Source organism: Carettochelys insculpta, chromosome 32 (genome assembly GCF_033958435.1).
Source record: "Carettochelys insculpta isolate YL-2023 chromosome 32, ASM3395843v1, whole genome shotgun sequence".
Lineage (NCBI taxonomy): Eukaryota > Metazoa > Chordata > Testudines > Carettochelyidae > Carettochelys > Carettochelys insculpta.
Genome location: NC_134168.1, coordinates 6,361,123 through 6,503,936, shown reverse-complemented (window position 1 = coordinate 6,503,936; position 142,814 = coordinate 6,361,123). Strand labels below are relative to the sequence as shown.

The 142,814-nt window shown below is 44.7% G+C and overlaps 12 protein-coding genes and 1 pseudogene across 12 annotated transcripts; 8 read left to right on the top strand and 5 right to left on the bottom strand.

Annotated features, from left to right (window-relative positions):
- Positions 1–1,366: 1,366 nt before the first annotated feature.
- LOC142004807 (olfactory receptor 10A4-like) lies at positions 1,367–2,335 on the bottom strand. Its single transcript, XM_074982496.1, has one exon. It carries the CDS (start codon positions 2,333–2,335, stop codon positions 1,367–1,369), a length of 969 nt encoding a protein of 322 aa, XP_074838597.1.
- Positions 2,336–8,239: 5,904 nt separating this feature from the next.
- LOC142004806 (olfactory receptor 10A4-like) lies at positions 8,240–14,598 on the bottom strand. The gene is made up of 2 exons (XM_074982495.1): positions 14,575–14,598; positions 8,240–9,202 (listed from the first exon to the last, which is right to left on the bottom strand). Exons 1-2 carry the CDS (start codon positions 14,596–14,598, stop codon positions 8,240–8,242), a joined length of 987 nt encoding a protein of 328 aa, XP_074838596.1.
- A 4,278-nt stretch (positions 14,599–18,876) lies between these two features.
- Positions 18,877–19,845, bottom strand: LOC142004710 (olfactory receptor 10A4-like). Its single transcript, XM_074982373.1, has one exon. It carries the CDS (start codon positions 19,843–19,845, stop codon positions 18,877–18,879), a length of 969 nt encoding a protein of 322 aa, XP_074838474.1.
- Positions 19,846–27,770: 7,925 nt separating this feature from the next.
- Positions 27,771–28,763, bottom strand: LOC142005019 (olfactory receptor 10A4-like). Its single transcript, XM_074982697.1, has one exon. It carries the CDS (start codon positions 28,761–28,763, stop codon positions 27,771–27,773), a length of 993 nt encoding a protein of 330 aa, XP_074838798.1.
- A 9,703-nt stretch (positions 28,764–38,466) lies between these two features.
- On the top strand, positions 38,467–39,429 carry LOC142004805 (olfactory receptor 10A4-like). The gene has a single exon (XM_074982494.1). It carries the CDS (start codon positions 38,467–38,469, stop codon positions 39,427–39,429), a length of 963 nt encoding a protein of 320 aa, XP_074838595.1.
- Positions 39,430–43,579: 4,150 nt separating this feature from the next.
- LOC142004804 (olfactory receptor 10A4-like) lies at positions 43,580–57,331 on the top strand. The gene is made up of 2 exons (XM_074982493.1): positions 43,580–43,903; positions 56,381–57,331. The coding sequence occupies exons 1-2, from the start codon at positions 43,580–43,582 to the stop codon at positions 57,329–57,331; spliced, it is 1,275 nt and encodes a 424-aa protein (XP_074838594.1).
- A 10,141-nt stretch (positions 57,332–67,472) lies between these two features.
- On the top strand, positions 67,473–69,753 carry LOC142004803 (olfactory receptor 10A4-like). Its single transcript, XM_074982491.1, has 2 exons — positions 67,473–67,565; positions 68,785–69,753. The coding sequence occupies exons 1-2, from the start codon at positions 67,473–67,475 to the stop codon at positions 69,751–69,753; spliced, it is 1,062 nt and encodes a 353-aa protein (XP_074838592.1).
- A 15,542-nt stretch (positions 69,754–85,295) lies between these two features.
- Positions 85,296–86,264, top strand: LOC142005109 (olfactory receptor 10A4-like). Its single transcript, XM_074982806.1, has one exon. The coding sequence runs from the start codon at positions 85,296–85,298 to the stop codon at positions 86,262–86,264; it is 969 nt and encodes a 322-aa protein (XP_074838907.1).
- A 6,409-nt stretch (positions 86,265–92,673) lies between these two features.
- On the top strand, positions 92,674–93,621 carry LOC142004802 (olfactory receptor 10A4-like). Its single transcript, XM_074982490.1, has one exon. It carries the CDS (start codon positions 92,674–92,676, stop codon positions 93,619–93,621), a length of 948 nt encoding a protein of 315 aa, XP_074838591.1.
- An 88-nt stretch (positions 93,622–93,709) lies between these two features.
- LOC142004801 (olfactory receptor 10A4-like) lies at positions 93,710–101,034 on the top strand. The gene is made up of 2 exons (XM_074982489.1): positions 93,710–93,781; positions 100,066–101,034. Exons 1-2 carry the CDS (start codon positions 93,710–93,712, stop codon positions 101,032–101,034), a joined length of 1,041 nt encoding a protein of 346 aa, XP_074838590.1.
- An 11,749-nt stretch (positions 101,035–112,783) lies between these two features.
- Positions 112,784–113,746, top strand: LOC142004800 (olfactory receptor 10A4-like). The gene has a single exon (XM_074982488.1). The coding sequence runs from the start codon at positions 112,784–112,786 to the stop codon at positions 113,744–113,746; it is 963 nt and encodes a 320-aa protein (XP_074838589.1).
- A 14,523-nt stretch (positions 113,747–128,269) lies between these two features.
- LOC142004701 (olfactory receptor 14I1-like) lies at positions 128,270–129,205 on the top strand. The gene has a single exon (XM_074982358.1). The coding sequence runs from the start codon at positions 128,270–128,272 to the stop codon at positions 129,203–129,205; it is 936 nt and encodes a 311-aa protein (XP_074838459.1).
- A 5,777-nt stretch (positions 129,206–134,982) lies between these two features.
- Positions 134,983–138,039, bottom strand: LOC142004799 (olfactory receptor 10A7-like; annotated as a pseudogene).
- Positions 138,040–142,814: the final 4,775 nt, after the last annotated feature.

Here is a 142,814-nt window from a genome sequence, read left to right as displayed (position 1 = left end):
GACAGGCTCGATGATCAAAATCATTCCCTGTGGCCTTTTAATCAATGGAACTATGACAGGCACCACGACCTGCTAGCACAGAGATCTACACCGGTGTGAAGGCCCATGGAAGCCAAGATCCATGTCTCAGCCATGGTGTGTGACCCTATCAACTTAGGCTTCAACTCAGCTTTGGCTTTGAGTCTTACCCAGGAAGCCAGTGATATGTGCTGAGGACTGTTAATTTAAATGAGTCCTGGAGGAAGCTCTGGGGAAATGCAGTTAAGAGAAGAAAGAAAGAAAGAAAGAAAGAAAGAAAGAAAGAAAGAAAAAAGCCAAAACCCAGAAAACGCTTCTCAGGACAGTCTGAGAAGGAAATGGAGAAACCTAAATAGATTTTCATTAGAGATGGATGGAACTTTTTATGTATTAAAAGTATGGTGACAATTCTTATATTTGCACAGATCAAGGTGAACCTTTTATTAAATCATATTCATGTTGAGAGGTTTTCCCTATGACTATGTCTACTATGACCACTTCTGTCTTGAGAGACAGTGGTTAGCAGCAGTGGTGCGGATCTATGGGCAGTGTTTGAGTCTGCAGCTTCTCTCGTGGCTTATCCGTCCAGTGTTGGATTTACACGGTTGATTGCAATAACCACGTCAGTCTATTTCCGAATTCTTGAGTCTGAGAGCTTTTTCCTTCTGAGATGGAGGTCTTTTGAATGGCTTGCACATATACTATCAAAGGCAGATGTGCCCTGCCATAGCAGTCATCACCAGGTATTTCTATCTGATGATGTAGAGTCCCAGGAATGTGGATCAATGTTGAATTTTTTCATGGCATTTTTGCATATGTCCTTGAATCTTAGCTTTGCTTTTCCTCTTGTTCTCAATTCACATGACAGTTCACCAAAGAGGATTTCTTTGAGAAGACGTTCATCACCCGTTCTTCTCACATGACCAAGCCATCGTAGTCTTCTGCTGTTGAGGATCCCTATGAGGCTGGGTATGACAGATCTTGACAGGACGTCTGCGTTTGAAACTTTATCTTGCCAGCTGGTATTTTCGCCTATGACATTGCATATATTGAAGATGTAAAACCAGGACATTCCTTGCACTACAGATGCTGTTTTGATTTTTCAAGTGAATTTTAACATTAGTTAAAAGGCTCACTCAAACCTTCATGAATATTTAAATGTTTAAATTCCGGGTGTATATTTGGTATGATAAGTTTCTTTTCCAATATTCCCGACAGGTTTAGAAAAGGTCAAAATTTTGCAAATGGAAAGATTTCAACTACAAAACTGAAGGACATTGGAAGCAATGAAAAAAAAAGTTGCAGCTTTTCCCTCATTCCCATTTTAATTAACTTTACTTGCCATTCTCTAATTTATCCAGTTACATGGAAAGATGCTCTTCTCTGCTGTTTTTCTCAAGGCTGCCTTCACCTCTTTGTTCCTCAGAGTGTATATTATGGGGTTGGACAATGGTATTAAAATTGAGGTCATGAGGGAAATCAGTTGACCACTCTCTGGGATGGAGCTAGATTTGGGCACCAAGTAGGTGAAAAGGGATGCTCCATAGAACAAAGTCACCACCATGAGGTGGGAGGAGCAGGTGGAGAAGGCTTTATGCCTTCCCTCCGCTGTTGGCAGCCGGAGAATGGCGGAGATAAGGCAGAGGTAAGACAGGATTATGAGCAAGACAGGACCCAGGATGAACAGAGCTGACACAGTCAAGAGCATGACCCCGTTTTTGGAGGTGTCGGCGCATGACATCTTCATCATTGTTGGTTGATCACAGAAGAAGTGGTGGATATGGTTGGAGCCACAGAAGGGCAGGCTGAAGAGCCATACGGTCTGAGCAAGTGCCATTGAGAAGCTGATGAACCATGAAGCTCCCACAAGCAGAGCACACACCCGGCCACTCATGAAGGTTGTGTAGTGCAGGGGTTGACATATGGCCATGTAGCGGTCATAGGCCATGGCTGCGAGAAGGCAGCATTCCGTCAAGCCCATGATGTTGGTAATGTTAATCTGTGCTGCACAGCCCACAATGGAGATGGTCTTTTCCTCCACCAGGAGGTGAACTAGCAGCTGAGGGAAGACATTTGTGATGTAGCAGATTTCCACGATAGACAGGTTCACCAGGAAGAAATACATGGGGGTGTGGAGGGAGGGGTTCAGCTTTATCACAAAGATGATGAGTAAGTTCCCCATGAGGGCAACCAGGTAAATAACCAGAAGAACAAAAAACAGGAGGATCTGCAGCTCATTAAGGTGAGAAAGCCCCACCAGGATGAACACATTGGAGATGGTCTGGTTCTCTCTGTAGTCCCTCTCAGAATAGGTCATCTGTAGGGGCGACAAAAAGGTCAAATTGAGGAACAGCAAACCCGTGGATTGGAACCAAACTAGTCATACAGCTTTTTTTTTTTTTCCACTTTGGGTACTCTTCAATTTAAACACGTTATATATCTGCATATAAATATGTATCTGGGGCCAAATGTCATTATTTTGCAACATTTGGCATTGTTCTGATGACAGTCAAGCTATGCCTGATGTAGATCTGCTGGAAATGTGACCACTTTGACAAAAGGGGTCATACAGTAGCTCTGCAAGATTTGGTATCTGACGAAATCGACACCATGGGATCTACATCAGTTTATACCACAAATGGAGGTATATTAATTGTCAACAACAGTGGCTCTCTTCTTCATTACCTTTTTGTATGAATGAACTTAATTATAAAAAGATTCTTTGTTTCTTTCCCAAAGAGAATGTTAACCTATGCCACATTTACCAAATACGATGCTTCACAATGGTCACATCTATCTCACAGCGATCCTTCAAAAGCAGTTCTTCCACAAGATCTCTTCCAAAAAAATCTTCTTTCAAAAAAGTGTGTCCACGGACAGAAAAGCGGACTGAAAAAAAAATGTATCCAATCTTTTACTAGAAACCAGACACACAGAGGCCTCTCTTTTGAAAGAATGGGCCAGAGAGCAAATAATCTGGCACCCTTTGAAAAAAGGGCCCCCAGGGTGTCTATGCACATTTTTTTTCCGAACGAATCTTTCGGAAAATAATGCTCTTGTTCATCTGGGAGAGGAAGAGGGCCTCCATAAAACGCGCTGCATTTTTCCAATTTAATATCTAAAGAGAGTATTTTCTGTGTGGACTCTCTGCAGGACTTTTCATAAGAGTCTGTGTTTTTGGAAAAAAGTTGGTACTGTAGACATAGCCCATGAGAAAGGAGATAAAAAAAGAGAAAATTAGAGTAGTGGTTTTTTTTTGTTTTGTTTTTTTTGGCAACAGTTAAATCAATGGCTGCAGTTTGAAAATGAGAAGAAAGTGTTATTGAAAACCAAACTGAATACAGCCTTCTTTTATTAAAACATAGCAAGTGATGAGTTTATATGGATGAAGAAAAATTACACTTGATGGAATTCCCATTTAGAAATGCTAAAAAAATTGAAAACAATTATAAATATTTTTAAGAAATCCAAAATAAAAAATGTCTTGTTAAAAGAACACAGTATACATGAAAAAGCACAATGGTTTAAATAAAGTACATATATAGGCCTTTTGAATAAAAATATGAGCTAAGGAACCAAGGAACGCAGGGTAAATCTGCTGGTTTTCCCGTATTAATTTTTCATCCCAAACCCCAATGAAAAGTTGAAATAGCAAAAACCCTACTTTGAGCTCAGAACAGATAATATAAAATTGAATGGAAACTTGAAATCTGCCATCAACATCAATGCTTTCTCATGCAAAGCAGCAATACAAATAAAATCATTTATTTATTTATAAAGTTTTCCCATGGAAATAAAATCTGGAGAAAACCATTTCTTCACAAAGGAATTTGATTTATTATCTTTATTTCTTGATGAGCTGATTCTAAGTAAAAGGAGAAATTTACTCACCATTAGCAATAAAGTCTCTATTGATTTGTGTCACTGGCAGTTGTGTATAATTTCCAGAGCTGTTCGAGGCATCTGGTGACACTTATATAGAGGAGAACATGATAGCCACGAAAGAAGAACATATTCTGTGGAGAGAGGGTTGAAGTAAATTCAGCTGATAGAGACACTATTTAAATCTTGGCTGCTGAGCGTGCACTATGCATCAAGCTGGGATCCCATCTCTGCCTTCCCTCATTAGAATTGATCAGACTCACCCCATGCACCCGACTATATTTGGATCAACGTTGAAGACAAACTTCAAGAAACAAACCATTTCCATTCAAATACAAATTGATGATGCCACGGTTTGTTGAACAGCAGATGAGAAAATTGAGAGAAGTTAATAAACACCATTACCCACAAAACAACAACAAACACAACCCATAGAATTATGGCATGGCGGGAGCCTCTCTGACCCCCATTGATCACTCTGGTGACCATGATGGAAATCTGGGACCAGAAATTAACCTGCTGTAAATGAGTATGTCACCCCTGGAGAACTGATTTCTGATTGTTAAATTAGTAACATTGAGAATGATAAATGCCTGGATCAAGAGATGGACTGACAGACTAATATAGATAAATAGCCAAAAGGATTTGACTAGGATAGATAGATACGGTGGATGGGGATAGAGAGATAGATAAAAAACTCATATGTTCCATCACACATTAACAGCAACGAAGGATCCTGTGGCACCTTATAGACTAACAGAAAAGTTTTGAGCATGAGCTTTCGTGAGCACAGACTCACTTCATCAGATGCTGGTCTTCGAAATCTTCCAGGCCAGGTATAAATAAGCCAGAGCAAGAGTGGGGATAACTCCTCTGGCTTATTTATACCTGGCCTGGAAGATTTCCAAGACCAGCATCTGATGAAGTGAGTCTGTGCTCACGAAAGCTCATGCTCAAAACTTTTCTGTTAGTCTATAAGGTGCCACAGGACCCTTCATTGCTGTTACAGATCCAGACTAACACGGCTACCCCTCCAATACGTCACACATTAAGTTTCTCTGCCCAAGTATGGAAAATTCAGATAAGAAAACCAACAGCATGATTCTTCTCTCTTTGTGGACTGAATAAGAAGGCCCATTGACTTCAATGAGAGAATGGTTGGGGGACTTAAGACATCCATTTTTAGCCTACCTTATTCATGGAGAGTAATTCCATCGCTGGGTTGTGGGTGCTATATGTGTAGAAGGAAACAGGTATTTTTATTTCATTCACTGGCTTCTGGGAATATGTCCCCTCAGGAAATTTCTTGTAATGTCCCAAGGAGGAAAAATATCACTACCTCAGATTGCAACAAAACATAATCCATGAGGCCAACCTTCTCACAGGCAGTCGTCTCATCATAATCCTTTGTGGTTTCTAGGTTAAACTCAACCTAGGATTCAGTAATTGTGGTAAATTTTGTGACACTTTCTTTGTCTACAAGGAGGAATGATTTCTAACAAGCAACGGAACACTAAAAGGAAGGAACAACGTGCAGGGCTCATGGTTCTGGGATCCTGGTGCTCAGAGTCTGGGTCCTGCTCTTGCCTCGGAGTCACTGGGAGAACCCAGGATCTCTGTCTCCTGGTCCCACCTGCTCTGGCCGTTACACCCTACTGTCCTGCCAGATCTGTAAACACCACCTAGGATTCTGCACTTCTGGACCCCGATGCTCTTTCCCTCCTTGATAACCAGACCCAAAGCCCAGAGCAGTCAGTGGGATGGTTGCCTTTGGCTCCAATGATTTCCTATTTGGACCAGAATCAGAAGAAGTTCCCGGTACCACTAGAATATAACCCATGTGGGGGCAAAGAGATACCAGGGGGCAAGTGCTGCAGGGAGTAGGGAGATGGGCTCCACTGCGAGCTCTCTCCTGTCTCAGACCCCTCAGCTTTCTCATATCTGAGATCACATTATTATACCAGAGCCACGTGGGAGTGGGCTGTTAAGTGTGGGGAACCTTCCCTGTTAGTCAGTGCTCTAGCAATGCCTGAACACGGCACGAGGGGGCACTGAGCTTCAGGGATAGGCCTGCTGAGTGGGGCAATCTTGTTTATCGATAGTAAATAATAACAGACATGAAATAATAAGTATATGGATCCAAGATACCACATTCCACTAACATGTCCTTAGTGTTCCATGATGGTACACATGTCTCCAGATCTCCTGCTCTGGATCTTTGGTTTAATGTCCAGCATTTCTCCATGTTTGGGCCACTTTTATATATCTTCTTGTATATTTTTCCAGTATCAGTTACTTAATTCTCTTTCCTGCCTTGGTTGTGATTTAACCCATTAAGCATTCAGTTTCACCGAACCCGCACATTAGACATGAAGATATACATATCATATCTCAAAGAGTTGGAAGGGACCTTGAAAAGTCTTCTCCCCTGCCCTCGCAACAGGACCTATCACCATCCCTGACAGATAGTTTTTTTTTGTTTGTTTTTGAAATCCAACCCACCCCAGACCCTTCAAAGGGCCCTTGAAGGCTTGAACTCAGAACCCTGACCTATGAGGAGAAGCTGAAGGACTTGGTTTTATTTAGTTTCCAGAAGAGATGTGTGAGGGGCAATATAATTGCAGCCTTCAGCTTCCTGAAGCGGGGCTCTAAAGAGGATGGAGAGAAGCTGTTCCCATTAGTGCCAGATGGCAGAAGAAGAAGCAATGGCCTGAAGTTACAGTGGTAAAGGTGTACGCTGTATATTAGGAAAAACTATTTCACTAGGAGGGTGGTGAAGCACTGAAATGCATGAGCCAGAGAGGTGGTGGAATCTCCACCCCTAGAGGTTTTTAAATCCTGGCTTGACTAATCCTGGTTGGGATGGTTAAATTAGGGTTGATGCTGCTTCAGATGAGGGTGGACCAGATGACCTCCTGAGGTCCCTTCCAGCCCTAGGATTCTATGATTCTGTGATAGCCAAGCTAATGTTCTAAACAGTGAGCTATTCTGTGCATAGCCGTTAACAACCTAATGCCTACATTTTTTTAATGATGAATCCGTAGTTGCAGGTTGATGCTGACCTGGGCAACGATTTTTCTAAATTTGCCAGACATAGGGTTTATTAATAATCCACATTTCTTTGACTTAACGACCAGTTTTTTAAAACAAATCATTACTTACCTTGCCAAGACTATTACTTGAAGGAAGTCAGCAGATTATGTCAAAGAAAAGTAACCAAACCCATCCCAAAATGCCAGCCAGTACAGCTCAGAAACTTTACATACTTTAAGATTCCTATAAATGCATTAAAAATTATTTAAGGAAAGAATACAGCCATTTAAATGCTGAGCTCTGGATAGAATATTTAAATTGTGTGTTTATTATATACAGACAATTGTAACAGCAGTCAAGCAAGCAGGGATGTATCTGAACATTAGAAGAAACCAAATGTTATCATCTAGTTACACAAATAGGTACCATATACACAGGGATTTGGTGTTATATTTTGAGAGAATTTCCAAAACTGCTGTGAATTTTGGACACAGCTATTATTTTTCAGCTATAACATACCATTTGTACCATGCTTCTCTGACTGAGGAATCAGCATATGAAATACTTTGCACTGTGGGAATACAGATTAGATGATCAAAATAATTCCCTATGGCATTTTATTCAAAGCATCTGTGATATACACCATGATCTGGTAGCAACAATGAGCTCTGGGCAGATGCAATAGAAAGAAAGAATCCCAAACCAAAAAATGCTGCTGAGAAGAAAATGCAGAAACCTAAATGCATGTTTCATTAGAGCAAGTTGCAATTTTTATATGTTAAAATTACAGTGAAAATTCTTATATTTGCACATACCAAGGTGATCCTTTTATTAAATCATTCTTACTTTGAGGTATTTTTGCCCAAGACATTGCACATTTTGAAGATGTAAAATCAGGCTACCACTTCCACTAAATATTCTTGCTTGACATTTTATGTGAAGTTGAAAATTGGTTAAAAAGCTCACTCAAATTTTCATTAACATTTGGATGCTTAAAATCTGGGTAAATTTTTGGCAAGGACAGTTTCTGTTTCAGTGTTTCCCAACAGGTTTAGAGAAGGTCAGAGTTTCACATATTGAAAGATTTCAATTACAAAAGTTAGGGACTTTGGGAGTAATTAAAAAAAAAGTTACTTTTTCCTCATTCCCCTGGTTTAACATGAAAGCTCATCACCAAATAAATCATTTTGCTAGTCTTTAGTGTGTTACATTTCTGCTGTTTTATTTTGTTGGAGTACGGAGTAACACGGCTATCTCTCTGTTACTATTCCCCTTATATAGTTAACTATACTTGCCCTTCTCTAACTTACCCACTTGCGTGAAAAGATGTTCTTTCTGTTATTTTTCTCAAGGCTGCCTTCACCTCTTTGTTCCTCAGAGTGTATATTATGGGGTTGGACAATGGTATCAAAATTGAGGTCATGAGGGAAATGAGTTGGCCACTCTCTGGGATGGAGCTAGATTTGGGCACCAAGTAGGTAAAAAGGGATGCTCCATAGAATAGAGTCACCAGCATGAGGTGGGATGAGCAGGTGGAGAAGGCTTTACGCCTCCCTTCCGCCGATGGCAGCCTGAGGATGGTGGAGATAATGAGGACATACGACAAGATTATCAAGAAGACAGGACCCAAGATGAACAGAACAGACACAATCAAGAGCATGAGCTCGTTTTTGGAGGTGTCGGCACATGACATCTTCATCATTGGTGGTAGATCGCAGAAGAAGTGATGGATGACATTGGAGCCACAGAAGGGCAGGCTGAAGAGCCATACAGTCTGAACTAGTGCCACTGAGAAGCCAACGAACCACGAAGCTCCCGCAAGCAGAGCACACACCCGGCCACTCATGAAGGTTGTGTAGTGCAGGGGGTGACATATGGCCACGTAGCGGTCGTAGGCCATGGCCGCGAGGAGGCAGCATTCTGTCTGCCCCATGACGATGGTAACATCTGCCTGGGCTGCACAACCCATAATGGAGATGGTTTTATCCTCCACCAGGAGGTGAACCAGCATCTGAGGGAAGACATTTGTCACGTAGCAGATTTCCACGGCAGACAGGTGCACCAGGAAGAAATACATGGGGGTGTGGAGGGAGGGGTTCACCTTTATTACAAAGATGATGAGCAGGTTCCCCATGAGGGCAAGCAGGTAAACAACCAGAAGCACCAGAAACAGGAGGATCTGCAGCTCATTAAGGTGTGAAAACCCCACCAGGATGAACACATCGGAGATGGTCTGGTTCTCTGCGTAGTTTCTCTCAGCATAGGTTGTCTGTAGGGGAGACAAAGAGGTCAAATTTGAGGAAGAGCAAACCCGAGGCTAAGAACCAAATTATTCATACAGCTTCCCACCCCCTCCCCATGGCACTCTTCAGAATAAACCTGATGTAATTCTTTATATAAATTTGTAATGTGGCCCAGCCCTCATTATTTTGCAACGTGTCACCGGTTTGATGTAAGTCAAGCTATGCCAATGTAGGTCAGTGGGGAATGTGACCACTTTGACAATTGTGGAAATACAGGAAATCTGCAAGATCTAGAATCTGACCAAATTGACGCCATAGGATCTACATCAGTTTGTTCCACCAATGGTGATATCAGTTTCCAACATGAGGGGTTCTGATCTTCATTACCTTTATGTCTGCATGAAAATAATTATAAAAAATAATTCTTTCTTTCTTTCTTAGGGAATGTTAATCTAAGCCACATTTGCCAAATATGATGCTTCTCAATGACTACACCTAAACCACAGCAATCCTTCCAAAGTAGTTCTTCCTCACCTGGAAGAGGAAGATGGACACCAGAAAAACAAATGCATTCTGACAATTTAGTATCAAAAGAATGTATTTGTGTGTTGCTGCCCTGGAGGATTTTTCAAAAGAACCCTGGCTTTCTGGAAAAAATAATAGTCTCAAGTGCAGATGTAGCCCATGAGAAAGGAGATAAAAAGGAGAAATTTACAGTAGAGCTCTTTTTGGAAACATTAAATCAATAGCTAAGGTTTGAAAATTAGAAGAAATGTTTTTGGAAACCAAATTGAATATAGACTTAAAAAAACATAGCAAATAATAAGTTTATATAGATGAAGGAAAAATTACACGATGGAATTCCCATTTATAAATAGTAAAAAATTGAAAACAATTATCAATACTTCCTTCAAAATTCACAATATTTTTTTCTTCCTAAAGATAACACAATATACATGACAAAGTAGAATAATTTAATTAAAGTATGTATCATAGTGTCATAGGACTGGAAGTGACCTTAAGAAGTCTTCAAGTCCAGCCCCTTGCTTCAAGCAGGATCAACCCCAACTAAGTCATCCCAGCAACGACGATGTCAAGCTGGGACTTAAAATCCTCCAGGGATGGAGATACCACCACCACTCCAGGCAACACATTCCAGTGCTTCACCACCCTCCTGTTGAAGTAGTTTTTCCTGCTATCCAACCCACACCTCTCCCTCTGTAGCTTCAGACCATTACTCCTTGTTCTGCTGTTTGTCACCACTGACAAGAGTTTCTCTCCATCCTTTTTAGAGCCCCCCTTCAGCTATTAAATCACCTCTCAGTCTTCTCTTCTGCAAACTAAATAAGCCCGAATCCCTCAATCTGTCCTCATAGGTCATGCCCCAGCCTCTGAATCATTTTTGTTGCCCTCCTCAGAATCTGCTCCAGCACCTCTATATACTTTCTATACTGGGGAGTCCAAAACCAGACAAAGTTCTCCAGATGTGGCCTCACCAGTGCCGAATAGAGGGGAACAACAACTTCTCTAGATCTTTTTGAAACACTCCTACTAATGTACTTCAATATGCCATTAGCCTTCTTGGCAACAAGGGCACACTGTTTACTCATATCCCGTCTTTCATCCACCACAATCCCCAGGTCCCTTTCCGCAGTACTGCTGTTAGACAGTCGGTCCCCAGCCTATTACAATGCTTGGGATTCTACCCTTGCAAGTGCAGGACTCTACACTTCCCCTTGTTGAATCGCATGAGATTTCTTTTGGCCCAGTCCTCCAATTTATCCACATATATATGTGCCTTTTATATAAAAAAATATGACCTACGGAACTAAGAAATGCTGGGTAAATCAGCTTGTTTTCCAATATTTATTTTTCATCCCAAATCTCTATGAAAGGTTGAAATAGCAAAAACCCTAATTGTGCTTCATAAGAGATAAAAGGACGTGCAATGAAAATTCCAAAACTTGTATCACCATCAACATTGTCTCATACAAAACAGCAATACAAATAAAATTTTTTATCAAGAAGACATTTAGGTTTATTTCAGGATTTTCCCATGCAAATAAAAACCAGAGAAAACCATTTTTTACAAAGGAACTTGATTTATTTTCTCAATTGTTTGGCTGGCTGGCTCTAAGTGAAGGGAGAAATCTACTTACAGTTAGAAATAATGTCTCTAGTGTTTCATGTCACTGACAGTTGAGTGATATTTCCAGAGCTGTTCAAGACATGTGGTGACATTATTTATATAGAAGAGAACATAACAGCCATGAAAGAAGAACACATTCTGTTATGTGGACTCTATCCTCAAACCCTATGCCACCAGCACTCCCAGTTGTCTCTGAGATACCCCTGACCTCCTGAGGAAATTACAAAACATCGGAAAAGTTCCTGACATCACCATCCTTGCCACCATGGATGTAGAGGCTCTGTACACTAATATTCCACACGAAGACGGATTACAAGTGATCAGGAATACCATCCTTGATGTCACCACAGCCAATCTGGTGTCTGACCTCTGTAACTTTGTTCTCACCTGCAATTATTTCCAATTTGGGACAATTTATATCTTCAGATTAGTGGAACTGCTATGGGCATCCACATGGCTCCACAATATTCTAATATATTTATGGCTGACCTGGAACAACGATTCCTCAACTCTCGTCCCCTATTACCTCTCCTCTACCTAAGATACATTGATAACATCTTTATGATTTGGACCCATGGTATAGAGACTCTAGAAGAATTCCACAGAGACGTTAACAGTCTATACCCCCCATCAATTTATGCCTCGATTACTCCATGTGAGAGATACATTTCCTGGACACTATAGTACAAATCAAGGATGGCCTGATCGGTACCACACTCTACCAGAAACCCACTGATGCCTATACTTACACACTTCTAGCTTCCATCCTGCGCACATAACTAGATCCATTGTTTACAGTCTAGCCCTTAGGTAAATTGCATTTGCTCTGATCCTACTGACAGAGACCAAAAACTACAAAATTTTTACCAAATATTCATAAACCTGAACTACCCACCAGGAGAAATAAAAAAACAAATTGACAGGGCCAGATGACTACCCAGAGACCAGCTGCTCCAAGATCAGCCCAAAAAAGCCAAGAACAGAACACCACTGGTCATCACCTACAGCCCCTAACTGAAACCACTAAAACTCAAAATTAAAGACGTACAATACAACCTATCCTTAATCAGGATGCCACACTCCAGAAGGCCATAGGTGACAGGCCTGATCTTTCCTACAGCCAACCTCCCAACCTTATGAGGATTCTCACCAACAGCCACAGTCTATACCGCAGGAACACCAGTCCTGGGACTTTTCCTTGAAACAAAGCCTGCTGCCAGCTTTGTCCACATATCTATTCTGGGGATACCATCACTGGACCTAAACAGGTTAGTCAGAGAATCATGGGCACATTCTTATGTTCCTCAACTAACACCATATATGTCATCATGTGCCAGCAATGCCCAGATGCTTTGTATATTGGACAGACTTCAAACTCTCTTAGACAAAGAGTTAATGGGCACAAAACAGACATCAAGCCACTCCTGATCCACAAACTGGTCAACCAACATTTTAATGGAGTGGGCCATTCTGTTAATGACTTAAGAGTTTGCATCTTACTGAAGAGGAATTTTCACACTACTGTGGAAAGAGAGGCTACTGAACTCTCTTTTGTATTCAAATTTGACACATTATCATGTGGCTTGAACCGGGATGCAAATTTTCTGGGTCATTATCGGGGCTCTTTTGCATACTTGGCTTAATCTAATTCTTGACTCCCACCTCCCATCCTTCTACTCTCTGGTTTGCTCACCTTGATAATTTTTTTTTCTGATTTGTCAAACTTGATTACTATTTTTGGTTCTCTGTACCCTAAATATTGAGTCTGTTCTGATCTGGCTATGGGCTAAAGAAGTGGGTCTGTCCCACGAAAGCTCACCACCTAATAAATTATTTTGTTAAAGTGCTACTGGACTGCTTTTTGTTGCTTTGATAGCAAATGATGAGTTTATACAGATGAAGAAAAAAATCACACTTGATGGAATTCCCATTGAGAATAATAATAAATTAAAAACAATTATCTTTCCTAAGAAATCCAAAATAAATTTTTTCTTCCTAAAAATAACACAATATACTTGAAAAAGTACAATAATTTATTTAATGTATAACGTTCCTCTTTTATAAAAAATGAGCTGACTCCAAGAAACATTGGGTAACTCTGGTGGTTTTCCAATATTAATTTTTCATCTGAAAACTCTATACAAGGTTGAAAGAGAAAAACCCAAACAGAGGTTGAGAAGAGAAAATATGAAATGGAATGGAATATGAAAACTGCCATCAACATCAATATTTAATTACACAAACCAAATTAAACCATTTATTCAGAAAACATTGTGGTTTCTTTCACTGTTTTCTGATGGAAACACAATCTTGAGAAAGCCATTTTTCAGAAATGAATTTATATATATATATATATATTTTGGCTGGCTGGCTCTAAGTAAAGAGAGAAATTTACTCACCACTAGGAATAATGTCCCTATTGTTTCATATCACTGGCAGTTGCGTGTTATTTCCAGGGCTGTTCAACACATCTGGTGACATGATTTACATAGAGGAGAACATGACACCCATGGAAGAAAACCACATTCTGTGGCAAGGGTGTTGAGGAAAACTCAGCTGATAGACACACAGTTTAACTTTTGGGTGCCGGGTGTAGACAACGCATCAAGCTGGGATCCTATCTCTGTCCTCTGTCATTACAATTGATTAGACTGACCCCACCTAACCAACTGTATTCAGATCTATATTCAAGACCCACCTCAAGAAACAACGTCAACTCAGAGGCGATGAATGAGGATGTGGTTTGTTCAACAGAGGATGAGAAGATTGAGAGAAGTTAACAAACATCATCAACCACAAAAAAAAAACACAATGTATAGAATCATGGCACAGCATTGAGCCTGGCTGAGACCGATCTATCACTCTGGTGGGCATGATGGAATTGTGGGACCAGAAATTCCCTGAGTGTAAACGACTGTGACACCCCTGAAGAACTGTCTCAAGGTTTCTAAATTAGGAGCACTGAGAATGATAGATGCCTAGACTCACAGATGAACTGAAATACAAATGAAAAGATAAATAGATAGATAGATAGATAGATAGATAGAGTGTAATGGGATAGTTAGATAGATAGAGTGTGAAGAAAACCCATACACTACATCACACATTAACATTCTCTGTCCATGTGTGGAAAATTCAGATGAGGAAAGCAACGACGTGATTTTTCTGTCTTTGTAGACTGGGTCAGAAGGTCCATAGAGTTCCATGAGAGAACAGTTGAGGGGTTTAAGACATTTATTTTTAGCCTACCTTGTTCAAGGAGAGTAACTCCATCTGTGGGTTGTGGGCACTGTAGGTGTAGAAGGAAACAGAGGTGTTTTTATTTCATTCACTAGCTTCTGGAACCATGTCCCTGAGGATATCTCTTGTAATTTCCCAAGGAGGTAGGACAACACTGACTCTAAGTGCAAAAAAAAAAATAAATACATAAATAAATAAACAAAATCCAGGGAGATGGGTCATAGTCTTCATTTGTGTTTTCTAGAGGAAACTCAACATGGGACTCACTAACTGAAGTCAATTGTGTGAGGCTTTCTTCATCTAGAAGGTCAAAGGATTTCTCTCGGGCAACACAACACAAAGAGTCAGTGACACAGCCAGAAATAATATGCAGGGCTCAGGACTCCAGGTCCCTGACACTCCAACTCTGGGCCCCACTCTTGTCTCAGAGTTGCTGGGAGAACCGAGGATCTCTGACTCCCAGTCCCACCTGCTCTGGCCATTACACCCCACTGTCCTGCCAGAGCAGTGAACAGAACCCAGGATTCAGTGCTCCTGGACATCGGTGCTCTTTCCGTCTTTGATAGCCAGACCCAAAGCCCAGAGCAGTCAGTGGGATGGTTCCCTTTTCCTTTCAATGATTTTCTATTTGGACCATAATGAGGAGAAGCTCCCAGAAGCACTAGAGTGTAATGTGTGTGGCAGCAGAGAGGTACCTGGGAGTGTGTGCTCCAGGGAGTGGGGAGATGGGCTCAGCTGGGAACTCTGTCATATCTCAGACAGTGCTGGCCTGTTTAGAGCACCAGGGGCGTGTGTGGCTAGGCTATTGGGAGTGGACTATTGGGAGTCAGAGGAGACCATCTGGCTCAGCAGCAGTACAGCGGAAAGGGACCTAGGGGGAATGGTGGATGAAAGGCTGGATATGAGTAAACTGTTTGCCCTTCTACCAAGAAGGCTAATGGCACATTGGGGTGCATTAAGAGGAGCATTTTGTGCAGGTCTAGAGAAGTAGTTATTCCCCTCTGTTTGGCATTGGTGAGGCCACATCTGCAATATTGTGTCCAGTTTTGGGTCCCCCAGTATAAAAAGGATGTGGTTTTGCTGGAGCAGGTTCAGCAGAGGGCAACAAAAATGATTACGGGGCTGAAGCAGAAGACCTATGAGGAGAGGCTGAGGGATTTGGGCTTGTTTAGTTTACAGGAGAGAAGACTGAGGGGTGATTTAATAGCAGCCTTCAACTTACTGAAAGGGAGCTCTAAAGAGGATGGAGAGAAACTGTTCTCAGTCAAGTCAGATAGCAGAACAAGGAGTAATGGTCTGTAGTTGAAGAGGGAGAGGTGTAGGTTGGCTATTAGGAAAAACTACTTCACCAGGAGGGTGGTGAAGCACTGGAATGCGTTACCTAGAGAAGTGGTGGATTCTCCATCCCTCGAGGTTTTTAAGTCCTGGTTTGACAAGATGCTGGCTGGGATGACTTAGCTGGGGTTGATCCTGCTTGAAGCAGGGGGCTGGAGTTGATGACCTCCTAAGGTCCTTTCCAGCCCTGTGATTCTACGATTCTATGACTGCACTGTGGGCCCTGAGCTACCGGGATGGGCCTGGAGGGCCACATAGGATGATCTCAGGTCGATGGATTCCAATTCCCCAGCTCTGTAGGGGGAATCATTGCACTGTTAGGAATGGGGTGAGGCTGTTCAGGGGCGTTCTCCTGTGTGGGTCAGCTCCAACCCCAGTGCTCCAGCACACCCCCAAGGGGTGACATGCTGCACAAAGCTGGGTCAGGTGTCCTTTGGGGGCTCTGCTCTCCAGGTCCATGCTGAGCCCTGTGCCTCAGTAGGGAACCACGTGGCCCCCCTGTGATGCAAGGAGCAGGGTGTCAGGACTCGGCTCTGAAACTGCTCCCATCAGAATCTCTGCTGAGTAGAGGGCCCCAGCATGGCACTCGTGTTGCCTTTCTTGCAAGTTATGGCTAGGTTACTCAGTAGGGGGCGCAGTGCCTTCAGGGTTGGTGCTGACACAGGACAGGGAAGGAAGCACTATTATGGGTTGAAGTCACATCTTTTGGATGTATTACGAATTTAAGATCTTTCCTTCCTGCCTCTGGTCATGAACCAGACTATGCGGATCTTCACAAGAGAAGATAACACCAGCCCCTATTCCCATGCTCTGAGAGGGGCTTATTCCCACCAAAGGGGTCAAGAGTCTGTCATGTCATATATTGGACACATTGCTGACATTGAACTTCACTGACAGTTTATTTATTGACGTTAATACTTTGAGAAAATGCTCTTCTTCAGGCAATAAGGCCCTTGACTTACACTGTCCACTCTTCTTGTATACAGAGCTGTTGTAGCCGTCAGTATTCCGGGACATTGGAAGGACAAAGCAGGTGAGGTAATTAGTTTTCCTGGACAAACTTCTGTTTCTCTTGAGAATAATAACATATATTTATCCCCCCGTCCCTTTGTCTGTGAAAGTTCATTTAATGGGTTTCCTGTTCTTCTGTTGTCGGTTCTTAACATCTTCATCCTTTCTTTCTATTATGTATAGGAGGGGTAGCCGTGTTAGTCTGGATCTATAACAGCAACGAAGGGTCCTGTGGCACCTTATAGACTAACAGAAAAGTTTTGAACATGAGCTTTCATGAGCAGAGACTCACTTCATCAGATGCTGGTCCAGATGCGGGGACCAGCATCTGATGAAGTGAGTCTCTGCTCACGAAAGCTCATTCTCAAAACTCTTCTGTTAGTCTATAAGGTGCCACAGGACCCTTTGTTGCTGTTCCTTCTATTATGGATTTGAAAGACTTTCTCCGTGAGTGAATGAGCAAGCCTGTCTGCCCAGTCATCCATGTGTTAAAGAACTCCTTCTAAACAGTGTAATATGGCCCACCAAATTTGCTTCAGGCCTTCATCTTTTCCTAACTTAAAGCAAGGTCTGTGTTTGGGTGTCCCAGGACCATGGGAGGTGCCTGGAATGCCATTGTTTTCCATATCATGGAAAAGGGGGTGGGGCCACTTGGAGGAAGAGTTATACTATGTAATGGCCACCAGGTGCTTCGAGGGTCCAGATATGGAGAACTGGGATAGCTAAAACACCAGTGGGGCTAGCAGCAAATAGGGGTGAATGTAAGCTTCTGGCCCACCCATCCACTACTCCCCTCATAATGTCGCCCTGTAGAGGCATACCCGGTCAGCCAGTCCTGCTGAGTGCCACCATACCCAGTCCTGGGAATCTGCCCTCTCCTATCACTGCCAACCCCAGAGAGATTCCCATTCCCACAGTGCCTAAACCTTAAGGGATTCCTACAACCACGTCCAGTTGTGGGGAGGTGCCCACTTCCTGCTTCCAGTAATTGGAGGCCGCTGCTTGGACACCATGACCCCTGTTGGATCCTCCCTGCCCCCAATGCCTCAGTCCCCTGCCATGAACACCTTCTCACCCATTGTAATAAGATGAAGGACTGTAATATAAACCTACGTGCACAGGCAGGCTATGAGGCCCAAGGACTAAGACACAGTTGTCGAGACATTGCTAATGCAAAGCTGTAAGCGAGAGATAGGCTTTGCCGATGGAATCTGGCCCGCTAATTGGTACTAGGCACAGGCTGAAAGCACCTTCCTGAAGGGTCGGAGCAGAACAGCTCGCGAGGCAGCATCTTGGCTCCAACACACTAACAACAGATAAGAGAGAGACTGACCCAGGGTCAGGATAGGATCTAAACTGACAGCATGATAGATAGTGATTGAACCCCCAGGTATGAAGTTGGGGTGGTAACTAAGAACTAAGAGGTGGTACCAGATACATCAGGAGTGATGTGTAACTTGGTTCTACCTGTGTACAAAAGGGCATGCCAAAGTAAGGTCTTCGTCTGAGAATGTCCACAGAGAAGGGAATAGAGAAATGTAAAGGGATGTTTAATTTGTGCAGGTTGGAATTTTTCATGTATTAAAATTATGGTGAAAATTATTGTATTTGTATGAGCCAAGGTGAACATTTTATTAAATCATTCCGATTTTGAGATAGTTTAGCCTATGACATCGCAAGTGTTGAAGATGTAAAATCAGGATTCTACTCAGATTAAATATTCCTGTTTGAATTTTGTTAGTGATGTTTAAAAATGGTTAAAAGGCTCATTCAGATTTTCATGAGAATTTAGATATTTAAAATGCAGGTGTATTTTTGAAAAGAAAAGTTCCTCTTCCAATTTTCGCAACAGCTTTAGGAAAGGTCAAAGTTTTCCAAACAGAAATATTTCAGTTACAAAAGTGAGCGACACTGAGAGTAATTTAAAATAAGTTGATGCATTTCCCTTGCATATACTTTCCATCCCTAATTTATCCAGTTGTGTGCTAAGATTCTCTTCTCTGCTGTTTTTCTCAAGGCTGACTTTACCTCTTTGTTCCTCAGAGTGTATATTAGGGGGTTGGACACTTGTATTAAAATTATGTTCATGAGGTAAATTAGTTGATTACTCTCTGGGATGGAGCTAGATTTGGGCACCAGGTAGGTGAAAAGTCCTGTTCCATAGAACAAAGTCACCACCATAAGGTGGGAGGAGCAGGTGGAGAAGGCTTTACGCCTTCCCTCTGCTGATGGCAGCTTGAGAATGGTGGAGATAATGCAGATGTAGGACAGGAGTGTCAACAAGACAGGGCCTAGGATGAACAGAACTGATACAGTCAAGAGCATGGTCTCGTTTTTGGAGGTGTCGGCACACACCATCTTCATCATTGGTGGTAGATCACAGAAGAAGTGGTGGATGTGGTTGGAGCCACAGAAGGGCAGGCTGAAGAGCCATGTGGTCTGAGCTATTGCCATGGAGAAGCCGATGAACCAAGAAACCCCTGTGAGCAGAGCACACACCCTGGCACTCATGATGGTTGTGTAGTGCAGGGGGTGACATATGGCCACGTAGCGGTCATAGGCCATGGCTGCTAGGAGGCAGCATTCTGAGAGGCCCATGACGGTGGTAACATCCACCTGGGCCATGCAACCCACAAAGGAGATGGTCTTTTCCTTCACCAGAAGGTGAACCAGCAGCTGAGGGAAGATACTGGTGATGTAGCAGATTTCCAAGATAGACAGGTGTACCAGGAAGAAATACATGGGGGTGTGAAGGGTGGGGTTTAGCTTTATCAGGAGGATTATGAGCAGGTTCCCCATGAAGGCATAAAGGTAAATAGCAAGAAGCAGAAGAAACAGAAGGATCTGAAGCTCATTAAGGTGAGAAAATCCCACCAGGACAAACAGATCTGAAATGGTCTTGTTCTCTCCATATTGCTTCTCAGAATAGGTCATCTGTAGGGGTGACAAAGAAAGGGAGATCAAATTTGAGGAATACCAAACCTGTGTATATGAACCAACTTATTCATACAGATTTTATTCTCCTTATGGGCAGTCTCCAGCCTATAATCTTCAATCCTGTAAATAAATATGTAACCGGGACCAACCATTATTAGTTTTAAGCAGGTGTCACTGTTCTGAGGCCAGACAAATAATGTCTAATGTAGCAGAACTGCAAATGTGACCTCTTGGGCAGTGGTGGGACTGTAGTAGATCTGCCAATTTGCAATCTGTCAGTTTGCAATCTGATCAGTTACCACAACAGGATCTATATCTGTTTATACCACCAATGGAGTTATGTCTATTTCCATCATCAGGGCTTCTGTTCTTCATTGTCTTTCTATCTGCATCACCATGATTATCATCATTTTAAATTTTCTTTCTTTCTTTCTTTCTTTCCCTTAAGGAAATGAGAAGAAAACACTATTGGAAACCTAACTGATTATAGCCCTTTTTTTGCAAATATAGCAAAAAGTGAGTTTAGAAGGAAGAAGAAAAAAATTACACTCGATGGAATTCCCATTTAGTGATACTAAAAACAAATTGAATGCAATTATCAATACCTTTCTTAAGAAATCGAAAATAAAAATTAAGTTAATAAAAATAACGTTATATTTTTGAAAAAGTACATTAATTTAAATAAAGCAGATATATATGTCTTTTACTTAAAAAAGTGAATTAATAACCCAAGAATTGCTGGGTAAATCTAGTAGATTTCAAACGCTATTTTTTTCATCCCAAATCTCTATGAAAACTTGAAATAGCAAAATCCCCAACTGCAGCTCAGTAGAAATCATATGAAATGGAATGGACATTTGAAAGCTTCCATTAACATCAGTGTTTGCTCACACAGAACATCAATACAAATAAAATTCTTTTTGCAGAAGACATAATGATTGATTTCATGGTTGTCTCATAGAAAAAAATTCTAACACCAGTTTTCTCAGAAGGGATTTTGATTTATTTTTCTACTTTTTGCTGGCTGACTCTCAATAAAGGGAGAAATTTACTCACCATTAGGAATAATGTTTCTGATGGTACATGTCACTGGTAGGTGTGTTATTTCCAGAGCTCTTCAAAGCATCTGCTCACACGACTTATATAGAATCATAGAATCATAGAACTCTAGGACTGGGAGGGACCTCGAGAGGCCATCGAGTCCAGCCCCCTACCCCAAGTACTGTCTAAACCATCCCTGATAGACATCTGTTCTTTAATATCTCCAGCGATGGAGATTCCACAACCTCCCTTGGCAATTTATTCCACTGTTTGACTGCCCTGACAGTTAGGAACTTTTTCCTAACGTCCAACCTAAACCTCCCTTGCCGCAGTTTAAGCCCGTTGCCTCTTGTTCTATACTCAGAGGCCAAGAAGAACAAGTTTTCTCCTTCCTCCTTATGGCTCCCTTTTAGATACCTGAAAACCGCTATCATGTCTCCCCTCAGTCTTCTCTTTTCCAAACTAAACAAGCCCAGTTCTTTCAGCCTTTTTTCATAGGTCACATTCTCTAGACCTTTAATCATTCTTGCCGTTCTTTTCTGGACTCTCTCTAGTTTCTCCACATCTTTTTTGAACTGCGGTGCCCAGAACTGGACACAATACTCCAGCTGAGACCTAACCAGCGCAGAGTAGAGCGGAAGAATGACTTCTCATGTCTTGTTCACAGCACACCTGTTAATGCATCCCAGAATCATGTTTGCTTTTTTTGCAACAGCATCACACTGTTGACTCATATTTAGCTTGTGGTCCACTATAACCTCAAGATCCCTTTCTGCTGTAGTCATTCCTAGACAGTCTCTCCCCATTCTGTATGTGGGGAACTGATTGTTCCTTCCTTCCTAAGTGGAGCACTTTGCATTTGTCCTTATTAAACTTCATCCTGTTTACCTCAGACCATTTCTCCAATTTATCCAGATCCTTTTGAATTATGACCCTATCCTCCAAAGCAGTTGCAACCCCTCCCAGCTTGGCATCATCTGCAAACGCAAGAAGCATACTTTCTATGCCAATATCTAAATCATTGATGAACACGTTGAACAGAACAGGTCCTAACATAGACCCCTGTGGAACCCCACTTGTTATACTTTTCCAGCAGGATTGAGAACCGTTAAGAACTACTCTCTGGGTATGGTTATCCAGCCAGTTATGCACCCACCTTATAGAAGCCACATCTAAATTGTATTTGCCTAGTTTTTTTTGTAAGAATATCATGAGATATAGTGGAGAACATCACAGCCATGAAAGAAGAACACAGTCTGTGGAGAGAGGTTTGAGGCAAAATTAGCTGAGAGACACATAGTTTAACTGTTCAGCACCAGAGGTAAACTATGGTCCATGTTGGGATGGTATCTCTCATTAGAATTCTCTCATTAGAATTCACTAGACGGACCCCACCCAACCACCTGTATTCCGATCCCTATTTAAGACCCACCTCAAGAAACAACATTTCCCTTCAAAAATGCAAAAGGATGATGATGTGGTTTGGGGAAGACAGAGGAGGAGGAGAAAGAGATGTTAACAAACACCACCACCCACAAAACAACAAAGAACACAATGCACAGAATCATAGAACGGTGGTGAGACTGTCTAACACCCATCTGTCACTCTGGTGGGCATGATGGACTTCTGGGACCAGAAACTCAGATAAATAGAAGCATGACACCATGGAAGATTTGACTCACAATTGTTAAATTAGTCAAATACAGAATGGGAGATTCACAGGCTAGTAGATGAGATGATAAATTAATACATATATCAGTAGATGGATTTGACTAAGATAGACAGACGTGGAAACTGGAGGGGGGGGAAACTGCTTTAAGGGTTAAAAAAGTTTTTCACACTAACCAGGCCTCACTCTGCCATGGAAACTAGATGGTCATCTTCACTTCTTTGAAGTCCCTACCGTGTCGCCTAGAGACGATTTGTCCCATAGGCTCCTCTGTCTGGGTTACCAGGTACCTTTGTAGTGTAAACTGGCCTCAAGCACAGCTGGTGTTTGTAGACACCTCTCAGGGCAATTCTGCTCAGACTTTCATATGTTAAAGAAGACAATTAATGACTAAACTGTCTCAGCAAACTGCATAAAAGGCCCTTGGAACAGGTTTTCAGGGCTGCCACTTCTTTGGAAGTTGGCAGCCTGCATGCATGCATAATAAAGTTTCCTTTTCGATCTCATTCTTGCCTCACTGCTTTGACCTCCAGCCTTGGACCTTTGCGGGACACTGCACCCCAGGGGAACGGGGTTCCCCAACAATACAAAGAAAAGCCCTGTGCTCCATCACATATTGACGCTCTCTGCCCATGTATGGAAAATTCAGATGAAGAAACGAATGACATGAGTTTTCTCTATTTGTAGATTGGGTCAGGAGGCCCATCGACATCAGTGAGGGGACGGATGAGGGGCTTATGAGATTCGTTTTTCTCCTACCTTGCTTAAGAAGAGTAATTCCATCTCTGGGTTGAGGGCACAGTATGTATAGAGGGAAACAGAGGTGTTTTTATTTCATTCAGTAGCTTCTGGGACCATGTCTCCTAAGGAAATTTCTTGCGATACTCCACAGGGGGAAGAACAGCCCTGCCTCAAACTGCAACAAAACAAAATCCTTGAGGTCAGTCATTTTTATAGGGAGTTGTAGCATCATCGTGATGTTTGTTTTCCAGATGAAAATCAACATGGGATTTACTGTGGTAAATTGTGTGACCCTTTCTTTGTCTAGAAAGAGAAATGGTATGTCCCAGACAATACAACATAAAGAGTCAATGGCGGGGCAGGAGCAAGTCCAAGGCCTCATGACGCCGGGTCCCTGATGCTCAGCCTTTGGGCAGCATGATTGTCTCAGAGCCACGATGAGAACCCAGGAGCTGTGACTCCCAGTCTCACCTGCTCTAACCATTACACCCGACTGCCCTGCCAGAGCTGAGAACAGACCCAAGGAGTCCTGACTCCCAGACCCTACTGGGAGGTCCAGACCCAAAGCCCAGAGCAGTCAGTAGGGCAATTCCTTTTGTCTCCAGTGATTTTATGTTAGACCAGAAACAGGATGAGATCCCGGGAGCGTGATCCTAAACTCTGTGTGGGAGCAGAGGGGAGGCAGCCAGCTGTGTTCTTCAGGAGCGGGGTGGTGGGCTCAGCTGTGGGCTCTCTCATTTCTCAGCCAGCACTGACCCCATTACTCCAGCAGTGCCATGGGGGGGCTCTGCTACTGCGAATGGGGTGGGGGGCTCAGTGTGGGGCACCTTCCCCATTAGTCAGTGCTACTAGCACTGCCCCAGAGTGGCAATAGGAGGTGCTGAGCTAGAGGGACAGGACAGGAGGAGTTCCACAGTTGATGGATCTCAGTGTCCCAGCTCAGCAGTGGGTGTTGCCGCAATGTCAGGAACGGGGCTTTGGTCTCTGTGGGTCAGTGCGAACCCTAGGGCTCCAGTTGTGCCCCAAGGGCTGATGTGCTCACACAGAGCTGGGTGGGGTTTCCTTTGGGAGCACGGCTTCACCTGGAGGTCCAGGCTGACCCCATGACTCATCAGGGCACTACTTGTCCCCCCTGTGCCACAAGGGGCAGGGTAGGGGACTCGGCTGTGGATCTGCTCCCATCACAATCACTGCTTAGCACAGGGCCCCGGCATTGCACTTGTTTGCAAGGCATGGATAAGGTGACTCAGGAGGGGGTGATTTCCCTTTGAGGTTGGGGCAGGCTCAGGACAGGGAAGGGGGCAGTGTTCTGGGAAGATGTGCTGTTAGATGAATATCTTTCTTTCCTGCCTGTGGTCAAGAAACAGGCAATGGGGGTTTTAGCAAGAGGACGTGATGGTACTGGCAACTAGTAACAGAATCATAGAATCTTAGGGTGAGAAGGGACCTCAGGAGGTCATCTAGTCCAGCCCCCACTTCAAGCAGGATCAACCCCCACTAAGTCAGGACCTTGTCAAGCTGGGACTTAAAAACCTCAAGGGATGGAGAATCCACCACCTCTCTAGGCAACACGTTCCAGTGCTTCACCACCCTCCTGGGGAAGTAGTTTTTCCTTATATCCAACCTAGACCTCTCCCTCTTTAACTTCAGATCATTAGATCATATGCTATGAGAGGGATTCATTCCCTTCCAAAGGGAACAGTCTGTTACATAATGTATTGAGCATATTACAGGTTTACTGAAGGTCACTGTCAGTTTATTTACTTATGTTAATGCATGGAACAAAGGCCCTTACGCAAGCTGTTAGGCCTTCAACTTCCATATCTGCTTAACCTTTTCTGGTATGTGCAGGTGTTGTAACTGTCAGGATCCCATCAGGAAGACAAGGTGGGTGGGGCAATAAGTTTTTCTGGGAAAACTTCTCTCTCTCTTGCCAGCAATAGTAGATATTTTTTTCCACCTTTCCAGTCTATGAAGCCTCGTTTTATAGGTCGAGGCATAGAGGGCTCTTGAGCTTCTGTGGTCAGTTCTTCAGTCTTGACTTCTACTGTATGTCCGAAAAAAATTGTTTGTGAGTGAGCGAGTGAGTCTGTCTGTCCATCTGTCGAGTTTTTCAAGAATTCCTCATGAAAAATAAGCCCTAGGAAAACCTAATTTGCTACAGGGCTTCATCTTTTCCTAATTTAAAGCAAGTTCAAGGTTTGGTTTGCCAGGATCATAGACTGTGCTTGGAATACCATGGTTTTCCATTATATGGAAAGGCTGTTGGCCACTGAAAGGAAGAATTACGCTATGCAATGACCACAGGGGGAATCAAGGGGCCAAATATGCAGAACTGGGACAGATAGAACCCCAGTGGCCCAGCAGTAGCTGGGGTTCAGCTTAGCTTCCTGCCCATCCCCAACCCTGCACAATGTGGTCCTCACTGCAGGCAGCCCTGGTAAGCCACTCCCACCCAGTGCCATCATGTCCAGACCCATGAAGCTACCTTCCTCTGTGGCAGTGAGATCCATGGGGTGTCCAGCACCACTATGGCCAACCGTCAGGTTATGCCTCCCACCACTGCCAGCTTGGTGGAGGTGTCCCCCCACAACTGCTGCCAGCAATTGGAAGCTGCCCCATGGGAAGCATGACCCCTGTCATCTCCTCCAGCCCCCAATGCCCCAGCCTCCTTCCTACCCCAGGTATTAAGATAACGGCCTGAAAATATAAGCCGATATGAACAGGTCTGCTATGAGGCTGAAGCCACAGTGGACAAGACTTTGCTCATGCAAAGCTGTGAGCGAGAGACTGGCTCTGGTGACAAAATCTGGACCAAACCGGGTTAATGCTACAAAACACAAAAAAGGGCCAGGCACAGAATGGAAGCACCTTCTAGAGGAGCTGTAACAGCGCAACTCATGGATCGACCGCTTGGAACCAATGTATTCCCTACAGATAACAGACAGACCAACCTAAGTTCAGGACAGGGTCTAAACAGACAGTGAGATAGACAGTAATTGAAACCTCATGTATGAGAGTTGCAGGGTGTGTATGTAAGCAAGAAGAGGTGGCCACCTGATTTATTTGCTTGTGCTCATAATACACAAACTAGAGGAGACCAAATGAAACTAATGGGTAGCAAGTTTAAAACTAATAAAAGAAAGTTGTTCTTCGTGCAGTTCATAGTTAACCTGTGGAACTCCTCGCCAGAGGAAACTGTGAAGGCTATGACTATAACAGAATTTCAGAAAGAGCGAGATAAATTCATGGAGGTTAGATCCATAAAAATCTATTAGTCAGGGGCAGGAATGGTGTGCCTGGCCTCTGATTGTCAGAGGCTGGAGATGGATGGCAGGAGACAAGTCGCTTGATCATTGTCTTCAGTCCCCCGTCTGGGGCACCTGGCACTGGCCACTGTCTGCAGACAGGCTACTGGGCTGGCTGGACCTTTGGTTTCACCCAGTATGGCCGTTCTTATGGTCTTATGTCAGGAGTGGTGTGTTACTTGTTTGTTCCTGTGTATAAAAGGGTACCCCAAAAAGTCGTCTTCGTCTGGCCTAGGAGGCAGAGATGGATTCCATGTCCCTGACTTGAGTCATGGGCATTCTCAGGGAGGACCTATGCATTGTGGTTTGGTAGAGTCTGCTGAAGACTCTTACTGTACTTCATAAGGCAATAAACCTGTCTCTGCTGTCTTTGAACTTTGTCTGATTCTGTGGTCTTTGGTGACTCCCTTAGAGTCTCCCACCTGAGCTGTCAGTGAAGGGCTGATGTGATATACAGAGGGGAGTACCCACGTGGCTGCACAGTTACCTTCATCAAGAGAGCACAAGACCTGTCAGGACACCACAAGGGGTGACTTCCCCAAACCCTCACTCCAGCACTTCCATACCCGCAGACTCCTGGCCTGATCCTCTCCTCACCCCATGCCCTCAGCCCAGTAGCTCCACTCCTCCAACTTGCCCTCTTCCTCCCATCTCAGCTCTCATACTGCACCCCCACAGACCCAGCCCCTGCCTCACCACTGAAGCTTGACTCCTGCGCTCCTACACCCAGAATTCCTCCTGCACTCCCACAGTGTCCTCGGCCTCACAGACCCTCCCAACCCCCTACCATGACTCCTGCATTCTTCTCCCCCTGCCCTGATCCCCAAAAGAACCTGAGTAATGCTGAGTTAATTGTCTGCTACTATATAACTGTCATTTTTCCATGCCTACTTACTCACTGGGTAGGCTACAAGACACACAGAGAGCTTCAGCTTTGTATGGGGTATTCTTTTTGTCATGCCTTTATCACCTCTTTAATATTATTGCATAACATTATACATTGTGCAGCCCAGATATGTCTCCATTTCAGTGTCATGGTGCAAGGATCACCGAGTGACTTTGCCTTTTATGTTCTGTTTGCTGCACGGCCAATCATATTTGTAGGCCTGTTTGGTGGATGGACATTGAGAGTAATTAAAAAAAGGTTCCCTCGTTCCCCTGTTTTAATTAACTCTACTTTCCATTCTCCAGTTTATCCAGCTGTGTGAAAAGAAGCTCTTTGCTGCTGTTTTTCTCAAGGCTCCTTTCACCTCTTTGTTCCTGAGAGTGTATATTATGGGGTTTGACAGAGGTACCAAAATTGTGTTCATGAGGGAAATCAGTTGATCACTTTCTGGGATGGAGCTAGATTTGGGCACCAGGTAGGTGAAAAGGGCCGTTCCATAGAAGAATGTCACCAACATGAGGTGGGAGGAGCAGGTGGAGAAGGCTTTACGCCTTCCCTCTGCCGAAGGCAGCTTGAGGATGGTCGAAATAATGAGGATATAGGACAGGATTATCAACAAGAACGGGCCCATGATGAACAGAACTGACACAGTCAAGAGCATGATCTCGTTTTTGGAGGTGTCGGCACACGCCATCTTCATCACTGGTGGGACGTCACAGAAGAAGTGGTGGATGCGGTTCGAGCGGCAGAAGGACAGGCTGAAGAGCCATGTGGTCTGAGCTACTTCCACCAAGATGCTGATGAACCACGAAGCCCCTGCTAGCAAAGCACACACCCTCCCACTCATGATGGTTGTGTAGTGCAGGGGGTGACATATGGCCACATAGCGGTCGTAGGACATGGCTGCGAGGAGGCAGCATTCAGTGAGCCCTATGACAGTAATAATGGCCATCTGGGCTGCACAGCCCACCATGGAGATGGTCTTTTTATTCTCCAGGAGGTGAACCAGCAGCTGCGGGAAGACACTGGTGGTGAAGCAGATTTCCAAGACAGACAGGTGAACCAGGAAGAAATACATGGGCGTGTGGAGGGAGGGGTTCAGCTTTATCACAAGGATGATGAGCAGGTTCCCCATGAAGGCAACCAGGTAGACAACCAGAAGGACCAGAAACAGAAGAATCTGCAGCTCGTTAAAGTGCGAAAAACCCACCAGGATGAACACATCAGAGATGGTCTGGTTCTCTCTGTAGTCCCTCTCAGAATATGTCATCTTAGGGGGAACAAGGAGATCAAATTTGAGATATAACAAACTTGTGAATGTGAATCAAATTATTCATACAGCTTTTTTCCCACTTTATAGGCACTCTTCAGACTAAAACCTGCTGCAGTTCTATTATAAACACATAAGTGGGCCCAACAATCATTAATTTAAAACAGGTGTCACTCTTTTGATATCAGTCAAGCTATGCCCAATGTAGTTCACCTGGAAATGTGACCACTTTGACACTGGTGGGACTACAGTTGAGTAGAAAGAGTTTGAAATCTGATCAATTGATGCTGTGGGATCTACGTCAGTTTATATCACCAATGGAAGTACATTAATGTCCACCATCAGGGGTTCTGGTCTTCATCAAATCAAAATAAACATTTAAATAATAATTACAATAATAATTTAAAAAAATCTTTCTTTCTTTCGAGAATGTTTATTTACACCATGTTTATCAGGTATGATGCTTCTCAATGAACTTTATAGAAAAGAGATAAAAAGGAGAAATGTTGAGTTGTATTCTGTTTCAGAACCATTAAATCAGTGGCTAAAGTTTAAAAACTAGAAGGAAATGTTATTGGAAACCAAACTGACTATCACCCTTTTGTGATAAAATACAGGAAAGGATAAATTCAGGTAGGAAATGGCATAGCTTGGTAGCTTGACTATTGGAGTATTAAACTTAGGTTTATGAGTTCATCTCTTCCTGGGGGTTTTTGGGAATCTGGAGCAAACAGATCTTTTAAAACATGTGTTAGGAATGCTGATAGGCCCTGCTGTGAGGGCAGGTGACTATACTCAGTGACCTCTTAAGATCCCTTCCAAGTCCTTGAGTTAGATGAAGAAAAAAATCACATTTGATGGAATTTCTGTTTAGAAATAATAAAACAATTGAAAACAATCATCAATATCTTTCTTAAGAAATCCAGAATAAAAAAATTACCTCATTAAAAAAATCTATATTTTTGAAAAAAGTATAATAATTCCAATCAAGTACGTTATCTATTGCTTTTATTTAAAAAAAGGTAAATTAAGGACCCAGGAAATGTGGGTAAATCTGCTAATTTTCAAATATTAATTTTTCATCCTGAATATCTATGAAAAGCTTAAGTAACAAAAACCCTAACTGCAGCTCAGAAGAAATAATATGAAATTGGAATAGGAAATTGAAAACTGCTATCAACTTCAACGTTTTCTCACAGAAAACATCAATGAAAATGAAATTCTATATTCCAAAGTTTTTTTGGTTTTTTTTTCATTTCAAGGTTTCCTCATGGAAATAAAATCTGGATAAAACCATTTTTTTCACAAAGGAATTTGATTTATTTTCTTTATTTTTTAGCGGGCTGGTGCTGAATGAAGACAGAAATGTACTCACCATTAGGAATAAAGTCTCTGTTGATTCGTCACTGGCAATTGCGTGTTATTTCCAGACCTCTTCAAGGTGTCTTGAGACGCTGCTTATATACAGGAGAACATGACAGCCATGAGAGAAGAACAGATTCTGTGGAGAGAGGGTTTAGGTAAACTCAGCTGATGGAAACACCGTTTAACTCTCGGTTGCCAGAGGTAGCAACACAGAAGCAGTCCAGTAGCACTTTAAAGCCTAACAAAATAACTGTGTTAGTCTGTATCTGCAGAAACAACTCAAGATCTTGTCTCACCTTATAGACTAACAGACATGATTCTAACGAAGTGCGTCTTTGCAAAAAAACAGCTTATGCTCCAATAAATCTGGTGCCTTGCATGTTGAATAGTAACAGAGAGGAAGCCGTGCTAGTCTATACACTATCAAAACAAAAAAGCACTCAAGTAGCACTTTAAAGACTAACAACATTATTAGGTGATGTGCTTTCGTGGGACAGACCCGCTTGTTTGCATAGTTGGCTTAATCTAATTCTTGACCTCCCCACCGACTTCTACCCCTCTGCTCTCTGATTTGCTCACCTCGATAATATTTTTCTGATCTGTCCACCTTGATTACTGTTTTTGGTTCTCTGTGCCGTAAATATTGAGTCTGTTCTGGTCTGGCTATGGGCTGAAGAAGTGGGTCTGTCCCACGAAAGCTCATCACCTAATAAATTATTTTGCTAGTCTTTAAAGTGCTACTTGACTGCTTTTTTCCCAATAAATCTTTTAGTCTATAAAGTGCCACAAGACGTCTCATTGTTCTTTTTTATGATGTAAATTACATGCCATGCTGGGATCCTCTCCCTGGCTTTTCTTATTAGAAATGATTGGACTGATCCCACCCAACTGCCTGTATTCATATCCATATTCAAGACCGACCCCAAGAAACAACATTTCCACTGAGATGCAATGTGTGACGATGGTGTGGTTTTGGAAACAGAGGACGGGGACAGCAAAAGAAGTAGAAAACACCTTCAACCACAAAACAACAAACACAAGCATAAATTCATGGCATGGCTGTGAGCCTGGCTGACACCCATCTGTCACTATGTTGGGCATGATGGAATTCTGGGACCAGAAATTCACCTAGCGTAAATTAGCATGACAGGGCTGAAGACCTGATTCACTATTGTTAAATTAGTAGCATTCAGAATGATAGATTCAGAGACCAATAGATGAACTGATATACTAATACATTGACAGCCAGAAAGATTTGACCAAGATAGATCTTAGAATCATAGAATACTAGGACTGGAAGGGACCTCGAGGGGCCATCGAGTCCAGTCCCCTGCCCCAATGGCGGGACTAAGTACTGTCTAAACCATCGCTGATAGACATCGATCTAACCTGTTCTTAAATATCTCCAGCGATGGAGATTCCACAACTTCCCTTGGCAATTTATTCCACTGTTTGACCTCCCTGAAAGTTACATAGATAGATGGATAGATAGCCATGAATACAAAGAAAACCCATGTGCTCCATCACACATTAAATTTCTCTGCCCATGTACGCAAAATTCAGGTGAAGAAACCTATGACGTGATTCTTCTCTAGACTGAGTCATAAGGCCCATTGACTTCAGTGAGGAAATGGTTGTGGGGTTAAGACATTCATTTTTAGCCTACCTTGTTTAAGAAGAGTAATTCCATCTCTGGATTGAGGGCACTATATGTGTAGAAGGAAGCAGAGGTGTTCTTATCTCATTCACTGGCTTCTGGGACCATGTCGCTGAAGGAAATTTCTTGTAGTATTCCACGGGGTAGGAACGTCCGTGCCTTACATTGCAATAAAATGAAATATGTGAGGTCAGTCTTTTCACGGGGAGTTGCATCACCACCATTGTGTGTGTTTGCGAGCTGAAAATCAACTCAGGATTTACTAACTGTGATAAATTGTCTGACTCTTCTTTATCTAGAATGAGGGATGATGTGCCCCAGGGCTCATGACTCCAGGTCCCTGATGCTGACACTGTGGGCCCCACTGCTGTCTCAGAAAAATGATGAGAACACAGCTCTGACTCCCAGTGCCACCTGCTCTAACCATTACACCCCACTCTTTTGCCAGAGTTGGGAACAGACTGCAGCAGTCCTCACTCCCAGTCCTCACTGCCCTAACTGTAGGGTTTATTTTCCTCCTGGAGGTCCAGACCTAAAACCCAGACCAAGCGGTGGGCTGGTTCCCTTTGGCTCTAGTCAGTTTGCAGTGGGACCAGAATTAGGAGGAGCTCCCAGGAGCATTAGAAGAAACTCTGTGGGGGAGCATAGAAGAGCCAGGGGGCTGTGTGCTGCAGGGAGGGAGGTGAAGGGCTCACGTGAGAGCTCTCTCCAGCAATGTTGACCCCATTACTCCAGCAGGGCTGTAGGAGGACTGTGCTGCCAGGTGTGGGGATGGGGACACCTTCCTCCTTAGTCAGTGCTGGCAGCAGGAGCCACTGAACAATAGGGATGGGCCTGGAGGGCTCTATAGGATGTTCTCAGTTTGTTGGATCCCAACACCCCAGATCAGCAGTGTGCATCATTGCACTTCTGAGAACAGGGTGAAGTGTATTCTTGGACGTTCTCCTTGGTGGGTCAGCTCTAACCCCAGTTCTCCAGCACAGCCCCAAGGGGTGATGTGCTGCACAGAGCTGAGTGGGATCTTACTTGGGGGCAAAGGAGACTCTGGGTCCATGCTTAAACCTGTGCCACAGCAGGGCACCACGTGGCCCTCTTATTCCGCAAGCAGCAAGGTGAGGGACTTGACTGTGGACCTGCTCCCATCATAATTGCTTCTGAGCACAGTGCTCCAGCTTGGCGCTCATGTGGCTTTATTACAAGGCATGAATAAGGTGACACAGTGGTGGACTCTTTGGGGTTGGCATGAACAAAGCACATGGTTGGATGTGTTATAAATTAAAGGTCTTTCCTTCCTGCCTCATGAACTAGACTACTGGGACATTAGCAAGAGAAGGCGAAGGCACCAGCACCTTTTCACATGCTCTCAGAGGAACTTGTTCCAAGCCAAGGGGGACAAAAGTCTATTAATGTAATACATTGAGCATATCAGTGGTTTACTGAAGGTCACCGTCAGCTTATGTACTTATTTGAATGCTCTTATTGAGGCAGTAAGGCCTTCTACTTAAAATATCTGCTTAAGCTTTTCTGTCTAGCCAACAATAACAGATATTTCCCTCTCCCCTGACCCCCCCCACAGTCTTTGAAACCTCATTTTATAGGTCTAGACACATAGGTTTCTTGCGCTTCTGCTGTCAGTTCTTCACACCTTCATCCTTTACTTCCCCTATATATTTGAAAGCGTTCGTACGTGAGTGAACGTGTCTGTCTGTCCATCCGTCCTTTTGTTCAACAGCTCCTCCCAAACAGGAAGACTTAGGACCACCAAATTTGCCATGCCACTTCATCGTTGCCTAACTTCAGCTAGGTCAGTGCTCGGTTGTGCCAGGACGATGGGATGTGCTTGGAATGCCATTGTTTTCCCTAACATAAGAAGGGAGTTAGGCCACTAGGAAAGAGACTTATGCTGTGAAATGACCACAGAGCGCAGTGAGGGGCCAGACTTGCAGAACTGGGACAGCTAGCACCTCATTGGGCCATAAGCAAGCAGTTTGGCAGGTAACTTCCTGCTCCCTTGCCTCCCCCTTGGGACTATATGGCCCTTGCTGTAGGCAGTCCCAGTAAGCCACTCGCAATCAGTGCCACTATAACCAGAGCCGGAAAACTTCCATCCCCTGCTGCTGCCAGCCCCAGGGATCTGCTCATCACCACCATGTTCAGCTCCAGACTGCCACCCCTGTGCCACTGCCAGGATGTGCCCCCAACTGCTACCAGCAGTGGAAGGCTGTCGCCCAGACAGCAAGGCCCCCGTTGCTTTCTCCGCCTTCCCGCAACTAACCTCTCTGCCCTGAGACCCTCCTCATCCAAAGGAGTAAAATAAAGGTCTGAATATAAGCCTATGTGCACAGGCCAGCTATGAGGCCCAAGGCCTTAGCCAGAGTGAGCAAGACTTAGCTCATGCCAAGCCATGAGCAAGGGTGAGGAGGCCACATCTGGAGTATTGCATTGAGTTCTGGGCCTTCCAGTACAGAAAGGATGTGGGCACATTAGAGAGGGTTCAGTGGAGGGCAAGCAAAATACTTGGGGGGTTGACGCACATAACCTATGAGGAGAGGCTGAGGGATTTGGGCTTCTTTAGTTTGCAGAAGAGAAGAGTGAGGGGCAATTTGATAGCAGCCTTCAACTTCCTGAGGGGAGCTCTGAAGATGATGGAGAGAGACTGTTCTGAGTGACGGCAGATGGCAGAAGAAGGAGCAATGGTCTGAAGTTACAGAGGAAGAGGTGTTGGTTGGATATTAGGAAAAACTATTTCATCAGGAGAGTGGTGAAGTACTGGAATGTGTTACCTAGAGAGGTGGTGGAATCTCCATCCCTAGAGGTTTTTAAGTCCTGGCTTGATATAATCATGGTTGGGATGATTTAGTTGGGGTTGGTCCTGCTCTGGGCAGGGGGCTGGATTAGATGACCTCCTGAGGTCCCTTCCAGCCCGAGATTTCTATGATGTCCTGATGGGTAGTGATGACAATGTAACCACCCACAGGCAGATTCCAACCTGGGACCATTGTTACTTAGTGCAGCAGCCTCTAGAGTTTGAGCTAAAGGCCAGCTGACCCTCAGTGTAGGCTGTAGAGGAGTCTCGTTCTTTCACTCTGTAAGTGGTCTAGGTGTCACCCCATCGGGGGTGAGCCACACCCATGAGGTGTGTGGGTTACAATAAGCATTCTGTAGTGTGGTTTTCGAACTATATGTCTTATGGCCACGTGCCGAGAGCCCTTACAGCTGATTCTGAGAGTATCCCCAAAGACCACAAATCACATAATAATCGGAGACCCACAGCCAGGTTTATTATAAACAAAGGATGGCAAAGGCTTTGTTGGATCTGATGTCCATAATTAGGCTAAGAATGTGTGCCCAAGACAATGGAGTCAACTCAGTCAATATCATGGGCTGTGCCACTGACCCTTAGGCAGGAGAAAGACAACTCCTTGGGGCACATTTCTTGTACCTAAGTACAAACTTGTTACACTGCAGTAAGTATCATGTTGATAACCTCAAATGTTATCATTACGTTGAACACAGGGATTCAAAGGTTTTCTAGAATGATGCCATTTTAGACTCCCTCCTGACCCTGGGTCAGTCAGTCTGTTCTCTGCAGGGTGTGTGTTGGTACCCAAATGTTTCCTCAGGAGGTGTTTGTTATGACTCCTCTGGAATGGCCTTCCTGACTTTGCCTAGTACTGATTACTGCTTTACACCATTAACCTTGTTTGTGCCAGATCCTGTCTCTCAGAGCTTCACATCAGTAAAATCTTGACCATTGTGGCCAAGGCCTCAGACCAGGACTGTGACTCATGGGCTTATATGTTAGGCCCACATCTCATTATGCATACATGTCCCTGACTTCTCCTCCTGCAGTGAAGAGTATGCTTGGAGGCACACTTCTTAGAGCTCAAGGGGACCTCAGGAGGTCATCTAGTCCAGTCCCCTACCCTCTTGGCAAGATCAAGCACTACCCCTAACATCTCTTTTCCTCATCCCTAAATGGCCTCCTGAAGGATTGAGCTTACACCACTGTGTTTGGTAGGCCAATGTTCAGCCTACCGAGCTATCTCTCCCCCACACTAACAAGGGCATCCATTTGGTGATGAGCTTTTGTGGGACAGACCCACTTCTTCAGATCAAGGTAATCATAACGACTTAGAAAGTCAGAATGCTTTCCATTGCACCACAGATCCCTGGTACACAGAGACTAGGCACACCTAACATACGAAGTCCCCTCCCTGACTCTCCTGGACCAGCATAGGGCTTGAACCCACAAGCTTGCTGTTATTAGCACCATACTCTAACTAGATGAGCTAGAGTTAACTCCAGTGCTCCGAGCAGCTCATCCTAATCTTGGTCCTGCTACAAACTGACTGATGTCAAAGGGAACCATCCCATTGACCGTGCTGGGCTTTCAGTCTGGTCTTTTAGGAAAGAATTGGGCCCTATGGGCAAAGCAGTGGGGCCTGGAGTGAGGATGCCTGGGGTCTGTTCCCAGCCATGGGAGGGGAAGGGAGTATAATGGTTAGAGCAGGTGTGGCTGGGAGTCAGATTTCCTGGATTCTGATCATGGCTCTGAGGCAGGAGAGGGGACCTGGAGTCTCAGCACCAAGGAATTCGACTTGTGAGCCTGAGGTACTGTTTATGCCACTGCCACAGACTCCTTGTGTTGTGTTGCCTTGGAAAAATTATTCCTTCTTCCAGACCAAAAAAAAAAAAGTATCACTCAATTTACCACTGTCAGTAAACCCCATCAAAATTGCAAAAAGACAACACGTGATGTTGATGATGGCGTTGGTACAACTTTACGTGAAATGACTCACCAAGGGATCTTTCTTCTTTGTTGTGACTTGAGGCAGTATTATTCATCTCCCAAGGAATACTACTAGAAATGTCCTTCAGGGACTTGATCCCAGAAGACAGTGAATAAGATAAAAACACCTCTGTTTCTTTCTACATGTATTGTGTCTGCAGATAGGTGATGACTCCATTCCTCTTTCGCAAGGGAGACTAAAAATCAATAATGTAAGTCTCAGATATTCTCCCATTGAAGTCCATAGGTTTTGTGTCTGATCTGCCCTCAGAGCAAGATCATGTCACTGATTTTTTCATTGCAATTTTACGTACATGCCGAGAGAGCCCTATTTTATGTCTCAGCATGTGGCTTGTCTCTCTCTCTCTCTCTCTCTTTCTCTCTAATATCCACCTGTTACTCTATCTATAAGTGTACCCATGAATCTGTTGTTCTCAGAACATCTTAGTCTGAATTCCACCAACTTAATCATGGTCTCAGCTCTGCGGTTCACTTCAGTGCTTTTATGCTATTTATAGAAGATGAAATTCTTTTCCCATAATTCCATAGTGTCCACCAGAGTGAGGGTCCAGACTAGAGAGGGTCCAGAAAAGAGAAACAAGAATGATTAAAGGTCTAGAGAATGTGACCTATGAAAAAAGGCTGAAAGAATTGGGCTTGTTTAGTTTGGAAAAGAGAAGATTGAGGGGAAACGTGATAGTGGTTTTCAGGTATCTAAAAGGGTGTCATAAGGAGGAAGGAGAAAACTTGTTCTTCTTGGCCTCTGAGGATAGAACAAGAGGCAACGGGCTTAAACTGCAGCAAGGGAGGTTTAGGTTGGACATTAGGAAAAAGTTCCTAACTGTCACGATGGTCAAACAGTGGAATAAATTGCCAAGGGAGGTTGTGGAATCTCCATCACTGGAGATATTTAAGAACAGGTTAGATAGATGTCCTGCCATTGGGGTAGGGGGCTGGACTCGATGGCCTCTCAAGGTCCTTTCCAGTCCTAGTGTTCTATGATTCCATGATTCCGTGATGTGCACCAGTCATGCCCATGACCATGCCATGAATCTATTCATTATTTTTGTTGCGTTGTTGGTGCTTCTGTTCATTGCCTCTCACTTCTTCTATCTGTATTACTACATTCGACATTGAATGTCGAAGTAGGGCACTATTCCCATCTTCAGATAGGAATAGCGATTTCGACGTCTCGCCACCTAACGTTGATTTCAACATCAAAATAGCTCAAGGCACATCTAGATGCAATGCGTACTATTTCAACATTGTGCCAGCTACTTCAAAGTAGCCGGCTAGTGTAGGTGCACCCTCTAAGTGGTCAAATCTCCGGCTGACCTACGTAGCCATAGCTGAATTCGCATACAAAGGGCAACATCAGCTGATGTTAGTGGTGATTGGATGGCAACCTTCAACTTCCTGAAAGGGGGGGTTCTAAAGAGGAAGGAGAGAGACCATTCTCAGTAGTGAGAGATGGCAGAACAAGGAGCAAAGGTCTCAAGTTAAAGTGGGGGAGCTTTAGGTTAGATATTAGGAAAAACTATTTCACCAGGAGGATGGTGAAATACTGGAATGTGTTACCAAGAGAGGTGGTGGAATCTCCATCCATAGAGATTTTTACATCTTAGCTTGACAAAGCCCTGGCTGGGCGATTTAGTTTGGGTTAGTCCTGCTGTGGACAGGAGACTTGATTCGATGACCTCCTGAGGTCTCTTCCAGCCCTATGATTCTATGATTATATGTCTAACAATGATTGGGCTCTGTTCCGCATTTATACAAAGAATTGCTGCCTGTTTTATCCTGAAGTAAAGGAAACCAGTTCAAATTGCATGATACACATCCATATTTGTAGCTGGCCTCATATTCAGTGTCTTTCTTTGTCCTTCCTGCAGATGACCAATTCTGAGAGCCATGCTAGAGAGAACCAGACCATCTTGGATGTGTTCGTCCTGGTGGGGTTTTCATACCTAAACAATCTGCAAATCCTTCTGTTCATGGTGTTTCTTGTCACCTACCTCTTCACCGTGATGGGAAACCTGCTCATTATCCTCCTAATACAGCTAAACCTCTCCCTCCACACCCCAATGTATTTCTTCCTACTGAATTTGTCTCTTTTGGAAATCTGCTACACCACCAGTGTCTTCCCTCAGCTGCTGGTTCACCTCCTGGTGGAGGAAAAGACCATCTCCATTGCAGGCTGTGCAGCCCAGATGTATGCCTTCTCTATCACTGGCCTCACAATATGCTTTCTCCTAGCAGCCATGGCCTATGACCGCTACTTGGCCATATGTCACCCTTTGCACTACACAACCATCCTGAGTGGCAAAGCGTGTGCTCAGCTAATGGGTGCTTCGTGGGTCATCGGCATCTCAGTGGCAGGAGCTCAAACCACATGGCTCTTCAGCCAGCCCTTCTGTGGTTCCAATCACATCCAGCATTTTTTCTGTTTTGCCCGACCAATAGAGAAGATGGTATGCACAGACACATGGAAGAATCTGATCTTTGGATTGGTCTTGCTGGTGCTGTTCATTATGGGCCCTTTTTTCCTGATAATCCTGTCCTACATCTGCATTATCTCCACCATCCTCAAGCTGCAGTCAGCGGAGGGAAGGCGTAAAGCCTTCTCGACCTGTTCCGCCCACCTCATGGTAGTGACTTTGCTCTATGGCACAGCACTTTTGAGTTACCTGAAACCCAGTTCAGACTCCACCCCAGGGAGTGATCAGCTGGTTTCTCTCATGTATACTGCTGTTACACCAGCATTGAACCCTTTAATATACACTCTCAGGAACAAAGAGGTGAAGGGAGCCTTTAGAAACACAATAGGGAAGTTCATTTTTTCAACCATGAAATAATGAAAAGTGGAGTTATTTGAAAGAGTGTGAAGGAGGGAAATTTAGTACCATTTCATTTCAGTTTCTCCTGAGGCCCCTCATGTTTCTAACTGAGGTTTTGAAATGTGCAAAATGGTGACCTCTCCTAAACCTTTCAGAAAAATATTGGAAGAGAAATGTTTCTTCCTAAAGAGAATGATAAACAGAAAGGACATTTATATTAGTCTGTTGATAGATGATTTGAATAATTAGATGAGCATATTTTAGTTAATGTACTATCTTGATTTTTTTACTTTTAGAGCCCTACTCTCTGCATCTGTACCCTTGAAAATCATAGAATCATAGAATCACAGAATGCTAAGACTGGAAGGGACCTTGAGAGGTCATCAAGTCCAGCCCCCTGACCTCATGGCAGGACCAAGTACTGTCTAGACCATCCCTGAGAGACATTTGTCTAACCTGTTCTTAAATATCTTCAGAGATGGAGATTCCACAACCTCCTCAGTCAATTTATTCCAGTGTTTGACCACCCTGACAGTTAGGAACTTTTTCCTACTGTTCAACCTTAACCTCCCTTGCTTCAGTTTGAGCCCATTGCTTCTTGTTCTATCCTCAGAGGACAATCAGAACAAATACATGAAATAAATCATGGAGATCTACATTCACATCCACATATGGTAGATATCCATGGATATAAAAGAGATATCCATAGATTTCTAGGGGTCTAAATTTCAGAGGAAAAATCTCAAAATGAGAAATTTTGCAAAAGTTTCAGCACTTTGGGGGCAAAGTTAACCATTTTCTCCAGAACTTTTGCACCTAAAAAAAATCCAAAGCTGAACTACAGAAAAAGTCCATTTGAGCTTCTCTTTTTGTTGGTGTGCCAGCATGGGGTGGGATTTAGGTTCTGTCTAGGGTTGGGTTGGGATTCTTTTTGCCTGTGGAATGCATTTCTCCAGGTTTTGTCTAATTTCAAACCACACTGCTCAGCACTTATGACTGGCTTCCTAGATACGATGCCAATAGATCTTTCAATGACTCAGTAACTTTAGAGATGGCTCTTCGCTTCCTTTGCCCTTAGGGCATGTGGAGACGTCTATGTTGGCAGACTGCATTATAACATTACCATACATGGCATAGATTCATTTATTATACCATACTAACAGACCATTTCTATTGACCACTCTTATGTCCTGTTTAAGTAAGGCCAGAGAATTTTATATGGGTATTCTTGAGTTAGGGGAATACAGTATACAATAGTTGTGCTAAAAATCATATAACTATGAAAGGTGCTATCAATGTATAACACTAGGGTACCCCAAGTCTGTGTTTAAAGATAGATAATAAAAATAACTGACTCGATTCTTATTTTGCGAGATGTCTGGTTTGCATGTCTACGCATGCGGTTGTATGAAGTATGATACATTGTAATTCAAAAGTGCCATCTTTAGCTCTCTCTCTATATGTATATATATGTATAGTGTCATGAGAATGCTTAGCTAGGGATAGCAGTTTTGAATAGCTATTGTTTTCTATCGATATATCGATATAGATAACAAAAAAACCCTGCTAATTCCCTAACAGGGAATCACACCCTACTCTACCACACAACAAGCAGCATACTTACCTTCCCAAACAAAGCTTATTGACTAAACTGTACTGTGGGGCAAAAGCCAGAAGAAGACCAAAGCTAAGATTCAAGCTTAGTTGCAATATGTCATGAAAAAATTCAACATCGATCTCCTCGGAATCTACATCATCAGATCAAAATACCTGGTGGCGATCGCTATGACAGGGCATATCATCCTTCAATAGTTTTTGTGCAAGTCATATAAAAGACCTTTGTCTTAGAAGGGAAAGCTCTCAGACTCATGAATTCAGAAATAGATTGACAAGTGGTTATTGCAATTGACCGTGCAAATCCAGTATTGGACAGGTAAGACATAAAAGACGCTACAGACTCAAACACTGCCCATAGATCCTCATCTCTGCGACCAACCATCATCTCTTGAGATGGAAAGGGGCCATAGATATATTAAACAACCCAAGGTGTCCACAAACAGGACTGAAGCTGACAATTGAAGAGAAATACCCATGAATCTCTACTTCATGTAATGGTGAAAAAGACTGAACTTGATGGAAGGAAAGATATCATCTCACCTACTTCGTCCTTCTAATATTCAGGGCCCAGACATCTAATCTAGCTCCAGAGACATCTGTGTGCAGAATATTTTTGTCGATGCACCGAGGAACGTATGAATGCCCACCATCAACAGAAACACAAAACCGAGCTGTAAGAATTCTGTTAATCAGTTGGGTGGCATTGGAATCAAAGATTACAGGGTAAATTGATTATATTGTTTAATAGATACTTGGGGCAGCAAAGGCTTTGGGACAGAAAGATTATGGGAAGTGAAGAGACAATATTATTCTATTATGTGCAATAGGGGAATCAGAAGCCAGGTCTACACTAGACATTAGAGTTGATAGTAGCTGCACAATTCTAGCTATGGCAACTGCGTAGCTGGAATTGACTTGTCTACAATCGACTTACCTGGCTGTACTCATAGAAGGAGGTCAACAAGATAAACTTTCCCACTGGCCACCCTTACTCCTAGTGATGTTGAGAGTAGAGAAATAGACTGTTGACCCCAGATCTACACTGGACATCAAAGTTAATTGTAGAAACACGAGTCTAACTACAGCAATGGGTAGCTAGAATCTGCTTATCTACAGTTGCCTTACTGGGCGTCCTTACAGAGAGAGGTCAACAAGATAAACTCTCCCATTGACCTTCTTTACTCCTAGTGATATTGAGGCGTAGAGAGGTTGACTCTTGTCCTCAGCTAGCTTGATTTCCTGTATTCTTATTAAACATGTAAAATCAAACCATGGAGGATCCACCTGGGTTGATCTTTTGCATAATGAGGACATCCTCAGAGAGTGAGTTGTGGGGAGAGGGAGGGGTGATGACAAGAAATGAGCACAAGAACTTTGATTTTTCAGCTCCTGAAGTTTAGATCCTCTTGTTCACAGTAAGCAATGTATTCTCCTTTTTTTTTTTACAAGCAATTCCCAACCTCAGATCAGCTAGGGAGGTTAATTAGCCCCTGGGAACACATGATTTCTACAGCATACCTCTTTGTTACAGCTAAGGAAAAAATTCTCCTATATGTTTCACTGAGGTTTTTGTCTGGTATTTGTCATTGTTTCTGCACCAGAAGACATGCCTGCATCTGGTATGTCCTTTGATCATATAATCCATTTACCACAGTTCAAAATGCTCCTTTTTTGCAAAGAGGCTAATGTCGCTTTGACTTTGGTGGGAGATGCAGGTTTCCACTTGCGCTGCCTCAGGCGCATCCTTGGACTATCATGGTAGGACAGAGTGACCAACACCGCTGTCCTTGAGCAAGCTGGAATCCCAACCATGCATACTCTCCTCAGTTCCCACACTCATAGTAGGATCTGTTACTATCCTGGGAAGGTTTCTCCATCCATTTAAAGCACCCAAGACCCTTAAAAGGCTCCCTCAAAGATCAAAATCACAGTGCTAAGTTTAGAAGGCTAAGAAACTCACCACTGAGCTATCCCTCCTGCTAGTAAAGCAGAATGAAAACAAGGATTGGTATACTGAAAATTCCCATGGAAATTGTATTTTCCAGCCAGCTCTGCATTTACTGCAATGGTTGTTCTGAGGAAAGAGTTGTGTTAAAAAGAAACTCATGGGATCTTTACAAGGGAAAAAGCAATAGGACAGGTTTATTAAGAATACAATAGATAAGCAGATAACATATACTAACATATGCTTACATAGACACACACAGGTCTTGCCAGCTGATTTTTATAGCGACCAGACTGTTGCCTTAATTATCCTGGTGGCTAAAAAATGTGAGGGAGGTGCGGGGTTCTATTGAGCTGGATCAAGTCTCCAGTGGCAGGATGATCCTGGTCCTTTTAGGGAAGCTACCCTCCTCTTATAATAGCTCTTCTTCAACAGGGTCAGGAAGTTTTAAATCACCATGCGGTTTTTCTGATGGATGTGCATTACCTCCGGTTGTCCTTGTTCCTTATCTTTTCATTTTGCCTTGCTAAGCTGGTTTCATGCCTCTTCCCTCAGGGCCCTGGGTTGTCCATCTGGCTTGGTGACAGCCTTTGTCCTATGGTAAATATGGGACACCAGTATTCAGGGGCTTCATGGGTCATCAGCATCTCAGTGGAAGTAGCTCAGACCACTTGGATCTTCAGCCTGCCCTTCTGCGGCTCTAACCGAATCCAACACTTCTTCTGCGACATCCCAGCAGTGCTGAAGATGGCATGTGCCGACACCTCCAAAACCAAGATTATGATCTCAACTACGGCAGGGCTGTTCATCATAAACAATTTGTTCATGATAATCCTGTCCTACATCTGCATTATCTCCAACATTCTCAAGCTGCTGTCAGCAGAGGGAAGGCTTAAGGCCTTCTCCACCTGTTCTGCCTTCCTCATGGTGGTGAGTTTGTTGTATGGCACTGCTCTTGTCATCTACCTAGTGCCTAAGTCAGGCCCCAATCTAGAGAGTGATTTAATTATTTGCCTCATGAATACCATCCTGTCACCTCTGTTGAATCCAATGATAGACACTCTAAGGAACAAATAGGTGAAGGGAGCTTTTAGAAAAAACTGTAGAGAAGAGCTTCTATTCACACAACTGTAGAAATTAAAGAGTGAACAACAGAATTAGTCAAAACATGTTGTTGAATTTCTTATAATGCTTCCTGCTTTTTTAATTCTGATTTTGCCATTTGACATGTTCTAAATGGGTCAAGAGAATGGAAAGAAACTTTTCTTACTAGCCCTTCTCCTTACCCTCAATGCACGAGAGAGTTTGTCTGCTTTTTTATCTCTTTGACCAAGAGTTCCTTCTTAATGGTAAGAACTAGGGCTACCAAAATTGGTATACAGTTCCTTCCAATCACAACTTCAAGCAAAGTCAGGATTTTGTTGTGCCAGGAAAATGGGATGTACTCAAAAAGGGATTGCTTCTCATAAAACCAAACAGAAAACAGACAAAACGACCACAATAAGTACAGTCCTCAAAACCGTCATAACTGAACAAATGTTGAGAGACTGAGCCAAGATGAGTCATGAAAACAGGACAAACCTGGAATAGGATTGCATTCCTATAAACCTTCCAGACAAAAATTGGAACACAGACATGTGAAGCAGTGCTCTGTTTTGGGAGAACTATATCCATGCTTAAGGTTTGAAAACGGGAAGAAAATATTACTGGAAACCAAATTAACCATAGCCTTTTTTGTTAAACCATCTAGGCTAGGTCTACACTAGAGAGTTTTGTGGACAGAAAGGGAGTGACTATGCACTTAAAATAGTCTGCCAACAGATTCTCGACAGACGTCTGCTTTTGCATTGACAGTATTATCCCTTTAAAATTTGAGGCACAACAATCTCTTGACAGAGTACCATTGACAGATGCGCAATACAGACCCCTCTGTTGATGGAATGGACTTCCAGTTGACCAGTAGCACTCTTGGCAGACCTGCCATTCCTCTTTCTTGGAGCAGAAGGCAGTGCAGTCTGGCAGTTCTCTGTCAACGGATCAAGTTGTGTGTAGAGGCAACTTTGTTGACAGAGGTTCTGTCGAGAATTCACAGTCGACAGTGCCTTCTGTCGACAGCTGAGTCTAGTGTAGACACAGCCATCATATCACCAGCCATGTCTGTGTTTGCTAATAGGCCACTATTGTTGCTATGATATTTAGTACATGAGGATTGTGTCTTTGTTAAATGAATGTATGAGGGACACAGTCTGGTATATTAATTCTTAGTATAACTCAACTCAGGAAATACTTACTCATATGTAACATTGTCCAGCTGACACTGTAGAATCTCAAAGATAGAAGAGTTCTGCTCTGACTCTTGTGAAAATGGCATTAAAAGTCTTTTCCTGTCTTTAACAAGTTCCTTGGGAGCTCCTTTATTCAAAGCACATCTAAATGTCATCCTAGTAGTATCTTACCACTCTTACAAAAGATCACGACCGATAAAATGAGATTTTGAAGACAAGGAAGGTGAGATACATACCTATTGTCGGCAAGAGAAACAGAAGCTGGTCCAGGAAAACTTACTACCTCACCCCATTTGTCCTGCCAATGAATCTGACTAAGTGGGTCTCTGCCCATGAAAGCTTATTCTCCAATATGTCTGATAGTCTACAAGGTGCTACAGGACTTCTCGTTGTTTTTGCGGATACACACTAAAGTGGCTGCCCCTCTGATACTTTGCTCAGTAGCTTCACATAACTAAATAAACTGACAGTGACCTTCCACAAATCACTAATATGCTCAGTATATTACATAACAGACTGTTGTTCCCTTTAGGTGGGAATAAGCCCTTCTAGGAGTGTGTGTGCAGGAACCAGTACCATCATCTCCTCTTGCTAAGGTCCCAATGGTCAGGCTCATGACTTGAAGTAGGAAAAACAGAGCTACATCCAAGTAGCCAGCAGAGAGTCTACACACATTTTCCCCTTACGTTGAAGTTAACTTAGAAGTAGGGAGCCCAACTTCGCAGTCCTTACTCCATTCCTGGGAATGGAGAAGTGCCCTACTTCACAGTTGAACTTCAAAGTAGGGTACGTGTAGACCCCTAAGCAACTCCGAAGTTATTTTTGTAGAGTAGACGCAGCCAGAGAGAGACGTGCCACCAGGAGAGATCCAAGACAGGTCTGTGCAGTATGTGGTGCATTGGGACTAGTGCTGACCCACGAGGAGAACATTCCTGAATGTGCCTCCCTGGTCCCAGCAGTGCAGGGACTTCCACGGCTGAGCTGGGGAATTGGAACCCGGCAACCTGAGACCATCCTACAGGGCTGTCCCTGCGGCTCAGCTCCCCCTAGTTCCATGTGGAAGTATTGCTAGCAGCACTGACTAAGGGGGAAGGTGCCCCACGCTGAGCCCCGCACCCCACTCCTGTTAACACATCCCCTTCTATGGCCAGTGCACTGTGGTCTGGAGGTGAGGACTTCTGGGTTCCGTTCCCAGCTGTGGCACAATGGTTAAAGTGGGTGGGACTGGGAGTCACAGCTGCTGGGTTCTCACCGTGGTTCTTGGAGAAGAGTGCATCCCACTGTCTGAGCCTCAGGGACCTGGCGTCATGAGCCCTGGGCCTTGTTCCTTCCCCTAGTACTGACTCATTGTGTTGTGTTGCCTGGAACACATCGTTCCTCCTGCCATACAAAGGAAATATCATATAGTTTATCACAGTTAGGAAATCCCATGCTGAGTTTCACGTAAAACACACACAATGGTGATGATACAACTCTGTGTGAGATGACTGACCTCATGGATTTTGTTTTGTTGCAGCTTGAAGCAGGGCTGTTCTTTCCCCATGAACATTATCAGATATTTCCTCAGGGGATCTGGTCCCAAAATCCAGTGAATGAAACAAAAATACCTCTGTTTCCTTCTACACATAGAGCACCCACAACCCAGAGATGGAATTACTCTTCTCAAGTAACGTAGGCTAAAAACAAATGTCATAAACCCCCCAGCCATTCTCTCATTGAAGTCTACCCCTGTGTCTTCATGAGCCTCTTCCTTTCGCATGTTATCTGAGCAGGTTTGAAATATGATAATGAGGTGCTGTAATGAGTATGCAGCACCTCATTATCATAATGGCAGCCATGGTGATTTGAAAGTGCAGCTTTTTGAATTGCGCGCCGTCCGTGGAGATGAGACCTTAGAAGGGGCTTTTGAAAACTGGGGGGACCATTTGGAAGGTCCCATCTCCACGTGCAGCACACGATTCAAAAAGCTGCACTTTCAAATCGCCACAGCCGCCATTATGCTAGTGACACTAATCAAAAGAGACATTACTCCTTATGGTGAGTACACTTCTTTTATTTAAGGGCAACCCGCCAATAACAAAACAAAAGAAAGAAATCAAAATTCTTTCTGAAAAAATGGTTTGTGCAGATTTCATTTCAATGAGACACCCTTGAAAGAAACTGAAATTTTGAGACACAGTGACACAAATAATTCCTTCCCTGGTTCAAACCACGTGTTAATGTGTTGAATTTGAATATAAAAGAGAGTTCAGCAGCCTCTCTTTCCAAACAGCTGTTAAAGTTCCTTTTCAGTAAAACACAGACTTTCAGGTCATTAAGAGTATGGCCCAATCCAGTAAAGTGCTGGCTGACCGGCTTGTGAATCAGGAGTGTTTTTATGCCTGTTTTATGCCCATTAATTCATTGTCTAAGAGAGTTTGACGTTTGTCCAATATACAAAGCGTGTGGGCATTGTCTGACGGCAATTTTTTGAGTCACTATAAGGACTCTTTTACATGCTTTGCTTTATCTAATTCTTTACTTCTCCCCGCCTTCTTCTGCCCCTCTGCTCTCTGATTTGCTCACCTTGATCATTTTTTTTTCTGATTTGTCAACCTTGATCACTATTTTTGGTGCTCTGTGCCTTAAATATAGAGTCTGCTCTGGTATTTCTATGGCCTGAAGAAGTGGGTCTGTCCTACGAAAGCTCATCACCTAATAAATGATTTGATTAGTCTTTAAAGTGCTACCGGACTGCTTTTTTGTTTTGATAGTATAGAGACTAGCACGGCTCTCTCTCTGTTACTATTCAATGATATTAATGATACAACTCCCTGTGAAATGACTGACCTCATGGATTTTGGTTGCTTGCATTCTGAGGCAGGGCTGTTCTTTCCCTATGGAAAATTGGCAGAAATTTCCTCAGGAGATCTGGTCCCAGAAGCCAGTGAATGAGATAAAAACACCTTTGTTTCCTTCTATACTTATAGCGCCCGCAGCCCAGAGATAGAATTACTCTTCTTAATCAAGGTAGGCTAAAAATGAATGTCTTGAGCCCCTCAACCGTTCTCTCACAAGTCTGTGGGCCTTCTGACCCAGTCTACAAATAGAGAAAAATCATGTCATTGGCTCGTCATCTGAATTTTCTATACATGAGCAGAGAACCTGAATGTGTCATGGAGCACATGGATTTTCTCTGTATTCACATCCATCCATTTATCTATCTATCTTAGACAAATCCTTCTGGCTAACTGTGTATCAGCCTATCTATTTATCCATTGCTCTGGAATCTACCATTCTGAATTCTACTAATTTAACAATCCATGAGTTAGGTCTTCAGCAGTGTCATGCTCATTTACATTAAGTAGATTTCTTTTTGCAGAATTCCATCATGCCAACCAGAGTGATAGATGGGTGTCAGCCAAGCTCACCACCGTGCCATAATTCTAATCATTGCGTTTGTTGTTGTTTTGCTATAGATGGTGTGTATTCGCTTCTCTCTTTTCATACATTGTTCCCCAAACTACATCATCTTCCTTTGAATCTGAGTGGAAATGTTTCATGAGGTGTGTTTTGAGTACTGATCTGAAAACGGTTGGTTGGGTTAAATTAAATGGTGTCTCCACCAGCTGAGTTCACCACAACCCTCTCTCCACAGAATGACAAGTATCAGGGAGGTAGCCGTGTTAGTCAGTATCTTCGGGAACAACAAGAAGTCCTGTGGCTCCTTAGAGACTAACATATTTTGGAGGATAAGCTTTTGTGGGGAAAGTCTGTGGGTCTTTGCCCATGAATGATTATGCTCCAAGATATCTGTTAGTCTATAAGGTGTCATAGGACTTCTTGTTGTTCTGTACAGAATGTGTTCTTCTTTCATGGCTGTCATGTTCTACTGTATGTAATACGTGTAACCAAACACTTTGAAGAGCCCTGGAAATTACACACAACTGCCAGTGACAAGAATCAACAGAGACATTATTCGTTATGGTGAGTACATTTCTTCCTTTATTTAGAGCCAGCTGTCCAAAAAATAAAGAAATAAATCAAAACCCCTGCTGAGAAAATGGTTTATGCAGGTTTTATTTCAATGAGAAACCTTGAAAGAAATCAAAATGTTTTCTGAATAAACGAGTTCATTTCAATTAATGCTTTGTCTCAAAATATGATGTTGGCAGCAGTTTTCAAATTCCATTCCATTTCATATTACCTCTTCTAAGCCACCGTTAGAGGTATTTTTTCTATTTTTGCTATTCCAGCTTCTCATAGAGATTTGGGATGCAAAATTAATATTGGAAAACGAGCTGATATACCTATTATTTCTTGGGTCCGTAACCCACTTTTTTAAATGAAAGGCCGATATCCCTGCTTTATTTAAATTATTGTATATTTTCAAAACCATAATATTATTTATAAAGAGTTATTCTTTATTTTGAATTTCTTAATAAATTTATTGATAAATATTTGCAATTTTTCATTATTTTCAAATGAGAATTTCAGTAACTGTAATCTTTTTCTTCAGGACTAATAATTTTTATCATTTGCTATATTTTAACAAAAAAAAGTGCTACAGTCAATTTGTTTTCCAATAACTTTTTTCTTCTAGTTTTCGAACCTTAGCCATTGATTTAACTCTTCCCACACAGAGCATGACATGAAATATCTTTTTTTCTCACTTTTGTGTAAGGTTCATTGAGAAGCATCATATTTGGTAATGTGGAATAAATTAACATTCCCTATAGCTATGGCCACACTTGGCCAAAACTTTGAAATGGTCATTCAAATGGCCATTTTGAAGATTACTAATGAGGCGCTGAATTGAATACTCAGTGCCTCATTAGCATTAGGATGCTTCTGTCCATGCTTTCAAATGCTCGGCACGGCTACACAGGGGTTCTCTTTGAAAGGACCCTGCACATTTTGAAATCCCCTTATTCTGCTCAGCTGAACAGAATAAGGGAATTTTGGAAAGTGCGGGAACCTTTCGAAAAGGACCCCTGAGCCATGGGCGTTCGAAAGTGGGGCTTTCAAATTGCTGAGGCCGGAAGCATCCTAATGCTAATGAGGCGCTGAATATTTAATTCAGCACCTCGTTAGTAATCTTCGAAATGGTCATTTGCATGGTCATTTCAAAGTTTTGGCCAAGTGTGGCCACAACCTATAAGAAAGAATGAAAGAAAGGAAGAAAGATATTTTTAAAATTATTCTCATACAGACAGAAAGATAATGAAGAACAGAACCTCTGTTGTGGGAAAATGAAATATATATATATATATATATAGAGAGAGAGAGAGAGAGATCTATATATATATCTATATATATAGATAGATATAGATATATATGGGTGGTATAAACTCATGTAGATCTCATACCATCAATTGGTTAGATTCCAAACTCTTGGGCTACATCTACACTCCAGTGATCATTCAAAAAACATCCTTTTGGAAGACCTCTTCCAAAAAACCTTCTTTTGATAGGTTACGCCCACACACAAAAACAGATCAAAAATCAATCTACTATTTCTGTAGAAATCGGCCATGCCATGGTTGATCTTTTCAAAAAAGTGGGTCAGAAATTTCTGCGGATTAGAAAATCTGGTGCCATGGAGGACTGCTCTTTCAAAAAAAGTGACCCTAGGGCATCTACACGTTTTTTATCTGAAAGAATATTTGGGAAAAAGTAGGTTTCTCTCGTCCAGCAGTGGATGAGGGCCTCATAAGAACATAAGAACATAAGAATGGCCATACTGGGTCAGACCAAAGGTCCATCAAGCCCAGCATCCCATCTGCCGACGGTGGCCAATGCCAGGCGCCCCAGAGAAGGAGAACAGAAGACAAGTGATTTATCTCCTGCCATCCATCTCCTGCCCTTGTTATGAAGGCTAGGGCACCATACTTTATCCCTGGCTAATAGCCATTTATGGACCTGACCTGCAAAAATTTATCAAGCTCTTTTTTAAACCCTAATAGAGTCCTGGCCTTCACAGCCGCCTCGGGCAAGGAGTTCCACAGGTTGACTGTGCGCTGTGTGAAGAAAAATTTCCTTTTATTAGTTTTGAACCCACTACCCATCAATTTCATTTGGTGTCCCCTAGTTCTTGTATTATGGGAAAAGGTAAATAATTTTTCTATATTCACTTTCTCCACACCATTCATGATTTTATATACCTCTATCATATCGCCCCTCAATCGCCTCTTTTCCAAACTGAAAAGTCCCAGTCTCTCTAGCCTCTCCCCATATGGGACCCTTTCCAAGCCCCTAATCATCTTAGTCGCCCTTTTCTGAACCTTTTCTAATGCCAATATATCTTTTTTGAGGTGAGGAGACCACATCTGCACGCAGTACTCGAGATGTGGGCGTACCATAGTTTTATATAGGGGAAGTATGATATCTTTTGTCTTATTATCGATCCCTTTTTTAATAATTCCTAACATCCTATTTGCCTTACTAACTGCCGCTGCACACTGCGTGGATGTCTTCAGAGAACTATCCACTATAACTCCAAGATCCCTTTCCTGATCTGTCGTAGCTAAATTTGACCCCATCATGTAGTACGTGTAATTTGGGTTATTTTTTCCAACATGCATTACCTTACACTTACCCACATTAAATTTCATTTGCCATTTTGCTGCCCAATCACTCAGTTTGCTGAGATCTTTTTGTAGTTCTTCACAATCCCTTTTGGTTTTGACTGTCCTGAACAACTTGGTGTCATCTGCAAACTTTGCCACCTCACTGCTTACCTCATTTTCCAGATCATTGATGAACAAGTTGAACAGGATCGGTCCCAGGACTGAGCCCTGGGGAACACCACTAGTTACCCCCCTCCATTGTGAAAATTTACCATTTATTCCCACCCTTTGTTTTCTGTCTTTTAACCAATTCCCGATCCATGAAAGGACCTTTCCTCCTATCCCATGACCACCTAATTTACATAAAAGCCTTTGGTGTGGGACCGTGTCAAAGGCTTTCTGGAAATCTAGGTATATTATGTCCACTGGGTGCCCCTTGTCCGCATGTTTATTAACCCCTTCAAAGAATTCTAATAGATTAGACAGACACGACTTCCCTCTGCAGAAACCATGCTGACTTTTGCCCAACAATTCGTGCTCTTCTATGTGCCTTGCAATTTTACTCTTTACTAGTGTTTCTACTAATTTGCCTGGTACTGATGTTAAACTTATCGGTCTATAATTGCCAGGATCTCCTCTAGAGCCTTTTTTAAATATTGGTGTTATATTGGCCGTCTTCCAGTCATTTGGTACCAAAGTGGATTTAAAGGATAGGTTACAAACCACTGTTAATAACTCCGCAATTTCACATTTGAGTTCTTTCAGAACCCTTGGGTGAATGCCATCTGGTCCTGGGGACTTGTTACTATTCAGCTTATCAATTAATTCCAAAACCTCCTCTAATGTCACTTCAATCTGAGTGAGTTCCTCAGATTTGTCGCCTAAAAAGGCTGGCTCAGATTTAGGAACCTCTGTAACATCTTCAGCCGTGAAGACTGAAGCAAAGAAATCATTTAATCGCTCCGCAATGGCACTGTCTTCCTTGATCGCTCCTTTTATATCTTTATCATCCAAGGGCCCCACTGCTTTTTTAGCAGGCTTCCTGCTTCTAATGTATTTAAAAAACATTTTACTATTGTTTTTTGAATTTTTGGCTAGCTGTTCCTCAAACTCTTTTTTGGCTTTTCTTACTACATTATGACAGTTAATTTGGGAGTGTTTATGTTCCTTTCTATTTTCCTCACTAGGATTTGACTTCCACTTTTTAAAAGCTGCCCTTTTCTCTCTCACTGCCTTTTTAACATGGCTGTTTAGCCATGGTGGTTCTTTGTTAGGTCTCTTACTGTGTTTTTTTATTTGGGGTATACATTTAAGTTGGGCCTCTAGTATGGTGTCTTTAAACAGTTTCCATGCAGCTTCCAGGGATTTTAGTTTAATTACTCTACCTTTTAGTTTCTGTTTAACTAGCTTCCTCATTTTAGTGTAATTCCCCTTTTTGAAATTAAATGCCAGAGTGTTTGACCGCTGCGGTGTTCTTCCCAACACAGGAATATTAAAAGTTATTATATTGTGGTCACTATTTCCAAGCGGTCCAGTAACAGTTACCTCTTGGACCAGATCCTGCGTTCCAGTCAAGACTAGATCGAGAATCGACTCTCCCCTTGTGGGTTCCTGTACTAGCTGCTCCAAGAAGCAGTCATTTAAGGCATCAAGAAATTTAATCTCTGAATCCCGTCCTGAGGTGACATGCACCCAATCAATATGGGGATAATTGAAATCTCCTATTATTACTGTGTTTTTTATTTTGATAGCCTCTCTAATCTCCCTCATCATTTCAGCATCACTATCACTGTCCTGGTTAGGTGGTCGGTAATATATTCCTAATGCCATATTCATATTAGAGGAATGAATTGTTATCCATAATGATTCTATGGAACATTTTGATTCCTTTAGGATTTTTACTTCATTTGATTCTATATTATCCTTCACATATAGTACCACTCCGCCACCCGCACGACCTGTTCTGTCTTTCCGATATAATTTATATCCCGGTATGATAGTGTCCCACTGATTGTCCTCATTCCACCATGTTTCTGAGATGCCTATTATGTCAACTTCCTCCTTTGATATGAGGTACTCCAGTTCACCCATCTTATTAGACAGACTCCTAGCATTAGTGTAAAAGCATGTTAGAAAACTACCACTATTTATATGTCCGCCTTTCACAGACGTGGTGGATTTTTTTATGCACGATTGTTTCACATCTGATCTTGCCCATATATTATTTCCCACGTTCCCTATCTGACTAACTTCTAGGGAATCCCTGTCTATGGAGCCTCGTGTAAGAGAAGTCTCCGTCCGATCCAGGTGCTCCCCCGCACCAATCGGCTTTCCCCCACCTCTTAGTTTAAAAACTGCTCTATGTCCTTTTTAATGTTTAATGCCAGCAGTCTGGATCCACCTTGATTTAGGTGGAGCCCATCCTTCCTGTATAGGCTCCCCCTACCCCAAAAGTGTCCCCAGTTCCTAATAAATCTAAACCCCTCTTCCCTACACCATCGTCTCATCCACGCATTGAGACTCTGAAGTTCTGCCTGTCTATCTGGCCCTGCGCGTGGAACTGGAAGCATTTCAGAGAATGCCACCAAAGATGTTCTGGATTTCAGTCTCCTTCCTAGTAACCTAAATTTGGCCTCCAGAACATCTCTTCTACCCTTCCCTATGTCATTGGTACCAACATGTACCACGACGACCGGCTCCTCCCCAGCACTGCCCATAAGTCTGTCTAGATGCCTCGAGAGATCCGCAACCTTCGCACCAGGCAGGCAAGTCACCATACGGTTCTCCCGGTCATCACAAACCCAACTATCTATATTTCTAATGATCGAATCCCCCACTACTAAAACCTGCTTCTTCCTAACAGCTGGCGCTCCCTCCCCCGGAGAAGTATCCTCGGCACGAGAGGATACAACATCACCCTCTGGAAGGAGGGTCCCAACTACGGGATGGTTTCCCTCTGCTCCCCTTGACTGCTCTCCTTCCCTGAGCCTTTCATCCTCCGTAACAGCCTCAGGACTGTCAGATTGGAGGTGGGACAGCCCTACTATGTCCCGGAAAGTCTCATCCACAAACACCTCTGCCTTCCTTAGCTCCTCCAGTTCAGCCACCCTGGCCTCCAAAGCACGCACTCGGTCTCTGAGGGCCAGGAGCTCCTTGCATCGAGCGCACACATACGCCACCCGCCCACAGGGTAGGTAGTCATACATACTGCACTCGACACAATAAACAGGATAGCCCCCACTCTGCTGCTGGGCTTCTGCCTCCATTTCCTACTCTAGTTATATACGAGGGTTAATTAAATGTTTCAGATAGAGGTTGTTATAAAGGATTTAGTTTAAGGGCAACAGAAGTAAGTCACTGGCTCCCTCCAAGCTCCCCCTCTAAACTCCCCTCTCCAAACTCCCTCCTGTTAGCACGCACCCTGTTTGCCAGCACCCGGTCGCAAAGCTCCCTGGTCGCTTACTAGCAGGGTTTAAGTGCTCAGCCTCCCTGATAGCTCCTCCCTCTGCCTACAGCTCAGCCAATCAGCACACGGTGTTTCAATTCAAACCTAATCAGCTTCCAACTGCCTGCCTGCCTGCCTGCCTGAGCACACGGCCTTTCAAACAAACAAACAAACACACACTCAGCTCAGCACTCCAAACAAACAAACTCCAAACTCCAAACAAACACACAAGCCCAAAACCTCCAAATATAAGCAGCCACTTACCCCAAGGTGCTTTAGTTTGCTCCTTCCTTCCTTCTCCTCCTCCAGGAGAGCCTCTCCAAACTCCCTCCTGTTAGCACGCACCCTGTTTGCCAGCACCCGGTCGCAAAGCTCCCTGGTCGCTTACTAGCAGGGTTTAAGTGCTCAGCCTCCCTGATAGCTCCTCCCTCTGCCTACAGCTCAGCCAATCAGCACACGGTGTTTCAATTCAAACCTAATCAGCTTCCAACTGCCTGCCTGCCTGCCTGCCTGAGCACACGGCCTTTCAAACAAACAAACAAACACACACTCAGCTCAGCACTCCAAACAAACAAACTCCAAACTCCAAACAAACACACAAGCCCAAAACCTCCAAATATAAGCAGCCACTTACCCCAAGGTGCTTTAGTTTGCTCCTTCCTTCCTTCTCCTCCTCCAGGAGAGCCTCTCCAAACTCCCTCCTGTTAGCACGCACCCTGTTTGCCAGCACCCGGTCGCAAAGCCTCCAGAAAGAGTTCCACATTCTTGCGATTAAATATGGAGAGAATGCATTTTGGAGTGTAGATACTCCGGCGGATTTTTCGAAAGACCCACAACTTTTTTGAAATTACTCAATAGTGTAGACTATCCTTGCAGATCAACTGTAGGTCCACCGATGTCAAAGTGGTCACATTTTCATCATATCCACATTGGGCACTGTTTGAATGACTTCAAACAGTAATACCTGTTTTAAAATAAAGATGTTTGGGCTCCGTTACATATTAATATACAGAAATGCAGCCCATTTAGTCTGAAAAGTGCCCATGGGAAAGAAAGCTGTTTGAAAAACTTGGTTCCCATCCACAAGTTTGGTATTCCTCAAATTTAACCTCTGTTGTTATCCCTACAGATGAGCTCCTCTCAAAGGGAGTACAGAGAGAACCAGACCATCTCTGATGTGTTCATCCTGGTGGGGTTTTCACACCTTAACGAGCTGCAGATCCTTCTGTTTGTGGTGCTTCTGGTTATTTACCTGCTTGCCCTCATGGGGAACCTGCTCATCATCCTCCTGATACAGCTGAACTCCTCTCTTCACACACCAATGTATTTCTTCCTGGTGCACCTGTCTGTTGTGGAAATCTGCTACACCACCAGTGTGTTCCCTCAGCTGCTGGTTCACCTTCTGGTGAAGGAAAAGACCATCTCCATTGTGGGATGTGCTGCCCAGATGGTCGTTATAACCATAACAAGCCTCACGGAAGGCTGCCTCCTCACAGCCATGTCATACGACCGCTACATGGCCATATGTCATCCATTGCATTACACAACCACCATGAGCGGTAGGGTGTGTGCTGTTCTTGCAGGGGCTTCATGGTTGATCAGCATCTTGGTGGAAATAGCTCAGACCACATGGCTCTTCAGCCTGCCCTTCTGTGGCTCCAACAACCTCCACCACTTCTTCTGTGATCTACCACCGATCATGGAGGTGGCCTGCGTCAATACCTCCAATTATGAGATCTTGCTCTTGACTGTGTCTGTCTTGTTCATCCTAGGCCCTTTCTTGTTGATAATCCTCTCCTACATCCTCATTATCTCCACCATCTTCAAGGTGCCATCGCCGGAGGGAAGGCGTAAAGCCTTGTCCACCTGCTCCTCCCACATCATGCTGGTGACAATCTTCTATGGAACTCCCCTTTTCACCTACCTGATGCCCAAATCTAGCTCCATCCCAGAGAGTGATCAACTGATTTCCCTCATCAACTCAATTTTGATACCACTGTCCAATCCCGTAATATACACTCTGAGGAACAAAGAGGTGAAGGCAGCCTTAAGAAAAACCTTGGCGAGGAGCATCTTTTGACACAACTGGATAAATAAGAAAGTGGAAATTAGAGTTAATTGAAAAAGGCAATGATGGAAAAGTGCCAACTCTTTCTGTAAGTTACTCCTGATGCCTGTCACTTTTGGCTACGTCTACACTAGTGAGTTCTTTCAAAAAAGCTGGGGCTCTTTCGAAAAATCCCACGGTGCATCTACACATTAGGTCTTGGTCTACATGGCACAGCTATCCTGGCAGATCCATGCTAATGAGCATTCTGAAAATAGCAAATGGCCATTCATTAGCATGGTCCCACAGCTCATTAGCATAGCCCCATGAAAGCTTGTTCACACCAGCAGTAGAGAGGTCAAGTGGACATGCTCCTGCGGGCAATAAGCCCCTCTGTCATCAGATACTTATGCCTGAATCAGATTCATGTCCACACGGCCTCTTTACTGCCGGCACCCCCCGCCAAGACTGAGCTCTCACGTGGCTATGCTAATGAGCTAGGGCACCATGCTGATAAGCAGCCATTTGCAATTTTGAGGTGACTCATTAACATGGGAAAGCCCACCATGTAGACCCAGCGGAAATGTATTCTTTCAATATGAAATTGGAAGAATGTGGACCTTTCTCCGGTGGCCCTCTTTTGTTCCCAGATGAAGAAGAGTGACTTTTTTCTGAAAGATTCTTTTGGAATAATATAGTGTAGCTTGCCCAGTGGCCCTTTTTCCAAAACAGCAGTCCTCATGGTGCTGGATTTTTTGATCTGCAGCATTTCCTATCCTGTTCCTTCAGAAGGGCGGCCAGGGTGTGGCCTCTCTTTAGTGAAAGAGCGGATTGATATTTTGATTCACTTTAGTGTGTGTGGACATGATCTTTTGCAAGAAGGGATCTTCCAAAAATACTTCTTTCAAAGGACCATTATAGTGTCGCTCAAGACAATGTAGTTAATTTTTTTTCAATTCAAAAACTCTGCTATTTTCCAAATGTTTCTTTCTTATTAGAGGTTTGCTCACCATGTAATAATATTGCACCAAATCCTTGTGTATATGGTACCTATTTGCATAACTGTACAATAACTTTTATTTGCATATTCTCATAATATTCGTTTGCTTGTCTGCATGTATAACTGCCTGTGTATAATAAACACCCCCTTTAAATGGCTCCATATTGTTTTTCCCTAAATATCTTGCTAATGCATTTATAGGAAACTTAAAGCATTGAAATGTTCTACACAGGGAAGTAGTGGAGTCTCCATCCCTGGAGGTGTTTAAGTCTCACCTCAACAAAGCCCTGGTGGGGCTGATCTGATGGGTTTCGTCCTGCTTAGAGCAGGTGGCTGGACTCGATGGCTTTTTTTAGGTTTCTTCCAGCTCTATTGTTCTATGATTCTATGCAAACTCTGATCTCTACTGGCTAGCAATTTGTGATGAGTTGTATTATTTCTCTATGGTATCATTTGCTAGCTTATTTAAAGTGATATTCTTGGCAAGATAAGTAATGCGTTTTTTTTTTTTTGGATAAAGGTAAGAATGACCGTGCCTACACTAGCCCCAAACTTCGAAATGGCCATGCAAATGGCCATTTCGAAGTTTACTCATGAAGTGCTGAAATGCATATTCAGTGCTTCATTAGCATGCGGGTGGCCGCGGCGCTTCGAAATTGACGCGCCTCGCCGCCACGCAGCTCGTCCCAACGGGGCTCCTTTTCGAAAGGACCCCGCCTACTTCGAAGTCCCCTTATTCACATCTGCTCATAGGAATAAGGGGACTTCGAAGTAGGCGGGGTCCTTTCGGAAAGGAGCCCCATCTGGACGAGCCGCGCGGCAGCGAGCTGCATCAATTTCGAAGCGCCGCGGCCGCCCACATGCTAATGAAGTGCTGAATATTCATTTCCGCACTTCATTAGTAAACTTCGAACTGGCCACTTGCATGGCAATTTCGAAGTTTGGGGCTACTGTAGACACGGCCAGTGAGAAATATAGACTGATAAAAGTACCATTTATCTGAGAAATTTAGAAAAAGAGTGGCCCAGGGCAATATGTCTTTCAAACTACAAAATCATGAATTAAAAAATGTATGCATTATGTTATTGATGCTTCTACAGGTGTAGTGTACAGGTCAGGTGAAATCTCCGTATTAACATGTTGAATAAAAACCAGGGAACAGGGAAGAGAATGAAGCGACTGAGAATGGAAAAATGTATATATAAAAAGTAGCTCAAGTTTGGAGAAATGCTGGACCCGGAGCCAAAGAATGAGACCAAAGATCCAGAGCAGGAGATCTGGGAGGTGATGACCATCATGGAAGACTAAGGGACGTGTTAGTGGAATGTCCTATCTTGGATCCATGTACCTATTTTTCATGTCTGTTATTATTTGTCAAGAGGAAAATTATTTACAGACAAGACTGAGAGACCTAGGTTTGTTTAGCTTACAAAAGAGAAGACTGAGATGTGGCATGATAGTGGTTTGCAAATACCTAACAGAGGGTTACAAGGAGGAGCGATGAAGATTGTTCTCCTTGTCCTTTGAGGATAAGACAAGAAGCAATGGGCTCAAACTGTAGCAAAGAAGGTTGAGGTTGGGCATCAGGAAAAACTTTCTAACTAGCAGGGTTTTTGAACACTGGAATAAATTGCCTAGGGAGGGTGTGGAATCTCCATCCCTGGAGATATTTAAGAGCAGGTTAGATATATATCAGTCAGGGATGGTCTAGACCTTGATAGGTCCTGCCATGAGGACAGGGGATTGGATTAAATGACCTCTCGAGGTCCCTTCCAGACCTAGTGTTTTATAATTGTATGATTCTATTTGTGGCACTAATTCTGTCTGTACTGAAAAAGACAAAACTGATGAAGCCTAAATTGGGTGCACACGTGCCTCAGTTTCCCACTCTAAAACAGGGTACGACCCCACACTGGCCCTCAGCTCTGATTCATTCATATTTAGCACAGGGAAGAACCTCACATGATAATCACAATCACACCCGGTGGTCTATTAGTGAGCACATCCAGGTTAAGCTCGCACACACCCATGGTGTGAATACTTGGCTGCTAGAAGAGCAGATATGGTGTACGTTTTTTGGGTTTTTTTCCCCCACAGTTCTGTTCACTCACACTAAGATCCATCCCACATGACCGAGCAATAATGTAACTAAGCATTTAGCATAAGTACATTGGAAACTTTTGAGAGGAAAGATATAATCCTTCCATAGCTGAGAACAAGCTTCAGGGAGACCTTCATGAACCACTACCTGGAATTATTTGTCCTTAACAAAGATCAGGAAGACAAGGCTTCAGAAGAAGTCACACGTATATTATATAATGGGCACTAGGGCAGCAGAAGGTGGAAGTTGAAGGGGTGGCTATGCTGTATAATGGGCACTAGGGCAGAAAGATTAGAGGTGTGGTAGGGTTAGGTAATGGTCAGACAAGAGGGTCAAGATTTTGATTTTTCCTTTGCTGAAGCTTTAGACTTCAAAGTTTGCACACAGCTGTGTGTTCCCGTGGTCTCAGAGGCAATTCCCAGCCTCAGAGCTTGTAGGAATCTTAATTAATACCAAGGGAATTTGTTATTTCTACGATGTACCAATGTGAAATGGCTAGTGCAAAATTTCTGTGTTTTGCTGGGGTGTTTTTTTCTATGTTTGTGATTGTGTCCAGGGCAGGAGATGGGCCTGGATCTGACCCGGCTCTAGGTCATTTTCCACTCATCATTGTTCACAGCAGACTTTGTTTCGGAAAAGGGCTGAGGTGTCACTGACTTGAATGGGAGGAACAGGTGTCAAATTTGCCTGCAAATTAGACCCAGGGTGTTGACTGGTGTCTGCAGAATTAGAACAGAAATAATACACCTGCATGATCCTAAACTTTTCCTCCTACACTCCTGAAGGGACATTTCATGTAGAACAAATAAGATAACACAATGGACTTTAAGCTGTCACCAAACAAGTTTTCCCTACTCAGTTGGCCCTGGAGATCATGTCTTTGGAAAACAGGAGATAATCACGCCTACTGTTCTGGGGACATTTCATGTCTTGAGATTCCATTTGTTTGTCTTTGAAAGTCATTGTTACCATATCTGGGTTTGCTTCACTGCCAGCAGTTGGGTTCCCCTATCACTGGTGTTTTCCATATGGTCAGAGAGACAGAACTGAAGGAGGAACATGACCTCTAAACCATCTAATCTCACCTCCTCCATCTGATGTTGTCTTTGGTTCCACCCCAAAAGGCCCACAGAGCCCTGTAAGCATGCATCAGACTGAACATAAAAGGGAAATTTACTTGGTGATCCCTGAACCAAGCCATTGAAATAGAGACACATCTGGGTTACTCAAAGTGTAATGTCATGCAACACTGTTAAAGAGATGAGTAAGGCATGATGAAAAGAACAAAATGTGCAAAGTTGAAATTGTATGTGTGTGTGTGTGTTTTATGACCTATGCATTGAGTATTTATCCACAGAAAAATGACAGTTGTATAGTACCAGAAGTTTTACCTGGCTTTAGTCAGGTCCTTCTGCAGCCTCAGGGAAGGGGATGACAGGAGTCACGGTAAGGTTAGGGGATCTGGGGTGGGTGAGACCAGGAGGTGTGGTGCATGAGTCACAGTAAGGAGTGAGGATGAGTGAGTCAGGATGCAGGAGGAAAGAGAGGCTAAGGCCTGGGGTGGGTCTATGTGGGTTGAGAAGTGAGGGTTATGAGATGAGGAGGTGCTCAGGGAATGGGGCAGGGTGGTGGTGGTGGTGCTGGAATGAAGGGTTGGTGGGGTGCAGAGGGGGTCTGGCCAGAAATCTGGGTGTGAGTGCTGGAGTGAGGGTTTGGGTTTAGCAGTCAGAAGTCACTGTTATGGTGTCCTGGCATGCCTTCTGCTCCATCAGCCAAGATAATCACTCATCCAAGTAGGAGCCTCCTCTGTATGTCACTTCCGCCCTGTGCAGATGGCTCATGGGACAGGATCCAAGGCAGCCCCCAGTTACCGCAGAATCAAGTAAGGATCAAAGACACCTGAGCCAGGTTTCTTGGCTATTGTCATCCTAACGTCTGGAGTAGGCCTAGAATCCTATAGTTCAGAACCTATTATCACAGTCATCACTAGATTCTACTGAACCACCCGTAACAATGGGCTCAACTCAAGTCAGAAACATGGGACTTCATTGCTGAGCCCTAGGCTGGATGAAGACAGATGTCTTATGCACAGGCCCTCATCTTATGACATGGGGTGAAGAGGGGCTCAGGGCAGGGGTCTTGGTCAGTGGGGTGGAACCAACAGGGGTCATGCTGTTGGGGCAGTAGCCTCCCATTGTTAGTAGCCGTGGGGGGAGGCACCTCCCCCTCATCTGTTAGTGGTGGGGAGGCAGGACCTCGGAGTTGGGTGCAGTGATGACGGACACCTGACAGTCACAGGTGAAGGCAGCTTCCTGGGGCTGGACATGGTAGCAGTGGGTGGGAGTGGCTTAGCAGGGCTTCCTGTACTGACATTGTGTGGGGGTGAAGGCGGGAGGCATAACTGCCCCCATGCCTGCTGTTGGCCTAATGGGGCTTGAGCTGTCCCAGTTAAATCTAGACCATAAAAACGAGGTTTCAAAGACAAAACACGGGTGGGCGTGGGTGAGATAATTGTTGGCCACACCACTGCCTGTCTGGGATGCCAGAACCCCTGTGTTAGAGTAAAGATTCTTCATCCCAGAGAGCCACAGGGAAAGAAAACCAGGCAGCTCCAGGACTATCTCCTGCAGCCTCCTGCTCAGACACTTGGCCCTGCTAGCAATGATCTCAAAGGGGCTGGCCGCAATCCCCACAGTCATTACTCATGCTGGAAGTCATTGATCGCAGAGGGGAGGACTCAGTCCCCATGGATGCCCAGAGTGTCTCACCGTGGCGGTGGTTTTATTCGCTGAGCATTATGGGCTGGTTAGTCCACTCCTGGCCATGCCTGGTGCATCTAGCCTGCATGGGCCACGTGTATTGCTGTCAAGGGAGACAGAAGTTGGCCCAGAAAAAACTTATTACCTCACCTGCCTTGGCCTTTCCAAAATCCGCGGATGCTAATGATTGCAACAGCTCTGCATGCAAGAAGAGCTTACGCGAATGGTGTAAGTCAAAGGTCTTATTCCCTGAAAAGGAGCATTTCCTCCATGGACTAACCTTATTAAATTGAAGGGTAAAATTTGTGAGGTAGGCCATGGTGTGTGGTAAAGACCCCCTATTGTCATCCTAACGTCTGGAGTAGGCCTAGAATCCTATAGTTCAGAACCTCAGTTAGCACGAGTGGAAAGATACCTCGCTGGGCCTCCCTCCCTCATCTCTCTCACTAGACCCAGAGAAAGTCGCCTCAGATCAAACAGATGGGACCTTGAAGTCTGAAGGGAGGGATAGCTGCCTCCTCAACCATATTCCAAGGAAAGGCTTTGCATCTGAGAGCCAATTCTTAGTCCTGTGTGCTGTTAATGTCTTTTTGCTTCAGTCTTCTAGATAAGCACCCCTGAACGTACCAGTGCAGAGGCATCACCGTCAGTCCCACAACCACCTCATCCACCCCAAACCTGTCATCACGTATTTGATTTGTTTCATTAACATGGAGGGAAAACAACCTGGACTAGAGATAGGATATTCTGTAAGCAATGGACTGGAATATGCTGCAACATTTTTAGAAGCATTGGTGGTGTCATGGGGATCAGAGATACCTTCCCAGTAGTTGACCTGGGTTCAGTTCTCAGCCAAAGGAGTAACCATTTTTAACAGTAGGAGGGATGGCTCAGTGGTATCAGTATTAACCTGGTAAACTCTGCATTGTGAGTTTAATCCTTATACAGGACAACTGGGGCAAATAAACATCAGTGACAGTGCTTGGTCCTGCCAACAGATCAGGAGACTAGATTAGATGACCTCCTAAGGTCCTTTCCAGCTCTCAGAGATGTGTATGTCCAACTAAAATCTGTAACTACCAACTCCCCTTGCTTCAGTTTACAAGAATGGTTAAATGTCTAGAGAACGTGACCTATAAAGAAAGGCTGAAAGAACTTGACTTGTTTAGTTTGGAAAAGAGAAGACTGAGGGGGGACATGATAGCAGTTTTCAGGTATCTAAAAGGGAGTCATAAGAAGGAGGGAGAAAACTTGTTCTTTTTGGCCTCTGAGGATAGAACAAGGGGCAATGGGCTTAAACTGCAGCCAGGGAGGTTTAGGCTGGACATTAGGAAAAAGTTCCTAACTGTCAGGGTGGTCAAACAGTGGAATAAATTGCCAAGGGAGGTTGTGGCATCTCCATCGCTGGAGATATTTAAGAACAGGTTAGGTAGATGTCTATCAGGGAGGGTTCAGACAGTACTTGGTCCTGCCATTGGGGCAGTGGGCTGGACTTGATGGCCTCTCGAGGTCCCTTCCAGTCCTAGTGTTCTATGATTAGCTTAGAATCATAGAATCAAAGAACAATAGAGATGGAAGAGACTTAAAAAAGCCATCGAGTACAGCCCCCTGCTCTTGGCAGGACCAAACCCTTATTGTGCTCATTTTTGTCTTGCTGCTAGAACCTATCCAGTCTTGGGTAACACCCAGGTCGTAGTTTCCTGCGCCCACCTGTAATCTATATAATCGATAGAACCTGTGTTCTGGCTGTGCTTTCCTGAGTCCTGATGGGTGACGTGGTGCTCCACCACAGCTGTGTGGCATAAACCCTCCTGCTTGCTTCATACACGGCCTCCAGACTTTGCTCTAACAGAACAAATTGAGTGGTTTGAGCATTGGCCTGCCAAACCTGGGGCTGTGAGCTCAATCTCCGAGGGTGCCATTTAAGGATCTGGGGCAAATAGATGTCAGGGATGGTGCTTGGTCCTGCCAAGAGGGCAGGGGACTGGACGAAATGACCTCCTGAGGTCTCTTCCAGCTCTAGGAGATGTGTATGTGTGTAATATGTTATGTAACAGACTGTTGTCTCCTGGAGGAGGGAATGGGCCATCACCTCCTCTGGCTAACATCCCCATGATTGGGCTCATGACCAGAGGTAGGAAAGACAGATCCTTAACTTAGAACATGTTCCCCTGGAAAAGTATCCCCTCCCCTGTGCTGGGCTAGCACCAGCCCCAAAGGGAGAGCTCCCCCTTCTGAGTCACTTTATCCATGCCTTGCAACAAAGGCCACAGGAGCACCATGCTTAGGCCCTGGGCTAACTACTGATTGTTATGGGATCAGGTTCACAACCTAGCCCCTCCACCCTGCCCCTTGTGGCATGTGAATGTCCACATGGTGCCCTGCTGAGGCCCAGGGGTCAGCCTGGACTCCGAGGAAGAGCAGTGCCCCCAAGGGAGACCCCACCCAGCTCTGTGCAGCACATCACCCCATGTTCTAGACCTCCACTGCTGAGATGGGACAAAGGGATCCATTCACCTGAGACCATTCTACAGAGCCCTCCAGGCTTGTCCCTGTAGCTCAGTGCCTCCTGGTGCCACTGACTCCTCTGGGCTTTGGATCTGGGCCTCCAGGAGAGTGATGGGGAGTACAGTGCAGTCTGGGAGTGAGGACTCCTGGGGTCTGTTCTCAGCTGGGGGAGTGGTGTGTGATGGTTAGATCAGGTGCAGCTGGGTGTGAGAGCTTCTGGGTTCTCATCATATTTATGAGACAAGAATGGGGCCCACAGTCTGAGCATCAGGGCCCTGGAGTGTTGTTCCTTCCTTTGCCATTGACTTTTTGTGTTGTGTTGCCTGAGAGAAATCAATCCTACTTCTAGACAAAGAAAGTGTTCCACAATTTACCACAGTCAGCTAATCACAAAGTGATTTTCATCTACAAAACACCCATGGGGGTGATGATACAGAATCACAAAATCACAGGGCTGGAAGGGACCTCAGGAGGTCATCTAGTCCAGCCCCCTGCTTCAAGCAGGATCAACCCCCACTAAGTCATCCCAGACAGGACCTTGTCCAGCCGGGACTTAAAAACCTCAAGGGATGGAGAATCCATCACCTCTCTAGGCAACACATTCCAATGCTTCACCACCCTCCTGGTGAAGCAGTTTTTCCTAATATCCAACCTACACCCTTCCCTCTTCAACTTCTGACCATGACTCCTTGTTCTGCCATCTGACACCACTGACACAACTCCCTGTGAAATGACTGACCTCACGGGTTGTGTTTTTTTGCACTTTGAGGCATGCTGTTCTTCCCCCATGGAATATCACCAGACATTTCCTCAGGGGACGTGGTCCCAGAATCCAGTGAATGAAATAAAAACACCGCTGCTTCCTCCTCCACCTATCATGCCCAGCACTCAGAAATGGAATTACTCTTCTTAAAGAAGGTAGCGTAAAAATGAATGCCTTAAGCCGCTCAACCATTGTCTCAGTGATGTCTATAGACCTTCTGACGCAGTCTACAAACAGACAAAAATCATGTCATAGCTGTATTTTCTGTACATGGGCAGAGAACCTTAATGGGTGACAGAGCATATGGTTTTCTTTGTATTGATGGCTATCTATCTATCTATCATAGTCAAATCCTTCTGCCTGTCTATATATTAGTATATCGATTAATCTATTGGTTTCTGAATCTGCCATTCTGAATTCTACTCATTTAACAATCATGAGTCAGGTCTTCAGGGGTGTCATGCTCATTTACACAAGATGAATTTCTGGTCCCAGAATTCCATCACGCCTACCAGAGTGATGGATGGGTGTCAGCCAGGCTCACGCTGTGCCACGATTCTATGCATTGTGTTTGTTGTTCAGTGGTTGGTGATGTTATTAACTTTCTCCCTCTCTCTCTCTCCTTCTATTCCCCAAACCACATTGTCCTCCATTGCATCTGAGTAGAAATGTTCTTTCTTGGGATTGGTCTTGAATATGGATCTGAATACGGTCTTTTGGGTGGTGGCAGTCTAATCAATTCTAATGAGATAGGCCAGGGACAGGATCCCAGCATAAAGCATGGTCTACATCCAGCAGGCAAGTGTCTCTATCAGCTGAGTTCACCTCAACCCTCTCTCCACAGAATGTGTTCTTCTTTCATGGCTGTCAGGTTCTCCTGTATAAGTTGTGAAACCAGACACCTTGAAAAGCTCTGGAAACAGCACACCACTGCCAGTGACACAAATCAATAGAGACATCATTCCTAGTGGTGAGTATGTTTCCTCCTTTACTTAAACCCAGCCAGCAAAAAATAAAGAAACAAAACAAAATGTCTTCAGAAAATGGTTTCATCCAGATTTTATGGCAGTGTGAAAGCCTTGAAAGAAATCAACACGTTTTCAGAACAAATTATTTCATTTGTGTTGATGTTTCATGTGAGAAAATATTGATGTTGATGGCAGTTTCAAGCTTTCCATTCTAGGTTATATTCTGTCTTCTGACCCATAAATAGGATTTTTGCTATTTCAAATTTATGTAGAGATTCGGGGTGAAAAATCAATATTGGAAAACAAGCAGCTTTAAGGAGCATTTCTTGGGTCCCTCATTCACATTTTAAATGAAAGGCAGATATCCCTGCTTTATTTAAGTTATTGTACTTTCTCGAAAACATGATGTTAATTTTTGAAGTATATTTTTATTTTGGATTTCCTAGGAAAGGTATTGGCTATTGTTTTCAATTTGTTTTGTATTTCTCAATGGCAATTCCATTCAATGTGCTTTTTTTCTTCATCCGTATAAACTCATCATGTCCTACGTTTTAATATAAAAGGGCTAGAGGCAATTTGGTTCCCAATACCATTTGCTTCTACTTTTCAAACCTTAGCTGTTGGTTCATCTGTTCCCATACAGAGAACAACTCCAAATTCTTCCTTTTTATCTCCCTTCTGATTGAGAAGCATCAAATTTGGTAAACATGGACAAAAATAACATTCATGTTCCCTAGGGGAAAGAAAGAAAGAAAGAGAGAAAAAAAGAATTTTTTTATTAATTTTTTATTGTTTTATGATTTTCATACAGAAAAAAACATAATGAAGACCAGAACCCCCGATATACCTCCACTGATGGTATAAAATAATGAAGATCCCATAGCATTAACTGAACAGATTTTAAATTCTTGGCTTGTGGCTACACTAGAACTCCCCAGAAGAAGTGGCTTCCAAAGTCTGGGGGTCCTTTCGAAAGGCAAGTGATGTGCGTTGCGAAAGCCACACTTTTAAAATGCATGTGGTGGCCGTTATGCTCATGAGGTGCTGCATATTCATGACAGCGCCTCATTGGCATCTGCCAAAGCGGCTCATTAGCATGGCCCTTTTGAAAGGCAGGGCCAAGTGTAGCCACAAGCTTAAAGATCAACTGTACTTCCACCTGTGTCCAAGTGGTCACATTCCCAACAGATCTCCTTTTGTATGCCATCAGAACGATGACACCGGTTTGAAAATGGTGGTGGTTGCGCCCAGTTAGACATTTATATTCAGAATTGCAGCAGATTTAGTCTCAAGATTGCCCATATGGAGACAAAAAGCTGGATGAATTATTTAATTCATATCCACAGGTTTGCTATGCCTTAAATTTGATCTCTTTGTCACCCTACAGATGAGCTACTCCTACAGGGATGACAGAGAGAACCAGACCATCTCCGATGTGTTCATCCTGGTGGGGTTTTCACACCTTAATGAGCTGCAGATCCTTCTGTTTGTGGTGCTTCTGGTTATTTACCTGCTTGCCCTCATGGGGAACCTGTTCATCATCCTCCTGATAAAGCTGAACTCCTCCTTGCACACCCCCATGTATTTCTTCTTGGTGCATCTGTCTATCGTGGAAATCTGCTACATCACCAGTGTCTTCCCTCAGCTACTGGTTCACCTCCTGGTGGAGGAAAAGACCATCTCCACTCTGGGCTGCGCAGCACAAATGGGCATTACTGTCATCATGGGCTTGACGGAATGCTGCCTTCTCGCAGCCATGGCCTACGACCGTTACGTGGCCATATGTCAACCCCTGCACTATACAACCATCATGAGTGGCCAGGTGTGTGCTGTGCTCTCGGCTGCTCCTTGGTTCATTGGCTTCTCCATGTCATTAGCTCAGACCATGTGGCTCTTCAGCCTGCCTTTCTGTGGCTCCAACCACATCCACCACTTCTTCTGTGATCAACCAACAATGATGAAAATGTCATGCGCTAACACCTCCAAAAATGACATCATGCTCTTGACTGTGTCAGCTCTGTTCATCCTGGGTCCTGTCTTCTTGATAATCCTGTCCTACATCTGCATTATCTCCACCATCCTCAGGCTGCCGTCGGCAGAGGGAAGGCGTAAAGCCTTCTCCACTTGCTCCTCCCACCTCATGGTGGTGTCTCTTTTCTACGGAGCATCCCTTTTCACCTACCTGGTGCCCAAATCTACCTCCATCCCAGAGAGTGGCCAACTCATTTCCCTCATGGCCACAATTTTGATACCATTGTCCAACCCCATAATATACACTCTGAGGAACAAAGAGGTGAAGGCAGCCTTGAGAAAAACAGCAGAGAAGAGCATCTTTTCACATAACTGGGTAAATTAGAGAATGACAAATAGAGTTAATTAAAACCACGGAATGAGGAAAAAGTGGCAACTTTTTAAATTGCTCTCAATGTCCCTCACCTTTGTAACTGAAATCTTTCCAATTGCAAAACTTTGACCTTTTCTAAACCTGTTAGACACATTGGAAAAGAAAGTTTTCTAATCGAAAATGCACCCAGAATTTAAATATTGAAATGTTCATGAAAATATGAGTGAGCCTTTTAACCAACTTTAAACATCACTGGAAAAATCAAACAAGAATGATTTTATAAAACGTTCACTTTGGTTTGTGCTAATGCAATCTTTTTCACCATTATTTTAATGCATGAAAAATTCCAACCAGCTGTAATGAAACGTCAATATAGATTTCTCCATTTCTTTCTCTGACAGTCCTGTTCAACTTACTTCTTTCTTTCTTTCTTTTGTCTGTCTGTCTCTTGATTGTGTTTCCCCACTGCTCCCTCTGGACTCATTGTAAATAACAGTCCTCAGCACTTATAAATGGCTTTCTATTTAACACTCACTACCAAAGTGGATTCTATGCCTAAGATGATTCAGTCACACAGCAAGTCTGAGAAGTGACTCTTGGCTTCCATGGGATTTTGCACAGGTGTAGATATTTTTGCTAGCAGATCATGGTGCTTATCAGAGATTCCATGATTAAAAGGTCATACGGTGTGATTTTGATTATCTAATCACAGAATCATAGGCCTGGAACGGACCTCAGGAAGTCATTTACTCCAGCCCCCCTACTTCAAGCAGGATCAACCTGCACTAAGTCATCCCAGCCAGGACCTTGTCCAGCTGGGACGTAAAAACCTTGAGGGATGGAGAATCTGCCACCTCCCTAGTCAACGCATTCCAATGCTTTACCACCCTCCCGATGAAGGAGATTTTCCTAATATCTAACCTACACCTCTCCCTCTTCAATTACAGACCATTACTCCTTGTTCTGCCATCTGACACGACAGGGAACAGTTTCTCACCTTCCTCTTTAGAGCTCCCCTTCAGGAAGTTGAAGGCTGCGCTTAAATCACCCCTAAGACTTCTCTTCTGTAAACTAAACAAGCCCAAATCCCTTAGCCTCTTCTCACAGGTCTTGTGCCCCAGCCTCTTAATCATTTTTGTTGCCCTCTGCTGAACCTGCTCCAGCAAATCCACATCCTTTTTATAATGGGGGACCCAAAACTGGACACAATATTCCAGATGTGGCCTCACCAGTGCCAAATAGAGGGGAATAACTACTTCTCTAGATCTGCTTGAAATGGTCTCCTAATGCACCCTAGTACGCCGTTGGCCTTCTTGGCTACAAGGGCACACTGTATATGGTACATATTTGTGTAAATATGTAATAAAATAGACATATATATTCATAATGAGACATGCTCCTCTGTACTTGTCTTCCCATATCACTGCCTTTTTACAATACACACCCAATTTAAATCCTCTATCCCTAGCTCAGCTCTTAAGTGGCTCTGCATCATCTTTTCCTAAATACCCTTTTAATGCATCTAGAGGAAGCTTAAAGTACTTAAAGGCTGAATTGCACTGGTTAGTAGTTTGTGATGGGTTTTATTATGTATTTTTAATATAATTCCCTCCCTTACTTAAAGTAATATTCTTGGCAAGATACATAATGGGTGCATCTACACTAGCCAGCTACTTTGAAGTAGCTGGCACAACGTCGAAATAGTACACATCGCGTCTACATGCGCCGTGTGCTATTTCGACCTTGAAATCAATGTTAGGTGGTGAGACGTCAAAATCGCTATTCCTAGGCAAAGATGGGAATAGTGCCTTACTTCGATGTTCAACGTCGAAGTAGGACTTGTGTAGACAATCCGTTTCCCACTACGTTGAAATAGCGGGGTCCTCCATGGTAGCCATCAGCTGAGGGGTTGAGAGATGCTCTGTCCAGCCCCTACAGTGCTCTATGGTCACTGTGTGCAGCAGCCCTTAGCCCAAGGCTTCTGGCTGCTGCTGCTGCTGCTGCTGCTGCTGCAGCTGGGGATCCATGCCGTGTGCACGGGGTCTGCAACTTGTTGTTGGCTCTGCGGACCTCGTGCTGCGCAGGCTAAGTGTGTCTGAGAGGGGCTCTTTAAGGGAGTAGCTTGCTCTTGCTCCAGAAGGGCTAGTCCAGCCTGTGACCCCGTCCTCAGGCTTTGCTGGCCCCTTATTTCGATGGGGAGCACTTGTGTGTGTGGGCGATCTACATTTCCTTCCAGGGCAGCTCCTTTCAAAGTTCTCTGTCACTACTTTGGTGTTGAACATCTATGGCACCAGCCCTGGAGGACGTGTAGACAATACGTGTCGAAGTAGCCTATTTCGATGTTCTTACTTCGAAATAGGCTACTTCGACGTAGTGTGCTAGTGTAGACGTAGCCAATGTGTTGTAATGAAAAGTGTAAGTAAATTAGTGAATTAGACCCAAGTGTTTGATTAGTTTCTGGAGAATAAGGACACAAATAATTCACCCACAGGATCTTACCCTTTCCCTCCTACACTCCTGAAGGTCATTTCATGCAGCTCCACAAAGATGACACAATGGACTTAAAGCTGTCGCCTAACAAGGCTGTCCGGGATGGTGATAGTCCTGCTGCGAGTGCAGGAGATGGGACCTGATGACCTCCAAAGGTCTCTTCCAGCTCTGTGAGATGGATATGTACATCAACATGAAAGGGGAATTCACTTGGTGGTCCCTTCACCACGCCCCTGAAATGGAGACGTCTCCAGGTTGCACAGTGTAATGGAACACTTTAAAAGAGATGATTGAGAGAGTAAGAATAGAACACTGTGTGCAAAATAGAGTGTGTGTGTGTGTGTGCGTGTGTGGGCGCGCACAGCCTATGGACAGCACAGGGTAGTGGAATATGTAACCATAAAAAAATGACAGATATACAGTACCAGAGGATTTACCTGGCATTACTCGGTTCTTTCTGGGGGTTTTGGGTAGCGGATGAGGAGGGCAGGAGTCATGGTAAGGGTTAGATGGTTTTTTGGGAGGTGAGGACAAGGGGTGCAGACATGAAAGAGTCAGGGCTGGCTGTAGGACGGAGGAGTTTGGAGTTGAGGAGGGGCTCAGGCCAATGTGCTGGGTGTGTGGGGTTTCAAGAATGAGGGTTGGCAGATGAGGAGGGACACAGGGAATGGGGCTGGGCAGTGTGGGTCCTGGAATGAGGGCTTTGGGGTGAGGAGGGGCTCAGGCCAGGACTCTGTGGGTGTAGGCATGCTGGTGTGAGGGTTTGGGGAAATCACCACTGTGGTACCCTGACAGGTCTCCTGTCAGTGAAGATAAGCATTAGGCAACTATATATCACATGAGCGCTGCACAGATGGCTAATGTGAGAGCCTCAAAGGGAGACCCCAACAACCACAGAATCAGACAAGGATCAAAGTCACTTGACTCAGTTTTATTGTTAAACAAAGTACAGTAACAGTTGTCAGTAGACTCGACCAAACCATAATGTGTTTGTACCCCATAAAAAAGGCCTCGACTCAAGTCAGTGACATGGAATCAATCACTGTCCCCTAGGCTGGATGAGGGCAATTCTTTGGGGTATCCTTGTATACACAGATACAAACAATTTGTGCATCATTCCTGACACATAGAGTGGTCATCTTCTCTTGCTTAGTCACCCTCTTACTTCACCTTACTTTATGGGTGGGGAGGGACTCTGGGTAGGGTTTCTAGCTGTCCCAGTTCTGCATGTCAGGCCCCTTGCTTCCCCCTGTGGTCCTTATACAGTATAACTGTCCCTCCTGGTGGCCCCACCTACTTTCCATGTTATGGAAAATAATGGCATTCCAAGCACATCTCATGGTCCTGGCAAACCAAACCTTGACCTTGCTTTAAGTTAGGAAAACAAGAAGCCACGCATCAATGTGGTGGTCTTAGATCTTACTTTATAGGAGGATTTCTTGGACGAATGACTTGACATTCGAGTCCAAAGGATCAACGGCTCAATATCTGAATGGCGGTTGGTTTCCAGCAGAGTGCTGCAAGGCTCGGTTCTGGGGCCAGTGTTGTTCAACATCTTTATTAATGACCTGGATGAGGGACTGGATTGCACCCTCAGCAAGTTTGCAGAGGACACTAAGCTAGGGGGAGAGATAAATACGTTGGAGTGTACAGATAGGATCCAGACTGACTTGGATAAATTGGAGGATTGAGTCGAAAGAAATATGATGTGGTTCAACAAGGACAAGTGTAGAGTCCTGCACTTGGGAAGGAAGAATCCCAAGCATTGCTATAGTCTGGGAACCAACTGGCGAAACAGCAGAACAGCGGAAAGGGATATAAGGATAGGATTGACAAAAGGCTGGGTATGAGTAAACAGTGTGCCCTTGTAGCTGAGAAGTCTAATGGCATATTAGGGTGCATTAGGAGGAGTATTTCAAGCAGATCTAGAGAAGTGGTTGTTCCCCTCTACTGGGCACTGGTGAGGCCACAGTGGAAATATTGTGTCCAGTTTTGGGTCACCCAGTACAGAAAAGGATGTGGATGTGCTGAAGCACGTTCAGCAGAGGGCAACAAAAATGATTAAGGGGCTGGTGCATATGACCTATGAGGACAGCCTGAGGGATTTGGGCTTGTTTAGTTTACAGAAGAGAAGACTTACGGGTGATTTAACAGCAGCCTTCAACTTCCTGAAGGGGAGCTCTAAAAAGGATGGTGAGAAACCGTTCTCAGTGGTGTCAGATAACAAAACAAGGAGCAATGGTCTGAAGTTACAGAAGGAGAGGAGTAGGTTGGATATTAGGTAAAACTACTTCACCAGGAATGTGGTGAAGTGCTGGAATAAGCTGTCTAGATAGGTGGTGGAATCTCCATCCCAAGAGGTTTATAGGTCCCAGCTTGACAAGGTCCTGGATGGGATGACTTAGTTGAAGTTGATCCTGCTTGAAGCAGGGAGCTGGATTAGATGACCACCTGAGGTGCCTTCCAGCCCTAGTATTCTATGATTCTATGAAATGGACAGATGGACAGACAGACTCGCTCGCTCACTCATGGATTCTTTCAAATTTATGGTATAAATAAAGGATGAAGGTGTAAAGTATTGACAGAAGAAGTACAAGAATCTTCTATGCCTAGACATGTAAAATGAGATTTCACAGACAAGGGAAGGTGAGATAAATATCTATTATTGCTGGCAAGAAAGACAGAAAACTTTCTGGGAAAACTTATTACCTCACCCACTTTGTCCCTCCAGTATCCAGGGTTCCTGATGATCACAACAGATCTGCTGACCCACAGAGGGGACCGTCCCTGAATGAGACTCACCCTGTTCCCTGCAGTGCAGTGACCTCCCAGCCGCCCCACTGCTGAGCTGAGGCATTGGGATCCATCAACCGGAGACTATCTTACAGAGCTTTCCAGGCCCGTCCCTACAGCTCAGCACCACCTACTGCCATGCTTAGGCATTGGTAACAGCACTTACGGAGAGGGAGGATGCCCCACATTGACTGCCCCACCCCATTCCCAGTAGCACAATCCCCTCTATGGCCTTGCTGGAGTAGTGCGGTCAGCAGTGTCTGAGAAATGTGACCGATCCAGGCTGAGCAGGTCAAACCCCTCTCTGCAGAACATGGGCCGCTGGCACCTCTCTGCTCCCACACAGAGTTTATTCTAAGGCTCCTGGGAGAATTTCTTGAGCCTGGTTCCGCTGCAAAATTGACTGGAGCCAAAGAGAACCATCCTACCAACTGCTATGGGCCTCGGGTTTGGTCCTCCAAGTGGGAAATGGGCCCTAAGCTTAGGACACTGGGGCCTGGGAGTGAGGACTCCTGGGGTCTGTTCCTGACTCTGGCAAAACAGTGGGGTATAATAGTTAGAGCAGGTGGGACTGGGACTCAGAGCTCCTGGGTTCTCCCATTGGTTTTCAGACAAGAGTGGGGCCCACAGTCTGAGCATTTGGGGGCTGCAATCATGAGCCCTGGGTCATGTCCCCACCACTGTCACTGACTCTCTCTTGTGTTGCCTGGGACAAATCATTCCTCTTTCCAGACTAAGCCAGCGTCACACAATTTACCACAGTTAGTAAATCCCATGCTGATTTTCATGTGGAAAACACATACAATGATGATGGTACAACTCCCTATGAAAGGACTGATCTCATGGATTTTGTTTTGTTGCAGTTTGAGGCAGTGGTGTTTTTTCCCCCACAAAATAGTACAAGAAATTTCCTTCAGGGACTTGGTCCCAAAAGCCAGTGAATGAAATAAAAGCATCTCTGTTTCCCTCTACACGGATAGCACCCACCACCCAGAGGTGGAATTGCTCTTCTTAAACAAGGTAGGCAAAAAATGAACATCTTAAGCCCCACAACCATTATCTCTTTGAAATTCATGGGCCTTCTGACCCAGTCTATGAAGAAAGAAATATTATGTCATTGGTTTCCTCATCTGAATGTTCCATACATGGGCAGAGAACATTAATGTGTGATTAACCATATGGCTTTTCTTTGTATTCATATGTGTCTGTCTATCTCTTTCTCCTTCCTTCTTAGTCAAATCCTCCTGGCTATCTATGTTTTAGTCTATGAAGTCATGTACTGGTATCTCAATCTAACACTATGAATTTTATTAATTTAACAATTGTGAGTTGAGTCTTCCAGGGTGACATGCCCATTTACAGAAGGTGAATCTCTGGTCCCAGGATTCCTTCATGACCACCAGCGTGATAGATGGGTGTCAGATAGGCTCCCTGCCATGCCGTGATTACATGCTTTTGTGTTTGTTGTTATTTCGTGGTCAATTGTGTGTGTTACTTCTCTTTTTTCTTCTCATCCTCTGTTCCCCAAACCACATTGTCATCCATTGCATCTGAGTGGAAATGTTATTTCTTGGTGTCCGTGTTAAATATGGGTCTGAATGGAGAAAGTTGGGTGGGGTCAATCTAATGAATTCTAATGAGAGAGGCCAGGGACCAGATCCCAGCAGGATGCATGGTCTGCCTCCAGCACCCAAGAGTTAAACGACATCTCTATCAACTGAGTTTAATGTTTCTTCTTCTTTCACGGTTGTCATGTTCTCCTGCATATAAGTCGTGTGACCAGATGCCTGGAAGACCTCTTGAAATAACACACAACTGCAGGTGACATGAATCAATAGAAATATTATTCCTAATGGTGAGTAAATTTCTAGCTTTACTTAGAGCCTGCCAGCCAAAAATTAAGAAATGCATCAAAATAACTTCTGAAAACAATGGGTTTATCCAGTTACTCTGTCCAAGAGAAAACCTTGAAAAAAATCAGAATGTCTTTTTAATAAATGAATTCATTTGCATTGATGCTGTGTGTGTGAAAACATTGATGTTGATGGCAGTTTTCAAATTTCATCCCATTTTATATTATCTCTTCTGAGCCGCTCTTGGGGTTTTTGCTACTTCAGCTTTTTTTCATGGAGATTCAGGAAGAAAAATAAATGTTTGAAAACTAGTATATTTACCTAGCACTTCTTGGCACCTAAACTCACTGTTTAAAGTAAAAGGCTGATATACCTGCTTTATTTTAATTATTGTACATTTTTAAAAATATGGTATTGTTTGTATGAAGGTAATTTTTATTTTGAATTTCTTAATAAAGCTATTTCAATTTTTTAATTATTTTCAGATGGGAATGCCATCAAGTATAAGATTTTTTCTTCATGCCTAATAATTTTTATCATTTGCCAGGTTTTAACAAAAAAAAAAAAAAAAAAGCTGTGGTCAATTTGTTTTCCAAAAGCATTTTCTTCTAGTTTTCAAACCTTAGAAATTAATTTAACTGTTTCAAACCACACCATGACTCCAAATATATCCTTTTATCTCCTTCGTGTAAGGTTCACTGAGGAGCAACATATTTGGTATCATATATATCAGATTCTCCGAAAGTGGCATGCTAATAAACAGCCCACAACATGCTAATGAGGTGCATAAGTAAATTTCTAGTGCCTCATTAACATAAGGTCATGTGATTTGGAGTCCGGAACATGGTCCTTTGGACTCCAAAACAGCGGGTAGAAGTGCGGCCACCGATTTTCAGGAAGACGGGGGCCTCCAGAAGGAGGACTTCCTTCCAGAAGACTCCCCGGGGACCACATGTCTACCTGCTTTTGTGGGACCTGCAGTCTGAGCATCAAGGATCTGGGGACATGAGCCCTGCATGCTGTTCCGTCTTCAGCCCTTGACTCTATGTTGTGTTACCTGAGAGAAATCATTCTTCCTTCTAGACAAAAAAAAAAAAGCATCGCACAATTTACCACTGATAATAAACCCCAGTGTGATTTTCATCTCCAAAACACACATAATTGTGATGATGATACAACTTCCTGTGAAAGGATTGTCGTACTGAATTTTGTTTTCTTGCGGTTTGAGATAGTGTTTTGTCTTCCTCTGAGGAACCTGATGAGAAACGTTCTTCAGGGACTTGGTCCCTGAGGCCAGTTTATGAAATAAAGACACCTCTGTTTCTTCTGCCGCAAATAGCACAGGTAAATAGGAGATGGAACCACTTTTCTTGAACAAGGTAGGTTATAAATGAATTACTTACTCTCTCCAAGCCCATCCCACGCACACTTCAGTCTCAGAGTGTTTTGCCCCGGTCTGCACCTGGAGCAAGGTCATGGCATAGGTTTATTCCATGGATTTTGTTTTTCAATGCATGAGCAGAGAACCTTAGTGTGTTTGAGTACATGGGTTGGGCGTGTGTTCACATGGTCTTTTCTCTCCCTTTCTCCATCCCATTTTGTCAGCTCCACCTCACCAAACACCTTTTGCCACATCAATTGATCCAACTGAGTTTTGTGTCCGGTTCTGGGTGCCACATTTCAGAAAAGATGTGGAGATATTGGAGAAGGTCCAGAGAAGAGCGGCAAGAACGATGAAAGGTCTAGAGAACATGAGCTATGAGGGAAGACTGAAAGAACTGGTCTTGTTTAGTTTACAAAAAAGAAGACTTAGAGGAGACATGATAGCGGTTTTAAAGTACCTCAGAGAGGGTTATAAGGAGGGAGAAAAATTGTTCTCCTTGGCCTCTGATGACACAACAAGGAGCAATGGGCTCAAACTGCAGCAAGGGAGGTTTAGATTAGACATTAGGCAAAACTTCCTAACTGTCAGGGTGGTTAATCACTGGAATAAATTACCTAGGGAGGTTGTAGAATCTCCATGACTGGAGATATTTAAGAGCAGGTTAGATAGATACCTATGGGGGATGGTCTAGATGGTGTTTTGTCCTGCCAAGAGGGCAGGGAACTGGACTCGATGACCTCTTGAGGTCCCTTCCAGTTGTAGTGTTCTATGATTCTATGACTGATCTTTGAACCTATTGTCCTGATTTCAGTTAACAATCATTGGCCAGGGTCATTGTCATCAGGGTGGTCATGCATGTTAACGAAAGGTGAAGTTACAGTTTTGTATTTTCTTAGTGCCCACTAGGGATAAACACCAAACATGTTCATTACCCGAGGCATGATTCTCTTGATTATTTTTGTTGTTATTCAATTTAGGGTGGTGGTGGTGTGTCCTTCTTCTCTCTCCTTTATTCCTTACTCCCCTCTGTTCTTCAACCCTCAACAACATCCACTGAATCTGAGCGGAAATCTCATTTTTTAAAGTGGGTCTTGCATTGGCACTAGACTGGACTCGATGAACTTCCAAGGTCCCTTCCAATTCTATGAGATGGGTATTGGTTCTGAATATAGTCTTCCCAATGGGCTAAGTCTGATCCATTCTAGTATACCACCACAGAGCCCAGCCTGCACCAGATCCCCATGAGTTAAAGGGCTTCTCTGTTAACCGAATTTATCTCATCCCTTTCTTTGCATAATGATTGCTTCTCTAATTTCTCTCATGTTCTGCTGTATATAATTCAGGTGTCCAGATGCTTTGAAGAGCTCTGAAAATATCATTATCCTGCCAGAAACAAGAACCTACACAGAACTTAATCCTAACGGGAAATAAATGTCTCTATTGATTTAGCACCAGTTAAAATGTCAGCCCATGAAAAATGAAATAAGTGGAAATCTGTTCAGAAAACAGGGTTGCCTTAATACGGATGTTTTCCATAAGAACATGTGGAGATTGATGACCATTTTCAATTTTCCATTTAATTTTATATGGACTCGTTTGAATCAAAATCATGTGTGGGCTGCTTTTGTTTTTGTTTTGTTTTTTTTTCTATTTCCACTTTTCATATTGGTTCACTATGAAAACAAAAATCAGAGTGAGGGAATTTTACAGTGATCCTGCTTTGGGCAGGGGGCTGGATTTGATGACCTCCCAAAGTCCTGTCCAGCCCTATGTTTCTATGATCCTAAGAGGATTCTGTGATCCAAGAGATGCAAATTCCATTTCCCTGCCAGCTCTGAATTTCCTGGAATGGCTGTGCTGAAGAAAGGATTCTCCAGAGTATCTCTTACCAGAAGCAGAAGACTTCCCATGTCTTCTCCAGATGCCCGTTGTAAGAGAACATCAGTCTCTTTTGGTAGAAATTGTTCTAGTGCACCACCAGAGCTTCCTTTCATTGTCTGATTTTGTTTTCTCTCTCTGATTGTCTTAGAGTGTGGGTGTGTCTGCTGCTTCATTGGAGCCTTTGTGTGTGTGTTTATGTGTATTTATCTGTGTGTGGGTGTAATTTCCTACAGACTGGTCCTGTGGTCATATATGTGGGAAGTACCATAACTTCCAGGTTTAACACCAGTCTTCCTTACACCCAGGGGCTGTCCCCAATGCCAGCTCCACCTGCCTCATGTCCAGACCTCTGGGCAGCCCCTCCATTGTTCCACCAGCCCCATGTCCTGGTCTCCAGGTCATGTCTCCCATGTCTGTCTGGCCCTGCTGGCCCTGGGGTCTTGCTGCTCTCTGCCTCGAAGAGCTTTGCAGCCTCTCGTCCATGGGGTCCAAGCCATCAGCCCTAGAGAAGTTCTGCCACCGGCCTGGTGCTCTGCAACCCTGTCCAGTGGTGGCTGGGTTGCCATCTCTCCCAGAGCCATCAGACTGAATGCCATTTGCAGCAGTGGTGTCCATTCTGAGAGAGCATTTCTAGATGTGACCCCAGCCTGGGGCAGGGAGGGGTGCAAAAATGTTTGGGGGTGAGCAGCTCAACACCCCTAAAATAGTTCCAGTGCCACTGCTTGGGCTTAGGAAAGTTTAAGATATCGTGACAGCTGAGTTCTTATTCCTAGGAACACTGACTCATTGTGTAAACCCACTGTCTTTACCCTATCATCCCGGCTTTCCCCTTCAGTAGCTTTGAGACCCGGAGTAACAGGGTTCACATCCAGCTCCCTTTTCTGGATGTCTGTTGCTCTCCCAAATCAGACTGGGAAAGATCTCAGGGTTGTCCAACTTCCAAGTCTTTATTCACCTTGTCCCACCACCAGTGCCAAACTATATACGTTTCTGCAAGGTTTTCTTTTCTTACAGGTAGTCCTCTTCAACTAGGAAGCTCCCAGGACCTTCCCTAAAGGACCTCTCCATCCTTGCATGCTCCTGGCAGGTTCTCTTTACAGCCCTTGGCTTGTCTGGCCGGAAGGAGTTGCCAATTCTCATCTGGGCTTCAGGACTTTTGATCAGCTCCAATTAGTTCCCCTTGACTGGATCTCCCATGTTTTTGGTACCAGTGCCCTTCCACACTCACCTATTAGAGCTGGCAAAGGTATGTAAAATATGATATATGTTATTAGAATCAAAGAATACTAGGACTGGAAGGAACCTCAAGAGGCCATTGAGTCCAGCCCCCTGCCCTAATGACAGGACCATGTACTGTCTAAACCATCCCTGATAGACATTTATCTAATCTGTTCTTAAATATCCCCAGTGATGGAGATTCCACAACCTCCCTTGACAATTTATTCCACTGTTTGTCCACCCTGACAGTTAGGAACTTTTTCCTAATGTCCAACCTAAACCTCCCTTGCTGCAGTTTAAGTCCATTCCCTCTTGTTCTATCCTCAGAGGCCAAGAAGAACAAGTTTTCTCCCTCCCCCTTATGACACCCTTTTAGATACCTGAAAACCGCTAGCATGTCTCCCCTCAGTCTTCTCTTTTCTAAACTAAACAAGCACAATTCTTTCAGCCTTTCTTCATAGGTCACGTTCTCTAGACTTTGAATCATTCTTGTCACACTTTTCTGGACCCTCTCGAATTTCTCTACATCTTTCTTGAACTGCGGTCCCCGGAACTGGACACAATAGCTGAGGCCTAACCAGCGCAGAGTAGAGCAGTGAATGACTTCTCGTGGTTTGTTCACAACACACCTGTTAATGCATCTCAGAATCATGTTTGCTTTTTTTACAACAGCATTACACTGTTGACTCGTATTTAGCTTGCAGTCCACTGGAACCCCTAGATCCCTTTCTGCTGTAGTCATTCTTAGACAGTATCTCCCCATTCTGGATGTGTGAAACTGATTGTTCCTTCCCAAGTGGAGCACTTTGCATTTGTCCTTATTAAACTTCATCCTGTTTACCTCAGCCCATTTCTCCAATTTATCCAGATCACTTTGAATTATGACCCTGTCCTCCAAAGCAGTTGCAACCCCTCCCAGCTTGGTATCATCTGCAAACATAATCAGTGTACTTTCTATGCCAATATCTAAATTGTTAATGAAGATATTATTGCTCTTTCTTTTTCCGGTTCTGTCAGTTCACGATCATGTAAAATATCTTGGGAGAAAGTCTCAAGCTTTAGGGTCTTCCTTCTTGTAAAGATCCCTGTAGCTGGGGTGTCCAAAGAGGGAGGCATGAAATTTAATAAGGGGGCATATTACCATTGGCTGCTAGTTTTACAACTCATCTACCTTATTAAAGGTGCTGAAATATCTTACAGTGTTTATGTCTGTGTATTTGTATATATGTAATGCCCACAGACCCGGGTTGTCAGCGGCAGGGAGAGAACCTGCAAGCATAAGAGCTAAAGCCCTGCACTCTATCAGGTGAGCCAAAGGTCAGCTGTGTCTGAGCTGAGGCTGTAGAGCAGAGACCTCATTCACCCCAGATGAGGTCGCAGAACCTCCGGGTACTACATACTTATAGTGCAGCAGGGTGGGGCCAGGAGGGGAAAGGCACGAGTTAAAAACGGGGCTGACAGTCAAAGTGGAAGCAGCTAAGGAGTAGGCTTCCCTAAATCAATTGGGGCCAGTTGATCCCACTCAGGGCTACCTTTAGAAGCCCTTCTCCATGCAGGGCAAGGTGTTGAAACGAGACTGGACTGGACTGGGAGGAACACCAGACACCACAAAAGGGAACAGGAGCCTCAGCAACCCAGGAGGCCTGAAGCCCAACCAGAGACTGTGAGGAACTGGTCAGCTGGAGGACCCAAACAAAGAAGGGGGCTTGCTGCTAGGCTACAACAAGTGGAAGGAGGTACCAGGGGAATTGGCCCAGGGAGAAGAGCTGTAGGGGCCAGGGCAAAGGGAGTCAGCCCTTGCTGGTAAGAGCCATCCAGGTTCCCTAGACCTGAACCTGGAATGAGTGGGTGAGGACTGGGTTCCCTCCAGACCTCCACCCCTGCCCCAGCAAGGGGAATGGGGTTTGAACGGTGGGGACAGTGGGCTGATCATGTGCCGAAAGAGGGTATTTTTATATGAACATAACTAACTTTTCCATCGGTTTGGATAACATTAGACTAGTTGGCCCCTGTTAATTGCAGGAAAGAAAAAGTAAGATCCAATGTGAAACACTTGCTCATCTGCAAACTTCTGGAAGTCAACACAGCCTTTTTTATACCCATTAGAAGTTAAGCTTTACTTCAGCTAAGGAACAGACTGGGGAGCTGCTGCTGCATATTAAGAGAAAACAAAAGTATATGCTGTTCCGATACAGGGGGAACGTTTTAATTGTTCCTTAATAGTAAAACATTATTGCCTTACTGTATGCAAAAGAGCAAAATCCACCACTGTTTTCGTCGGTCATCACGTTTCTCATTCTTCCGAGGGGTTCAGAACAGCAGACATCAGAAGTATCGGTTTACTCGTGTGAGTAGCCCTTGCTTGTGTGAGTTGCAACCATAAGCCGTGTCTACACGTGCACGCTATTTCGAAGTAGCGGCGCCAACTTCGAAATAGCGCCCGTCACGGCTACACGTGTTGGGCGCTATTTCGAAGTTGAAATCGATGTTAGGCGGCGAGACGTCGAAGTCGCTAACCCCATGAGGGGATGGGAATGGCGCCCTACTTCGACGTTCAACGTTGAAGTAGGGAACGTGTAGACGATCCGCGTCCCGCAACATCGAAATAGCGGGGTCCTCCATGGTGGCCATCAGCTGGGGGGTTGAGAGACGCTCTCTCTCCAGCCCTTGCGGGGCTCTGTGGTCACCGTGTGCAGCAGCCCATAGGCCAGGGCTTCTGGCTGCTGCTGCTGCAGCTGGGGATCCATGCTGCATGCACAGGGTCTGCAACTAGTTGTCGGCTCTGTGTATCTTGCACTGTTTAGTGAAAGTGTGTCTGGGAGGGGCCCTTTAAGGGAGCGGCTTGCTGTTGAGTCCGCCCTGTGACCCTGTCTGCAGCTGTGCCTGGCACCCTTATTTCGATGTGTGCTACTTTGGCGTATAGACGTTCCCTTGCAGGGCCTATTTCGATGTGGTGTTGCGCAACGTCGATGTTGAACATCGACGTTGCCAGCCCTGGAGGACGTGTAGATGTTATTCATCGAAATAGCCTATTTCGATGTCGCCACATCGAAATAAGCTACTTCGATGTAGGGTTCACGTGTAGACGTAGCCATAGAGGGAATACTTGTGTTAGTCTAAGTATTCTGGTGCTCAAGATACGTGCGAGACCAGAACTTGCTCTCCTTTGAGAACCTGTATTCGGTAAAGTTGGCCATAGAGTAACATTGCAAAGAAAGAAAGAAAGAATTCCATATTGAATTTCTTTGATAGAGAAAAAAATTATTCCCAGAGTGGAGACTAGAACCCCTGAATTTGGAACCTGGAACATCTCTACTGCTGGTATAAACTGATGTAGCTCAGTTATGGAGGGGAAGGTGTAGGTTGGATATTAGACAAAAAAATATCCCCCCAGGCGGGTGGTGAAGCACTGGAATGTGTTACCGAGAGAGGTGGTGGAATCTCCATCCCTAGAGATTTTTAAGTCTTCTCTTGACAAAGTCCTGGCTGGGATGACTTAGAGGGGGTTGATCCTGCTTGGAGCAGGGAGCTGGACTGGATGATCTCTTGAGGTCCCTTCCAGCCCTAGGTTTCTATGATTCTGTGATTTAGAATCAAAGGATCCCCTTCCCCATCTACTGCAAATCAGCTGTAGCTCCACTGGGGTCAAAGTGGTCACATCTCCCAGTGATCTGCATTGTGAATAGTAACAGAGAGGAAGCCGTGCTATGCTTTTTGTTTTGATCTACATTGACATAGCTTGATTAACCTCAATACAGCTGTAACTGTTTTTGCCTGATTAGGCTCACTTAAATGCTCACAAAGAGAATTGCAACAGGTTTTGGACAGAAAAGTCCCAGTAGAAAGTAAACCAGTAAGAATTCTTGGATTTACATCCACAGGTTTGGTATTCAGAAGATTCAGCTCCACTATCTCAGTCTTCGGTACCTCTACAGATGACCTACTCTGAGAACCACTCTGGGGACAACCTGACCACCTCTGATGTGTTCATCCTAGTGGGGTTTTCATACCTTAACAAGCTGCAAATCCTTCTGTTTCTGGTGGTTCTGATCATTTACCTGGTCATCATGATGGGCAACCTCCTGGTGATCCTCCTTGTAAAGCTGAACCCCTCCCTGCACATCCCCATGTATTTGTTCCTGGTGCACCTGTCCTTCCTGGACATCTGCTTCACCACGAGTGTCTTCCCTCAGCTGCTGGTTCATCTCCTGGTGGAGCAAAAGACCATCTCCATAGCTGGCTGTGCAGCCCAGATGTATGTCATCGCCATCACAGGCCTGACAGAATGCTGCCTCCTCACGGCCATGGCCTATGACCGCTACGTGGCCATATGCCACCCTCTGCACTACACGACCCTCATGAGTCACCGAGCATGTGCTCTGCTTGCAGGGGCTTCCTGGTCCATTGGAATCTCAGTAGAAGTTGCTCAGACCACGTGGCTCTTCAGCCTGCCTTTCTGTGGCTCCAACCACATCCACCACTTCTTCTGCAACATCACACCCCTGTTGAAGGTGGCATGTGCCGATACATCAAAAAATAACATTATGGTCTTTACTGTGTCAGTTGTGTTCATCATGGGCCCTTTTTTATTGATACTCCTGTCCTACATTTGCATTATCTCCACCATCCTCAAGCTGCCGTCGGCAGAGGGAAGGCGTAAGGCCTTCTCCACCTGCTCCTCCCACCTCACAGTGGTGAGTTTGTTCTATGGGCTGGCCTTTATCTCCTACCTAGGGGTTCAGTCCAGCTCCAGTCCAGAGAATGATCAAATAATTACCCTCATGAATACAACTGTGATACCACTGTCAAGCCCCATCATATACACCCTGAGGAACAAAGACGTGAAGGCAGCCTTGAAAAAAACAATTGTGAAGAGTGTTTCTTTACACAACCAGAGGCAGTGAAAAAGGGAAATGTGTTCACTTCAGGGAAATTCAGAACCATTGTGTTGAATGTCTTGCCTTTTGCAGTTATTGTTTTGGTTTTTTCCATTTGAATGTCTAGTTTTCCTCTTGAGGACAACAAGAAGTCCTGTTGCACCTTATAGAAGAACAAATATTTTGGAGCATAAGCTTTCATGGGCAAAGACCCACTTCAATGATGAAGCAAGTCTTTGCCCACAAAAAGCTTCTGATCCAAAATATCTGTTCGTCTCCAAGGTGCCACAGAACTTGTTGTTCTGAAGCTACAGGCTAACACAGCGACCTCTCTGATATTTTTCCTGTTGTATACCTGCTGAAAAAATGGAAGGAGGGAACTTTTGTCACTATGATAGTTAACATTTTCAGAATATACGGGTGTCTGAAAAATGAGACAACCTTTTGACCAGCTTTAAACTGCATGGGAAAAATCAGACGAGAGTATTAAGTCCAATTTGTGTCCTGATTTCATCTCTTTAAAATTTGAAATAGCAAAGCAAAATAAAATAGTTGAAAATGGGAAACATTTAATAGAACATTTATCTCTGTTTGTTCACATTCTAACAATGTTCACCAACATTCAGAATAGGGAAAATTGGAACCATGCTCTGGAATCTAAGCTGCTCCACATGCCTAGAACTCTGCTGTTGGCCCTGGGTTTAGGGTCCTGGCTGGCATCTCTGCCTACAAGGAGGACTTGCTTTGGCCTCGTTCCCTGAGGTTTTTCTCCTAACACAATGCCCTGGATCCCAGTGATACACCAATCCTCAAGTGGTGGAGAACATCATGGGTGAAGGGAGAAGGTCATCAGCCTCACTCTTAAAAATATTCCCACACCTCTATTTGGGTGTGGTTGGTTTTAAGCCAGTTCCCTAATGCTCTTTGATATAATTTGCTAATGTATTTAAAATGATGATGTAGGTGACATAAGCACCATGTCACATTGGTGAATGTAGTTACAAGTATATGTGAAGAGAAACTATCCCTTTCTCTAATAAACATGGAGCAGAGTGGCCCAGACAATATGACCCAGAAGTTATAAATTCAGCAATGTATAATGTACAGGTTAGAATCATAGAACACTTGAAGGGAACTCAAGAGGTCATCAAGACCAGTTCCCTGTCATCTTGGCAGGACCAAACACCATCTAGACCATCCCTGATAGGTATGTATTTAACCTGCTTTTAAATATCTCTAGTGGTGGAGATTCCACAACCTCTCCAGGTAACTTATTCCAGTGTCTAACCACCCTAACTGTTAGGAAGTTTTTCATAAAGTCTAATTTGAAATCTCCCTTGCTGCCAGTTAAGCCCATTGCTCCTTGTCCTATCCTCAGAGGCCAAGGAGAACAATTTTTCTCCCTCTTAATAACTCTCTTTGAAGTAATTGAAAACTGCTGTCATGTCCCCTCTCAGTCTTCTCTTTTCTAGACTAAACTAGCCCAGTTCTTTCAGTCTTCCCTCATAGCTCTTGTTCTCTAGAGCTTCAATCATTCTCATTACTCTTCTCTGGACATTGTCCAGTTTCTCCACATCTTTCTTGAAATGGGGTGTCCAAAATTGGACACCAAACTTCAATTGAGGCCTAATGAGCACTGAGGAGAGCGGCAGAATAACTTCTCATGTCTTGCTCTCGATGGTCCTGTTAATACATCCCAGAATCATGTTTGCTTTTTTTGCAAAAGCATCACACCGTTGAATCATATTTAGCTTGTGGTCCACTATGACCCCTAAATCCCTCTCCACAGTACTCCTTCCTAGACAGTCACTTCCCAGTCTATATGCGTGAAGCTGACTGTTATGAAAATTCACTGGATAAATAGTTAATCAGCTTGGAATGGGAAAATAAATGGGAATGCATAGCAACCCACTTACTCAGTTTGGTAAATCCCATCTAAATTCCCTAGTCTCCTCTTCATGCATTAATTTAGTGAAGGTCTGAGCCTCAGATAACAATAATCACAGGAAAAAGAAGTGACCAATAAACAGGTTCCCCACCAGCACCCCACAAGGTGAGTTCTGCTGCTCCCCCATAAAACTGCCCCCTTTTCTGGGGCCAGGACACCAGCCCTGATCTTTCAAGCTCACCCTGGGACAGGGTCAGCTACGCAGCTGGGACTGGGGCCACCATCTGAACTTCTGGGGCAGGGCAGAGGGGGCTGTGTGGCCTGGCTCCAGGTCTGGGTAGTGGAGGGAGTTCTGAGGGTAGGGGATGTTCAGAGGCTGGCCTCAGCTCTGGGGAGATGGGTGCCAGAGAAGGGCAATAAACTTCTAAGAGTAATCCATCAAGTTTCTTGTTTGGTTGAAATGTTGGCAGGAGGTTTGGTGGGGGAGGTGGTCCAGACATAGTGCTGGGCCCAGGCCTGGGGTGAGCCAGGGTGGTGGCTGACCTCATCTCTGGCTTGAGGGTGGGGGGTGGCCTATGGGGTTAGGCTGCAGCGTTAGGCCTAGTGCCTGGGGACAGGTTGACAGAAGGGCTGCCGTGGGGTTGGCACCAGCCGCAGCTTCAGGGTGGGGGAGCTGTTTGGCCTGCGTCTGGGCTCTGGCACTGGGTCCTGCCTCACTGAGGCTTGAACTCCTCAGATGAAGAGGGTGACAGCTCTTATAGGGGTAATGTGGGAGCTCGTATCCAGCCCCCATAGCATCCCCTCCCTCCCTGAAACCCCCTCTCTCCCTGGAGTTGAGGCCAGTCTCCCATAGCACCTTCTACCCCCTGGTCCCTCCACCTCCTGGGAGCTTGGGCCAGGGTCATGGTTGGGCTAGAGTCTAGCCCTGCTGTAGCCAACACTTCTGTGGGCGAGGGACCAGGCATGGTCCTGGCCACAGCCCCAGCTTCAGGCTGGGGGAACCATTTGGCCTGTGGCTGAGCTCTGGCACTGGGCCCAGCGAACTCCTGGGGTGGAAGGGGTGACATTTGGGCCAGCCTCAGCTCTGATGGAGGTAACGTGGGGGCTGGTATCCAGCCCCCATAGCAACCACTCCCTCCCTGGAGCCCCTTCTCTTCTTGGAAATGGGGCCAGTCCCCCATAGCACCTTCTACCCCCCTGGTCCCTCCACCTCCTGAGAGCTTGGGTCAGTGTTGGGGCTGGGGCTAGGATTGGGACTGGCCCCTGAATGGTCATTTCCTGTCCTCTGGAGCTGGGTCCAGGTCCCCTGGGACAACTGGTTGAGGAATAGCCTAGCCCTGCTGTGGCCAGCTCTCCTGTGGGAGAGGGACCAGGCATGGTCTTGGCTGCAGCCCCAGCTGCAGGGAGGTGTCAGTCATGTGGTGGGGGCTGGGCTGAAATGTGAAATCCTGGGGCAGGGGCCAGACCCTGGCGCGGGGGGCAAGGCTTTAAGGCTTTGGCCTGAACCCCTACACTGCAGAGCTTGGGGGGGCAGGTATCAGCCTGACCTGTGGGCCGGGCTGGGGCTGGGCCAAGGCCTGAGATGGGGGGCAAGGAGGTTGACCATCTTGTTCCTGGCCCAGCAAGAGCTTGGGGGGGGTTGGAGCTGTTGTCCTGGCCCCCAGCAATGGGAGAACATGTTGGAGAGCAGCAGGGCCAGTCCCTATTTGCTCCAGTCCTTCAGAAGGAAAATGGCCCCTATGGTTATGTCAGTGAGGTCTTGGAGTGAGGACTCCTGGGTTCTGTTCTCAGCTGTGGTACAGAAGTGAGGTGTAATGGTTAGAGCGAGAGGGAGTCAGAGCTCCTGGGTTCTCCTAATTGTTCTCAGGCAAGAGCAGGGCCCATGGTCTGAGCATTAGGGCCCTGGAATCATGAGCCCTTGGTGATGTCCCCACCTCTGCCACTGACTTTCTCTTGTGTTGCCTGGGACACATCATTTCTCCTTCTTGACAAAAAAAAAACAAAAAACCCCATCACGCAATTTACTACAGTTAGTTAATCCCACATTGACTTTCATCTAGAAAACACACACAATGCTGGTGATACAACTCCCTGTGAAATGGCTGACCTCATGGGTATTGTTTTGATGCAGTTTAAGTCAGTTCTGTTCTTCGCCCTTGGAATATTACCAGGAATGTCCTCAAGGGGCATGGTCCCAGAATCCAGCGAATGAAATAAAAACACCTCCATATATCATGCCAGGAACCCAGAGATGGAATTACAGTTCTTAAACAAGGTAAGTTAAGAACGATTGTCCTAACCCCCCTAAACATCTTTCTCTGAGATCTATGGGCCTTCAGACTCAGTCTACAAATAGAGGAAAAAAATATGTCATTGGTTTCTTCATTTCAGAAGAAACATACGTGGGCAGAGAAACTTAACCTATGACGGAGCATATGAGTTTTCTCTGTATTCACATCTATCTATCTATCTATCTAATCTCCATACACCATATCTATCTATCTATCATATTCAAATCTTTCTGCCTATCTATGTATATCTGAATATTCTGAATTCTACTCATCCAACAATCGTGAGTCCGGTCGTCAGCGGCAACATGCTCATTTACACAAGGTGAATTTCTGGTCCCCGAATTCCATCATGCCCACCAGAGTGATGGATGGGTGTCCACCAGGTTCACATCATGCCACGATTCTATGCATTGTGTTTGTTGTTGTTTAGTGGTCAATTGTGTTTGTTAACTTCTCTTTTTCTCATCCTCTGTTCCCCAAACCACATCATCCTCCATTGCATGAGTGGAAATGTTGTTTCTTCAGGTCCGTCTTGAAGGTGGATCTGAATACAGACAGCTGGTTCAGGTCAGTCTAATCAATTCTAATGAGAGAAGACAGGGATAGGATCCCAGCACGAACCATTGTCTTCATCCAGAACCAAGACTTAAACAGTGTCTCTATCAGCTGAGTCTACCTCAACTCTCTCTCCACAGAATGTGTTCTTCTTTCATGGCTGTCATGTTCTCCTGCATATAAATCCTGTCACCGGATGCCTTGTAGAGCTCTGGGCATAACACACAGCTATCAGTGACACAAATCAATAGGGACATCATTGCTAATGGTAAGTAAATTTCTCCCTTTACTTAGAGCCAGCCAGGGAAAAATAAAGAAACGAAGTAGAATTCCTTCTGAAAAAAATGATTTCATACATAGTTTATTTCCATGAGAAAACATTGAAAGAAATTAACATTTTTTCTGAGGAAACTATTTCATTTATATGGATATTTTGTGTCAGAAAACATTGATGTTGATGGCAGATTTCAAATTTCCATTCCACGTCATATTATCTCTTTTGAGCGACAATTCGGGTATTTGCTATTTCAACATTTATAGAGATTTGGAGTGAAAAATAAATATCGGAAAAAGAGCAGATTTACCCAGCATTTCTTGGGTCTTTATTTCACTTTTTTAAGTGAAAGACACATTTTCCTGCTTTATTTAAAATATTGTACTTTTCAAAAATATAGTTTTATTTTTATGACAAAAAATGTTTATTTTGGATTTCTTCAGAAAGGTATCGGTAATTGTTCTTTTTATTTATTTGTTTGTTTCTTTGTTTCTATTTCTTGATGGTAATTCCATTACATGTAATTTTTCTTCCTCTGTATTAACTTGTAATTTCCTACATTTGCACCAAAAAGGGCTAGAGTCAATTTAGTTTCCCATTACTATTTTCTTCAACTTTTCAAACATTAGCCATTGATTTCTCTGTTCCCAAATGGAGAACAACTCCAAATTTCTCCTTTTTATTGACTTTCTGATTGAGAAGCATCATATTGGGAAGAGTGGTATACATTAACATTCCCAGAAAGGAAAGAAGGAAGGAAGGAGATAGATAGATAGATTTTTATTAATATTTTTTATATTTTTATGAATTTCAGACAGACAGAAACATAATGAAGACCAGTATCACAGGGGTAGACGTATTAGTCTGGATCTGTAACAGCAATGAAAGGTCCTGTGGCACCTTATAGACTAACAGAAAAGTTTTGAGCATGAGCGCTCGTGAGCAAAGACTCACTTCATCAGATGCTGGTGACCAGCATCTGATGAAGTGAGTCTTTGCTCACGAACGCTCATGCTCAAAACTTTTCTGTTAGTCTATAAGGTGCCACAGGACCCTTCGTTGCTTATAATGAAAACCTGAATCCTCAAACTTTGGAAATTGATATACATCCATTGGTGGTATAAAATGATGTGGATCACATAGAGTCAATTGACCAGATTCTCAACTCTTGCAGATCAACTGTAGTTCCACCAATGTCAAAGTGGTCACATTTACAGCTGATCTAAATTGGGTCTAGCTTGACTGACATAAAAATTATGGCACCTATTCAACAATATTGGTGGCTGGGCCCAGTTACATATTTAGACCAGAACTGCAGCAGGCTTAGTCTAAAGAGTGCCAATAGTGGAGGAAAAAGCTGTATGAATAATGTGGGTCATATCCACAGTTTTGGTATTCCTCAAATTTGATCTCTTTGTCACCCTATAGATGACCTACTCCGATAGGGACGACAGAGATAACCAGACCATCTCCGATGTGTTCATCCTGGTGGGGTTTTCACACCTTAACGAGCTTCAGATCCTTCTGTTTGTGGTGCTTCTGGTTATTTACCTGCTTGCCCTCATGGGGAACTTGCTCATCATCCTCCTGATAAAGATGAACTCCTCCCTGCACACCCCTATGTATTTTTTCCTGGTGCATCTGTCTATCGTGGAAAGCTGCTACATCACCAGTGTCTTCCCTCAGCTGCTGGTTCACCTCCTGGTGGAGGAAAAGACCATCTCCACTCTGGGCTGCGCAGCACAGATGGGCGTTACTGTCATCATGGGCTTGACGGAATGCTGCCTTCTTGCAGCCATGGCCTACGATCGCTATGTGGCCATATGTCACCCCCTGCACTATACAACCATCATGAGTGGCCCAGTGTGTGCTGTGCTCGCAGGGGCTCCGTGGTTCATCGGATTCTCAATGGCACTAGCTCAGACCACATGGCTCTTCAGCCTGCCCTTCTGTGGCTCCAACCGTATCCACCACTTCTTCTGTGATCTGCCGACCATGATGAAGACGGTATGTGCCGACACATCCAAAAATGGGATCATGCTTTTGACTGTGTCTGCTCTGTTCGTCCTGGGTCCTGTCTTCTTGATAATCCTGTCCTACATCTGCATTATCTCCACCATCCTCAGGCTGCCGTCGGCAGAGGGAAGGCGTAAAGCCTTCTCCACCTGCTCTTCCCATCTCATGGTGGTGACTCTTTTCTACGGAGCATCCCTTTTCACCTACCTGGTGCCCAAATCTAGCTCCTTCCCAGAAAGTGATCAACTCATTTCCCTCATGACCACAATTTTGATACCATTGTCCAACCCCATAATATACACTCTGAGGAACAAAGAAGTGAAGGCAGCCTTGAGAAAAACAGTAGGTTTGGTCATATAGTATAACGAGCAGCACAGCATGACGGAAGGGGTGGCTATACTGTATAATGGGCACTATAGGAAGCAGATATGTGGGATAGGGTCAGGTAATGGTGAAACACGAGGTTAAAGATTTTGATTCTTTATTTACTGCAGCCCTAGGCTTTATTGTTTGTACACAGGTGTGTATTCACCTGGTCTCAGAGGCAGTTCCCAGCCTCAGAGCTTGTAGGAATCTTAATTAACACCAAGGGAATCCATTATTTCAATAATGTAACAATTTCATATGGCCAATGCAAAATTTCTGTGTTCTGCTGAGTTGTTCTCCTCTATGTGAGTGTGTCCAGGGCAGGAGATGGGTCCGGACCTTGGTCACCTTCCACTCAACACAGTTCACAGTAAACTTGTTTTCACAAAAGTGCTGAGGTCCCCTGATTTGAATGGGAGGTGCAGGTGTTACATTTGCCTGTAAATTAGACCCAAGGTTTTGATTAGTTTCTGGGGAGTAAGGACAGAAGTAATTTACCTGCAGGATCCTAACCTTTCCCTCCTACACTCCTGAAGGGTCATTTTATGTAGCAAAACCAAGATAACATAACGGACTTTAAGCTGTCGCCTAACAAGACTTTCCTAATCAGTTGGCCCTGGAGCTTTTTGTCTTTCAAAACCAGGACATAATCCCATGTTGTGTCTTGACATTCTATTTGTTTGTCTTTGAAATTCACTTTTACCACATCTGGGTTTGCCTCACCACCAACAATTACATTGATATATCACTGTTGTATTTCATATGGTCAGAGACGCAGAATAGAAAGAGCAACATAACCTCTGAATTGCCTAACCTGACCTCTTTGGTCCCGGACGTTACCTCGGGATCCACCTAACAGGCCCACAGAGAGCTTCAGCTGTACAACAAAATGAACATGAGAGGGAAATTCACTTGGTGGTCACTGGACAAGGCCCCTGAAGTGGAGACATGTCCATGTTGCACAATGTCTTGTAACACGATTAAAGAGATGAGTAAGAGAGAAAGGAAATAACACCATAGGGAAAATTGAAACTCCGTAGCCATAGAATAATGACAGTTATACAGTACCAGAGGATTTCATCATCAATAGGGTTGGCATCTGATGCCTCTCTTGCTATTCCTGTCTATCTTTCCCTGTCCAGTGCGGAGCAACTTAGTTTCTCTAGACTAGCTCTAAACCAGTCTACTATATCATCTACCCATTCTCTGTGGGGTCTACCTCTCCTGTTCAAACTGTCCATTATGCCAAATACCAGGGTCTTGACTTCCATGCGTTGTTCATTCTGCAAATATACTCGTGTTGTTCTGGGGTTTCTGGGTAGGGGATGAGGAGGGCAGAAGTCATGGCAGGGGTCAGATGGGTTTTTTTGTGGGAAGTGAGGGCAGGGGATGTGGACATGAAACAGTTGGGGCTGGCTGTGGGGTGAAGGAGTCAGGGTTTGGAGTTGAGGAGGGGCTCAGGCCAATGTGCTGGGTGTGTGGGGATGCAGGAGTGAGGGTTGGCAGGTGAGGAGGGGCACAGGGAATGGGGCTGGGCAGCATGGGTCCTGGAATGAGGGCTTGGGGGTGAGGAGGGGCTGTGGCCAGGATTCTATGGGTGTGGGATTGCTGGAGTAAGTTTTTAGGGAAATCACTGCTCTGGTGCCCTGGGGAGTCTCCTGTTCTGTGGGTGAAGATAATCATTAGTCCTCAGGGTTATACTCCCACTGTATATCACATTAGCCGTGCACAGATGGTTAAGGTGGGAGATTCCAAGGGAGCCCCCAACAACCACAGAATCAGGCAAGGATCAAAGTCACTTGACCCAGGCTTATTGTTAAGCAAAGTACAGTAATAATTCTCAGCAGATGCTACTAAACCACAATGCATGTATACCCCATAACGATGGCCTCAACTCAATTCAGTGACATGGAACTGATCCCTGTCCCCAACGCCAGATGAAGACAACAATTTGAGGTACCCTTTTATACACAGGTACAAACAAATTACACATCATTCTTGCTGTGTCGAGTGGCCATCTTCTCTTGCTTAGTTACCCCTTTACTTCACCTTACTTCATGGGTGGGGAGGGACTCTGGGAAGTGGGTTCTAGCTGTCCCAGTTCTGCATGTCAGGCCCCATGCTGCCCCCTGTGGTTCTTACACAGTATAGCTCACCTTCCTGGTGCCCCCACCCACTTTCGATGTTATGGAAAACCATGACATTCCAAGCACATCCCATTGTCTTGGCAAACCAAACCTTGACCTTGCTTTGAGATAGGAAAACATGAAGCCACACAGCAATTTGGTGATCTCAGATTTTACCTTTTTAGGAGGAGTTCTTGGACAAAGGGGTGCACAGATGACAGACTCACTCGTTTGTTCCTGGACAAACAAACTCTTTCAAATGTATAGTACAAATAAAGGGTGAAGAAGTGACAAAAGAAACACAAGAGACCTCTGTGGATAGACCTGTAAAATAAGGTTACAAAGACAAGGGGAGGTGAGATAAATATCTGTTATTTTTGGCAAGAAAGAGTTGGTCTGGGAAAATACAATGCACTGCTTACTTTGTCCCTCCAGTATCCAGGGATCCTCATGGTTACAACAGATCTGATAACCCACAGAGGAGACTGTCCCTGAATGACTCCCCCCGGTCCCTGCATTGCATTGGGCTCCATTGCCTTGAGCCCATCCTACAGGGCCCCCCAGGCCCACCCCTGTAGCTCAGCTCCCCTAGTGCCACCTTGGGGCATTGCTAGCAGCCCTGACTAAGAGGGAAGGTGCCCCACACTGAGCGCCCCACCCCAATCCCAGTAGCACAGACCCCCTACAGCTCTGCTGGAGTAATGGGGTCAGTGGTGTCTGAGAAATGTGACTGATCCAGGTTGAGCAGGTCAACCCCCTCTCTGCAGAACACAGTCCTCTGGCACCCCTCTGCTCCCACACAGAGTTTATTCTAATGCTCCTGGGAGAGCTTCCTGTGTCTGGTCCTGCTGCTAACTAACTGGAACCAAAGGCAATCATCCCACTCACTGCTCTGGACCTTGGGTCTGGTCCTCCAAGTGAGAAATGAGCTCTGTGCTTGGGGCACTGGGGCCTGGGAGTGAGGAGTGCTGAGGCCTGCTCCCAGCTCTGGTAGAGGAGTGGTCTGTAATAGAGCAGGTGGGACTGGGACTCAGAGCTCCTGGGCTCTCCTGATGGCTCTGAGACAAGAGCGGGTCCCATGGTCTGAGCATCAGGGACCCGGAATCATGAGCCCTGAGCACTGTCTCCGCCTCTGCCGCTGACTCTGTGTTGTGGTGCCTGAGACAAATCATTCCTCTTTCCGGACAAAAAATGTGTCACACAATTTACCACAGTTAGTAAATTCCATGTTGATTTTCATCTAGAAAACACATGTGATTATGATGATACAACTCCCAGCAAAATGACTGATCTTATGGATTTTGTTTTGTTGCAGTTTGAGGCAGTGCTGTTCTTTCCCCCGGAACATTACAAGAAATTTCCTTCAGGGAATTTGTCCCAGAAGCCAGCGAATGAAATAAAACCACTTCTGTTTCCTTCTATACATATAGTGCCCTCAACTCAGAGATGTTATTACTCTTCTTAAACGAGGTAGGCTAAAAACAAATGTCTGAAGCCCCACAACCATTATCTCAGTGAAATCTATGGGCCTTTTGACCCAGCCTACAAATAGAGAAACCTCATGTCATAGGCTTCTTCATCTTCATCTGAATTTTCCATACATGAGCAGAGAGGTTTAATGTGTGATGGAGCATACGGGTTTTCTCTGTATTCACATTTACATGTCTATCTCTTTCTCTGTCCTTCTGAGTGAAATTATTCTATCTATCTATTATTTCTCTGTCAAGTCGCCTATGGGTCTCTCAATCTGTCATTATGAATTCTACTCATTTAACAATTGTGAGCCAGGTCTTCAGGGATGTCATGCTTATTTACACAAGGTGAATTTATGCCTACCAGAGTGATAGAGGGGTGTCTGCCAGGCTCACGCTGTGCCCTGATTCTATACAATGTGTTTGTTGTTGTTTTGCGGTCAGTTATGTGTGTTACTTCTCTTTTCTCATCCTCTGTTCCACAGACCTCATTGTTATCTGTTTCATCTGAGTGGAAATGTTTCTTGAGGTGGGGTTTGAGTGTCAATCTGATTAGAGTCAGTTGGATGAGGTCAGTCACCAGTTCTTATGAGAAAGTCCAGGAATTGTTCAGGTATCTAAAAGGGTGTCATAAGGAGGAGGGAGAAAACTTGTTCTTCTTGGCTTCTGAGGATAGAACAAGAAGCAACGGTCTTAAACTGTAGCAAGGGAGGTTTAGGTTGGACATTAGGAGAAAGTTCCTAACTGTCTGGGTGGTCAAACAGAGGAATAAATTGCCAAGGGAGGTTGTGGAATCTCCATCTCTGGAGTTATTTAAGAACAGGTTAGGTAAGTGTCTGTCAGGGATGGTCTAGACAGTACTTGGTCCTGCCATGAGGAAACGGGGCTGGATATGATGACCTCTCCAGGTCCCTTACAATCCAAACATTCTATGATTCTGTGATAGGATCCCATCACGAAGCATGGTCTATATCCAGCATCCAGGAGTTGCACATGTCTCCACCAGCTTAATTTACCTCAACCCTTTCTCCACAGAATGTGTTCTTCTTTCATGGCTGTCATGTCCTCCTGTATATAAGTCACATCACCGTACTCCTTGATGCACCCTGGGAAAAACTCAAAACTGGCAGTGACACGAAACAATACAGGCATTATTCCTAATGGTGAGTAAATTTCTCCCTTTACTTAGAGCCAGGCGGCCAAAAATAAATAAAGAAAACAAAATCCCTTCTGAAAAAAATGGTTTTATCCAGATTTTATTTGCATGAGAAAACCGCAAAAATCATTCAAAATGTGTTCTGAATAAACTATTTCATTTGCATCGATGTTTTGCATGAGAAAACATCGATGTTCTTGTCAGTTTTCATACTTCCATTCCATTTCACATTATCTTTTCTGAGCTGCAAATAGGGTTTTTGCTATTTCAAATTTTATAGAGTTTCGAGTTAAAAAGTAATTTTGGAAAACTTGCAGATTTGCCCAGGTTTTTTGGGGTCCTTAAATCACTTTTAAAAAAGCATGCTTTATGTAAATTATTGGGCTTTTCAAAAATATACTTTTATTTCATGAAGTAATATTTTTTATTTTAGATTTCTTAATGGTATTGATAATCGTTTTCAAATTTTTTATTATTTAAAAATAAAAAAATATCTATACATTTGTAATTGGAGGTACACATCTCCTAGAACTGGAAGGGAACTTAGGAGGTCCTCTAGCCCTGTGCCCTGCCCTCTTGTCAGGGCCAAGCACCATCCCTGACATCTATCTGCCCCAATTCCTAAATGGCCTCCTCAAGGATTGAGTTCACACCCCTGGGTTTAGTAGGCCAATGTCCAAGCCACTAAACTATCCCTCCCCCACCATAAGGACCTTAAAATTCCATCAAGTGTAATTTTTTCATCTTCCATTTAAATTCAGCATTTGCCTTGTTTTAACACAAATGGGCTAAAGTCAATATGGTTTCTGATAACATTTTTTACTTGTCAAATCTTCACTATTCATTTAATTATTCCCCAAGAAAGCATTATTCCAAATTACGCCATTATATCTCCTTTCTGTAAAGTTCATTGAGAAGCATCATATTTGCTAAATGTGGTATAGATTATCATTCCCTGAAAGAAAGAAAGAAAGAAAGAAAGAAAGAAAGAAAGGCAACGTCCACCCTTCAGTGATCCTTTGAAAGGAGTTCTTTCAGAAAATCTCTTCCAAAAAACATGAAAAAATGTCTTTCGAAAGATCTTGACCGCACACAAAAAGGAAAATAGAAAAAGTGGTCCTCTCTTTCAAAAGGAAGAGGTCAAACACCAGCCTCTCTTTCAAAAGAACAGGCCAAGAAACTCCATGGATTGAAGAGTCCAATGCCATGGTAGACTGTTCCTTCTAGAAAAGTCCCCCGGCACATCTATATACAGTTTTTTTAAAGAATCTCTCAGTAACAGGCGCTCTTCCTCATGAGGGAGTGGAAGAGGGATGCCGGAAAAAGTGCAGCTTTCTTCCAATTCAACATTGAAAGAATACATTTTGTGTGTAGACACACCACGGGATTTTTTGAAAGCACTCCAGCTTGTTTGAAAAAAAAATCACTGGCGTAGATGTAGCCCCAGTGTCCAAGTGGTCACTTTTGCAACTGACCAACATTGGCATAGCTTGACTGACATCAAAACAGTGCCGCCTGTTGTAAAATGATGATGGTTGGGCCAAGTCATATATTTATATACAGAATTGCATCAGGTTTAGGCTGAAGAGTAACCATAGGGGGAAAACAAAATCTGTATGAATTATTTGGTTCACATCCACAAGTTTTCTATTCCTCAGATTTGATCTTTTAATCATCCCTACAGACGACCTATACTGACAGCGACTACAGAGGGAACCAGACCATTTCTGATGTGTTCATCCTGGTGGGGTTTTCACACCTGAAAGAGCTGCAGACCCTTCTGTTTCTGGTACTTCTGGTTGTCTACCTGGTTGCCCTCATGGGGAACCTGCTCATTATCCTCCTGATAAAGCTGAATCCCTCCCTCCAAACCCCAATGTATTTCTTCTTGGTGCATTTGTCTATCTTGGAAATCTGCTACATCACCAGTATCTTCCCTCAGCTGCTGGTTCACCTCCTGGTGGAGGAAAAGACCATCTCCATTGTGGGCTGTGCAGTACAGATGGACATTACCAACATCATGGGACTGACAGAATGCTGCCTCCTCGCGGCCATGGCCTACGACCGTTATGTGGCCATATGTCACCCCCTGCACTATACAACCGTCATGAGTAGCCGGGTGTGTGCTCTGCTCGCGGGGGCTTCATGGTTTATCGGCATCTCAATGTCAGGAGCTCAGATCACATGGCTCTTCAGCCTGTCCTTTTGTGGCTCCAACCGCATCCACCACTTCTTCTGCGATATACCACCTGTGTTGAAGATGGCATGCGTCAGCACCTCCAAAAATGAAATTATGCTCTTGAATATAACAGTTCTGTTCATTATGGGCCCTTTCTTGTTGATAATCCTGTCCTACATCTGCATTATCTCCACCATCCTCAAGCTGCCGTCAGCGGAGGGAAGGCGTAAAGCCTTCTCCACCTGCTCCTCCCACCTCATGGTGGTGACTTTCTTCTATGGGACAGGCCTTTTCACCTACCTGCTGCCCAAATCTAACTCCATCCCAGAAAGTGGTCAACTGATTTCTCTCATAAACATAATTTTCATACAAGTGTCAAACCCCCTAATATACACTCTGAGGAACAAAGATGTGAAGGGAGCCTTGAGAAAAACAGCAGAGAAGAGGTTTTTTTCACACAACTGGAAATATTAGAGAAAGGAGTTAATTTAATTTAATAAAACAAGGAAAGGGGGGAAAAACATCAGCTTTTTTTTTTAATTTACTCCCAACGTGCAGCATTTCTCTTACCAAATATATTCCTGGATTTTACATGTCTAAATGTTCATGAAAATTTGAGTGAGCCTTTTGACCAATTTTAAACTTCACCATAAAAATCCAACAAATGTATTTAGTCTAAATACTGTCCTGATTTCACCTCTTCAAATGTTGCAACATCATAGGCTAAAATACCTCAAAATGGGAATGATTAAATAAAATATTCAACTTGGTATGTGCAAATGTAGCAGTTTTCACCGTAGTGTGAAAAGACATGAAGCCTGTTTTTTTTCCTTTCCCCCTTTTTCTTTAAGTTATTCTTTGTTTCGGTCTTCACTGAGAAGTCTGATGAAGGAATGCCCAACATAGTGAATGCTAGAGGGAAAGGGGTAGGTTTAGAAGTTGAATTAAAAAAAGAGCAAGTTAAAAATCACTAAGGACAATTAGATGTCTGCAAGTCACCAGGGCCTGATGAAATGCACCCTAGAACACTCAACGAGCTGATAGAGGAGGTCTCTGAGCCTTTATCTATCATCTTTGGAAAATCATGGGAGACAGGAGAGATTCCAGAAGACTGGAAAAGTGCAAATATAGTGCCCATCTATAAAAAGAGGAATAAGAATAATCCAGGAAACTACAGGCCAGTCATCTTAACTTCAGTGTCAGGAAAGGTAATGGAGCAGGTAATTAAAGAAATCATCTGCAAGCACTTGGAAGGTGGTAAGGTAATAGGAAACAGCCAGCATGGGTTTGTAAAGAATAAATCTTGTCAAACTAATCTGATAGCTTTCTTTGATAGGATAACAAGCCTTGTGGATAGGAGAGAAGTGGTAGTTGTGGTATACCTAGACTTTAGTAAAGCATTTGATACGGTCTCTCATGATATTCTTATAAAAAACTAGGCAAATACAATTTAGATGAGGCTACTATAAGGTGGGTGCATAACTGGCTGGATAACCATAGCCAGAGAGTAGTTCTTAATGGCTCTTAATCCTGCTGGAAAAGTATAAAAAGTGGGGTTCCGCAGGGGTCTGTGTTAGGACCGGTTCTGTTCAATGTATTCATCAATGATTTAGATATTGGCATAGAAAGTACGCTTATTAAGTTTGCAGATTATACCAATCTGGGAGGGGTTGCAACTACTTTGGAGGACAGGGTCATAATTCAAAATGATCTGGATAAATTGGAGAAATGGTCTGAGGTAAACAGGATGAAATTTAATAAGGACAAATGCAAAGTGCTCCACTTAGGAGGGAACAATCAGTGTCACACATCCAGAATGGGGAGAGACTGTATAGGAACGACTACAGCAGAAAGGGATCTAGGGATTATAATGGACCACAAGCTAAATATGAGTCAACAGTGTGATGCTGTTGCAAAAAAAGCAAACATGATTCTGAGATGCATTAACAGGTGTGTTGTGAACAAGACACGAGAAGTCATTCACCGCTCTACTCTGCACTGGTTAGGCCTAGGCTGGAGTATTGTGTCCAGTTCTGGGCACCGCAGTTCAAAAAATATGTGGAGAAACTAGAGAGGGTCCAGAGAAGAGCAACAGGAATGATTAAAGGATTAGAGAATGTGACCTACAACGGTCCTATGCAGGCTTTTTTGTTCTGGGTTCTTTATTTCCTTCTAGCCATCTATCTGTGCCTTCATTGCATCTATCTGTGCCTTCATTGCATGCTCCTTGACCTCCCTCTGGACTCATTTTAAATAACAGTCCTCTGCACTTATCAATGACTTGCTATGTAAGACTCAATGTTAAAGATGATTGGGTCCCACAGCAAGTCTGAGCCATGGCTTTTCGCTTCGATGGGATTTTGCAGAGGAGTAAATGTCTGGGTTAGCAGATCATGGTGCGTATCATAGATTCATTGATTAAAAGGCAATAAGGGATGATTTTTGATGATCTTGTTCATCTTCACATTGTATTTCATAGGTAGATTCCTCGGCCAGAAAGCTCTCTCGAAACTTTATGTTATATCTGAAACATAACAGCTGTCTTCAAAATTCACAGGACTAAGAGGGGTTCTGTCACCACATAACAATAATGAACCAAATCCCTGTGTATATGGTACAGATTTGTGTAACTATGCGATCAGATAGATTTGTATGTTCTCTTAATGAGAAATGGGTCTTTTCCTCAATATCCTTTTAATACGTTTATAGGAATCTTAAAGTATTTGAAATGCAGAAGTGCCCAGATTGCGTAGTGTCACGAAGCTATTAAAGAAATTACTTGGGTAGGAAGGAAAGAAAGCATGTGTGTGTTAGTGTAGCCGTGGACAGGGAGTTGGGGGTGTGGGTATGCGGGAAGGAAGACTGGGGGGCAAGAAGGAGCTCGGGAATGAGGACGGTGGGTGGGATAATGCAATGAGGCCATGGGGTGTCTGGCGTGTGGGAATGGGTTGTAATAGTCAGAAGGCACCAGTGTGGTGTCCTGATAGGTCTTATTGTGCCATCTGTGAAGCTAAGCACTGAGCCATGTGGGTACAACCACACCGTAGATCACATTAGCTAACATGGGAGACTTCAAGGGAGCTGCCAAAGACCACAGAACTTAGAATCATAGGGCTGGAAGGGACCTCAGAAGGTCATCTAGTCCAGTCCCCTGCCCTCTTGGTAGGACTGAGCACCATCCTTTGTTTTCCCTCTCAGTTTGCTCCAGATCCCTGGAAAGCCCCCTCAAGTATTGAACTCACAACCATGGAATTACTGGGACCTCACTCTTTAAATACCCCTCTGAAAATGTGCCCCCCATGCATCAGATGAAGCGGGTCTTTGCTGACGAAAGCTTATGCTCCAAAATATCTGTTAGTCTATAAGGACTTCTTCTTGAACCATAGATTTAGTTGGCCAATGCTCAAACCGCTGAGCTACTCCTCCTTCAAGCCTTTTGATCCTTGATAAGGATCAAAGGCCTCTGAGCCAGGATTGTTGCCAAACGGACTACAGAAATAGTTGTCAGCAGACGCTACAGAGCCATGGCACATAGGTACCCTCGACAATGGACTCAACTTAAGCCAGTGCCATGAACTCAGTCGCTACCCTTAGGCTGGACAAACCTGACTCTTTGGGATACCCTTTTATACACAGGTACAATCGACTTACACATCACTCCAGCCATACCAGATGGCCACCTCCTCTTCCTTAGTTACCCCCGCTTCCCTCAGATGTGGGTATTCAATCACTATCTATCATGTTGTCTGCTGAGAGACTTTTCTGACACTCATGTGGCCTGTCTGTTCTCTGTGAGGACTACTTTGCTCCCAAGATGTTTCTTCAGGTGTTGTTCTGTTACAACCTTTGTATTAGCAAAGATTTGACCACTGTGGCCTAGGCCTTATGTCTCACAGCAGATCTGTACATATAGGTTTATATTTCAGGCCCTCATCTTACTAGGAGAGTCTCACGGGTCCTGGTCAGTGGGTGGGGTGGAGGAAGCAATAGGGAGCATGCTGTCTGGGTGGCAGCCTCCCATTCCTCGTGACATTGGGGGGCACCTTCCCCCAACTGTTAGCGGCAGGGAGGCAGGACCCTAGGGCTGGGCACAGTGGAACTTGGTGGGAGTGGCTTACTGGAGATGCCTGCAGCAAGGGCTGCATTGTATAGGGTGATCAGCAGGAAGCTTACCCTGCACCCCTGCCTGCTTCTTGTCCACTGAAGTTCTATCTCTCCCAGTTCTGCTTGTCTAAACCCTTGCTGCCCCCTTTGGCCATTACACAATAAAACTCTGTCATAATAGCCCCAACCCCATTCCATGTCATGGAAAACAATGGCATTCCAGGGACCTCCCAAGGTCCTGGCACAACCAAACGAAGACCTGGCTTTAAGCTGTGAAATGATGAAGTCCCATAGCAAATTTGGTGGTCCTTCATCTTACTATTTAGGAGGCATTCTTGAACGAATGGACAGATGGACAGGCAGACTCGTTCACAGGCAAACAAACATTTTCAAATATGTAGTAGGATGAAGGTGTGAAGAACTGACAGCAGAAGCACAAGAGACCAAGACATCTAGACCTATAAAATAAGATTTCAAAGACAATGGGGGAGAGATATATATCTGTGGATGTAGGCAAGAGATCCGGGAAAATGTATTACCTCACCCACTTTGTACCTCAGATATATAGGGATCCTGACAGCCACAAAAGCTCTGCATAGCAGAATGTGCAAGCAGGTATGGTAAGTTGAAGGCTTTATTGCCTCAATAAGACCATTTATGCAATGGGTTAACACTTGCAAATAAGCCGTCAGGGACCTTCCATAAGTCAGTGATGTGTTCAGCGTATTATGTAACAGACTGTTGTCCCCTCCAGGAGGAGACGATCCCCACTCAGAGCATGCAATATGGTGCTGGTGCCCTCACCTCCTCTTGTTGAGATCCCCCACGGTTGGGGTCATGACCAAAGGCAGGAACAAAAGTTCTAAAATTGATAAGGTATCCAAAAGAGGTAACTTCCACCCAGAACAGCACCCCCTCCCCTGTTCTGTGTCATCGCCAACTTCAAAGGGAGAGCGCCCTACACTGAGTCACCTTATCCATGCCTTGTGACAAAGCTCACATGAGTGCCATGCTGGGGCCCAGGGTTAAGCAGCAATTCTTCAGGGAGCAGGTCCACCACTGAGCCTCCCCTGCCGACTCGTTGAGGCACAGGGAGGGCATGTGGTGTCCTAATGAGGCCCAGAGGTCAGCCAGAGACAACCGTGCTCGCAAATGAAACCATTCCCAGCTCCGAGACATAGGTCACCACTTGGTGCACAGTGGTTACTGCTGGCCAGTGGAGGAGAACATCTCTGAATGAGCTTCCTGCTGTTCCCGGAAGTGCAACGACCCCCCGCTGCTGAGCTGAGGCTTTGGGATCTATCATCTTGAGAAGGTCCTACAGAGCCATCCACGCCCATCCCTGTAGGACAGCCCCCCTAGGACCCTGGAAGAGTAACAGAGTCCGCACTGTCTGAGAAATGAAAGTGCTCCCAGCTGAGCTTACCACCGCACTCCCTGGATCATGTGCCCCCCACCCCCAGCACCTGCCTGCTTGCACACAGAGTTAACTCATGCTCCCAGGAGCTCATCCTGATGAACCTCACAACCACTACTCTGGTCTTTGGGTCCAGTCCTGGAGGAGGGAATTGGACCCTATGGTTAGGGCAGTGAAGTCTGGGAGAGGGAATAGTTGGGTTCTATTCTCAGCTCTGCTAGGGGAGTGGGGCATAATGGTTAAATCTGGTGGGACTGGGAGTCAGAGCTCCTGGGTTCTCATCAAGGCTCTGAGACAAGAGTGGGGCCCACAGACTGAGCATCAAGGCTCTGCAGTCATGAGCCCTGGGCATTGTTCCTGTCTTTGCCATTGACTCTCTGGGTGCGTCTACACTAGCCGGCTACTTTGAAGTAGCTGGCACAACATCGAAATAACACGCTTCGCATCTACACACACCATGTTCTATTTCAACATTGAAACGAACATTAGGCGGTGAGATGTCGAAATCACTATTCTTATCTGAAGATGGGAATAGTGCCCTACTTTGATGTTGATCGTTGAAGTAGGGTGTGTGTAGACGATCCGCGTCCTGCTACGTCGAAATAGCGGGGTCCTCCATGGCGGCCATCAGCTGAGGGGTTGAGACACACTCTGTCCAGCCCTGGCAGGGCTCTATGGTCGCAGCGTGCAGCAGCCCTTAGCCCAGGGCTTCTGGCTTCTGGCTGCTGCTGCTGCAGCTGGGGGTCCTTGCTGTTTGCACAGGGTCTGCAACCGGTTGTCAACTCTGTGGACCTCGTGCCATTCAGGCCGAGTGTGTCTGGGAGAGGTCTTTTAAGGGAGCGGCTTGCTCTTGCCCCAGAAGGGCTAGTCCAGCCTGTGACCCCATCCACAGGCTTTGCTGGCCCCTTATTTTGACGGGGAAAGCTTGTGTGTGTGGACGCTCCGGATTTCTTTCTGGGGCAGCTCCTTTCGACGTTCCCTGTTGCTACTTTGACATTGAATATTGACGGCCCCAGCCCTGGAGGATGTGTAGACGATACATGTCAAAGTAGCTTATTTCGATGTTCTTGGGCTACTTCAACGTGGTGTGCTAGTGTAGAAGTAGCCTCTGTGTTGTGTTGCCTAGGATAAATCATTCCTCCTGCTAGACAAAGAAGAGTCACTCACTTTATGACTGTTAGTTAATCCCATGGTGATTATTATATAGAAAACACACAGGATGATTATGATACAAGTCCCTATGAAATGACTGACCTAATGGATTTTGTTTTCTAGCTGTATGAGGCAGTGCTGTTCTTCCCCCATGGAATAAGTTAAGAAATAATGTCAGGGGACATGGTACCAGAATCCAGTGAATGAAATAAAAACTCCTCTGTTTCCTTCTACACATACAGTGCCCACAACCCAGAGATGACATTACACTTTTTAAACAAGGTAAGCTAAAACTGAATGCCTTAAGACCCCTAAACAACTGTACTCTCACTGAAGTCTATGGGCTGACCAGTCGACAAATGGAAAAATTGTGTCATTTGTTTCTTCATCTGAATTTTCCATATATGTGCAGAGAACTTTAATGTGTGATGGAGCATATGGCCTTTCTTTGTATTCACATCTATCTATCTACCTATCTATCTATCCCCTTCCACCGTATCTATCTATGTATCCATCTATCCACATACACCACATCTATCTGTCTTAGTCAAATCCTTTTGCCCACCTATAAATTAGTCTACCATTTCCTCTATTGGTCTCTGAATCTATCATTCTGAATTCTACTAATTTAACCATTGTGAGTTGGGTAGTAAGAGGTATCTTGTTAACTTACACTAGGTGTATTTCTGGTCGTCATCATCATCAACAACCGTGGGCTCAGCGCCCATTGGTGTCTGATGCCTCTCTCACTATTTCCTTCCATCTTTCCCTATCCAGCGCAGAGTGGCTTCGTTTCTGTAGACTAGCTCTGCACCAATCTACTATGTCATCTATCCATTCTCTGTGGGGTCTGCCTCTCCTATTCGAACCATCCATTATGCTGAATACCAGGGTCTTGATTTTTCATTCATTGTTCATTCTGCAAATATGTGCAAATAGTTGTAGCTTCTGTATTATAACCTTCTGCAGCAGGTTCTCTTTTGGCTGTATCTTCCTATATAATTCCTCACTGGTGACTTTCTGCATCCATCCTATTCTCAGAATCTTTCTACAACAACTCCCTTCGAACGCTGATATTCTTCTTTTCGAATCTTTCGTTATTACCCATATCTCACATCTGTACATCATGCTGCTGAATACACACATTTTCAAGACACTCAGCTTCATTCTTAAGCTAATTGCTTTGCTTTTCCAGATCTTATCCATTGCCTTCAAACTCGCTCTTGCTTTCACTATTCTAGTTGTTATTTCCTTCTTATGGTCTAGATCATATGTTATCTTGCTCACCAGATACATGAATTTCTCTACATTTTCTAGTTCAACACCATCCACACTGATTTTCCTTCCTATATCCTTGTCTCCAATACATTTCTCGTCCCAGATTCCATTGTGTCCACCAGAGTTGTTGATGGATGTCAGACAGGCTCACCCCCATGCCATGAATTTATGCTTTGTATTGGTTGTTGTTTTGTGCTCAAAGGTGTTTGTTAATTTCTCCCCCTCTTCTCAGAATCTCTTCCCTGAACCACATCATCACCCATTGCATCTGGATGGAAATGTGTTTTCTTGGTGTGGGTCTTGAATCGGAATCTGAATACAGGAAGTTGCATGCGGTCAGTCTAATCATTTCTAATGAGAGTATAGAAAGGATGTGGACGCATTGGACAGAGTTCAGTGGAGGGCAACGAAAACGATTAAGGGGCTGGAGCACATGGTCTTTGAGGAGAAGCTGAGCGATTTGGGCTTATTTAGTATGCAGAAGAGAAGAGCGAGGGGTGGTTTGATAGCAGCCTTCAACTTCCTGAGAGGGGGTTCTAAAGAGGATGGAGGGAGATTGCTCTCAGTGGTGACAGATGGCAGAACAAGGAGCAATGGTCTGAAATTACAGAAGGAGAGGTGGTGGTTGGATATTAGGAATGCCTCTTTCACCAGGAGGATTATGAAGTACTGGAATGCATTGCCTGGAGAGGTAGTGGAATCTTCATACCTAAAGGTTTTTAAGTCCTGGCTTAACATAGTCATGGCTGGTATGATTTAGTTGGGGATGATCCAGCTTTGGTGGTGCGGGGGGAGGCTGGACAAGATGACCTCCTATAGCCAGACAAAGTCTCCCCCTTACAAGCCAGCTTGCTCGTTGCCCCCCCTCCCCACAATGAGGTGCCTCACAAGCACACAGGGCACAGAAACGGCTGCTGACAGCACAGTCTTTGATGTCTCTCATTGAGGCCCAGATGTGCTGGCTCATCGTGACCCTGAGAAACAGAAAGCACAGATAGAGGACTAACAGGCCAAACTGTCAACAACGGGGGGGGGACCTCAGGAAATCACCCCAGCTGGCATTGATGGATTTGATGCACACACACATACCATCCCAGAAGAGGAAATCTCTGCCCCTGCAAAAGAATGTCCTGTACTCCCAAATTGCTTATCTCCTGTCTTACAAGTACAAATTGAGTAAGAACTGCCCTTGTAAAAACTGGAGTCACAAAAGACAGACCAGTACGATCTGGCACCATAGATAAGAAAGAGAATACGTAACCTAAGGGGGTATAAAGGTGGGCCCAGCAGAACTCTAACTCTAAGTGCATTTCCACCAACTACCTGCTGGTCGGGTCAGGTGATTGCCTCCCGAGGTCCGCAACTGGGGATGCCCAACCTCTTATTCGTCTTTCCGCCGAATTGAGTGACCGGTCCGGCTTGGCTACGCTGGTATCAGGAGACACAAGGAGTGTAAGATATACCCATGCTAAGGTCTCCTTTTTGGTGTGCACAGTTAAAGAATTAAAGCTCTGTAACTAGATGTCGTTGTATCAAGATATCATTGTGTTAGATGGTAACAGATATATTTGTATTGGATTGTAACGTAACCTGTTAACACCTGTACTTTGCTAGCATATAAGAAGTAGACAATACCCTTTTGTAACTGCACGCTTATAACTGTAGCTTAATAAACTTGTAACTAGTTCAGATCTAAACCTGACTGCTGTTACTCTTTGTCACTGCAACACAGCTGGCACAATAAAAAGAACTTTAACCGTTTGGTTACCACAGCCTGGCCATAGGTGAGAGTGCTAGGAGCTCCCTGCTCCAGCAGTAAAAACACTGGGTTGTTTAGGACCCAGGGGACTACCTCACTGCACATTACCCGGCCACCGGCTAACACCTCCTGAGATTCCTTCCAGCACTAGAGCTCTATGATTGTATGAGAGAAGTCAGGGATACAATCCCAACATACTGCACAGTGTACCTCTGGGACCCAAGAATTAGACCGTGTCTCTACCAGTTGAGTTTACCTCAACCCTCTCTCCACAGAATGTGTTCTTCTTTCATGGTTGTCATGTTCTCTTGTATATAAGTCCTGTCACCAGATGCCTTGAGGGGCTCTGGGCATAACACACAAGAACTAGTGACACGAATCAATAAATACATTATTCCTAATGGTCAGTAAATTTCTCCCTCTCCTTAGAACTAACTAGGCAAAAATGCAGTAACAAATAAAAATCATTTTTGAAAAAAAACAACTTGAAATCACTTAAAAAATCTTCTGTATAAGCTATTATTTTGTATTGAGGTTTAATTTGAAAAAAAAATGTTGATGGCAGTTTTCAAATTTCCACTCCATTTAGTATTATTTCTTCCAGGCCACAATAAGGATTTTTGCCAGTTCAATTTTTCAGCACTTCAGTGGGGAGGGATAGCTCAGTGGTTTGAGCATTACCCTGCTAAACCCAGGGTTGTGAGCTCAATCTCTGAAGAGGCCATTTAGGGAAATGGGGCAAATAGATGACAGGAATGGTGCCTGCTCCTGCCAAGGGGGCAGGGGACTGGCCTAGATGACCTACTGAGGTCCCTTCCAGCTCTAGGAGATGTATATCTCCAATTAGAAGCTGGGAGGTGTTGCAACTGCTTTGGAGGAGAGGGTCATAATTCAAGATGATCTGGAGAAATGGCCTGAAGTAAACAGGATGAAGTTTAATAAGGACAAATGCAAAGTGCTCCACTTATTAAGGAACAATTAGTTTCACACATACAGAATGGGGAGAAACTGTCTAGGAATGACTACAGCAGAAAGGGATCTAGGGATTATAGTGGACCACAAGCTAAATATGAGTCAACAGTGTGATGCTGTTGCAAAAAAAGCAAACATGATTCTGAGATGCATTAACAGGTGTGTTGCGAACAAGACACGAGAAGTCATTGTTCCACTCTACTCTGCACTGGTTAGGCCTCAGCTGGAGTATTGTGTCCAGTTCTGGGCACGGCAGTTCAAGGAAGATGTGGAGAAATTAGACAGGGTCCAGAAAAGAGCGACAAGAATGATCTAAAGTTTAGAGAACATGACCTATGAAGGAAGGTTGAAAGAATTGGGTTTGTTTAGCTTCAAAAAGAGAAGATTGAGGGAGGACATAACTGCAGTTTTCAGGTATCTAAAAGGGAGTCATAAGGAGGAGGGAGAAAACTTGTTCTTCTTGGCCAATGAGGGTAGAACAAGAAGCAATGGTCTTTAACTGCAGCAAGGGAGGTTTTGTTTGGACCTTAGGAAATAGTTCCTAACTGTCAGGGTGGTCAAACAGTGGAATAATTTGTCTAGGGAGGTTGTGGAACCTCCATCTCTGGAGATATTTAAGAACAGGTTAGATAAAAGTCTCTAAGGGATGGTCTCGACAGTACTTGGTCCTGCCATGAGGGCAGGGGACTGAACTCGATGACATCTTGAGGTGCCTTCCAGTCCTAGTATTCTATGATTCTATGGTAATTTTTCAAAAAATATGTTATTTTTGTTATTTTTGTGATGTTTATTTTTATTTTAAGTGAATTGGTAGGAATTTTAAGGTGGAATTCCACAAAGCATAATTAGTTTCTTCATCCCTAACAACTCTTTTCCTTTTCTATGATTTCGCAAAAAAGGAGCAATAGTTAATTTGGATTCCAGAAGCATTTATTTCTAGGTTTCAATCCTTAGCCAGTGATTTAGTTGTACCCAAACACAAGACTACTCCAGTTTTCTCCATTTTATCTCCTTTCTGCAAGGTTCATTGAGAAGAATTACATTGGGGAAATGTGGTACAGAGTAACAGTCTTAGAAAGAAAGAAAGAAAGAAAGAAAGAAAGAAAGAAAGAAAGAAAGAAAGAAAGAAAAAGAAATTTTTTATTATTATTATTATTATCATGCAGACAGAAGGATCATGAAGAACAAAACCGCTTCTATTGGAATTGATATACCTCCATTGGTTTTATAAGCTGATGTAGATCCCATAGCATCATTTGATCAGATCCCAAACTTTCCGATCAACTGTAGCTCTACCAGTGTCAAAGGGGTCACATTTCCAGCTGATCTACATTGCTCATTGCTTGAATGACTTCAAAAAAGTGACATCTCTTTTAAAATAATGATGGTTTGGTCCACTTACATATTTATATGCAAATTGCAGCAGATTTGATCAGACGAATGCACACAGGAAAATAAAAACTTGGAATGAAGAATTTGGTTTACATCCACAGGTTGATTATTTCTCATATTTGATCTTTCTCTCCTTGTTACCCATTCAGATGATCTATTCTGAGAGGAACTACAGAGAGAACCAGACCGTCTCTGATGTGTTCATCCTGGAGGGGTTTTCGCACCTTAACGAGCTGCAGATCCTACTGTTTGTGGTGCTTCTGGTTATTTACCTGCTTGCCCTCATGGGAAACCTACTCATCATCCTCCTGATAAAGATGAACCCCTCCCTCCACATCCCCATGTATTTCTTCCTGGTACACCTGTCTATCGTGGAAATCTGCTACATCACCAGTGTCTTCCCGCAATTGCTGGTTCACCTCCTGGTGAAGGAAAAGACCATCTCCATTGCCGGCTGTGCAGCCCAGATGGCCATTATCACCATTATGGGCCTCACAGAATGCTGCCTACTCGCAGCCATGGCCTACGACCGCTACGTGGCCATATGTCACCCCCTGCACTACACAACCATCATGAGTGGCCAGATGTGTGTACAGCTAGCAGGGGCTTCATGGTTCCTTGGCATCTCAGTGGAAGTAGCTCAGACCACGTGGCTCTTCAGCCTGAGGTTCTGTGGTTCCAACCACATCCACCACTTCTTTTGTTTCATCCCACTGGTGATGAAGATGGCATGCACTGACATATCCAAAAATGAGATCATGCTCTCAGCTGTATCAGTTCTGTTCATCCTGGGACCTTTCTTGTTGATAGTCCTGTCCTACATCCTCATTATTTCCACCATCCTCAAGCTGCCGTCAGTGGAGGGAAGGCGTAAGGCCTTCTCCACCTGCTCCTCCCACCTCATGGTGGTGAGTTTCTTCTATGGAACATCCCTTTTCGCCTACCTGGTGCCCAAATCTACCTCCATCCCAGACAGTGATCAACTGATTACCCTCATGAACACAATTTTGATACCTCTGTCCAACCCCATAATATACACTCTGAGGAACAAAGAGGTGAAGGCAGCCTTGAGGAAGACAGCAGAAAGAACATCTTTTCACACAACTGGATAAATTGTAGAATGGAAAGTAGAGTTAATTTAAAAAGGGGAACGAGGGGCTTTAAAAAATGCTCACCTCGGTATTTGCAAATGTCACAAATTTCCCCATTATTTTAGTATAAAAAGTTCCAACCAGCTCTAATGAAACCTCCATTTAGGATTGTCCATTTCTTTCTCTGACAGTCATGTGCAGTATCTTTCTTTCTTTCTTCCTCTTGATTGAATTTTCTGAGAGCTCCCTCTGGACTCATTTTAAATACCAGTCCTCAGCACTTATCAATGGCTTCCTATGTAATATTGCAATATACCATGCAATGCCTAAGTTGATTGAGTCACAGAACAACTCAATCAGGGTTGATCTTCTGGGCTTGAATTTCATGCTTATAGTAGGACTGTGCAAAACCAAAATATCCAGGGTTGGCATTTGACCCCTGTACTCCTCAGTATTGTGAGTGTCTCCCATTGACCTCCTTCTGAGATGTCCTCCAGGTAAGTTGATTGTAGATAAATCAGTTCTAGCTACACAATTGCCTTATTTAAAAATATGTATCCACAATTGACTTTAATGTTTGGTGTAGACCTGGCTTGAGACATGGCTCGCTGCTTTCATGGGAGTTTGTACTGGTGTAGACATCTATGCTCCCAGATCATGGTGCAACTCATAGATTCATTGATTAAAAGGTCATAAGGGATTATTTTCATAATCTAATCTGAGTTAACACCGAGCAGAGTATTTCATGTGTTGATTCATGAGTGTGAGAAGCTCTGCATTAGAGGTTCTATCATCATATAACAATATTGTACCAGTTGCCTGTGTTTATGGTACTTATTTGTGTAACTATACAATAACATATATTTGTATATTCTCATAATGAGAAATACTCCTCTAAGATTGTCCTCCTATATCACTGCTTTTCTCTAATAAATACCCAATTTAGACCTTCTATCTGTAGTTGCTCATTTACATGACTATTTGCTGTCTTTCCCTAAATACCCATTGAATGCATTTATAGACAGCTTAGAGTACTTGAAGAGTCTGAGCTGCACTTGCTGGGAGTTTGTGATGGGTTTTGTTATTTCTCTGTAATATCATTTGCTGACTTACTTGAAATTATATTGGCAAGGTAAGTAATATGTTGTATTGAAAAGTGGAATCAAGAGAAACAAACATGAATTGTTAAAAATACTCTTTATCTGAGAAATTTAGACAAAGTGTGGCCCATGACAACAAGTCACAGACCTACAAATTTAGCGGGAAAAAAATGTAGGAGTTAGGTTATTAACGCTTGTGTATATGTAATATACAGGTTAGGTGAAATGGTATGGTTAATATGTTGCTTAAAATCCAGAGGAAAAGGGAGAATTAAGCAACTGAGAATGGAAAAATGTATGCGGCCCAAGATTGGAGAAATGCTGGAACACAAAACATAGAATGAGACCGAAAATCAACACCAGAAGATCAGGGTAGGTGAAGGCCATAATGGAAGGCTAATGGACTTGTTAGTGCAATGTGATAAGTTGGATCCAGTGATCCATTCTTTCATGTCTGTCATCACTTTTCAGGAAGAAAATTATTTACGGTCAAGACTGAGAGAACTGGGCTTATTTAGTTTAGAAAAGAGAAGACTGAGAGGGGACATGATAGTGGTTTGCAAGTAGCCACAAGGCGGAGGGAGAAAAATTCTTCTCGTTGGCCTCCGAGGACAGGACAAGAAGCAATGGGTTTAAATTGCAGCAAGGGAGGCTTAGGTTGGACATTAGGAAAAACTTTTTGATTATCAGGGTGGTTAAACACTGGAATAAATTGCCCGGAGACATTGTGGAATCTCCATCACTGGAGATAGTTAAGAGAAAGTGAGATAGACATCTATCAGGGATGGTCTAGAAAGAGCTGGGTCCTGCTGTGAGGGTTGGGGATTGGACTTGATGACCTCCAAAGGTCCCTTCCATTTCTAGTGCTCTATGATTCCATGAGGGTGCATCAGCACTTGCATTCCTCTTTCGAAATGTGTGAAATGGAAAATGCAAATGAAGTGCAGACTTACATATCTGCCATCTCATTTGCATATTCAAAAGAGGAAGAAGGGAAGAAGGATTCTTTCAGAGATGGGGTTTACTTTGGAAGACCAGTGACTACACTGCTTTTCTTCTTTCAAAAGAAGCTCTTTCAAAAAAGGAATTTGCAAATGAGGTGCCAGATATGTAAATCTGCACCTCATTTGCATTTTCAATTTCCCTCATTTGCACACCTCTTGCACCTGATTGTCTAACTGATCCTAATTCTGTCTGAAATTGTATTTACAATGTCGAAACTGATTGAGCCGAAATTGGCCATACGCAGGCCTCAGTTTCCCACTCTACGCTCCCTTGTATAATTTGCCAAAACAGGATAAAACCCCATATGCTCCCTCAGCTCTAATTCATACATATATTTTGCACAATTATGAGCCTCATCCAATAATCACAGTAACAACTGGTGCTCTGCAGGAGGGAATGAGCCCCTCTCAGGGCATGTGAATAGGCAACACTGCTTTTGCTAAGATCTCCGTTTCCTGGTTCTTCGTTACCTTCTTTTGCTAAGATCTCCGTTTCCTGGTTCTTGACCAGAGGCAGGAATATAGCTCATAAGAGCTGGAAGAGACCTTTCTGCACTCACAGCAGGACCTGCCAGAACCCCTCACACATTTTTTCAATCTAACCTGCCCCCTAACCTTGAAAGGCCTAAATATCTCTTGGGAGGAGAGACGCATGAGCACTAGCGTCCTGGAAGAGTCAAGCATGATCAGCATTGACGCCATTATCACTCATCAGCAACTTCATTGGCTTGGTCATGTGGTTCGGATGTCTGATTAGTGCATCTCAAAAGAGATTCTCTTTTCCAAATCGGAGGAAGGACAGAGATCTGTTGGGGGCCGGGGGAAGAGATATAAGGACATGCTGAAGGCACACATGAAAAAATGCAGCATCAGTGTCAACACTTGGGAGAACCTTAATCAAGAACGTCCCCAGTGGAGACCAGTCATCCATGAGGGGATTTCAGAGGCCCCAACACAATGCAGATGAGGAGAAGCGGAAAAGAAGCAAAGAATGTCAAAAACTGTCCTGTCCCCTCCAACAGCTACCAACACCTGCCCTCTTCTGTGATAATATCTGTGTCTCCAGAATAGCGAGGATCAGCCATCAATGGACTCACAAGAGGATGACATGAAGACGTTCTAGAGTGGCCACCAAGAGAAAACAAGAGAAGATGTAAAGTATTGTAATTTTTCAAACTATAGCCTTATTTTTATGAAGCTAATTTTTACTTTGGATTTCTAAGAAAGATATTGATAACAGTTCAATTTTTTGGTATTTTTAAATTGGAATTCCATCAAGTGTACTGTTTTTCTTCATCCATATAAAATTTCATAATTTGGTATGATTGAACAAAAAGGGCTATGGTTAGTTTTGATTTCAGTATAATTTTCTTCCAGTTTTCAAATCTTAGCCATTGATTTATCTGTTTCCAAGCAAAGCTCTACTGTACATTTCTCCTTTTATCTCCTTCCTGTAAGATTCAGTGAGATGAATTATATTTGCTAAATGTGATATAGATTAACATTCCCAGAAAGAAAGAAAGAAAGAAGGAAAAGCTTAAACTGGCTCTGAGGACATGGGGAAGTCAATGGATGTGATATACCTTCACATTAGCAAAACTTCTGATACGGTCTGTAAGGCGGGTCTATGCTACAAAAATATCTTCAAAGTCGCTTACATCAAAGAGACTTGAGCGTCTACACACACCCTCCTTCAAAGTTAAACTTCGATGTAGGACACTACTCCCTTCCCGAGAATGGAGCAAGAACCTCCAAGTTGGGCTCCCCACTTTGAAGTTAACTTTGAAGCAAGAGAAAACCTGAGTAGACTTTTTGCTGGCTATATCGACGTAGTGCCTAATGTCAACGTTAACTTTGAAGTTAGTTCCTAGTGTAGAAGCACCCTAATAGTGTACTTGTCTGCAAGTTAAACAAATATGGATTGGATAAATGGACTGAAAGGTGGACAGAAAGCTGGTTAGATGATTGGCCCAATTGGTATTGATCAATTGCTCTGTGCTTGATTGGCAGTCAGTTTCAAGTGGAATGACTCAAGGATCAGTTCTAGGGTTAGTATTATCAACCTATCCATTAATGACCTGGATGAGGGGATGGATTGCTCCCTCAGCAAATTTGCAGATGACACTAATCTAGGGGTGCAGGTAGATACTTTGCAGGGTACTCCCTTCCAGCCATAGTATTTGATGATTCAAAGAAAGAAAGAAAGAGAAAGAAAAAGAAAGCTTTTTTATTATTATTATTTTCATGCAGACAGAAAGGTAATGAAGAAGAGAACCTCTGATGCTGGAATCTGATAAAGCTCCATTGGTGGTATAAACTGATGTAGATCCTATAATGTCAATTGCTCAGATTCTATACTCTTGTAGATCAACTGTTGTTCCACCCATGTCAATGTGGTCACATTTCCAGGTGGTCCACTTTGGGCATAGCTGGACTGCCATCAAAATTGTGATACCTGTTTTAAAATAATGATGGCTGGGCCAGTTACATATTTAAACACAGAATTTCAGCATGTTTACTCTGAAGAGTGAATGTGGGGGAAAAAAAGCTGTGTGAATAAATTGGTTCCCATCCACAGGTTTGCTGTTCCTCAAATTTGATTGCATTGTTGCCCCTACAGATGATCTATTTTGAGTGGGACTACAGAGAGAACCAGACCATCTCCGATGTGTTCATCCTGGTGGGGTTTTCACACCTGAAAGAGCTGCGGATCCTACTGTTTGTGGTGCTTCTGGTTATTTACCTGCTTGCCTTCATGGGGAACCTGCTCATCATCCTCCTGATAAAGCTGAACCCCTCTCTTCAGACTCCCATGTATTTCTTCATGGTGCACCTGTCTGCCTTGGAAATTTTCTACACCACCAGTGTCTTTCCACAGCTGCTGGTTCACCTTCTGGTGGAAGTAAAATCCATCTCTGTTATGAGTTGTGCAGCCCAGATGGATGTTACCTCCATCATGGGCCTCACAGAATGCTGCCTCCTAGCAGCCATGGCCTATGACCGCTATGTGGCCATACATCATCCCCTGCACTACACAACCATCATGAGTGGCTGGGTGTGTGCTCTGCTTGCGTATGTTTCATGGTTCATCGGTTTCTCAATGGCACTAGTTCAGACCATATGGCTCTTCAGCCTGCCCTTCTGTGGCTCCAACCGCATCCACCACTTCTTCTGTGATCTACCGCCAGTGATGAAGATGGCGTGTGCCAACACCTCCAAATATGAGATCATGCTTTTGACTGTATCACTTTTGTTCATCATGGGCCCTGTCTTGTTGACAATCCTGTCCTACATCCTCATTATCTCCACCATCCTCAAGCTTCCATCAGTGGAGGGAAGGCGTAAAGCTTTCTCCACCTGCTCCTCCCACCTCATTGTGGTGACTTTCTTCTACGGAACAGGTCTTTTCTCCTACCTGGTTCCAACATCTACCTCTGTCCCAGAGAGTGATCAAATCGTTTCCCTCATGAACACAATTTTGATACCATTGTCAAACCCCATAATATACACTCTGAGGAACAAAGAGGTGAAGGCAGCCTTGAGAAAAACAGCAGGGAAGAGCATCGGTTCACACAACTGGATAAATTAGAGAACTGAGGTGCAGTTGATTCAAACAGCAATGAGGGCAAAGCAGATTTTTTTTAAATTACTGCCAATGTCCCTCCATACTGTAGTAGAAACTTTTCCATTTGAAAAGACTTCTCCTTTTTGAAACCTACCAGTAAAATTGGAAGGGAATTTTTTCTTAATACAAATACACTCGAATTTTAAATATATAAATTGCCATGAAATTTTATGAGCCTTTTAATAAATTGTGAATGTCACTAAAAAAAATCAAACAACAATATTTAGTCCAAGTAGCGTCTGGAGTTTATATCTGCAATATTTGCAATGTCATACCTCAAAACGAGAATGGTTTAATAAAATGTTCACCTTGGTATGTGCAAATATGATTGTTTTCACCTTTATTTCAATGCCTGAAAATATTCCTAACAGCTCTACTGAAATGTCCATTTAGGGTTCTCAATTTCCTTCTTTGACAATTCTGTGCAGCATTTTTTGGTTTTGAGTTTTTTCTTTCTTTCTTTCTTTCTTTCTTTCAGAGAATACTAACGAGGGGTTCATCAGTCAACCCGGCAAGACATCTGTAAACTGTGTCTGCACTAGTTTTTTTGAAAAAAAAACATGGAGCACCGATACACATAATACTCTCTGTCAAAGTTTGACTCAGACTCACAATTTATCAGACCACTCTGTTTTATTAGCAAAGCCGCTCTGCTAATACATTTAGAAGTGAGCCCCCCGAGTGCGGCTTGTGTCTCTTAATTTATACAGTTTTTTGGAGAACAAGTTACAGAGAAGTTACAGACAAAAGAAGAAAAAGATTTTAGTCACCACCCTTCGAGATCCCTGAGACCAGTCACGTATCTTCAATTACCTGCCACCCTTAACAATCTCCTTTAACAGCTTCCAGTTAACTTAACTAATTGCCCTTCACACCTTCCATTCTGATGCCTGCTTCTTAGAGGTGCTGGCTCCATCTTAATTGCTTCTCCATTCAAAAGCGAACTGTCCCTACGTGTGCTCCCTCAGATACTTTGTAACGTGTTTTGGCATGTCCCTCTCATATACAATGTATCCAGCATGTCCCCTTATACAACGTTATACTTATACAATGTTATACTTCCACATCTCTTTCAGTCTGAAAAAACACTGCTTCTGGCAGCCTTATTGCTCTCACAGATGAGACAGATCACCTTTTTCTGAAAGAGTCTTGTGAAGAAATGTGTGTAGATGCCCTCTTTTTTTGAAAGAGCAGGCCTCAAAGAGCCATATTTTTTTATCTTTGACCTGGTCTTTCGAAAGAGCTCCTTACGCTCTTTATGGAAAGAATATCGGAGGGGTAGCCGTATTAGTCTGGATCTGTAACAGCAACGAAGGGTCCTGTGGCACCTTATAAACTAACAGAAAAGTTTTGAGCATGAGCTTTGGTGAGCACAGACTCACTTCATCAGATACCTGGACCTGCAGATTTCCAAGACCAGCATCTGATGAAGTGAGTCTGTGCTCACGAAAGCTCATGCTCAAAACTTTTCTGTTAGTCTCTAAGGTGCCACAGGACCCTTTGTTGTTTTTATGGAAAGAGTGGATCAATTTTTTCAATCCACATTTTCATGTGTGGACACACACTTTCAACAGAAGTTTTTTCGTGAGAGATTTTCCACAAGAATTTCTTTTGAAGGATCACTGTAGTGTAAATGTAGCCATTGAATTTATGTTGTATGTAGCTGTGTATGAAGGGTCTCGGGTGGGCTAACCAGGATACTCCAATTTATATGTGCTAGAAATCTAGACTAGGATGTTTATTTGATGTTTAGTCCAGTACTGGAGTTTCTCAGGACAGAAGGCCACCAGCCTACTTCAATAAGCATGGGGACTCTTAAAGTGTAAATTGAAGGTTTCATTGACAGAACCCTGCAGGACATGCACCTGTGTAATAAATTAGCAAGGAGTACCCAGCCAGACCTGGGCTGATGAGTAAGAAATGAGGAAAATAGAAGGAGCAGAGATATCATCTAAAGAAAGATATGGACCTAAGGGAATGCCCTACAAGTGGGGGTGGGAAGCAATTAATAGACATCCTAGAAGAGGGACTTGTGGGACAGAAGTGGTGTCTTCTGCAATAAGCTGACTTGGAAAAACTAGTCTATTTCCATGGTTGGGAACAGCCATATGCTGTACGACAACACCCTGAGGGCAAAGTAAAACTCTGAGCTGTTTCATTAACAAATGAGTAAAGACCCAGCTGACCCAAATCACAGAGAAAGATCACAGACATGTACTATTGAGCTGATATTTGGTATGCTCACTGACATAAAAACATATCCTTTCTTAGAATCTGGTTTTGAGCAAGAAGACGTTCACAGATCCGGTCCCAGGCCTGGTAACCCTATGGCTGTCTCTACACGTGCCACATTCCTCTGAAAGCAGCATGCTAATGAACAGCCCAAAATATGCTAATGAAACATGGATGCAAATTCCCGGCACCTAATTAGCATAAGGTCACATGGCTTGTAGTCTGGAAGATGTTCTACCAGACTCCAAAACGCCATGTAGAAGCGCGGCCCCTTGGGGGTCTTCTGGAAGGGAGTCCTCCTTCCAGACGCCTCTTCTTCATGAAAATTTTTGGTAAGAAGGGGCCTACGGAACATCTTCCAGACTCCAAACCACGTGACCTTATGCTAATGAGATGCTGGGAATTTGCATCCATGTCTCCTCAGAATATTGCGGGCTGTTCATTAGCATGCCACTTTTGGAGAAGTGTTTAATTTGCAGAAGAGAAGACTGAGGGGTAAATTAATAGCAGCCTTCAGCCTCCTGAATGGGGGGCTCTAAAGAGGATGAAGAGAAACTGTTCTCAATGGTGACAGATGGCAGAACAAGGAGCAATGGTCTGACGTAACACAGGGAGAGGTGTATGGTTATACTCCTCCTTAGTCAACTGTCTGCTTTTCCATTTCTTGCATGCATCCTTTTTGAGTTTAAGCCGACTGAGGATTTCCCCGCTAAGCCAAGCTAGCTGCTTACCATGTTTGCATTTCTTACTATGCAGCAGGATGGTTTGTTTCTGTGCCTTCAGTAAGGCTTCTTTAAAATACTGCCAGTTCTCTTGAACTCTTTCCCCCTTCATCTTCGTTTCCCAAGAGATCCTGCTCATCCGTTCTCTCAGGGAGTCGAAGTCTGCTTTCCTGAAATCAAGGGGCTGTATGTTACTGTTCGCCTTTCTTCCTCTTGTCTGGATCCTGAAATCTTAAACGGACTCAGAGGTGGACAAACAGACTCCCAGACAGACAGAGGCTACGTCTACACGTGCAGCCAACATCGAAATAGCTTATTTCAATGTAGCGACATCGAAATAGTCTATTTCGATGAATAACGTCTACACGTCCTCCAGGGCCGGCAACGTCGATGTTCAACTTCGACGTTGCTCAGCCCAACATCGAAATAGGTGCAGCGAGGGAACATCTACACGTCAAAGTAGCACACATCGAAATAGGGATGCCAGGCACAGCTACAGACAGGCTCACAGGGCGGACTCAACAGCCAGCCGCTCCCTTAAAGGGCCCCTCCCAGACACAGTTGCACTAAACAACACAAGATCCACAGAGCCGACAACTGGTTGCAGACCCTGTGCCTGCAGCATAGATCCCCAGCTGCCGCAGAAGCAGCCAGAAGCCCTGGGCTAAGGGCTGCTGCCCACGGTGACCATAGAGCCCCGCAGGGGCTGGAGAGAGAGCATCTCTCAACCCCCCAGCTGATGGCCGCCATGGAGGACCCAGCAATTTCGACGTTGCGGGACGCGGATCGTCTACACGTTCCCTACTTCGATGTTGAACGTCGAAGTAGGGCGCTATTCCTATCTCCTCATGAGGTTAGCGACTTCGACGTCTCGCCGCCTAACGTCGAAGTTAACTTCGAAATAGCGCCCGACGCGTGTAGACGCGACGGGCGCTATTTCGAAGTTGGTGCCGCTACTTCGAAGTAGCATGCACGTGTAGACGCAGCTAGAGAGACCCACATAGCTCTAAGTCTATATTTACATTTGTAAAAAAAACATAGATTTTTGTCTGTCTGTCTGCGTTCCGCCTCTTGCTCCCCATTACCTGGAGCACCTCCTCCTCACTCCAGAGCCCCAGCAAGTCCCGAAGCTCGGCCTCCATCCAGGAGGGGCCCCGCTGCCCCTTTCCAGCCTGGCTGCTGGCCTGGGAGCCCTGGCTCCCCTTGGGGGGGTGCCCTGGGGGCGCTTTGGGGGTTGGGGGGCGGCCATCGCAGCGGTGGGTGGCTGTTCTGGCTGCTGTGAGACGTGCAGGCTGGCTGCGTGGCTGGGCTGCCGCCGGCACGCTCTCTCAGCTTCCTGCACAGGAAGGCAGGGGGCGGGGAGCTTTAAGGGGCCGCTGCAGGGGGCGACCGTCGAGCTCAGGGGCTGGAGAGAGTGTCTCTCAACCCCTCAGCTGATGGCCACCATGGCGGACCCCGCTATTTCAATGTTGCGGGACGCGCAATGACTACACGTTCCCTACTTCTACGTTGAACGTCGAAGTAGAGCGCTATTCCCATCTCCTGATGGGGGTAGCGACTTTGACATCTCACCGCCTTACGTTGATGTCAACTTCGAAATAGCGCCCGCCATGTGTAGCCGTGACGGGCGCTATTTCGAAGTTGGCATGGCTTCTTCGAAGTAGCCGGCACGTGTAGACGCGGCCAAGCACTCCTCATCAAAATAAGGGGCCAGCAAAGCCCCAAGCCGCTCTCTTAAAGGACCCCTCCCAGACACACTCGCCCTGCACAGCACAAGATCCACAGAGCCAGCAACCGGTTCCAGACCCCGTGCACGCAGCATGGACCTCCAGCTGCATCAGCAGCAGCAGCCAGAAGCCCTGGGCTAAGGGCTGCTGCATGCGGCAACCATAGAGCCCGCAGGGGCTAGACAGAGTGTCTCTCAACCCCGCACCTGATGGCCGCCATGGAGGACCTCGCTATTTCGAGGTAGCGGGACACGAACATCTACACACTCCCTACTTTGTCTTTGAACGTCGAAGTAGGGTGCTATTCCCATCTTCGGATAGGAATAGCGATTTCAACATCTCGCTGCCTAATGTCGATTTCAACATCAAAATAGCTCACAGCACGTGTAGACGTGATGCATACTATTTCGACGTTGAGCCGGCTACTTTGAAGTAGCCGGTGAGTGTAGACGCACCCTTCGAGGGTAATTGAAGGTTTCATTGACAGAACCCTACAAGATGTGCCCTCGTCTACTAAATTGGTGAGGAGTACCCAGCCAGCCTTGGGCTGATGAGTAAGGAATGAGGAAAATAGAAGGAGCAGAGATAACACCTAATGAAAGATATGGACATAAGGGAATGCCCTACAAGTGGAAGAGGGAAGCAATCACTAGACACACTGGAAGTGTGTGGTGTGGGACAGAAGTAGTGTCTTCTACAATAAGCTGAGTTGGAAGAACTAGTCAATTTCCATGGATGGGTACTGCCATATGCTGAATGACAACACCCTGAGGGCAAAGTAAAACTCTAAGCTATATCATTACCAAATGAGTAAAGACCCAGCTGCCCCAAATCACAGAGAAAGATCATGGGTGAGTTACATTAAGCTGATATTTGGTATCCTCACTTACATAGACACAAAACCTTTCTTAGAATCTGGTTTTGAGCGAGAAGATGTTCATGGATCTAGTTCCTGGCTTGCTAACCCTATGAGTCCAAATCTCACCAGGATAGATGTCAAGAATAGTCATAAAAAATATCAAACTCTTTTGCCAAGACTGATCTCCACTCTGGCACTTCAAGAAGACATTTTAAATCAATACCATTGAATGCTTGTGTCCTTATCAGTTCAGCTTTCTGACAAATAAAATAGAAAGAAAACTGAGGCATAGGGCAGCTGGTGTAAATTGGTAGTCACTCAAGTGGAGTAAAAGGGGCCAGATGGTGATGACTGACATTGCTCCGTGGACATCCTATCAATAGATGCCCACATAATGGAAATCAAAGTTTCAAGTTCAAAAAGCCAAATCTCAATTCAGCTCAAACATCCCTTTATACTCTGAACTCCGTAAATCCGTATCAGTTACAGAAGATGAGAGCCCAGCTCTGAGCTTTCCACCTTTGCCTCTGGCCGTTTCTTGGTGACCAACACCAAACTCTGAGTGCTGTGGAATCCCCCGGAGGCCACATCCCAAGAGCTGCTGATGAAAGGCAAGATACAAAACATGTCTGCTCTCGCTGAGCTGATTAGTTGGTGCTAATGAAGAAAGGGGTTATTCCAGGCCAGCTGGGCCTGTGGTGCCCCCTGGGCTCTGAGCTATCCTGGGTGACAAGTCTGTGCTACCAATATAAAGCTTATTCCTCCATCTCCTCCAGACAGCATTTGGGTCTCGGCTTGGAGTTAGTAATGTTGTCAGATACAGGGCATGGCATGTTTTCATTTGGTGGGTCTGGGTCAGCTGCTGCAATGTTCTCATGGCAGTTTGTTCCTGAGGTGAGATCTGAGCTGGTCTCAGAGTCCTGGAGACAAGAGGGATAACCTGGACTATGACAATGTTTGCAACCTGAAAAGATCAGGAACAATTTCAGTGCTTTCTGCCCCCATCCTCTATGATTCTTCTCCTCTTGACGCTGCGTAGCCGAAGAGGGGAAATATAACCACCCATCTACCTCATGCATCCCTGTTTGCAAGACACTGCGGAGAGCCCCAGTAGCTCAGGATATCTGGACTAGAAGCAGGGAAACAACTACTGAATAGAATAACATTGGGAACATTAGTTCCAGAGAAAAGCAAAGACTGAGGAATCTTAGTGATGAATTTTCTCCTGCACCAGAGACTTGGAACCATTCCACAAAGATCAGCACAGTGAGTTTGCTATTTTGTTTGTTTTGTTTGCAGTAAATGAGTTATGGGTCTGAGAACAGAAAAGAAAGGATCAGTCTTCTGCTCCACTTGTGTCCCGTTCTGGGCACCACATTTCAAGAAAGATGTGGAGAAATTGGAGAAGGTCCCGAGAAGAGCAATGAGAATGGTGAAAACTCTAGAGAACGTGTGGTATGAGGGTAGACTGAAAGAACTGGGATTATTTAGAAAAGAGGACACTGAGAGGGGACATGATAGTGATTTTCAGGTACCTAAAAGAGTGTCACAAGGAAGAGGGAGGAAAAACTATTCTCCTTGGCTACTGAGGTTAGGACAAGAAGCAATGGGATTAAACTACAAAAAGGGAGGCTTAGGTTTGACCAAAGGAAAAACTTCCTGACTTTCACAGTGAGTAATTTCTGAAAAAATGGCTTGAGAAAGTTTCTAAATCTTTATCAGTGGAGATCTTTAAGGACAGGGTAGAGAGACCTCTATTAGGGATGATCTAGATGAGGGTTCTGCAACCTCCGACTCCTGAGCCACACGTATCTCTTCAAAAACTTCTTTGTGGCTCCTGCGGCCATAATTGCAAAGTAAAAGAAAAACAATGAACGTTCAAATGCCCAAAAGTGAATAACTCATATCTAACCAGCAAGCAACATGTGATCTCGAAACACTAGGAAACTCCCCCTAGCGTCTTGCAGAAAGAGAGAGAGAGACGGTTTCGGAGTGAATGTCAGGAAGACATTGGCACAAACACGTGCATAAAGCTTGAGGAAATAGAATACGTAAAACGTTTGTGAACATCCTGCAGAAAACACGTATCACATGACAAGGCATTGTGTGTGCGTTGTTCCTAAAATAGGAGTTATAAAAAGTGTGGCTTAATGTTATTTCATAAGAACCATTCTCATAATATTAGCCAAGATGGTAAACGAGATATGGGACTGCATTAGTAGGAGCATCACCAAAAAACCTAGAGGAGTGATCATCTTCCTTTATTTGACACTGATGAGGGTGCACATTTGGAAAACTGGGCTCTCTCCATTATAAAAAGAATGTGAACACCCTGGAGAGAGTCTAGGGGAGGGCCACAAAAATGGTTTGGTAGCAGGAGGACATGACTTAGGAGGAGGGGTTAAGGGATTTAGGTTTATTTAGTCTACAGGAGAGGAGAGAGGGAGTGATTTGATAGCAACCTTCAGATACCTGAAGAAAGGTGCTAAAGAAGATGAAGAAAGGCTGATCTTAGTAGCGAGGTATGGTTGAACAAGCAGCAATGATCTCAAGTCACAGCGGGGGAAGTCTAGGTAGGATATTAGGAAAAATATTTTACTAGCAACAAAGGGTCCCGTGGCACCTTATAGACTAACAGAAAAGTTTTGAGCATGAGCTTTAGTGAGCACAGACTCACTTCATCAGATGCTGGTCATGGAAATCTGCAGGGCCAGGTAAGGGCAGGGCAGATTTCCTTGACCAGCATCTGATGAAGTGAGTCTGTGCTCACGAAAGCTCATGCTCAAAACTTTTCTGTTAGTCTATAAGGTGCCGCGGGACCCTTCTTTGCTGTTACAGATCCAGACTAACACGGCTACCCCTCTGATATTTTACTAGGAAGGTGGTAAAGCTCTGGAAAGTGTTACCTAAAGAGGTGGTGGAATCTCCATTTCTAGAGGTCTTAAACTTCTCGCTTGATGAAGCCTTGGCTGGGATGATATAGTTGGGATCAGTTCTGCTTTGGGCAGAAGGGTGGAATCATTGACATCTGAGGTCCCTTCAGGCCTATGATTCTATGATGCACATCCAGTAACTAGAAGGAATCTAGTCCAACTGACACTCAAACAATAACTCATCATTCTTAGTGAATAGCAAGAGAGGTATTTTCCATGTTTCACACCCAGATCATCCAATAATTTTGGGAGGTATCAGGTCTATTCCTGCTGCCTCTCTAATCCTTATCATGGTACTTCTCCTTCCTTTGACAGCCATCACATCATGTTCTGAAAAACGAAATGTCCAACCAAACCACCGTGACCGAGTTCCTTCTCCTGGGGTTCTCTGATGTTCGGAACCTGCAGATTTTGCACTTTGTGGCGTTTCTAACGATTTACCTGACAGCCCTGGTGGTGAACAGCTTTATCATCATGGTGGTAAGCCTTGACCACCATCTTCACACCCCGATGTTCTTCTTCCTGGTGAATCTCTCCCTCCTAGACATTGGCTACATCTCTGTTGCTATCCCCAAATCCATGGCCAATTCCCTCCAGAACACCAGGTTGATTTCGTATTCTGGATGTGTCACCCAAGTCTTTCTATATGCGGTCTTCGCTGCAGCTGAAATCGCCTTACTAACGGTCATGGCCTATGACCGATATATTGCCATCTGCCAACCACTGCACTACGAGAGAGTGATGAACAAGGAAGCTTGTGCCCAGATGGCCACCAGCTCCTGGATTGCTGCTATTGTGTACTCCGCCCTGCACACCGGGAGCAGCTTCAGCTCACCTTTTTGTCAGTTCAACGTCATCAACCAGTTCTTCTGTGAAATCCCCCTGCTACTCATGTTGACCTGCTCTGACTCAATCTACAGTGGAGTTTTTTCACTTGCTTTGGGTGTGATTTTAGTTGTAAGCTGTTTTGTTTTTATCGTTGTGTCTTACGTTCAGATCTTAAAAACGGTGCTGAGAATCCCCTCTGAGCAGGGCCGGAAGAAAGCTCTCTCCACCTGCCTCCCTCACCTCACCGTCGTCTCTTTGTTTGTTTGTACTGGTACCTTTGCCCGCCTGCAAACTACCTCTGCAGCAGACTCTGATCTGCCTCTGGTGATGGGCTTTCTCTATGCGGTGGTCCCTCCTATCATGAATCCCATCATCTACAGTATGAAGAACAAGGAGATCAAAGCCGCATTGAGGAAATTGCTTGTGTGGAAGTTATACTCCAAGAATTAAATTATCTGTCAGTTGTTTTGACTGTGAGTTCACTCTGAGATGTATTAGAGGTACTAGAGGATTTAAAGGGGGTGTTCTCTGTGTTCTCTTTCAGGCTCAAGACAGGGGTTGTGCATACAGGAGTCAAGGCAGGGGGGTGGGAACTGTGGGTGGAACTCAGAGCATTGAGGGTGCATGAGTCAGGTGACAGGATGGGGTGTGGGGGCCTATAGTGTGGAGAGGTGTCAAGGTTTCAGGAGAAATAGGAGGTGTCAGGGCAGGTGTGTGGATTCAGGAGTAATGTGAGGGGGATGGGAGGTTTGGGGGTCTGAGATCATGGGGTGGGGACAGGACTTGTCTCCTGGTTTGAGTATATGTGGCTCAGTGCAGCCGGTGAGGCATGAAGGAATCAGAGCAGCAACTGGAGGGTTCAAGGCATTGGGGGTGGAGGGCTCAAGCCATGGAGCGGGGAGTGGAGCGGTCAGGGCATGGTTTGGGGGACTCAAGGCAAGAGATGGGGACACACGAGTAAGGAGAGGAGTTGGGTTCTCACAACAGGCATTGGAGGTGCAGATAACAGGTCAGGAGTTTGGATATGGGGGGATGAAGGTCGGGGGCAGAGGTCTATGTGCGGTTGGTTGGGAAGCAGGAGTGAGGGCAGGGGGCTGAGAGGTGTGGGAGGGCTGAGAACAGGTGCTTGGCTGTAGACACATGGTAGGGGTTCAGGTGCGTGGTGGGGCTTATGGAGAGGAGGGTACAGGAGTCAGGGCAGGAGGGCTATCTGGGGGGCACTATCAGGGCCATCTGTGGAAGTAAAGTCAACTTTGTTCTGTGGAGGTGGAAAAGACCGTGCAGTGCTGCCCGGCTCGGATGTCTCTCCATTCAGTTCCCTCCTTTCCTATCTTATGGAAAATGATCAGACTCCAGGCACCTCCTGTTTTCCTGAGATAATAATGAGAGGGTCTGAAAATCAAGCTTGGTGGAAGGCCTAAAACAATGGTCACTGCCTAGCTAAAGTGTCTCATGCCTGAACAGCGTAAGGCTGAAGTAAAAACTGCGAGGCAGGTAGATTCTGGAGCAAGAGACAGAGGGCTGATAAGTAACAGGGCCTAAAAGCACCCAGATCCAGGCATTCAGTGATGGGTTACATGATCCCAGGACTTTCTGTGCGGGTAACAGTTTCATACGAGGTCGTTCTGACCCAGGTTCAATATAGAGTTGGTATGACAGCATGATGGATATCGTTGTTTTGATGGTACCTCTATCTACAAGGTATCTATCTATAGTAGCACATCCACATCCTTTCTATACTTGACGTCCCAAACTGGACACATTATTCCAGGTGTGGCCTCACCAGAGCTAAATACAGAGGAACAACAACTTCTGTAGATCTGCTTGAAATGCTCCTCCTAATGCACCCCAATATGCCGTTATCCTTCTTGGCTATAAGGGCACCCTCTTTACCCATATCCAGACTTTCATCCACCAGAATTCCTTGGTCCCTTTTGCCTGCACTGCTGCTTAACCAATCAGTCCCCAGCTTATAAGAATGTTTAGGATTCTTCCGTCCCAAGTGCAGGACTCTACACTTCTTCTTTTTGAACTGCATTGCCACATCTAGAATATTGTGTCCGATTTTGGACCCCCCCACAGCTATAGAAAGGATGTGAATGTTCCAGAGAAGGTTCAGCAGAGGGCAACAAAAATGATTAGGAGGCTGGCGCACATGACCTATGGGGACAGGCTGAGGGATTTGGACTTATTTAGTTTGCAGAAGAGAAGACTGAGGAGTAATTTAATAGCAGCCTTCAACTTCCTGAAAGGGAGCTCTAAAGAGGATGGAGAGAAACTGTTCTCAGTGGTCAGAGGGGTAGCCATGTTAGTCTGGATCAGTCTCTACGTAAAAGAATAAATGCACACAAATCACATATCAGAAATGAAAATATACAAAAACCCATAGGAGAGCACTTCAATCTCCCGGGCCACACAGCAGCAGACTTAAAAGTAGCTATCCTACAGCAAAGAAATTTCAAGACCAGACTCCAAAGAGAAATTTCTGAGCTACAATTCATCTGCAAATTCAACACCCTCAGCTCAGGCTTAAACAAAGACTGCGAATGGCTGGCTAAATACAGAAGCAGCTTCCCCTCCCTTGGTATTCACACCTCCAGATCAACTGCTGGTAGTAAGCCTCACCCTTCCTGACTGAGCTAATCTTGTTATCCCCAGCCTTGCTCTGGCTTATTTATACCTGGCCGTGCAGATTTCCAAGACCAGCATCTGATGAAGTGAGTCTGTGCTCACGAAAGCTCATGCTCAAAACTTTTCTGTTAGTCTATAAGGTGCCACAGGACCGTTTGTTGCTGTTCTCAGTGGTGCCAGACAGCAGAACAAGGAGCAATGGTCTGATGTTACAGAGGTAGAGGTTTAAGTTGGGTATTAGGAAAAATTATGTCACATGGAGGATGGTGAAGCACTGGAATGTGGTACCGAGAATGGTGGTAGAACCTCCCTCCCCAGAGGTTTTTAAGTCCTGATTTGACAAAGTCCTGGCTGGGATGATTTAGTTGGGGTTGATCTTGCTTTGGGCAGGGAGCTGGACTAGATGACCTCCTGAGGTCCCTTCCAGCCCCAGGAGTTTATGGTTCTCTACATTAAGAGGGTTGACATTACAATGAAGGGGTTGTACCTGGGATATGTAATGTACAAATAATTTGTTTATACTTGCACATAAAAGGACATGTTGCTAGGATTGATTGCCCGACCTGGGGAACACAGTGGAGCATTTCTACCTTCTGGCAGAGTGCTGAGTCCATTTTCAGAACACACATGTATTCTTGTGTAATTGCTGACATCCAAGTGTGAAGTATCAGAGGGGTAGCCGTGTTACTCTGGATCTGTAATAGCAACGAAGGGTCCTGTGGCACCTTATAGACTAACAGAAAAGTTTTGAGCATGAGCTTTCATGAGCAAAGACTCACTTCATCAGATGCTGGTCATGGAAATCACACCCAGTGACCTAAAGCCCATATGTCAACACAAATAAACTTGGTTCCAGGTCCTTTGTACCTCAGTTGGTTTGTGGTTTCTGGGGAGCTTTTTAGACATCTCTTGCACTGGCTAACTGCAGAAGCCAATGCAGCAGTCCGGAGGGAGCATGCACACAGTCAAGGGTTAGCAAAATAGCCTGTTTTATATATGACATCTGGACGTCTCACCGCACCAGACCCTACCCAACCCTGAATTTGCTTCAAGTGAGGGTAAGAAGAAGCTGTGTGTCAAATCTGGGCCTCCTAGTTCTTCACATTTAGGAGAAGTCCTTGGACAAATGGACTCGGAGATGGACAAACGGACTCCCAGACAGACAGAGAGACCCACATAGCTCTACATCTGTCTTTATATTTGTAAAATAAAAATAGATTTAGTCTGCCTGTCTGTGCTTGTGTTAGTCTGTCTGTTCAAGAACCCGTCAGAAACTATAAGAGCCAGGACCACCCCATTTGATATGCCCCCTCTTTTCCTCTAGCTTAAAGCAAGGAAAGGTCTTGGTTGTACCAGAAAAAGGGAAAAGCTGGGAATGGGACTGTTTTCCACGAGAGGAAAAAGCAGGGGGCAACAGGAGGAGAAAGGGAGGGGCACAAACTGGAAGGTACATGATACTGAGAGTGGCCACTGGAAACACCAAAACAGAAGTCATCAGGGCTGGAACCCGACCATCTTGCCTGCCACTAGACTAGGTACATATCAACCCTGCCCAAAACCCAGAGCCTGCTCCCCATGGTGGAGAACCTGCAGGGCACTGGGGAGCACCTCTGGAGGAGAGGGTTGCCCCTGGACCCTCAGCTCTATGACAGCCTGCAAGCTTTGGGGGACACAGTAGGGGGCAGCTCCCCAGCCTGCCACCTCAGACAACGTTCAGGCCACTCAGAGGCCACAGGAGGCTGGGGACAGACCTCAAACCCTTGCCCCCCCAAGACATCCTGCTGGCCTTGGTGGGGTGCTGCAGGCCCAGGCCAGCCTGCACAGGACCACCCCAAAACAAAGTTAAGAATGTGAGGGCTTCATGAGGCCAGGGATAGCACCCAAGAGACAGGGGAGGCAGAAGGAAACTAGGGCCAGTGGCAGATCCCCAGCCACCACATGACAAGCAGGAAGCCCTGGATTTCTCCCTCCCAGAAGGATTCACCACCCGAGGAGCACAGCCCCAACCCCTCAGGAGGAGGCACTGGCTGGGGAGTCCTGCTCTGTCCTTCTAAGAGGAGCTGCCGTTAGACCAGAACCACCCCAGTAGGGCTGACCGTGGTTAGATCCACCACACACACATCAGCTCCTTGTCCTGCGTCCCCTTCCCGCATTCCTGCACCCCCACCTGAATCATAAAATCCCAGGGCTGGAAGGGACCTCAGGAGGTCATCAAGTCCATCCCCCTGATTCAACCAGGATCAACCCCATCTAAGTCATCCCAACCAGGACCCTGTCAAGCAAGGACTTAAAAACCTCTAGGAATAAAGAATCCACCACCTCTCTTGGCAATGCATTCACCAGCCTCCTGGTGAAATAGTTCTTCCTAATATCCAACCTACTCCTCTCCTTCTGTAACTTCAGACAATTGCTCCTTGTTCTGCCGTCTCCCACCACTAAGAACAATTTCTCTCTGTCCTTTTCAGAGCACCTGCATTGACTTCTGCACCTCAACTCACTGCTATCAGCCTTCCTCTTCCAACCCCCACCCCGAAGTCCCTATCCCCTGCCTTGAGCTCTCTCCCACACTGCCTATCCTTGTGTTCTATGCCACTCACCTCTTGCCCGTTCTTAACCCCAAATCGTCACCCCAGCATTCATTCAGCTTTCTTTTGGAAAAATACAATCATTGAAATAAAGGATGTAAGTTTTCCATATACTTTCAAAAAAATATGAGCGAGAAAATGACTTCAATTAAAGACCCAAGCAATGTTGCATACATCTACTTGTACCAAAATGAAACCCCAGCAACACTAAAAAATGTTTGAAGAGGAATTGAACTGTTCAGACACATGGTGAACCTTTTTTTCCACTCTTCATCACTGGAGAGAGTAGAACTGATTGGGAAGTTTTTGCAAGTAGAAAAAAGAAAGTCACAAAACTTCTAGAAAGAAAATAGGACTTAGACACTTTGAAGAAATAACATAACCAACTACCACCACATTTTCTCAAACAAATTTCAAAAAAGATTTGGAGAAGCTGGGGTAGAGTCAGGCATAGAACTTCAGGGACTGAGGGCCAAATGGGGTGGAGGAACCAAGCTGGGAAGGGGGAGAGGTGGGAGCATAAGTGGGCAGGGGCAGCTGGGAGAAGGGAGGAGAGCAGGTAGGGGGGCTCAGCACCAATGCGGGGGAAAGGTGGGCCTTGGAGCAGAAAGAGGAAAGGGCTGAGCTTGGGCCAGGATCCCTGGGGAGCAGAGCTGGAGAGAAGGTTGCTGGGAAGCAGAGAGAGGAAGGTTCTGAGCTTGGAACAGGACCCCTGGGGGGCAGAGCTGGGCAGAGAGTTGGTGGGAAGCAGAGAGGGGAAGGGGCCAAGCCAGGTACAGAACCCTTGGGCACAGATTTGGGTAGGGGGCTGCTGGGGGATAGAGAAGTGAAGGAGGGGATGCAACTCCAGTCATGCATGGGATGGTGTTGTAACTGACCAGGGAGTCCTCTGATTGATTGGCAGCACTTTGGGGGCTAGCAGCCTTGATCATTCTGCCCTGGGGTACAGAATTCCTTTCACAGGGCCTCTTGGGCACCACAGAACCCCCCCCCCCCACACACACACTAACCCTAAAGTGGCTCTCGGAGGTAGGGAGGCTCATCTATGAGGGTGGCCCATGACTTCACAATGAACCACTTCCAAACTTCAGGGGCATTGCCCATGCCACCACCTTCTGAGGCGCCTGTCTGTTCAGGAGCCCTTCGCTGTGTGTATCTGTGAGCCAATTTGGTCAAGAACTCCTCCTGAAGGGTAAGAGCCAGGACTGCCAAATGGGGCCTGACACTTCCTCTTACCCTACTTTATGCAGCCTCAGGGGTCAGTTGTGCCAAGAAAATCGTTTTTCAGCAGATAGAAGGTTGAGGGGGGTGAGGAGAAGGAGGAGCCAGCTGGGAACAGGCCATGTCCCAGCCTCCTCCCCCTCTGCTCCAGTGCCAGAAGAGGAAGGAGTTCTTCCAGCCACTGGCCCCATTGCCAAGACACCCTGGGACCACCTCTCCAGGCCAGACAGTGAAGCCCCACCCCCCGGGAGATACCAGGGCCAGGAATCACACAGGTCCCCCGATGTCCCAGAGGACTGGCTGGTGCTGCGACCTGAAGCCAGGCCCTGCTGCCTTGCAGGACAGGCTGGGGGTAAGGACCATGATCCCCTCCTGCAGGGCAGGCCAGAGCCAGAGCCAGGAAAAGTGGCCTGTCCCTCATCCCAGAAGAAGACACTGGGAGCCCAAGAATCATATCTTGTCCCCCATTGCCCCAGTGGATATGCGGGGGTCCAGGAACTGTGGCCCAGCTCCCCAGAGGAGATGTTGGAGGTGGGAGGGAACCATGGCCTCTCCTCCATCCTGGAGAAGATGATAGGGATCAGGGTCAGGTCCTCCCCAAGGAAACACTGGGGACAGGAACAGCTGCTCTGCCAGGATCAGTTCCAGCTTTACCGCCACAGGCACTCCCAGTAACCCACCCAGACCTCCCAGATCCTTGTCCTGTGCTCCCACACTCGGCCTTCATCCCTGCACCCACACCATACCTAACCCCCTGCTCTGCAACCCCCCACTCCCTCCTGTGAGCCTCCAACCCTTCCTGCAGCCACACTTCTAGCCAGCTTCCCCCATCTACAATCTATGTAACTTTGGTGGATCAATGCTTTTTTTTTCTCTCTCGAAAGAATCTCTTCAGCAAAGAGCATATGCAAATGAATCATGATGTATGGAAATCATTTGTCAGCTGAAGTGGGTCTTTGCCCACAAAAGCTTGTGCTCCAAAATATCTGTTAGTTTATAAGCTGCCACAAAAATTCTTGTTGTTCTCAATTCCAGAATGGTTTATTTTGAAGTCACACTGTTATGTACAAAAATGCTTTTCAAAATAGAGCTCAGCTGTTCTGAAATGTATTGTCAACACACGCTACAGCCTATTTCAAAACAGAGCCATTGGATAGACTATTTCCTGTCTACACAGCCCCCATTTTTTTCGAAATAGACACTGTCCCTCATAGAGGGTGCATCTACACTAGCTGGCTACTTCGAAGTAGCTGGCACAAAGTCTACATGTACTGTGCGCTATTTTGATGTTGAAATCGACGTTAGGCGGCGAGACCTCAAAATCGTTATTCCTATCCGAAGATGGGAATAGCACCCTACTTCGACGTTGTACGTCGAAGTAGGGCGTGTGTAGAGGATCCGTGTCCCGCTACTTCGAAATAGTGGGGTCCTCCATGGCGGCCATCAGCTGAGGGGTTGAGACACGCTCTGTCCAGCCCCTGCGGGGCTCTATGGTCACCGTGTGCACCAGCCCTTAGCCCAGGGCTTCCAGCTGCTGCTGCTGCAGCTGGGGGTCCATGCTGCGTGCACGGGGTCTGCAACTGGTTGTCGGCTCAGCAGATCTCGTACTGTGCAGGGCAAGTACGTCTGGGAGGGGCCCTTTAAGGGAGCGGCTTGGGGCTTTGCTGGCCCCTTATTTCGACAGGGAGTGCCTGTGTGTGTGGACGCTCCACATTTCCTTCCAGGGCGGCTCCTTTCGACGTTCCCCACCGCTACTTTGATGTTGAACGTCAACAGCACCAGCCCCGGAAGATGTGTAGACAATATGCTTCGAAGTAGCCTATGTTGATGTTCTTACTTTGAAACAGGCTATTTCGATGTTGGGCTGAGCAACGTCGAAGTTGAACATCGACGTTGCCAGCCCTGGAGGACGTGTAGACGTTATTCATCGAAATAGACTATTTCGATGTTGCTACATCGAAATAAGCTATTTCGAAGTTGGGTGCACGTGTAGACGTAGCCTGGAATAACAACCATGTAGAAGAGGGAGATTGGTCAGTCAGTGTCCACAGACCCAATCGAACTGGGTCTCATATAGGTGATAAAGCAGCTGCCATAAAACACAGTGATGGTGATGAGGTGTGAGGAGCAGGTGGAGAAAGTTTTGCTTCTCCCTTCAGCTGAATGCATCTTCGGGATGGTGGTGAGGATGCAGACGTAGGAAGTGATGATGAGGATGAAGGGGAGTATTTTGAAGATGACAGTGAGCACTGCATTAATAATGTCATTCAGGGATGTGTCTGTGCTCACCAGCCTGAGCACTGGGATAACGTCACAGAAAAAGTGCTCAATTTCACTAGGCCCGTGGAAGGGTAATGTGAATATGGTCACTGTTTGCTCGACTGCCACAATGTTGCCTGCAATCCACACCACAGCTGCTAAACTAATGGTGACGTTTCTTCTCATGAGGAGCGAGTAATGCATGGGTTTACATATGGCAACATACTGGTCATAGGACATCACAGCCAGCAGGCAGCTCTCTGAGCTGCCAAAGAGGAGAAAGAAATACATCTGGGCTGCACAGCCCAGGAAGGAGAAGGACTGATGTTCTGATAGAAGGTTGGACAAGGTCTTGGGGATGATGACTGAGGTGTAGCAGATCTCCAAGACTGACAAGTTCTGGAGGAAGAAATACATGGGACTTTGGAGTGCCAGGTCAGCCACCGTGACTGCAATGATGAGGCTATTTCCAACCAGTGTGATTAGGTAGATCAGTAAGACCAGGATAAAGAGGAGGAACCGCAGATCCCGGCGGTCTGAGAAGCCCAGAAACACAAACTCGGTCACAGCTGTTATGTTTCTGTTCATGTCTCTGTCCCCATGAGATCACACATGGATTTTGATACTTTATGGGCTAGAATGACGTAATTAGATAGAGTCACTGTTACCAGATTAGTCACATCCCTCTCCCCTTTCTCCTCTTTCTGAGGACACCCAATGCAAGTCTTTGATATCTTCACCATTCTCTGCTCTCAACAGAATCTTCTCACTGTTTCATTCTTACAGAAGAACCAAGATCCCACTACCTCAGATACTGAGTGTTTCTCACCTTCTAGGGTGTAGTTTTGGCCACCATGTCTCCTGTCTTAGGAAGCTCTGACCAGTGGTAGCAAACTGCATCACCCTTAAAATGAAGTTTTAATAGTAGTAGTAGTAGTAGTAGTAGTAGTAGTAGTGGAAGTAGTATGCTCTTTAAGATGGCGGCTGTGGTGGACGAGGTAATGTCTTGTTCTTCTGAGCTACACCAGCAGTATTTGTGGGGGGTGGTGCTATGGGACAGGGGGTTTGGGGACTGGATTGGGGTGGGTTCTGGGAGCAGGCCAGACTGGGATAGGCCTGAGGGTACAGGGGGATCTGTGGGCTGGGGGAGTGTTGGAAGTGGGCCAGGCTGGGCCGGAGGGTGCAAGGGAGAGAGTGAGCTGGGCTGGGCCAGGTCAGGCCTGAGGGTGTGGAGGGAGCTGTGGAGTGTGGCTGGCGGCACTTGACTAGGGCACCCCACTGCAGGGCCGGAGCCACTTTGCAGCACACGACCGTGGCTGCCCTGCCATGTGACAGGAACTGCTTTTCCACATGCAGCTGGAAGTACCGGTGGCTCCTCCAGGCTGAACCAGCAGTAAGTCCTTAATTTACTGGGGGTGGGCTTCTGGCAGCAGTGGGCCATGGGCATTCGCATATTGAACTGGGGTGGATGTGGGAAGCGGGGCAGACGGGAGGGTGTGGGGGGAGCAGTGGGGTGGGTGGGTGTGGGGAGCGGGCTGGGCTGGGCCACAGGGTCTGGGGGGAGCTGTGAGCCAGGGGTTGTGGGGAGCGGGCTGGACCAGGGCAGGGTGTGGGGGGGCTGCAGCCAGGGGGTGCTGGGAACAGGCTGGGCCACACTGGGCTGAGGGATAAAATGGGGAGCTGTAACTGGGGGGTGTTGGGAACAGGCTGGGCCAGGGATGGTGGGTGGGGGAGAGTTCAGTGATGGGGGGCAGGCAGTGTTGGGGACGTTTGAGCCAGCCTGATCCTCCTTGCCATTTGCCATGTATCATTTCTTCTTGCTCACCTGGTCCTTCATGAGCCCCGAGCAAGGGTAGCAGCAGCAGCGGTGCCAACATCCCATGGGCGCTCATTGGGCAGTGCAGCCCCCCCCGAGCGTGATGGTGGGTGAGTGAACTGAGTTGCTTCTGCCTCCTCATTGTTCATGAGATGAGAGTCTGGGATATTTGGCTCTCTGGATTACTTTGGTTAATCTAAATGGCGTATGAACCATGATTTGGCCACCGGCATCCAAGGGAACATGACTCCTTACCTCACCCCGGCAAAGACAACCCTGTCAGAAAATTCTCCACGGCCTTTGGGGTAGGTTTGGGAGATCCAAAGTCTATGGGAGTAAACCCAGATAGAAAATGTGGAGTGGAGACCCTACAGCGGTTAGCAGGGAGGATTCTTGCTTTCCAGCATCTCCTTGCAGTCACCTTGGTTCCAAAGGCACTGACTTCCGCTTCTCATTTGGATCCAACTGGGGTGACCAAGCGGGCATTAGTGCCTCTTGGGCAATGCACGTCCTCCAAACTCTAACCCAGGCAATGCAGCATGTAAGAGGAAGCCAAATGGAGAGCACACTCCATCCTTGTTGATAGCATGGAAACAACATAGGAAGTGGCAGTTATGGGTTATAAGCCCTCCTCAACTGGGTTACTTTCATTTGTGGGAGGAGTCATTGTACTCCACTGGTCACCAACTGCCCACCTGAAGCTGGGCAGACCCTGGTCAATAAGGTGCTGACCCGCCACATCTGCCTTCTTCATTGGGTGCCTGGGGATAAACCAAAAATTGAAAAGTAGATGTAAACCCACCAAAAAACGAAATGATAAATCAGCTTGCCCCTGGCTTGGTAGCTGGAAGCTGCAGACCATGTGTGCAGGACTTGAATCTGCCCATGACCTTAAGAACACTGATTCAATGTGCAAAACAGCCATCACAGATCAACAGCTACACAAACAGAACGTCGACATCTCTGCTCTCCAGGAAGCCAGGCTGGAAAATGCTGGGTTAGTGAAAGAAACCAACTATACGTTCTTCTGGAAGGGCTGGAGTTCAGAGAAGCACCGCCTCTATGGAGTTGGATTTGCTGTTCGGAACAATCTGCTGAAATCTATCAATACACCCACAGCTGAATCAGAATGTATTGAATCGCTAAAGCTCTGCACCAAGTCAGGGTTTGTCAACATCATCAGTGCTTGTGCACCCAAGTTGGCATTTTGAGCAAAAGACAAGGACTTCTTTTATTATAATCTTCAGAAAGCTATTGATTCCTTTCCAACTGGCAAAAAGTTGTACATCCTTGGTGACTTCCATGCTAGAGTTGGACATGATCATCATTCCAGGTCTGTCTGCCTCGGTCATCATAGAATTGGGAAAATGACCGAAAATGGTCAAAGGCTTCTTGAATTCAGCTCTCAGAATTAGCTCTGCACCACAAATACTTTGTCTAATTTGAAAGAGTGTCACAAGTGCCACCCCAGATCCAGCCACTGGCGTCAACGTGACACTGTGCTGGTACAAAGGAAACATCTCAATGTTGTCAAAATTGCATGCACATCTCACAGTGCAGATTGTGACACTGATTGATCCTAGATCATCAGCACGGTGAAAATTGTTCCAAAGAAATTCTATATGATAAGGGACTGCAATAAGCCAAAAATCAATACACTCAATACCAGATATACGCTGAAAAGCTTGTCTTTGCAGATGATCTTACTCACAAAATAGAACACAAACCTGAGCAACAAACCATTGATGAAACATGTCCCTTGCTGAGAGATGGAGTATATGAATGTGCCAGATCTCTCTTTGGAACATGTAAATTATCTAACAAAGACTGGATTGATGAAAATGCTGACATTCTTGATTATCTGCTTGAAGAAAAACACAAGGCTTATCAGAATAACATAAAGCACCCATCCCAAAACACAAGAGATACTTAGACGTGAAAGAGCTGTTCTTCAGAGACAATTCAGATGGTGTGCAAACAAGTATTGGGCCAACTTATGTTCTAATATTCAAAAGGTATCTGATTTGGGTGACCTGAAAATCACATGTAATGGATTGAAGAAAGCACTTGAGCCAAACATCACAGAAGTCACCCCACTGAAGCATTTCAGTAGACAGGTGATCACAGAGAAAAACCTGCAGATGTCCAGATGAGTGGAACACTATGCAAGTCTTTGTTCCCATGAGCATACAATACTACCTGAACTTGACTACCTAACACCGACCCTTCCAGAAATGTCTGAGCTAGATGAAGACCCTACAGTGGAGGAAATTTCTCAATTTCTTGATGCTTTCTCAATGGAAAAGCACCAGGAAATGAGAAGAATTCCATCTGAAGTCCTGAAGGCAAACAAGGATGTGCTCTTCTCCTTCTTCTATGATTTACTCCTAAAAATGTTGGAGAGCAGGTGATGTCCCACATGACGTGAAGGATGCAAACATCATTACCCTCCATAAAAACAAAGGTGACAAGGCTGACTGCAACATCTACAGAGGCATCTCGTTACTGAGCATCACAGGCAAACCATTTGCCCGTGTCATTCTGAAATGCCTGCAAAAACTCACAGATTGAGTCTATCCAGAAACACAATGTGGCTTCAGGGCTGGCGGGTCAACAATGGACATGATTTCCTCATTTTGATAACTGCAGGAAAAATGCAGAGAACAGGGAAAGCTGTTACTCATAGCGTTTGTGGACTTAACAAAGGCATTTGACCCAGTCAGTGGTTCAGGACTGTACAGAATATCAACCAAGATTGGCTTCCCGCAGACCCTACTCAAGCTCAGAACATCCTTTCATGAAAACATGAAAGCAACTGTGCAATATGATGAATCTACATTGGTACCGTTTGCAATGAACGGCGGAGTCAAACAAGGATGTGTTCTTGCCCCTGCCCTCTTCGGCATATTCTTCTCAGTTCTACTAAATAGCGCATTCCAAAACTCACTCATTGATGTATTTCTCCACACAAGATTAGATGGCTTTCTCTACAATGTGGAAAGACTCAAGGCCAAAACTATGGTCAAGAAAGTCCTCATCTGGGAACTCATCTTCTCAGATGATGCAGCTTTCAACTCTCATAATGAACACACGCTACAGTCACTGATGGAGTCTCTATCTACAGCCTGCAAGTTATTTTCCCTTAAGCATGTAGAAAACTTGTATTTGCTCAAGGTATACCTCTACGACCCAATGTCATTCTGGATAAAGCCCATTAGATGTGGTTCCACAGTTCTGTTACCTTGGATCTACTGCCACTGCAAACCTATCCATGGACGAAGAAATGAACCTCAGAATCAGGAGGGCAGCTACAATTTTTGGCAGACTTATGAAACAAGCAAGGAACAATCCTAAGCTGATAGTGAAAACAAAGATACTAATCTAGCAGGCATGTGTATTGAGTATCCTGCCAAATGGTTCTGAGGCATGGATCACCTACTTGAAGGAGGAGAAAAAACTGGACAGCTTCCAGCTTCGCTGCCTCCACAGAATTACAAATATCAACTGGCAAAAGAAAGTTTGAAAGGCAGACATCCTGTCAAGATCT

What these genes read in the sequence shown, in the direction of transcription:
- LOC142004701 (XM_074982358.1), top strand. Translation starts at nt 128,270, where the DNA reads ATGTCCAACCAAACCACCGTGACCGAGTTCCTTCTCCTGGGGTTCTCT.
- LOC142004806 (XM_074982495.1), bottom strand. Translation starts at nt 14,598, where the DNA reads ATGGAGTTACTCTCCTTGAACAAG. An exon ending in AGTTACTCTCCTTGAACAAG is followed by an intron (nt 9,203 to 14,574) that starts GTAGGCTAAAAA and finishes TCTCCCCTACAG; the next exon opens with ACAACCTATGCTGAGAGAAA.
- LOC142004803 (XM_074982491.1), top strand. Translation starts at nt 67,473, where the DNA reads ATGGTTTCATCCAGATTTTATGGCAGTGTGAAAGCCTTGAAAGAAATC. An exon ending in CATTTGTGTTGATGTTTCAT is followed by an intron (nt 67,566 to 68,784) that starts GTGAGAAAATAT and finishes GTCACCCTACAG; the next exon opens with ATGAGCTACTCCTACAGGGA.
- LOC142004804 (XM_074982493.1), top strand. Translation starts at nt 43,580, where the DNA reads ATGGGACACCAGTATTCAGGGGCTTCATGGGTCATCAGCATCTCAGTG. An exon ending in GTTCTGCCTTCCTCATGGTG is followed by an intron (nt 43,904 to 56,380) that starts GTGAGTTTGTTG and finishes TTATCCCTACAG; the next exon opens with ATGAGCTCCTCTCAAAGGGA.
- LOC142004805 (XM_074982494.1), top strand. Translation starts at nt 38,467, where the DNA reads ATGACCAATTCTGAGAGCCATGCTAGAGAGAACCAGACCATCTTGGAT.
- LOC142004801 (XM_074982489.1), top strand. Translation starts at nt 93,710, where the DNA reads ATGGTGAAACACGAGGTTAAAGATTTTGATTCTTTATTTACTGCAGCC. An exon ending in GCTTTATTGTTTGTACACAG is followed by an intron (nt 93,782 to 100,065) that starts GTGTGTATTCAC and finishes TCATCCCTACAG; the next exon opens with ACGACCTATACTGACAGCGA.
- LOC142004807 (XM_074982496.1), bottom strand. Translation starts at nt 2,335, where the DNA reads ATGACCTATTCTGAGAGGGACTACAGAGAGAACCAGACCATCTCCAAT.
- LOC142005019 (XM_074982697.1), bottom strand. Translation starts at nt 28,763, where the DNA reads ATGACATATTCTGAGAGGGACTACAGAGAGAACCAGACCATCTCTGAT.
- LOC142004800 (XM_074982488.1), top strand. Translation starts at nt 112,784, where the DNA reads ATGATCTATTCTGAGAGGAACTACAGAGAGAACCAGACCGTCTCTGAT.
- LOC142004802 (XM_074982490.1), top strand. Translation starts at nt 92,674, where the DNA reads ATGACCTACTCCGATAGGGACGACAGAGATAACCAGACCATCTCCGAT.
- LOC142005109 (XM_074982806.1), top strand. Translation starts at nt 85,296, where the DNA reads ATGACCTACTCTGAGAACCACTCTGGGGACAACCTGACCACCTCTGAT.
- LOC142004710 (XM_074982373.1), bottom strand. Translation starts at nt 19,845, where the DNA reads ATGACCTATTCTGAGAAGCAATATGGAGAGAACAAGACCATTTCAGAT.